This window comes from Sycon ciliatum, chromosome 3, assembly GCF_964019385.1.
Source record: "Sycon ciliatum chromosome 3, ocSycCili1.1, whole genome shotgun sequence".
Taxonomy (NCBI): Eukaryota; Metazoa; Porifera; class Calcarea; order Leucosolenida; family Sycettidae; genus Sycon; species Sycon ciliatum.
In genome coordinates, this window is record NC_088645.1 from 11144792 (window position 1) to 11269791 (window position 125000).

General features: G+C 46.9%; 6 protein-coding genes across 6 annotated transcripts; 4 read left to right on the plus strand and 2 right to left on the minus strand.

Moving 5' to 3' along the window:
• Window positions 1-16116: 16116 nt before the first annotated feature.
• Window positions 16117-44916, minus strand: LOC135812847 (uncharacterized). Its single transcript, XM_065326062.1, has 10 exons — window positions 43452-44916; window positions 41938-42064; window positions 38223-38396; window positions 29101-29495; window positions 28351-28654; window positions 26347-26628; window positions 25207-25596; window positions 19492-19644; window positions 18018-18682; window positions 16117-17639 (listed from the first exon to the last, which is right to left on the minus strand). Exons 1-10 carry the CDS (start codon window positions 44843-44845, stop codon window positions 17210-17212), a joined length of 4314 nt encoding a protein of 1437 aa, XP_065182134.1. The 5' UTR covers window positions 44846-44916; the 3' UTR covers window positions 16117-17209.
• A 3649-nt stretch (window positions 44917-48565) lies between these two features.
• LOC135811422 (uncharacterized) lies at window positions 48566-73039 on the minus strand. Its single transcript, XM_065324659.1, has 10 exons — window positions 71452-73039; window positions 67870-68002; window positions 65210-65380; window positions 64228-64649; window positions 63668-63986; window positions 61890-62150; window positions 57293-57667; window positions 56003-56158; window positions 49528-50190; window positions 48566-48664 (listed from the first exon to the last, which is right to left on the minus strand). The coding sequence occupies exons 1-9, from the start codon at window positions 72921-72923 to the stop codon at window positions 49699-49701; spliced, it is 3801 nt and encodes a 1266-aa protein (XP_065180731.1). The 5' UTR covers window positions 72924-73039; the 3' UTR covers window positions 48566-48664; window positions 49528-49698.
• Window positions 73040-77043: 4004 nt separating this feature from the next.
• LOC135811423 (uncharacterized) lies at window positions 77044-81115 on the plus strand. The gene is made up of 5 exons (XM_065324660.1): window positions 77044-77273; window positions 78102-78277; window positions 79024-79172; window positions 79809-79912; window positions 80388-81115. The coding sequence occupies exons 1-5, from the start codon at window positions 77187-77189 to the stop codon at window positions 80589-80591; spliced, it is 720 nt and encodes a 239-aa protein (XP_065180732.1). The 5' UTR covers window positions 77044-77186; the 3' UTR covers window positions 80592-81115.
• A 2780-nt stretch (window positions 81116-83895) lies between these two features.
• LOC135811424 (uncharacterized) lies at window positions 83896-90115 on the plus strand. The gene is made up of 3 exons (XM_065324661.1): window positions 83896-84099; window positions 85919-86446; window positions 87339-90115. Exons 1-3 carry the CDS (start codon window positions 84030-84032, stop codon window positions 88832-88834), a joined length of 2094 nt encoding a protein of 697 aa, XP_065180733.1. The 5' UTR covers window positions 83896-84029; the 3' UTR covers window positions 88835-90115.
• Window positions 90116-102305: 12190 nt separating this feature from the next.
• On the plus strand, window positions 102306-106844 carry LOC135812848 (serine-rich adhesin for platelets-like). The gene has a single exon (XM_065326063.1). It carries the CDS (start codon window positions 102306-102308, stop codon window positions 106842-106844), a length of 4539 nt encoding a protein of 1512 aa, XP_065182135.1.
• Window positions 106845-117047: 10203 nt separating this feature from the next.
• Window positions 117048-121031, plus strand: LOC135812849 (serine-rich adhesin for platelets-like). The gene has a single exon (XM_065326065.1). It carries the CDS (start codon window positions 117048-117050, stop codon window positions 121029-121031), a length of 3984 nt encoding a protein of 1327 aa, XP_065182137.1.
• The last annotated feature ends 3969 nt before the right edge of the window (window positions 121032-125000 follow it).

Below are 125000 nucleotides of genomic sequence, written 5' to 3' on the forward strand. Positions count from 1 at the left end.
CTTTCTTCGGTATGGGTACAATCTCAGCGTCGCGCCACTCAGAAACAACGGAGCCACCTGCCCAAATCTGGGAAATCAGAGAATGAATACGCCGGTGGAGAGCAAGACCGCCACCCAGCACCAATTCCGGCACAATACCTGACGAGCCACCAGCCGTGCCCCTACTCATCCTCCGCATCGCAGCCATCACCTCCTCAAATGTCGGGGCCATGTCAAGTTCATGACGCGGCTCAGCAGTAGGCATGTTATCAATGACATGCATACTAAACTGACTAGCAATGTTGAGCACTCTGTCGAAGTGTGCATGCCAACGCGTAACAAGACTTTCCGGGCTGTCAGTAAGGTGTCCGTCTCCATCATAAACCGCCGAGGGTGTGACCGTACGCCTGCCATCATCCACTCGCTGCAATTTTCGGATGCATTTCCACCTCACACAGCCATCCCTTTGAGCACGCTCAGCATCACCGACCACCTCACGGATCCATTGTTCCTTTGCACCACGCACCGCCCTCGCAACCGACCGCTGGGCTGATCTAAATCCGGAACGTGTCGTTTGATTGCCTGCCGACAACATTCGTTCATGGGCACGTCGCTTCGCCTCAATAAGTGGCTCCAATGCTGCCCTATTCTCCAGAAACCAGTCTGGTTGCCGCCGCCGACCATGGCCCAGTGTTCTCTCCGCTACGCTGGTGATGTCATCACGAAGGGAATTCCAGGTCTCTTCAACACTCTGGCCACCACCGACCGCGCCACCACAGGCTGCCTCCATCGACTCTCGGTACTGCAGTAACGTATCAGGCTCACGCAGGCGATGGGTGGCATACGACCTCCGCTTAGGGACAGTGGATCTACGTTGGACGAAGTCCAGGACAAGCTTGGCCCGAACCATGTAGTGGTCAGTCCAGCACAGTGCGCCGCGGACAACACCAACGTCCTTACAGTAGCAGCAATGAGCTGTACGCATGATGACATAATCAATGAGATGCACTTGGCGAGTGGCTGGATGAGTCCATGTTCCACGCTTACTTCGTCCCTTCTTGTACCATGTATTCATTACTGACAATTGATTAGCTGCACAGAATGACAACAGCTCCTCACCAGCCCGATTGCAATTTCCAAGGCCAAATTGGCCCAAGACACAACCCCACATCCGCTCATCCCCTGGCATGCCATCGATACGACTCACAGCGCTGTCTGCATAGTCAGTGCTGGACCCGACGCGCGCGTTCAAATCCCCAAGGAGCACAAGAACATCTCTGGATGGGATACTGTCCACAACTCGTTGCAAGTCATCGAAAAACTTGCGTCTTACGTTCGGTGGGGCTTTACTCGTTGGAGCATAAACATTGACGATAGAGACACAGAAATCTGCGTGTCGCTTACCTCCACCAGGGAGTTTATCACCTCGCTTGGCGACAAGAAGACGAGCAGTGACAATACGCGAACTGACGGCGCTCCACTGCTCCCCTCCGCTCTTCCACATCCCGGTCACGGCGGAATTCATCAAAATTCCAACTCCCTCGTTCCGGCGGCCGGGCTCACTCCCCAAAGGCAAAGGCCTCCCAGAGTGTAACAACGTACCGCTCCCAGCAGGCCAGACGTCGCTTCCAAACCATTTCGTCTCCTGAATACCAGCAACGTCCACGCCGAACCTGCCGAGTTCCTCCACAAGAAAATCCAGTTTCCTGTCAACGGCGGTATCCGAGACATTTTTATTTTTACGGCATATTTTGGCATCACCAGCGTCCTCCACCAAGGACCGAACGTTCCATGTCGCAGTGACCAGTGTCCCCTTCGCCTTCGTCTTCCCCGTCCTCCTCGTTGTGACCATAATTCATTCAAATTCAAAAAACTACAAATTCCCCAAACCACTTCGTCTGACTAGTGCAATGCGTACAACAAACCTCCCGACAGCTCGCAAGGCTGTCAGGACGGGCCACAGCAGCCAAGGCCTGGTCTCCACCATACGGCACTTGGCTGCCAAGTGTGGCTAATCCATCATTGAGACAGAGCTCAAAAAGAGCAAACTGCCTCCTCCAACAACAAGTTGCAACACACACACACACACACACACACAAACACATACACAAACACATATATACACACACATGTGCACATGCACACAGACGCATAGTCATACATAATATTTGTGTGCGGACTCACTCTCTCACAATTATGTCCACAAACCACCACGCCGATTCCCTACCCTACAGCCGGGCGGTCGCCCAGTCCCAGTGGCTCGCACGCAGCAGTCGGTGGACGCTGCACTTGAAGGACTCCAACGATTTCTGGTCGCGCGGATCCAGGAGGTGTTGGCGAGGCAACTGGTTCCAGGTGGCCATCACTCATTCAGGGGACGACCGGCGGACGTTGTTGCGTGAAATGGCTGGGATATCAGACTGCAGCTGGTAGCGGTGGCTGGCTGCCACCCGCGCCTGCCGCCTGGTGTTGGCAGGGTGTTGGTCATGGTCTAGTACTGCTTGGGAGAGGGCAGCATTCGGGTTAGCATCTGTGGGCCTGTCAGGTAATGGATTTTGTGGAGATAGCAGAGAGCAGCCACTTTGCGCCGGAGGTCGAGGCTTGGCAGATATGCGCCTTCGCCGATCAGATGCAGGGCTCTCCGCTGTACAGGATCGAGTTGGGCCAGCAGCGTCTGAGAAGCACCCATCCAGACAAGCATGCCATGTTCTAAGATTGGGCGAACAACGCCGTTGTAGACCGTGAGTCGTCAGCCAGGGTCAAGCACTGCTGAGGCCTTCTTCAGGAAGCCCTGTCGTTGTGTGGCGCGCAGGGCTGACTGTCGAATTCGCTGGCAGAATGTCGGTTGACTATCGAAGGCTATCCCGAGTAACTTCAGGCACTGGGTTTCAGGAACCATTTCACCTTGGAAAATGACTGGAGGGCAATACCAGGGCCGACGATGGTGGCTGACGTGAAGTAGGTATGACTTGGCAGGCTCGAATGTCACTCCCCAGGTCGCACCCCAGGCAGCAAGGGCATTGACGGTGGTCTGGAGATCATCACAGTCAGCTGCGAGGTTGCCGAGATACCGAATACACTTGTAGAGCGTTGTGTCGTCTGCGTACGTGGCAAGGCTGGTTGATTTGGGAAGGTGGTCCTCAACGTCATTAATGCATAGCAGGAAGAGAGTGCGTCCCAAGATGCTTCCTTGAGGGACACCTGCTCGGATGACGTGTGTGGCTGATGTTTGTCCACCGACAAGGGTCCGGATCTGGCGGCTCTCTAGTTAGTTTTTCAACTATGAGAGCAGGGGGCAGTTAGCCCAAAACATCTGGCCTTGTGAACTACACCACGGTGCGACACTTTGTCAAATGCGCTGGCCACGTCGACAGCAAAGACTCGGGTAACGCCCCCAGCATAGGACGTCCGACTCCACTCATGCTGAAGTGAGAGGAGGAACTCAGTCATGCCCAGGTCGCGTCGGAACCCGAATTGCCGCCTGGACATGGCCTGATTAATTTCCAGGAAGTTAGTGATGCTGCGATTGATGATGGCCTCCATCACCTTAGAGAGTATAGAGAGGAGGGAAATCGGACAGTAGTTCTTCGGGGAATACTTGGAGCCTTTCTTGAAATAGGGACAACGTTTTTTGTATTTTGTATTTTATTATATTTAGGATTTCCCAAAGTCTTGGGGCCTGTTGGGGGGATCTCCTGCAAGAAGAATGAAAAGACAACTTTATGTAGAGGGAGCAGTTAATCGAGGATAGGCTAAGGAAATAGTTTGAGGAAAACAAAATCTGGTAATTAAGGAGTTGGGATACCGTCAGTGTAATGAATATATCGGCGAAAATGCTGATAGAGAGAATGCTTAAATTCGGGAAGGCTGGTTATAGAGGTAAGAGAAGGCGGTAGGCATTTCCAAAGCATTGCAGCTTTGTTGTAAAAGAGGGAAGAAAAACGCACACCGTGATAATTGATGTTAAGTTTGTTTGGTCTTCTTGGACTTGAAGACAGTGAAAGGTGAAAATGTTGGAGGTGTTCTGGATATATACCGGTATGTATAAATTTAAATAGAGTAACAAGAGCTGATACTTGTCTGCGAAAGTGCAAGCACTCTAAGTTTGCAATCACCCAGGATGCGGGTTGCACCCCGTCCAGGAAGCACTGGGTGAATAGCTTTGCCAGAGGGCTCGCCAGTGACTGCGCTGATTTACCGAGCACTTGCGCCGGAATTCCGTCAGGGCCAGTTGCTTAAAGACGCGTCAAGGTTCTTGAGAGCTCGCCGGATTGTGGCAGGGCGGAAGTGTCGAAGAGACACAACACCACCGACTCCTCGATCTCATCTGGCGCGGCCTGAACGGCCAATGTAGTACAGCGCTTTCAAAGCAGCTGAAGCCCGCAACCACGGCCCCAACTCGACATCAAGCCAACGCCGGGCTCATTCTCCCGCTGGCCAGGACGAATACAGGCCATAAACGTTTTTAAAAGAAGAGAAACAGTGACATGCCCCCCCCCCCACACACGGACAGTATGTATAGGCATATAACGAACGGTCTTTTCCTGTTAGCTCTGTTTGTCCAATACATGAGATATAACGTCTTTCTTCTTGTTTTTCCTTCTCCATGTAGCTGCTTCCAGCATGGTAAACGACAGTACCATGGGCTTTTCAGATTTTCATTGTACCTATTTGTAGTACCTCCCGGGATCAGTATTTTCCACTTGAAATAACATCCACCCCAATGCCTCATTCTTAGCATTCTTTTATTCGCTTCCATGTAATTGGGCTTATTGCCCGTTCGGTATTGCGAATTCAAATAAAAAACAACAACAAGTGTACGGTCTTCAGCGTATTGCCTGTGCGTTGGCGAATAGGGGGTAGAGATGTGTCCGGCAGGTCATTGGCACCAAGGCTACATTTCTTTGCAAAGTAGCGACCGAGGCAGTTTGCTTTCTCGATGTTCGTGGCATGTTCCTTGCCAGCAGGGTCGACAAGAATCGGGATGGAGCTACTTCGGGAGGTTGCGATGGACTGCTTGATGGTTGATCACCGCTGTTTGTCTCGGAGGCTGCCGGTCTGGAGTCGTGCACGGACTACTGTAAAACACGAAATTTTAGGTGCATTAAAATTTCGGTGCCAGGGACCTGCCAGGTTTCAGGTGTAATATAGAATTACATGTAGGTGACCAGCTTTCCCTTTCACATACAGTACATACTCTCGTGCCATTTTAGGTGTAACTTAAATTTAGGTGCCTTGTTTCTCTACCGAAATCACACCAAAAGTCACACCGAAAGTTACATGTTTTACAGTATTCCTAGATGGTGATTCTGGGCATCACGTAGGCAATCAGAAGACCGGTGGACAGCGAGAGTATAGTTAGCTTGACATTGGGGCGAGTCTGGTCGTATCTTGAGGGACTTCCAGACACTCTGTTTCGCCGTCACGGCCCTGCTGCAAGCTGGCGTCCCCCAAGCGGGATCAGAGGGCCGAGTACAGAGGAGTTGGGAAGGGATAAACTGGTTTATTCCATCTATGATGGCAGAGGTAATATTGGTGCAGCTGCTGTTTGCCTCCTCAGACATGAGTGCATCCTAGTCCACACTCCTAAGGTGGTGGTTTAGTATGTCTCAGTCAGCGCGGCCATATTGCTAGACTGTTCTGGCCGTCATGGGCTCTCGAAATAGTTCTGTCTTTAATTCTACCAAGATGGTGGCGTGGTCAGATCTACCAATTGGGGGGCCGAGCCGGGCCGTCAGGTTGCCCAGGTCACTCATGATGAGGTCGAGGAGGGCATTTCCACGAGTTGGCTCCGCCACATGCTGCTGGAGGTGATGTAGTGCGCAGAGGTCCTCCAGTTTCTCCCCAGCTGAAGTCGTTCTACTGCTGCCCAGCCAGGCAGTGTGGTGCGCGTTGAAATCGCCAGCGATGATGAGGTGTCACCCGGGCAACGTCAATGGTCTGGTCCAAGTATTCTACCATACAGATGTCGTTGCCAGGAAGAGACCCTGGGCGGTAGGCAGCACACAAGACCACTTTGCGACCAGGTCTTATGCGGATAGAAGGCCATACGACTTCTTGGTCAAGTGTTGGAACAGCCTCCAGTTCTTGGAAAGCTAGGTGGGATTTCACCCACACAGCCACACCTCCACCCTGTGGTGTTCGATCTCGTCTTAGTGGAGGGGAATACCCAGGAAGAGTCACTTCGGATTGCGTCATCTTATCCAGGGTCAGCTTGTTTTCTGTGACTGCAGCGATGTCCGCATCAGATGCCAGAAGGGTATGCTGAAATTCGCCAAACTTTGAACGGATGCCAAAGGCATTCGTAACCAGCAATTTTAAAGTCTTACTGGTCATTGCTCAGGAGAGGGTCGGCAGGTGGGAGACTATCATCGTTCTGAGGAGGAGGGTCGGACTTGGTGATATCATCAGTTTTGGCAGGTTGGCTGAAATTATCATGACGTGCTCCACTGCTTTCCTTGAAACGCCATTGCCTGGCATAAAGTGGCCGGGGCCAGAGGTTTGCAGCGGTAATTGTAGGGCCTGTAGCAGCGCCAACTGTCAGTCTCGCTGAGATTTCGCCGGTTCCTGATTCGTGCATACTGCAATCGTGCATATCCGCAGATGTTCCAACCGCAGCTACTCTGTGTTACACAAACTCCCTGAGGCGTTCCTCGGTGCATTGGTCGCTTAGGTTGCCAACATTCAGCACAGCTTTCTTCGCCCTGGGAGGCTCCGATGAAACCATCTTCCAGCTGTCATCAACGATCACCTGGAGCACGCACTGCTTCTTGCTACGCTTTGAGTTCTGGACTGGTTGGAGACTGTCTTCATCTCCACAGGTTGCATCTTGGTCGCTGCCATCCCCTTCATACTCGTCACTGCTACGGGAGATGTTGCAGGGGGAACCTTGCCTCTAGTACTAGGGACCAGAGTCAAACCAGACAATGATGCCTCTCTAAAAAGTAAAGCCCTACTTGTAAACTATTCAATGAATCACACAACCCAGAGATTTTTTCATTGATGTATATCTGAGGTCAAAATTTATCACAAACAGTTCATCAACCCCCAACTTGCACCATGAAACTTTGTGTCTGTCACATAATTATAATGCTATTAATGGTAGAGTGTATGTAAGGCCTCATTGTCTGGAACAGACGACGAGGGAGAATAGATGGGCACCCCCTCACTGTATCTGTGAAACAGCCGGGTGACCCCAACGAATGAGGAGTGATCACAGAGTTAACACCGTGAGGCTTGCGGGCAAATTGCCTGCAACTCAGAATTTCACACTCTCAGAGACTATCAATTTCCTAAATTATAGATGGTTTTCTCTCACCATCGCATCATACTTCTGAAGTAGTTATGTAATCTCTACAATATTCAGCGCTCAAACGGGGCTAGTCATCTCCAGTCTTCTGACTTGGAGTATAATCAACGGTAAACGAAACTCGAAAGTTTATCCGTCGGATGACTCTGTCGGCAAGGTGCCATTATTTTGAGTATTGTACAATATAGCCATTTGGGAAATGTTTATGCCCAGGTCGTTTTTACAGTACAATACGGAGCACTTTCCAAATAAATCGCAAACACCGATTGAAACTGGTTCCACTATCCGGTACATTGTATATCGTCGCTTGTTTGTGGGAAATTATTACTTACAGTCATCATACGGTACATTTACTTCGTATCCAAGCAGATTCTTGAACAGACTTGCCAAATCACTCAATCATCAATCAATGCAGAACTACCGGACATGTTTACTGAATTATTTCTGCACAACGTCCACTCTGACAACGGACATGTATATATGTGCACCCTTCCGCATGCGGACACGAATTGCGTTACAGTACCCTGTATGATGGCTTCTTGGTTCCTAAACTTTGCTGAAGCGAGGCTGTCAGCCAATGTTGCAAGGCGCACAGGAAGGAAATATATCTGCTTTCAACGCGATACCGGCAAGTGAAAAGGCATGCTTCATCCACTGTACTGGCCGTTTTGCACATCCTCTGCATGACACAGCCAGGCTGGCCTAAACATTGCCGAACTAAAGTTCCCAGTGTAGGGTAAGGCGTTAGTTTTAGGAACGCTTGTTGCCTAGTAATCAACCCGCACAGGCTACATGCTACACGTACAATGCAAACGTATTGTACGTTTCCATGGCGAACAGCAAGACCAGGTCAGTGGAGTACCTCCAGAGTCACGTACAGTGACACCTTTCTAAGACGACCTCTCAAGGGACCTTCAAAACGTGGTCTCTGTTACCAGGTGGTCTTCCTATCCGGGGTCATGTGACTGGAAATGCGCACTGGAAATAGCATCCCATTGGTCCTGATTTTAGTGGTCTTGTAGGACAGATGGTCGCCTTATCCGAGTGGTCGCCTTGAGAGGTTTCACTAGTAGAACACTGCTTCTCCGGGGCGCCTAAGTTCCTATTGTACTCGATAGTGTCTTTTTCATACTCCCCCGTGCTCTCCAGTTTTCCCTTTCCAGATGGGTAGTGCTATGGAGGGAAGACAACCGACAAAACTGTTTCGTCCTTTTTAGACTCATCAGGGCAGCACAGAGGAAATGAGGCCGAACTTGATAGTAATGAAAAATATAAATTAAGAGGTGCAACATAGTCGGCTTCCAGCGGTCACAGGCCTCATTCCCAAGGTAACTTGATAGGAAAGTCTTGTCACATTTTAGCCCTCATGTCTGCCGTAATTGGCCTGATAAGAGTGGTCCCCGTGATAGGTTTGTCTGTACACGCACTTCCAATTATGGGAAAGGAGTAGTCACGCACATCACGCAAGTCACAGGGCACGACGCAACTCCACTGTAACTATAATAATTATAGTAATGTGTTTTTTTCTTATTTTTCTACAAACCCCACATATCTCCAGACACTGGGGTGAATAATTAAGTATGGTGATGGGGCCTATTAGTATTAAGCTGAGCCGTCCAGAGGTCTCGGCTTCATAGCTTCAAGTTGTAGAATAATATCCATACCCCATAGGCAATCATCAGACAACTGATGATTCCAGGACATGTTTAGAGCTTCAGTGACGACAATTCGAAAAATTAGAGTGCAAACGAACGAGTAGAGCAAACGCGAGACAACGGGCTAAGAAAAGCATTCACCACTAATCCAGGTGGCCAAAAGTTGCCTTATCAGTACCAGCGTTTACAAGAATCCCAGGACTCGAAGATGCTCACTTACAGTACGGGAGAGGAGGACGACTAGTGTCTGATCAAAATGTAAACATTTTTGTATCCGGATGGAGAGCCAAGGACTAATGTATAGAAAATAAAAAGGATCAAAGAACTAATGTTATCGCATGAGCTGATTGTTTAGTAACTGGTGATGTTATTGGAGATTATAGCGTAACTTTATTTATTTAATAACCGCAATCAATAAAACTAGCTGAACCGACATTTGTGTACTTTATTCATGCAATGTAAAAACTGTGGAGACGATGTGCAATAAAACGATGAAAATATGAAGAAATGGTGTAGGGAAAAAAATATATGGATTCAAACAAGTTTTCGTACAACACTCATCAGGAATCGTCGTTGTACTAAAGGACACTGAAACAAAAATTGAACTATTATAGAAAATCTAAGTTAGAGAAATAACACTAAGAGCAACAACAGTGAAATTTACAAGTGTGAATTTTAACAATCAAAGCGAGAAATGAACAAAGGAGAAAAGAAGGAAAGACAACGTGATAACACATAACAGCAGTACATTACACCTAGAACATTAACGGCCAAGCTTGGCCGCACTAAACACGACACGTTACTTGAACAATTTCAACCCAATTATACTATCTTTCTGTACACACAAATTAGGCTTATACAGACGCTGATAGATAGCTTCCAACACTTTTAACTGTAGTCCATAACCATGACGACCACGGCACAATACAGTGAACGAAGAGTCGGAATACGAATTGCAACAATCAGGACTAGCTAGCAGATGATTGTAAACTGAAGACTTGCTACCACGAAACCTACGCACAACACTAACACTCTCACCGGCATTCTCACCATCACTCCCATCACTGCTCTCCGACTCACTGCTCCCTCCGCCGTCCGCTCCATCCTCCGCTTCCTCTGTACTCTCTCTGTCTCGTCCATCCCGCCTGACCGGGTCCATTGAACTCAACTCGGCCGTCACCCTGCTATCACGTCCCTCCTTTCGCCCTTGTCCGCTGAGTGCGTAGCTTCTGTTGTAGTTGGCTGTTGATCGTCTTGGTCTTTCAATTGTGGGCTTGGATGGTGGATTAGTTGTGGTTGCTGTAGATTGCGTTGTTGGTGTTGGTGTGGGAGCTACTGATCTGCAAGGTGGGTCTTTTTGAGTCAGCATTTGTAGTGTTAATGCAGCTGTCAGTGTTGCTCGCGGTCTCCCACCGGCAAGATGGGAGTGATGGTGAGAATGCCGGTGAGAGTGTTAGTGTTGTGCGTAGGTTTCGTGGTAGCAAGTCTTCAGTTTACAATCATCTGCTAGCTAGTCCTGATTGTTGCAATTCGTATTCCGACTCTTCGTTCACTGTATTGTGCCGTGGTCGTCATGGTTATGGACTACAGTTAAAAGTGTTGGAAGCTATCTATCAGCGTCTGTATAAGCCTAATTTGTGTGTACAGAAAGATAGTATAATTGGGTTGAAATTGTTCAAGTAACGTGTCGTGTTTAGTGCGGCCAAGCTTGGCCGTTAATGTTCTAGGTGTAATGTACTGCTGTTATGTGTTATCACGTTGTCTTTCCTTCTTTTCTCCTTTGTTCATTTCTCGCTTTGATTGTTAAAATTCACACTTGTAAATTTCACTGTTGTTGCTCTTAGTGTTATTTCTCTAACTTAGATTTTCTATAATAGTTCAATTTTTGTTTCAGTGTCCTTTAGTACAACGACGATTCCTGATGAGTGTTGTACGAAAACTTGTTTGAATCCATATATTTTTTTCCCTACACCATTTCTTCATATTTTCATCGTTTTATTGCACATCGTCTCCACAGTTTTTACATTGCATGAATAAAGTACACAAATGTCGGTTCAGCTAGTTTTATTGATTGCGGTTATCAAATTATTGTCTCCTCGCCGTGTGTTTATTTATTGATTTATTTATTTCACTCAACTCGTGGTTCATGACCAATTGGCACGCAAAGTGCGAGAGAGGGGTGATAGCCAACCACGGCAAGAAAAGAAAAGAAAGGAATATAGAAAAAGAGAAGAAAGAAGGATAGACAAGAATCCAGCAATGAGATCCTATCGTACTACATTATGCGATCGGAGTGCATTTTTAAAGCTGGAAAGACATTTTGATGTCTTAACATGCTGGGGAAGTTGCAGCCAAAGGCTGTAGGACAAAAACAGAGGAGAGTTGGTAAATGCGGCTGAATTAGCACAGGGAAGTGAGAGACTATTACGAGTGGACCGGGACAGAGAAAACCAATTGAATACGGAGAGATGAATGGGAATTTTACCTAGGCGAATTCTGTGGATCAAAACGCAAAGCTGCTGTTTGCGATTATCTTGCAGTGGCTGAGTATTGCTGATACAATAGAGCTCAAGACTAGGAAATAAACGCTGCTTGTTAAACAATATTTTAACCCTTTGTGGGTCTTACTCAATGTATGTGAGGGGTCGTCACGCAAACACGCGTACAAACAACGAGCCATAACTCAAGTTCCGTGAGTTGTAGGTATGGGTAAACTATATATTTTCAAAATCTGTATGCCTGGACGCGTCCAGAAAACACAAATATGACTATGTCCAGGCAAGGATATGACCCGTGGTAGCCCTTCAAGTTGAGAGAAAATACAATTGCGAACAAAAAAGCACAAAATCACAGCACGAAGTGCATACCAAGTTCGTGATGGAGCTGAAGTCCTATGATAAACAATCAGGTAAGCGCTACGTCTTGGTGAAGAATATATGCTCCTAATTCCGTCCTTGAACTCCAATACCTCGCCATCGGCGATGCACCAGCAGCAACAGTTCCACAATATCACAATTTTGGTTCGTTCACCTCAGCGCCGCTTGCGTCAGATTTACTCTCGCTCAGATGAGTACTCGGGCGCGATGTCACGCGTGCCGTGATTCTCACGGCCAGGCGAATCAGCTGATCGCACCTGACAAGTCCTTGTAAGAGTTGCTGTTGCTGTGCTTCCTCGCTGGTTGGTAAATTTGATTTCTTCATTCGGGGACGATTTATTTGAGCTAGGAGGACTCAATGGAGCTCTCTTTCTCACGACATTACACTGGAAATCCTCCAGGGACATTCAGCCTAGACTGGTGCCGTCAGTGTCCTCAGAAAGCTTTTCTGACACGGCTTCAAGAGATGCACTCCCATTCTCGAAATGCGCGCATGGCGGATGGTCGTCTTTTCCAATTTCACCAGACTTCAGTCGATCGATACTGCAAAAATTTGTGTGGTAAGTATGGTTGTTTTTTACACCGTTGGAAAGCCTGGGACCTCAGCTACGAGTGGAGCACCATTTTAGTTGTCTCCTAGCAACAAAACTCACAGAAAATGCGATTTTACTGTAAGGGTCACATACGACCCTTACGCTTATGTGAGACCCATAAAGGGTTAAGAAGAGATTTATGTTGGATTTCAAGTTTGTTCACAATATGTTGACTTAGACTACACCAAGACTGACATGCATACTGGAAAATAGGTAATAGATACGAGCGATAAAACATAGAACGGCATGTATTTGGCAAATGAGAACGATGAGGATATAGTATGCCGAGGACACTACTAGTTTTCTTGCAAATATAGTCTACATGAGGAGCCCATGTTAGACAGTCGTCAATAATTATACCAAGGTGCTTATGTTCATGGACAATTTCTATGGTCGATGAGCTGCCAGGACATGATAAAGACACATTGCAGAACTGATCACTAGCACCGCTACAGAAGAACATCACTTTGGTCTTACTAGTGTTCGGTCTCAGCTTCCAAGTCGACATCCAAGAAATGGTGGAGTTTATCTTTTTCTGGAGGTCATTGACTAGCAATTGCTCGCAACTACTTGAAGCGGAAACTGTGGTGTCATCGGCGAACAGTGAAACATTAGGGACAGACATCCGTAGATCATTGACGTAGACTAAAAAGTATAGTGGCCCCAGGATTGACCCCTGTGGCACTGCCACACCAGAATTGATTGCCTGGGGAGACGAGAGGGTGTTGCCGACGCGTACAGCCTGTAACCTGTCAGTTAGGTAGCTTTCAAAGAAACAAAGCAGGTTGCCACCAATGCCATAGGCACCCAACTTGGCAATCAGGCCTCTATGCCAAACAGTGTCAAAGGCTTTCGCCAGGTCAAAGAAGCACATGCCAGTATGTTCTTTCAAATGTCGGGACTGCATGATGTTTTGGATTAGGTGGACTAGGTGCAGAGCTGTTGAGTCCCCTCGCCGGAAACCAGACTGCATGGTATGCAAGTACGGGGACAAGTGTCGATATAGCTGATCGTACACAATGCGCTCAAACAGCTTTGAAATACAGCACAGTAGGGAAATGGGTCTGTAGTTCGTTGCATCCGACCGGCAGCCTTTGCGCTTATAAATTGGGACCACTAATGCGTATTTCCATGCGGAGGGAAAGATTCCAGACGACAGAGAGATGTTAAAGAGCAGCGATAACGGATATGCTAGGCTGTCTTGGAGGTGTTTCAGGATTTCGTTTGGTATACCATCGTAACCAGGAGACTTCTTATTGGGGAGACTGCGTATGTATCTGGTAACAGTACGGGATGAAATCGTCAGCGATGTAAACGTTGACTCTACAGGTATTTGGTGGATAGGAGGAACTAACCATTCAGGTCTATCCTTAACGCAGAAGCTGGTAAACTGCTCATTCAGAGCATCCGCGATATCAAGAGGCGCAGTGGCGGAACTTTGGTCAGACCGTGTGATTGCTGTTGGACTAGAGCCCAATGACGATGCTGATTTACGAAGAGTTCTTATAAATGAGTGAAGTGATGGACGCTGGCTGTCGGTGAGAGAAGTAGTAATGGACTGGATGTATTCTTTATGGGCTACACGTGATAACGTTTTTGCTATATTCCGCTGACGTTTGTACTGCGTTGCATTGGACGGGGTAGGGTATTTTTTATAGATGCTGTAGAGGTCATGCTTTATCTTAATGCCTGCCCTGAGCACTGGTGTCATCCATGGTGGATCCTGGCGTGAAGGGCGGCTTCGGTTTCTGGTGGTTGACTGGTGATCGCGGTGAGAAGAGCAGACTGAGAGAGACGTTTCGAGGACAGACGAGAAGTTAGAAACGGCTGTATCAATATCAAGGCCGCATAAAAGGTCACTCCAGTGAGTTGCGGCAATTTCAGCATTGACGCCTTCCCATTGCGATTGAGTGAGCAAGTGATGGCTGAAGCGAGGCGGTGCAGTGTCAGATGTGGACTCTCGAGACTGTACTATGTCTTTAGCTATGGAGAGCCTGCCGAGGACGATTAAGTGATCGGAGGCACCCAGGGGGCTCAGGGATTCAATGGATGTGAACCTCTCGGGAATGTTTATGGCGACTAGGTCCAGGCAGTCACGGGGCCCATTGGATGTAAGATGGGTGGGGAACGTAACAAGTTGAGACAGTGCTATGGAGCGAAAAAGGTTACACAAGGCAGAGCCTGCAGCAGATGTTGAGTCGGAGGCACACCAGCTCTGGCAATGGGCATTAAAATCACCAGTTACAATGGTAGATGATGGAGCAGGTAGCTTAATGAGAGCAGTCCGCAGAGTATCTACAAAATATTGTAGGTCAGCAGCGGGCTGGTTAGGGGGTCTATACAAGCAGGCAAACGACAGTGGTTGGGATGAACCTATGGGAGTAGCTTCAATAGCAATTGCTTCAAAGTTCTGTTGCCGAAATGAGTGAATCTCTCTCACTTTGGTGAAGGCGGTAGTGAGCACCAGGATGGCAACACCCCCATAGCCTCTGAAGGGGTCAGGGTTAGAGGGAGTTTGCGGTCGGTCACGGCGGAATACTGCATAGTTCGTCAAGTGTAAGGTATGGTTGGTGGTGAGCCAAGTTTCGGTGATGCAGATAATGTCAGGCTTCTTGGCATTACAAAGGATGGAGAGTTCACCGAGTTTGTTGTTTATTGAGCGTGCATTTATCACCGCAACAGACACGTGGGAAGAAGATTGAGTAGAATGGTTAGAGGAGCTGGAGTTAGGTTGGAAGGGCTGTGCAAAAACATTTAGTGTAGAGTCCAGGCTCGAGGAAACGGTTGAAGTAGTTGGAGGGTGTGGGTTGAAGGGGAGAGCGTTGGGATTTAGGATGCAAGTACTGTTCATTTACCTACACTGTCAGAGGAGAAGCGCCATTCGCGAACACGTACGGAGGCAGGCCAGAAATCATCACGTTGGACCGTGGTGAAGTGCTCTTCAGGAATCACAACATGGGCATAAGCCAGTCCAAAATAGCGTGTTTCAGCCACGGAGCATTTGATGATGTGAACATCTTTGTTTGCGCACCACTTAGCTATTGCCTCAGCATGGAAGCCGCTGTCTATGTTGCTGACGTGGAGCGCTTTGCACCTTACACGGGAACCACCGCGTAGGAGACCCTGTGTTGACTTCTTTGTCTTGTGGAAGTATGATGTGACTGAACTGTGCGTGTACGGTGTGGGTGTTTGGTCAGCTGGACGTTGGAATGATGGCGGTGGAGTGCTACGGTGTGGCAGGCTCATCAGTTGGGCGCTGTAGAGCGGACGAGTGTTTGTGAGCGTCTGTTCAAACTGTACGGGTGCGTTGGGATTCAAATGCTGCTGCTGTGAACGTGGGGCTGGTGCTACGGTGGAATTCAAATGCTGTGGATCGGATGGGGAACTACTCGTACATGTAGGTTCATGGTGATCAAAAGGCATACCGGTAGGTTGGGTGGGCGGGATAGGTGCGTGGGTTTGTGATTTTAAACTAACGTCTGCTAGCTGGCAACGGAGAGACTCAACTTCCGCTTTCAGGTCTACAATGGCGAACTTGTAGTTCCTTGGTCCTTTCTCTTTTCTATATTTTTTTGTATCTTTATTATTTTTAAGGTTAAAACTTTCTTGGAGACAGGAAGCTAACAATGGCCAATCAGGTCAAGAAACCCACAGATCCCCTGCTATTCTTCAACATCATCATCAAAAGGACTCCGCAATTCATGAACCTTTTTTCGGGTATGCTCTTCAAATGAATTACAAGCAACCAGAACCAATGAAACATAGGGATAAGTAGCATCACAAGAGTGGTAACCATCACCACTAGGTGATACATGTAGCGAAGAATTTATGCACAAGGGGAGGTAAGAAAACAGGGGAAAAGCTGGAAAAAGAAGGTGAGAAGTGAGACAAGAGGAATGAAACACACGCACTGTGTAAAGACAACTTTACTTTTTGAAGGATTTCAACCTGAGGCCAGGACCATGGGCTGATCTTCTAATGCATGGTGAACCTAAGCAGGTAAAATGCAGTCTAGCGACATAGAAGTAAATACACTCGTCACATGTATGTGTACAATCGTGTATAATGCTTTGCAGGAAATTGTATGCAGTATAAAATGAGGGCGAAGCTGTGCAAGAATTTCTAAAAGGCCATCTTTTGAAGTGAGTGTGGATAGAAAGCAGGTGCACAATATGCAGATTTTCTGTAAGGAAAATGATGATGGCAATTTCCCATGCGAGTTGAAATCGAGCCTGTTCAATTTGTCTTTATGATGAGAATTACATGTACGAGGTTATGTCAAAAAAGGGATGCAATAATGAGGTTGGATGCATTGCATTTCCATGTATGACAACAGTCAGTAGTGAATTGACAGTTTGATACCTTGATAAAACCAATAAAACCCAAGAAAGTGCTCAAAATGGAGACGACGGTAACAATGATGGCAACAACGAAGACGACGGCAACAACAAAGACGATGACGTCGCCGCTGCCAATACTGACAGCACCAAAAACGACAACAAAAACAACAACAACGACAACGACAACAACAACAGCAGCAGCAGCAGCAACAGCAGCAGCAGCAGAAGCAGCAGCAGCAGCAACAACAACAACAACAACAACAACAACAACAACAACAACAACAACAACAACAACAACAACAACAACAACAACAACAACAACAACAACAACAACAACAACAACAACAACAACAACAACAACAACAACAACAACAACAACGTCAACATAAGGGACAACAGCTGAATACCAACATGTTCTAGTATCGCGTATTGTCATAAGTCCCGGATCAGTAGGTCGTCAGAGGATGATGCAAGATTTTGGTGAGGAATGGTCACTTCCTCTGCTATGCGCATCCCTGATTTGCTCGATCATTAGTGGCTCCCTCATGTTGCGAGCCATGACGTCAAGTGTAGACTCTGTCAGCTCCACTTCTGTCTCGCTGTCCCGGGAATTCTGCCTTCTGCGCCACCATACTGCTAACGACAGGTCCTTGAGCAGACCATAACCACCGTGCCTGGAACAGCATTGTTTGGCTAAGCATGCCACGAGCAGGAGAGCATTCATGGAACCCAGTAAGGTCAATGCCGCGGTGTGCATTGCACGGTGGCGGCCTTCGTCCTCGTCGAAAGCGTGTGACTCGAGGCTTGCAATAAGCGAAAGGCCGAAGAGAAACATGCTCTCCCAAGTGTTGGCCGATACTCCGGCGAGGTTGTGGCTCCGAAAGGGCCTGGATCACCAAACATAGAACACACAAAAGGATTTCCGTTGTTTGAAAGTTGAAACATCCAATAAGAAAAACTGAACTTGCACACCATACATTCCCTTGCTTCGATGTGGAGAGCCTCTTTTCCGGCCAAATAAGCATTATAGATATAAATTGAAACTAAAATTGGTACAAATATGCAATCCCAGTAAGACAATAAATGAAAAATACTGAACGCGAAAGCAATGGTAATCTGTGATTGCAACTAAGCTGAGAGTATCAGTATGTTACTGGTACCGTTTTTAACTGCAGTCGTAGCGGTGTGTGGATAGTGCCACCCCGTTCTAAAGAACGATCCCAAAAATACGGCACGAGAAGAGCTAGGGGTGACCTGACCCTTACCGGCATTGGGTGTGAAATGCGCAATAGCACCAGAAAAATGCGGTGAGAGCCATTATTCGACTTTTCTCGCTTCCAGTCATCATCACGCTGATGATTGCTACTGCCACTCTTCTCAGTAAGTTCACAGAGGCCCACCAGCGGCGATCGTCCTTGTAGAGACTACTGGCCTCGTCAATGAATCCCTTCAGGTGGATGCTGCGTTGGCACTGCGGAATGGCGAGGATTAGTGGCGGTGGAATTATGACCAAGAGGATAATCAGCCCTGCAAGGATGGTGTGCAGCATGTGTTTGCCATTGTAACACTTGATGGCGCCATCCACTGCCAGAACTTGTCCTCTGTGGCTCAGGCGTGTGCACCACAGGGTATTCATGCTGGTGAAGACCAACACGAAATAGCTGTACACCAGCACGAACCACATGACGCGTACGAGCAGCATGTGACTTTGCAGGCGTTGAATGTACTTTCCGGTGACGTTGTATGACCTCAGTACCCTCACCATCATGAAGAGGAAGAGTAACATCATTGGTTGCAACAAAAGGAGTTGGCCGCTGTCCAGTCTGTCCAGGGGCTCTACGAAGCAAAGATTGCCCAGGCCAAATGTCAGTATTGAGTGAATCGCGGCATGAATTGGTGATTTGTCTTTGGGGAACACGTACCAGCAGGCCTGGGTACATAGGAAAGACGAAAGGAGAACGGCATGAAAACTTAAAAGGGCACGATGTTTGATTATCTTCATCAGGATAATATTAAGGCAGGAATGAGGACGAAGTACAAGTATTGATCTTGACTGAAGAGCGGACGGTATCAGTTTCCAAACGTTCTTGGAACTTCCAACAGTGTTCGGATCCACGGTTTGTTGTTCGCCGCCCTCCCTGTCTCCGCATACCTATTCAGAAACATTCGCCTAACTGTTAGGAATGGTTCACGCACATCTCACGGTTTGGAATAGTGGTTACACAGTCTACGCCCACCCACAATGCATTAGCTCACCCCGAGCTTTAATATCTTTCTAACTGAAATCTCAAACCGTTTCCTAGACGCTTTGATCGAATCTGCAATCTCATGCCATTTTTGCACTGACATCGATGAGTTTACCAACCATGCAACTCTCCCCCATAGGTATAGTCATCCGTTAGTGGACAAAACTGGATGGATAAGTGGAACGTTTGCAAGATTTCCTGGCAAACGCCCTGCATAATTCAATTAGGTTGGACAATGTGGACCACCACACATTCGTTTCCATCCGGCTTTCATGGGTGTGGTGAGTTTGAGGATATTAAACAGCCTTTGCTTGGATGAATAATACACCAGAGCTACGCTAGTGTAAGCGAATGTCCCTGGTTTCAGTATCGATAGAACAGCCAATTATTTCCTACGACTTTTCCTTTTTTAATCCCTCAAAATCTATTAACAGTTGGCAAAAGCGCACAAAAAAAACACAAGAGCACTTGGGAATGAACTGGTGCAGCATACCTGAATAAGGAACATCCAGCTATCCAGTACTGGGGAAAGACCAAAGTTGAATCGTAACATTAGGAGGAAGCTAGCTACTGTCAAAACAATCGTTGTGACCACGTACCAGTGTAAGGGCATTCGACGAGAGGAGAGCGAGCAATGTTGGCATTTCTTGAAGGAGAGTAAAATGGAAAACCAAGATACATGAATGGAAGAAAAGAATACCATACCACATCATCTAACGCACACTTGTCTCGGGAGAATGAAGCTAAAGACAGCAATGCAGCTCTGCGTATGGTGAATTCAAGTGGTGGGAAATACACACATTGAGTCTTCTTTGTGACATTTAGTCACACTCGCTGCCTTTAAAGGATCTGGTTGCGTTGTTGGACAGCTGGGCATTGGGCTCGTTCTATGTTGACCTTCTTCTTTTTATACATACATTTAGCCCTGCAGTTTTCCATGTCTCTATATCTTACATGAAGATACGTTTTCCTTTTATCGCGTGAGCAGCACGTAACTTTCACCACTTCACAATGTCTCCTGCATCTGTTTCTTCGACCTCTCCAAGGCCTTCGACACCGTGTGGCACAAGGGCCTGATCCCAAAACTTCGTGCCCATGGTGTCTCCGGCTCCCTACTCGCCTGGATAACTAGCTACCTCTTGGACCGAAATCATTGCGTCACAGTGAATGGAACCTTATCTGACCCCGAGTCTGTGACATCCGGAGTGCCCCAGGGCTCCATTTTAGGTCCCCTGCTCTTCCTCACATACGTTGATGACCTCCTCTATGCCATTCCCAATATTTCTTTGTTTGCAGATGATACCACTGTCTTTGCTTCCTCCCCATCTTACGCCACCCTGTATCCCAAAGTTCAGACCTGTATCAACGACATTGTTCACTGGATGAGTACTTGGTACCTTAAGCCAAATGGGACCAAAACCGAGCTCCTCCTTTTCCCCCTCCCACAAATCCAGTGCCCATCTTCCACTTTCCCGACGATCCCAGTCACCCTATATCTGTAGCGCCCCACCATAAACACCTTGGCATTGCCAAAGATTCCGCCCTCTCCTGGTCTCACCATGCTGATCATGTGTCGTCCAAAGTATGCCGATCTGTCGGCATAATGTCAAGTTGTTGTTGTTGTTGTTGAAATTTTATTTTGTATCGCAGACCAAACGGGCAATGGTGCCCTATATTATGATGGCGATAAAGTAATGGCCGAGAGCCAAGGATACAACAAGCAAGCCTCCACGAAAGAGAGAAAAACACAGAAAACACAGACTGCAAATACTCAAAAAGAAAAAAGAGAAAGGGAAAAAAAGAAAAAGAAAGAAGAAGAAAGCACAGTTGAATCACAGTTGAGTCACGACTCCAAGTCCAAGCCTAGATGCTGGCTAACCATAAAAATAAACCTTTAAAAGTCTCTTGAATGATCTATGGCAGGCGAGGGACTTGAACTCTTGGGGCAGGGCGTTCCATAATTTAACAGCAGAAACGAGCGGCCGACAGTCACCAGAGACTCGCCTGGTGGCAGGGACAACATACGCATTTGGATCGTTGATCCGAGTGACGCCTTCAGTCTGGCGACGTAGGCGCTTGGACAGGAGATTACTAATTCTGGCGGTGTGGATACGAAGCATGAGGAGGCGGAGTTTACAGTGGGCGTTTTGGATGATGGGGATGAGGCCTAGACGGGTGTAGATGGGATCTGTGTGGGAGGGGAATGGCTGGTTGGCAACGCAGCGGATACATCGCTTGTCGAGGACCGAAAGCTGATGCCGTTGGTGCGGAGAGAGAACCGAGAAGAAGGCATTAGATCCATACAACATGTCCGGTAGTATTAACGATCTGTAAAATAGCAGGGCTTGTTGCTCAGTTAAGCAGGAGCGAATGGCTCGCAGCGCCGTCAGTTTCTGGGAGGTCTTCCGTGTAATAGTTGCAACTTGAGTCTCCCACCGAAGCTGGGTGTCGAGATGTAGACCTAGATATCGAGCATTTGTGGTCTGAGCTAGGGGATTTCCATTGCATTCTATGTTAAGTAACAAGGGCTGCCTGCGAGACGCATGAAGGGCTAGAACGTGGGTTTTGGAGGGATTTAGTATTAAGCCTCTTTCTTCCAGAAAGTTGGCCAGGTTGGAGACTGAACGGGAGAGGGTTAAATTCAAGAATTCGACGGATTGACTGATGGCGTCTAGCAGGATATCATCAGCAAACAGCTGTGAGTGGGCTGGAGCTGTGATCTGTTCTATTTCCATTGTGTAGATGGAGAACAAAAGAGGACCCAGCACACTTCCCTGAGGAACACCACACTCACAGGGAGAGAGGGCGGACGACTGGCCATTGCTCAGGACGACTCGCTGACGGCGGTCAGTTAGGTAGCTCATGAACCAACTGAGAGCCGTTGAGGTAATACCAAGCTGAAATAGATCTGTAACCAAAATTTGGTGTTTGACCTTATCGAAGGCCTTGCTCATATCGACAAGTACAAGACCTGTATGGCGCTGCTGATCCGCTGCCTCCAAGTATCTGTCTACAGCCAATGTCAGGGCATCTTCTGTGGAGTGAAGTGGGCGATATGCGAACTGGTTTGCGGGGAACAAGGAATTTCCGGAGAGGAACTTACAGAGTCTCGTGTGGACTACCCGTTCTAGGATTTTGGAAACTATTGGTAATAACGATATCGGTCTATAATTCTTAGCGACAGCTTTGTCGCCTGACTTGAAGAGGGGACGAACATCCGCAATCTTCAGAGATGCAGGAACAACACCAGAAGCCAGAGATGCATTGATTAGTATGGTGAGGGACGGTGCAAGGACAGGAGAACAGTGTTTGAGGATTGCAGCTGGAACCTGGTCGCTGCCTGCAGCTTTGCGCACGTCGATGTTGGAGAGCAGCTTAGCGATCTCTTGCACACTTGCTGGAGCAAATTCTTCGAGGCATTCCTTCTTCGTGGGACCCAATGGGGCTGAGAGACGTAGTGGTCTAGTTGGGTCTGACACAACACCGCTGAATTGGTCACTGAGCTGTGAGACACTGACGGCTGGTGGAACTGAGGACTTGTTACGACCGCTGAGGTAGTTGATGGTCTGCCAGGTTTTTCGTGCGTTGGCCTGACTAGCAGCAAGAAGGTCCCTAAAGTAGATGGCACGGAGATGTCGTGACATACGCTTGGCTTCGTCTCGGGCAGAAGTGAAGACATTGCGTAGTGCCGGGTCTGCAGGTGATGCTTTCCACCGTCGATGGGCCGCGTCACGTCGCTGGACTAGGTCATGTAGAGCTGGCGTCTTCCAGGGGAAGGATTTCCGGGTAGGAGCTCTTGGGCGGTGTAGACGGATAGGAGCATGAGTGTTCAAGGCCGCGACAAGTTTCTCCAGCCACATATCCCACATTTCATCTTCTGTCCGCGCAAAGCAGAAGTTCTCTAGATCGCTATTTAGAAGGTGGTGTGCAAATTGACCCATATCAATTCTTGCAATGTTACGGCCACGTCGCACGGTCGGTGTGCAGGACGTTGCGAGTCGCAAATCAAGTGCCAGAGCGAAGTGGTCACTGATTGTACAAGGTACTACGACACAAGAGTTCACATGATCGTCTCCGACCAGAGCGAGATCCAGGGTTGTTTGGCTGCCTTGGGGTCCAATTCTGGTAGGACTGTCCACTTGGTTCTTGATGTCGAAGGAATTACACAGGTGCAGCAAGCTGTTTAGCTGGGGGCTGTCGCGGGAGCTTACATCGACATTGAAGTCTCCAACAAGGACCAGAGGTGATGTGGGAAGTGTGGAGATGACAGTGTCTAGTGCATTCGTCAGGTCTTGCCAGAATTGCACAGGAGTGCCTGGAGGACGGTACACACCACCAAGGAGAACCTTGGAACGCTGCCCACTGACCTCTAACATGAGCATTTCCACCTGGGTGTCAGCCTTCACAATTCGGGCTCGGAGATGATCTCTTACATATGCTGCTAAGCCTCCGCCATGAGTTGGCCTGTCGCGTCTGACCAGGGTGTAATTCTGTATGCGTAGGATATCATCGGAAACGGAGGTTGTTAAGAAAGTCTCTGCCAGCATCATTATATCAACTTTATGGGAAAGAATATAATCTTCAATGTCATGCTTTGTGTTGAGAAGATGGCAAACATTTAGGAATCCTATTTTGAGGTTACTTTTAATTAATTCATGCTGTAGGGGATTTACAGTGGGGCAACTATTTCGTGGCTGAAAGATAGGTGCATGAGGGTTCAAGGGTTGAAAGGGGGCTGCGTGAGGATTTAAACAGAACATTTAGTGCTCCTCTGCAGCTCGACCAGTTGCTACACTGTCAGCCTTGAAGCGCCATTCTCGAACTCTGACGTTTGAAGGCCAGAATTCCGGTTCCAGAACAAGTCACTTGTCCCATTTGCCCCAAAATCGCCGGATTAATTTTATAAATCATACATTCTTCCCCTCTTCACGTACGGCTTCCCTGCCTGGTCCACCACTAACAAAACCCACATAGGTAAATTAGAAATTCTCAATAGCCGTATACTGCGCATCATATTTCGTGCTGATCGATATATCTCAAATCTAGACTTGTATGCTGCTGCATCCACTACCACTCTGCAACACTACCTTCATGCTTCCAAGTGCACCCTGGCACATTCAATTTTTCTTGACCAGCACCCTGCTCATTTACAGTCCCTTAATTGGTTTAAGTCAGGTGGCACCACCCGAAGCTGCGTTCGTCTCCCCCTATCTATGTCTACCCTATTCGTAAATTCCCCTTTCTTTTCCTCCTACTCTACGTGGCTCCAACTGCCTCCCAGTGTTAGACAAGCTCCAGATATGCCCAAATTCCGTACCCTCGTCAGACAGCACTTCAGTATCTCCCAGTATACAAAATCACAGTCACCACTTCCGCTGGGGTGCTCGCTGAGCATCCCATTGCTTTGTAAGTTGCTAATCCCTTCCCACTTTGCGTACGTGCTCTTCATTTTCTGTTTTCTCTTCTTCCGTGGGTGGCCTCACCCTCTCCTCAATTCCATTGGCTGTCTTGACATGCCACGAAGTGCAGAAATAAATAAATAAAATAAAATAACATTTTGAAAGCTCGCTATTTACTCTAAGGACGCGTTTGGTCGGTACGAACTAGAACAGGATTCACCAGAACAGCGCGTTTGGTTGGGACTGCACCTGTTCTGGTTCGGCCAGAACATGTTCTGCTTGATCCGGCCTCCAGGCCGGAGCAGACCGAGCAGTTTCACTTTTTCACAGTGAAACCTAGCGGGAACATCGCTTTTGGGCCCAAATGATCACGTGCATACGCTTTTGGGTTGGACTCGTCGTACCGTACACAGTGAGCATGGTGACCCATACACATTTTGAAGAAAGCCCCAAGTTTGGCATATTTTCACAAAAATGTGCTCTGTTTCTGGGGTACCGTTTGGTTGACATGAGGCTGCTCCATGTGCACCAGCTGTTCGATCCTGTTCTAGATCGTACCAACCAAACGCACCCTAACCAAGAAATCATCTCAAACTTTGAGTAAGTCGTACCAAATCATACCTTTTATCAAGAAATCATCTCAAACCTTGAGGAAATCGTACCTTTTAATCATACCTCTAATCACGAAATCATCTCAAACCTTGAGCAAAACGTGCCAAATCCTACCATTCGACTTGTGGCAAGCAAGGGGAGCAAGATGGGAGGGAGATATCATAATAATTATTATAATATTCTATATGATTCTATACCTGAGTGACGAGTGTCTGCCAGTATCCCTGCAAGCAACGACCACACAGCGAACCGGACGAATATCCTGGACAGGATTGACCTTCGCCATACTTCCAGTCGTGATTAAAACACAGCCCATTCTTGCACTGCGCTATCTCGAACGGGTAAACCACGTACTTCGCAAACGTGTTAGAGCCATTAAATGGAAGCGACTCGTTCATCTCCCAGGTCACCATGTCTGAAAGATTTTTCTCTCCTTGCAATTCTGGGGCGTCGAGTGGGTTGCCAGCCCAATAGCCAGATCGGATGTTCAAATGGCGGCCTTTTGTGCAGTTGCGGATACCGGGAAATTGTAATTTACTGCATTCGCATGTCCAGAACGTCTTTTTGCCTAACATTGTTCCGGATTCCTGAGCGAAAGAGAAATAATTCATGTGGAAAGTAAAGAGACATATGGATACGAGTTAAGAGTGACTGTCTACCACTGTAACTAAATACTGTACACTCAAAGAGTGCAACAATTTAGGCACAACACTGACAGAGTACTGAGACATTCGACGACCTGTTACCTAGCTTCAAAATATCTCCGTATGTCCCTTTCCTTTCTACATTTTATTATTATTGGCACAACATTCGAGTTTTGCGAAAGAAAATGATCAGAATAGCATAGGTGACAATGCTAAATTGAATACTTCCGACCTAAGGATTGCGTGACACCAGAAGAGGATAAATTTGTCACAAATAAACAAAATTTCAGAATGAAATCCTTTGATGATCTATTGTACTACTCGGTATTATGGAACGAAGTCGAGTACTTGATCACACTGTAAGTTACATCGTACAAGTACATGTATATGGGTCACCTTTCCAGAACTAAGCATTCGTCTGTCGAGGTCACCTATCATTTATTGTGAGACCACGTGCCCTGACCTAATACTAATAGACCAGTATATTATGTAAGGACATACAGAACATGTCAACATGTAGTTTTGGATCTATGTTGAAAGACGACCTTTCGTTTGAGACTGGTTCTTTCGGCACCGTAAAAATAACTTTTACAAACATACACATTCTGCATGCATAGGAGCAAGTGCTTTATGAAGATCACGAGGGACAATGTATACTTGCTGATTCCTTGACCAACCTACACAAACAACTACCTTCTTGACAGGGCCATGGAAACCCTTATGGCATGGACGAATCTTGAACGGTATCTCCAGTTGGAAACTTGTCTGCGAAAACTCAACTCTGGCGCTGTTTCTGCCTTTAATGCTGAGCAACAGCCAACCTACATCACCGGGTTGCCCGCCTAAAGCAATTCCAGTGAGGCCGTCTCCTGATAGAAACTCAACGCTGTCCACAGGCTCGTAACCAAGGGATGATGCATCGCCATCGTATCGCAAGAGAGTAATCGAAGCTTGCCGCCAATATCCTTCCGCCACCTGTGTCAGGGAAAAGAAGAATAGATGCAACGGTTGAATTATTATCTTATGTGCAAGAGTGAGAGAAAATGATTGTGTTCAATGGCGTGTGCATGCGTGGGTTTACCACTTCTAAGTCCCCAGCTCTACAATGTATTTATTCACACTGTAACTGCTGCTGCTATTCAGTTTTGGAGCCATCAGTTGCCTGATGATCGTAGCACTGTGACACTCAGAGTTGCGACACAGCTTCCATTCTCTCTGTTGTGTACAAGGCTCTGCCCGATATGGGTATTGAGCACACTTCGGGCAGAGCACACTTCGGACAGTGGAGCACGCTACGTGATCACGTAATTACGTGGTACATTGAATAACAACATGAAGGGAAGTTGGATACCAGGTCGTAAGATGTTCACCGATCGAATTTAAGAACCTGCAATCGGATAATTAACTTTTATGTTTCAAAGGATGAGGACCAGCTAGCATTCTCTCAGCATTATTTTGTGCTCAACGTCGCCAGCTGGTCCCTAAACAGTGTTTAAAAATCATCATGGGTGTGCATCCATTTTCGCTGACAATACCCTGGCTAACCACATAGGGTTAACAGGTTGATCCCCAATGAAGATATCCATTTTATCTTGTTAGGCCTCCTCTAGAAGCAGGGTGTATGGACTCAAACTAGATGTTGGATTCTCACTCTGATATACTGTGAACGCATTTTCCAACACCACATTGATTCAGCTAACGAGGTTTTGCCGCTGTGTTGGAAACTGTTAGTGAGAGTTACCACCTCACTCCCGTCTCAAGGCGATTCATCTCGCACCCTGATATCTCAGACATGGTGGTGGCCTGGCACAAGCGAAAACTCTAACCAGCATATTGTGTTTCTACACAAAATTGAATAGACAGTTGTAAGGCGAACGTGCGCACTGTACTATACACTACTGTGCGAAACTGTCACCAAGACATTCGTGTACTTACTCCTAGTACTTTGAAGTAATATGTGAACACGCAGCATGTTAGGTTGGCCGAACACTCGAACATAGTGTGTTACATACAGTAAACGCCCGATTAGTGCCCCTGGCGCACTATTTTTTCAAAGTCTATCATAGATGGGGCACTATTCAAGAGAGGATATTATTCAAGAGAGGGCGCTATTTTTCAATGCTGGTACATTTACATGAAAAAATTTGATATTTTTTTACTATTGAACACTCACTGCATGATGAACTAAAATGAGGAGGAGAACTCGACACAAAGGTACATATCCAACAGGACGGAGTGGGTGGGACCTGTGAAGCTCAGCCGACCAAGGGTCTAGGCATCACAGCTGCACATGTGCACCATACATGTACGTGATCCAGCATAAGAAGAAGGCAAAGAAAAACAGAGCCTAAAGTGTACTGTAAACTATCATGACTCAACCGAAAGGGCAACAAGAACTGGGATTTTGATCCTGAAATCACCAGTGCAATGACATGTACAAGAACATTACTAAAGGAACACCAAACCTGCACATGCGCTTGGTTACAAGCCCAGGATGGAGGGGGGGGGGGCAATATTCTAGAGAGGGCTTTATGTTTTCACTGGTTCTTATAGACGGGGCGCTATTCGAGATAGGGCACTATTGAAGAGAGGGCTCTGATCGCACGAGTAGGGTAACTGGCAAGGAGAATTGAAAACGAAGAACTGCGTTTGTGGACACATTAATCATGACGGCATGCACCAACAGGACACACTTACCCTCACGGACATGCTGCAAGACAGCGGATTCATGAAACTGTCATATGTGTCCAAGTGAATTGATATCATCTCTCCAGCAGCTGGGTACAAGACCAATGAACCTAGGTAGTCTGAGTAATTAGTGTGCCATCGCCGTTTAGGCCCCACTCGCCATTCACCACTTTTCCAATCCTGCCCGGCTGCATAAACCCAAGGAAGGCTCCAACTGTCCTGCCCAATGAACGTATTCGTCAATGAGTCTCGGTGGCGCATTAGTTGATCCCGAAGAGCTATCAGAGCCTCGTCTTTGGCTTCACGACCTTGTCTGCATTGTGGAAATGTTCATGACAAAGGGATTGAGAGAGAATATTGTCGCACTTTAACATGGTGTACGGTCAATATAGAAACGTAGAGCAAGCAATCTAGTATGCCCACTTTCGCATGACACTATGGTTTTGCCTCCCATTCGTTCCTTGGCCCGATAAATCGAGTAAGAGAGGGAGAAAGAGAGAGAGACATATTGAGAAAGAGGGAGAAAAAGAGAGATATTGAGGGAGACAGACCGAGAGACAGAGCGGCTTACAGAGAGACAGACACAGATAGGCAGGGAATGGGAAAGAGAAAGAGATAGAGATTGGGTGAGAGAGAAAAACGTTTGTGTGTGTGTGTGTGCGTGAGTGCGCATGTGTGGTGTGTGGGTGTGTGGGTGTGGAGGAGGGGGGGGGTGTTGATTGTGATTAACCAAGAGGACACGTTGTGGAGGAGACCTACCTGATATGTTTCGAAGCCTCAGAAATAGCGGTTCCATTGCACTGCTTCCTAGAATAGAGCCATGTTGCTCCCCGTTGCTTGATGCATTCGGTGCTGGAGTGACGGAACAAAATCCAGGTAGGCTTGCCTTTAGCCAGAGTTTCAAATTCCCCAAACCTCTTGATTATCAGTGCAGTGAAATTGGAGCCTGTGCAGATTACACTGTGATTGGCGCTGTGAACAGGAGTGCCTGAGCACGAAGCAGCTGAATACATGCCATAGGCATTACACTCAGTTGAAGTATTATACGCTGACGTTGCTTGACGTGGACTGTCACATATGAACCTCAGTGGCTTTTCAACTTGAATGGAGCACGGTAGGACTGGATTCTTGGGTCGGTAGCTAAACTCCTCGGACTGGGGAGAGAGGAATGACAGAGTGCACAGCCATTGCTAAGTTATGTGACATGAGTAGTCCTTACTTCTATTATTCTATTTCCATCTGGACGTATACTCCTATCTATTGTATTGTTGGCCATAATGAGCCTGACATAATGCGTGGCCCGTGGTGGATATTTTTGATAGAAATAAGGCAGAATTGGCATGCTTCTGGCTTTTCGGGTTTGTTCCATGCATGTCTTGTGCGTGAATGAAGATCAGGAGCGGAAGCCGCACGGATTTGCTGAACCCGTCTGCCAGTTTCAATGCTTTTCTGGCAGAATTTGCTTTCTTCCGCACATTTTCTAGGTCTAATAAACATGACATTGCATAGACCATGGCGGAAAATGTAGCTCATTTTATCAAGTTTCTAACGCTTAGTGTCAACTGCAAGATTTTTGGAAGATTATCCCCATATTTTATCTCTGTCCGAGTATGTTACATTCTTCTTCATTTGTTTCCGATGCGGTTCTTCTTGTATGGTGCATCTCATTACTGGTGAGTTATCGAAGTGAAATTTATACATTAAATTTAAAGTGAAAGGACCGAAATTGTACATGTTATAAGAAGTTTGTGTCCAGCACTACAGTTATAAGCAATATGTTGTGTAGTCAGAAGGTGTAACAGCTAGCATAGTACTGACTGATGTGATACTGACATTCAACCACCTGATCATAAGCTATATCACGTCTTGGATGCGCAAACCAACAGCCTTCCGACTTGGAAGGTTCTAAGGCCCCGGTCACTACGAAACAAGCCACTTTGCGCTTGTTATCGCTGGCGCTCAGCTGGCTTGCGTGATCCCTGTGACACGGGCTTGAGTGCAAAGCTTTAATGGCTTGTTTTTCTTACCCGCCAAATTTTGAATATCTCGAAACACACCAATGTTTGCAAGAAACCGGAAAGCAGAACGTTCGCGATCTAAAACTGTACTTCAAGTACTTGTTCTAGTCTTCAGCTTTGATGAAGAAGCAAAGGAAACCCGGATTCTGAATTGCGAAGTCGTGCTCTTTTTATTTGTTCGGTGTGCATGGACGCGATGGTTCGGGTGGTGTTTCCTGATGTCGAGCTTTCTGCCCCGCCGATTGCCGTTCTTCAACTCAGTTGCAATCCACTCTCTTCTTCGTACCCGGCTTTCTTCGTGAATTCGGTCGTGAGTGTGGTGCCTTGTCTTGGCCTGAAACCACAGGTCCAACAAAGTACGCAGCAGTCTAGAGGCACAGCGGCAGAAATCCATGGTCGTGGGACAAAATCCAAATCAAACTGAATACAGGGTAGTTGGATAGACAGACTCACGGTCAAAACCAAAGGCACAGGGATAGCACGATTCCACGGACACAAGAAAGAACATCAATATCAGTTCATCATGTCAACTAGCTACATGGTGTGCTCCAAGCGCACTCAAATTAATTTTTGAATTTCGGCTTTCAGCCGCTTGTACAAGCTGTGGCTGAAACAAGCCGAAAAAAACCGGCTGAGAGTCAGCCACGGCTGAAAGTCGCTTGTAGGACATTTTTCAGCCATTGCCATGGTAATAGTGACGTAAACAAGCGCTTTTTTCGGCTGAACGGCTGAATCGAGCTCAGTGTGACAGCGGCCTAAGTTATGAAAACAATAACATGAGAAATGGGCAGGTGAACGCACTGAAGACGTGCTACTGGTTGCACGTTCTGACTACACAACATCTTACTTATAACTGTTAGCGTTGGACAAACTACGGATAACATGTAACATGTTGGTCCTTTGTGCACACGCCAGACAGTTTCTTGGGATCGGGAGAGCTTGATTTGACTGAATTTGACTGACACTGCACAAGAGGTAAATAATTCTTGTTCTTGCTGTGAACTGAAAGAAGACGACGACTAAAGCGCAAGGCGCTTGCGCAGAGAAAAAAGGAGGAAAAAACATGGAGGGCGTCGCTAAGAGGTGAGTGAGTCAGTAGAAATAATAAACACGCGGCCCAGCTTCGGTGTGGGAACGCGGAAACAAAACCGGGGTAGAGAACACAAACTATGACGTGTACTGCAAATAATCTCATGACGTTGAACATCATGTCAACGTCGTGACACTCCCCCGCAAGAGATGCAGAGAAAAGGAGATAATTCGTAACAAAGTAACGTGGAAACAAAACACAATAAGTGCATATAACCTACGCAAGGGTGAAAGAGAGTAGACCGTCACAGAGAGAGAGAGAGAGAGAGAGAGAGAGAGAGAGAGAGAGAGAGAGAGAGAGAGAGAGAGAGAGAGAGAGAGAGAGAAGAGAGAGAAAGAGAGAGTTCAGATGTGAACTACCAACTGTCTAGCTGATTCAACTAAACGAGTTCGCTGCCAATTAATTGGCGAAGCGTCTGACGTTGCTTCTTAGCGGCAGCACGTTGTGGACGACTGGGTGGAGCAACAGCTGCTGGAACTGGCAGATCGGCTTGGCCAGTGGTGTGTGTGTCCGGAGCGGTGCTGTTGTTATTAGCCTCGGAGTTAGCAGCAGGACAGATAGGGTACAGGAGAGACAGGGGTCGTTTGACCTCTGTCTTCTCTGCAGTGATGACGGTTGCGGAACGTATCTCCATGTCCTTGCTTGTATGGAGAGCGACAATGCGACCAAGTCGCCATGAGCCACGGGGCATGTCATCCCTTATTAGTACAACATCGTCAACGGCTGGCTGTTCTGAAGCGGTAACGCGTGCCTGTCGGAGCTTCCGAGTGTGACTGTTGCGGAGATCAGCCAAGTAGTCGTCTCACCAGACACGCCAGAACTGGTCCAATGTTCGTTGACCCTTCTTCCAGACAGAGAGAAGATTCTGAGCTGCAGTCGGAACTTCGATGTGGTCCGGATCGCCGTCATCAGCAGTGGGTTGCACGCCACCAGTAGTTGCGGACAGGCACAGAAAATGACTTGGGGTGAGTATCTCCTGCAAGTCATTGTCCACGTACACCAGTGGACGCGAGTTGACGACTGCTGACACTTCCATGAGAATGGTAGTCAGTTGCGACACAGTGAGGAGCGCGCGGCCAACGACCTTCTTCAGGCTTCGTTTGACTGTTCTAACGAGACGCTCGTAGAAACCACCCATCCAAGGTGAGATCGGTGGGTTATAGTGCCACTTCACACCAGCCCTCGACAGGTACGACAGGACATCATCACTCGTTGCCATTTCTTCAAAGGCCACATCCAGAACAGACTTAGCTAGGATGAATTGTGGCGCGTTTTCAGACACTACCTCTTCAGGGCAACCACGCAACGACACGAACCTGCGGAACGCTAGCAGGAATTCCTCTGTGGTCACGTCTGCCACCAGTTCTAGATGGACAGCTCTAGTTGCCATACATGTCACTAGGAGGACCCATACCTTCTTGGTACTTGGCTGGTGCCTGACGAGCAGAGGACCGAAGTAATCTAGTCCCACATGGGTGAACGGGATAGATCTTGTTGCGCGGGCAGATGGAAGCGGGGCCATATCTGGGGTGCGGTATGGACCACCGTGGTGCTTCCGGCAAGTCAGGCACTTAGTGATGAATGACTTCACTGTTGCACGCCCTCGTGGTAACCAGTACTCGTAACGCAGTCTTGATAGCGTGTGTGCAACGCCGCCATGCATCGTCATCAGGTGACAATCGTTGATGATGAACTGGGTGATGGGATGCGTTTGGGGAATCAGTACTGGATACTTTGCTTGATAGCAAAGTTCGGCGTTCTCCAAGCGTCCTCTGCATCTGATGAGGCGGTTCTCATCGAGGAAGAGCCGCAGCTTGTCCTTCGGGCTGTGCTTCTTACAATTTTCGACAGCACTGACGTCTGACAGATTCTGTTGTGCATGGTGTAGCCACATGATTTTGGCTACCTTGACCTCTGAGTTACAACTAGAATCCACCCCGAAGGACTTGCCGCCTTGTGGTCTCAACCTGGAGAGAAACCGCAAACACAGAGCAGAAACACGCACTAAGGCACTGAAAGACGAAAACCTGGCACAATCAATACCAAATGGTGGTTCATCACATGTTTTTTTTTGCTCGTGATGCGCATCAGGCTTTTTTTTCATTTCGTGTGCAAGCTCAGTGTCTGGACCGGTGGACTCTGTTGGTTGTGATACAGGTGCAGGTATCTCCGAAGTGCTTGAAGGACCCTCCCCAGCGGCAACGTTGACATGGTGATCAAGTGCTGGCTCGGCGTGATGGTCAGCAGTGGCAAGGAAGTGTGGACCGTGCCACCATAGCGAGCTGGCTTGAAGGGAAGGAACAGAGACACCGCGTGAAGGCAAGTCGGCGGGATTGTCGGCAGAGCGGACATAGCGATAGGCAACATCGGGAACCGCACGAATGGCATCAATACGGTTGTTGACGAAGACAGGTAGTTTGTCAGAAGAGGCCAGCCAATGAAGAACTGTGGTGGAGTCTGACCATAGAAAGGTAGAGGAGAAAGTGAGCGGAAGTTCCCGACGGACGAATTGGATCAGACGAACACCGAGAAGCGCGGCCATTAATTCCAGACGTGAAATGGTAGGTGAAGCAACAGGTGCAACACGGGACTTGCTGATTAGAAGGTTCGACGTGTGTTGATCGTCAAACGTAGTAGTAAGGTAAGCAACGGCACCGTAAGCCAGCCCAGATGCGTCGCTGAAGACGTGGAGAGAAAACTGAGCGTCGCTGGCACGTGGTGCACTGATGAATCGTGGACATTTCGTTGATGCAGCAAGTTCAAGTTGAGCCGCAATATCACACCATCTACAGATGATGTCTTGTGGAAGGTCGTCGTCCCAGCCGACGTTCAGCTTCCAAAGATCCTGAAGCAGAATCTTCGCACCAACAAGAACAGGAGACTGGAGACCAAGGGGGTCAAAGAATTGGGCAGTATGTCGAAGGATACTCCGCTTCGTTGTGACCGACTTGGATACGGCACTGACAGGTGCAATATGTAGAGTATGATGTTCTGTATCCCACAGCATACCGAGGCACTTGTGGATAGTACCCTTGGCTCGGTCTGGTTCTGGAATGCTGCTAAGAAACTCTGCAGAATTACTAGACCACTCGCGAACATTCATAGACGCGACACTGAAGAGGCGCTTCGTGGCATCATAGATAGCAATCGCCTCCGTCCCAGAGTTTGCACCAAGGAACAGGTTGTCAACGTAAATATTGCGAGACACTAGGTCGGAATCGGTTGTATCAGCAGCGCTAAGATGATGCTGAATAGTGGCAGCCAAGAGATATGGACTGCTGACAACGCCAAACGGAACACGACAGAAACGAAGTTGCCGTATGTTGTCTGGAGTAGCTGAGCTGGATGCATCGTGCAGCCATAGGAAGCGGGTCACGTCACGATCATGTGAGTGCAGACCAATCTGCAGAAAGGCCTTTTCTACGTCTCCACTTATGGCTACCGGAGAAAGACGAAAACGAAGAAGAATACCGCAAAGGTCTGGAACAAGATTGGGACCAGCGTGCAAGCAGTCGTTGAGACTGGCGAGTTTTTCGGAACATTTTGCGGACGCATCATACACCACCCTCAGCTTCGTGGTAGTAGCAGTAGGTTTGAGTACTGAATGGTGTGGAAGGTAGTGAATCTGGTTGGTTGTAAAACCACGAGGAACATCTTCTATCATGCCCCTGTCAAGCTGGTCTTGAATCACGGTATCGTACCGGTCAAGAAGTTCCGGATGGGCTTCGAGGCGACGCACTTGTGCCTTCAGGCGACCGAAAGCCAGACCGTAGTTTGTCGGAAGAGGAGGATGTGAGTCCCTCCAGGGCCAACTCACCGCGTACCGACCCTCGGCATAGGAGATGGAGTTGGCGAAGCGCTCACCCACAAGATCTTGCGACGACGTATCGTCAAAAGTACCAAGCTCTCTGTCGACCAGAACTTACGGAGGTCGAATTCAGGGTCCGTGTCTGTTTGATGAGCAAGACATGACTGCGCCTCTGTGGTGGCAGGCACAGGCAGACTGCCGGTACAGATAAAACCAAGAACGGAGTCGAGCAGGACCAGACCACCGCTTAGTTCGGTGCGGTCCTTGCCGATAATATCATAGTAGTGATCGAGACCAATCAAGACGTCCACGACCATGGGCTCTGCGCTGCTCGTGAGCGGTTCTGCAAGTGGCAGAGACTGTAGAAGAGGAAAAGAAGAAGCAAGTGGACATCGCGCAATTGGAGCGGTTATGTTCGGAAGTACACTGGCCTGAATCGCACGAGTGGACCCATCCTTACACTGCATGGTCAAACTCACCTTGGCGTACACGGTACTTTTTCTTTTGTTGTTCCCAAATGTAGCCAAGGAGAGTGTTTCATTTCCGATTGTGGGCAAATCGAGCTGATCTCGATAAGCTTGCGTGATGTATGTCTTGGTGGAGCCGGTATCAAAGAGAATACGGCCATTGATCGGCTTCAACTTGGAGGAGAGAAACGGTGCCACAGCAGTTTGCATCATGATCTGGTGATCGGCGTTTGCGACCGTGCTCGTGGCAGGCTTGGGTTTGAAGGACTGAGCATTCGGGCTCATAGTGGAAGCTTGCCTCTGAGTGGATGCAGCAGTGAATTTATCTGGACACAAGCTGCTGTGGTGTGCAGGATTGTGGCAATAGAAACACCGCCGTTTGCTAGAGCAATCGTGCACGGAGTGGCCTGATCGCAAACACTTGAAACACCATTGTTTAGCTACGCTCTTCCTCGCTTCTACTGTAGTGTACTTATTGCATTCGTCAGAGAAATGTGCCTCCGAACTGCAAAAAACACACACTCTCTTGGGCTTCGCTTTTGAAGTAGCTGAAGCTGAGGCAACAAGAGATTGACCGGACGCACTGGCAGATGGTGATTCGTGCGATTTTTTCGGTGGCTGGCTGAGGCGATCTGCTGCTTCATTCGCTATTATGAAGTTGGCTACTGCAGCGCGCAAATCCGAAACGGTCCAGGATTGTGGCCCCTTTTTTAATTCCAAAGCCGCTAGCGTGGTGCGTGGCAATTTGTTCGTAATCATTGCCACAAACACCGCCTGATTAACATTCTCACCAAGCGCTGTGAGGCTTCGCAAGGGCACCTCCAACGCATCGTGCAACCACTCAGCCCACTTCAGAAAATCACCAGAAAATGTTGGTGTTTCAAATTTGGGCAATTTGACTGAACTTGTGGGAGCTGGTTGTGGTTGAGGTGATGATGCTTGCATTTGTTGTACGACTAGTTGGTGTTGTTTGATTAGATCCTCTTGCGACTGTAATACTTGCTGGTGTTGACTATGTGTAATAGACTGCGTACGAACAAGATCTCCTATTGACTTTTGGATGCTGGACAAATCAACCATACTAGTTTCTTGTTTGATACCCGCACTGCCCGTACTCTTGGTGCTACTTGGCGAGCTAGTACTAGTAGTAGCAGCTTCTGGACGGTTCGTCTGGGCTCTGTACTGCGGAGATCGCTTGCATTCAACAATTGACCCTCTGATGCGTACCGAATACGCAACCACATCGCAGATCTCCGTTTGCAGAGCCTCATCTGAACCCTCCAGAGTCTCCGAGTCCAAAACACTGGCCAATGCATCACACGCCTCATCATATGCGTACAATTCTTCAACAATACAATCCACAAGTGTACTTAGCTTTTTTGGATCCGAGTCCACGTGTTCTGGCGACAACTCGTCGGCCCCTTGACCTCCTTCCTTCGATAAAAGGAGTTCGGCCTCTTTGACGAGTTCGTCGATGGATCCTTGCAGCTGCGCGATCTTGGCCCGGCGCATGATCTGCGTGCCGGTCGTCACTGCTTTCTTCGGCATGTTAGCTCGACGACCCAAATCGGGCAAGCTGCTTACAAATTATTTGAGTCGAGTCTATCTTTCTCAAGATTGGAATGGTACGCACGGCTCGTTTCGAGCTCCGGTGCGGTTCATGTCCCGGGTTTCGGCACCACTTTGTGCACACGCCAGACAGTTTCTTGGGATCGGGAGAGCTTGATTTGACTGAATTTGACTGACACTGCACAAGAGGTAAATAATTCTTGTTCTTGCTGTGAACTGAAAGAAGACGACGACTAAAGCGCAAGGCGCTTGCGCAGAGAAAAAAGGAGGAAAAAACATGGAGGACGGCGCTAAGAGGTGAGTGAGTCAGTAGAAATAATAAACACGCGGCCCAGCTTCGGTGTGGGAACGCGGAAACAAAACCGGGGTAGAGAACACAAACTATGACGTGTACTGCAAATAATCTCATGACGTTGAACATCATGTCAACGTCGTGACATCCTTTGTTTCAAATTTAGTCTTTAGCCCTCCATCCGAGTCATACTAAACCATTCTTAAATCATAACGTTAACATAATGATGGTCGTGTTCATGAATTCCAGCAGACGCTATGTTTTCATTGTGGAAGCTTCAGCGAAAAGACTAACAAAAGCAGAGATCTCGTGTGGAGAGCCAAAGACTAAATTTAAAAAAGAGACGACCCTTAGTTAACACGTTATCCGTTTTGTCCAACACTAACGACTATAAGCAGGATACTGTTGAGTCGAAATGTGCAACAATTAGCACAAAACTGGCTGATGAGATCCTGACATTCAACGACCTGATGCTTAGCTGCATCACGTCTGGAATGCGCAAACCAACAGCCTTCCAACTTGGAAGGTTCTAAGTTATGAAGTAACGTAAGAAAGGGGATAACTTGTAAACTTATGCTCCTCTCTTTTTTAAGAGTAGGGAACATCATTGTAAAAATGATAACGGTTGTTTACTTACTTCAGTGGATAGTGCCTTTGAGGAACACAATCCATAATCTTGGTAAACATCCGCAACAGTGGCACCGACATTCACGTCAATTACCACATGCTCTGCCCAATCAATGGACCATTGTTCAGTGGCATTTTCCCAGATGAAGCTTTTTGCCACGACCATGTGCCGTAAGTTGGTGATCTACAGTGTTCACAGATTCAAATACGTACAAGGAAAGACGCCAATAGACAGGAAGGCGGAAACGCGAAATGCAAAGCCTATCCATGTACATGTATGTGCATTTGGTTCGCATACACATGACATGTTTATTATTATGACTGTGTGTTAGTGTGTGTATGCATAATTATGTGTTTGGGTATTTGTCTATGAGTATGTGTGTGCATGTGTATGTGTGAGAATAGTACTGGACACGTGTGTCATGTATTTGTGAATGTGGAGTAGAACCAGCTGACCAGTGCTGGACAAAGTGATGCTTGTACATTGAGCTTCGTGCCACGCATAGTAGAGTGCTGAGTTATTAATTTTTGTATTATTCGAATTTGTGGAAATGAATACAAAGCCGTTACTCACTACAAAAATATTCGACGGGTTCACGTACCGAGCAGGTCAAGAACAAGGAGTCGTACAATTCCTGGACAAGAACCACCTTTTCGCTTCCATGGGACTCCACCACCCCATGATCAGGTGTCAGATGCGTCTTCTAAACGGTGGAGGAGGATAGATCAGATCCACCAACCAGAGGCCAAGGGCCTAAATCCCATTTGCCACATCCATGTATTACTCATGCCAGGCCACGATTTCTCAATTAACTGTGGGTCGCAGCACGGTTGGAAAAATCCTTCCGCTTCCGAGCAGGACTTGAACCTGGTACCTCTCGTTTCTCAATCATGGTCTTAGACCAACCCACTGTGCCTGCCTGCTAATCACTGCAAAAAATTGACGGGTTCGCGTACCGGGCAGATCAAGAACAAGGAGTCGTACAACTCCCTGGTCAAGAACCACCTTTCCACTTCCGTGGGACGCCACCACCCCATGATCAGGCGTCAGATGCGGCTCCTTAACGGCGGGGGAGGATAGATCAGATCCACCAACCAGAGGCCAAAGCCCTAAATCAAATTTGCCACATCCATGTTTTACTCATGCCATGCCACGAGTTCCCAATTAACTGTGGGTCGCAGCACCGGTTGGAAAAAAATATTTCCACTTCCAAGCAGGGACTTGAACCTGGTACCTCTCGTTTCTCAATCATGGTCTTAGACCAATCCACTGTGCCTGCCTGCCCGATTCACTACAAGCGTACCTCAATTTGTGCAAATCAAGGATTTGCCACCAGAGCCAAGCACTGCAATCAAACCTGACTGGCTGACAGTCTGGATTTGTGGGTGGCGTTTTGTTTAATGGTTGATGGGCATCTACCGTGCAAGTTTACAGAATTTCCTTAGCTTTTCCATGCTTGCAACAGCCATGCTCTACCGAGGCTTATGCGCCTACAGTCTTTTGCAAACTGCAGGTATGTATACTTCAAAGAGAAACTACTTCCTCCGTATACAAAAACTTCGTGACTTTTTTCAACAGTGTTTTTGAGCAAGAACCGGCTCAACGAACCGCGCCAAAGGCTGTCATCGACAACCCACATTCATTGTTGAGATAGGTTTGGTTGATCCCGAACAGATTCTCCACGGAAGCCATGTGTGGGAGGACGTTGCCGACAGGAACTCACGAGTCAAATGAAGAAAAAAAACACTTACTTGCTCGAAACTGACACCGTGACGAAGTGGAGCTCGCGGCGGGAACACGGAGTCACGCAACACTCGCTGCCATGAAACTGGCCAGGCTCGCACTTGCGGTGCGCGGCCCCATATGCAACGTGAGAACATAAATCGGTTCCGCTCGAATGGCAAGATGAAACATTTCAGTCGTCGTGCAACCAGCGCTGACTCCGGATCGGAATGTCGACGACCTGGCTTTCTTCGCCTCTCTCCAGTCAGACGTCTCCGTCGTCTAGGGGAATCGCAGGGACCTCCTTCAAGCCGTTGTAGAATGCTGGGAGGATTATCCTGCCCAGAAAATGCGAAGCGTGTGGGTGTGCTTGAGCGACTCGTTTCACGGCATAATGGAGGTCGCGGATTGGAACGACTAAATATAGTTGACACCGATTCGTTCACAACTCTGGAGATGAAGAGGGCGTAGCCAAAGTCCCGCGTCGGATCATCACTGCAGCTGAGAAATCTGAACGAAATGCGAGCGGAAGCAGCGACTGTCGGCGATGCGGCGCCAGCGTCGTCAGGTGACAATGACAGGAGCGACAAAGACTCTGAATAAGCTCATTCTTATTCGTCTGAGTTGCTTTTTTCTTTGTATATAGCTTGTAAACAGGTTAGACAATGACACGGATGTTATTCCAAGTCAAACGGAACAATTCCAAAGCTGTGCACAGCCTTCAATAAAAGGCACGAAGTTTTTGTATACGAAGGAATTTTATGAACCCTGGAACCAACAAAGTTTGGCAGGTACAACATTTCACCTTCAAGTAGCCGAGCCCGTTGGCAACAGACCCAACACAATCAGGCATAAGTGTACCCACCAACTGAACTAGCTGGCACCATACATACATACTGTCCCTTATTAGGAGTAGGCACCGGCGGATTATGCCGGCATAATTATTGCCATAATTTGGTGGTTGAAAACTTGGAGCATAATTTGGCATCCTCTCGGAGGTAGGAGCATAACTACACGATTATACCACAGTTGTAGTATGTAGGCTATACAATTGTGTACAATGAACCTGATCTGTGCTGGTGGTCTGCATGGTAAAGGGTTCGGAGGTCATGCAGATAGTGTTTTCAATGAAAAGCAGGGTGGAAATCATGGCAATACAGTCACGGTATTGTATGCTCGAACTCGTCTTCTTCAAAGTTCTTTCTCACAATGACACAGTACATGTAGCAGAAGATGCGAGTGAATCAGGCTTCAGCAGGTATCCCGTAGCGGACGAGATAGTGACGGGTAGTCCGCAAAACTCCGTGTCCATGTACATGTACATTACATTTGTACATTGTGCATGTTACGAAGTCATGACCAGTCTGGATTTTAGCAGCCATGATATGACTGCAGGCTATGGATATTGCTCGAAATTGATGTATAGTTGATGTTCGGCCATGATTGAAGGAGAAGTGTAGCTACGGGAGAGATGAGCTGATTATTTGCAGGGTGAGGGTGACATCGGTTGGACGAGTATGATGATTATGAAGACCGTGAGTTGAACATGATAATCTTCAAAGGTAACTCAAACTAATTTGGCAATGAAATAATATTTTTACTGAAGTACAAAAAAAAATAAAGTGATGAATAGAAGAAGCAATTTTCTCTTTTCCATGTTGATCTCTAACATGCATGGACACCTTGCAGCTTGGTAAGGGGATACTCATGTATTTTGTTGCACTTATGGCCACTTGCAACCTGCAAGTACGAAAAAGGCACAATTTTCCGAACTTTGAGGCTCCATAAGTACAAAAAAGTGAATATAATTATATATCCCCGGGTGCCAAAGCATAATATGAGGATTTTACGAGCATAATGCGAGAATCCATGAAAGCATAATTCCATGATTTCGCGAGCATAATCCGCCGGAGCCTAATTGGGAGATTCTCTCTGTAAATAAAGCTGTCAGGCTGCACATCAAATTAATTAACGGCGGAAGACCTGTGTACGAACACCTTACCTGCGATATGTGAACTTCAGCTTGCTGGAGTATCCAGGGGTAGATTCCCGGGCATACAGCCCTGTGCAAACCTTCTATGAAGATTTTGCTTTGAACAGCTTGGAAGTCTCCACCCACGCACTTTATCCTGGGGAAATTTGGAACAGAGGTACAACAATGCGATAATACTCAGAAAAGGACACAATTCAGGCTCCTTTATAACATCTTGAAAGCTTTTGGTTTCACTTGTATACCTTCAAGCCTTATCCCCAGGTGAAATACAGGCAAAATTAAATGAAAAACGACAATGGATTTAGTACAGCCGAGAGGTGATAGAAATAGTGTAAGGAAGAAGAGATAAATACCAGCGTCAAATGTGTGACCCATACACATACACATACACATACACATACACATACACATACACATACACATACACATAGAAGGGAATGGGGAAAAGGTGCAAGTGTGAGGAAAACTACCGAGCGTGAAGGGTAGTGCGACAAAAAATAATAGAAAACAAATGGTTATAACTAGCGAGTTGCACCTTGTCCCCATTTCGTTTTATATGTGTGTGTGTGTGTGTGTCTGTGTGTGTGTGTGTGTGTGTGTGTGTGTGTGTGTGTGTGTGTGTGTGTGTGTGTGTGTGTGTGTGTGACACTCATTCTGCGTTGTTTTGCCTAGAGTTTCTTTGGATTAGACCTTTTTCAAATTTTCATTTTGATTCCATCGTCGAGTTTCATCCCTTGTATCTTAGGTTTTCTTCCTTTTTTCCATGTTCCATTGTTTGAATAAACCGGTTTTGAACCATAAAGCAGGACACATAGATACAGGAACGTTGAAACATAATTACACAATATCATGTACACGTGCAAAGCACCACTCTATAGTAGTAGTCCATTTTTTTTCTCACTCCCTTCATGATGATCCCCAGTGATTTTCCTTCCAGTTCAACCCTCTATGAATTTGTAGATTGTACTGTTGAAGCAACGAACTGAAATGCATAAAAAACAACACAACACCAAAAAAGTTTGTGAATGAAAAATACTCCTGCGGAATATTTTAGAACTAAACAATTACAATACGAACTGTGACTTCGATAGCACTTGAGGAAGAAGATGGCTGTTCCAATGAGTGGTTCTCCCTTGCAGGTTTTCAGAGTGGACTGTCGGGCATTCTCCCTGTGTTCTCCAGATGGCAGTCGAGTCAGTCAAGCATGATTGTATCTGTGGACGGGACGCATGAGTTCTAACGTTCTGAGCAGCCAGCATTTTCAAAACTCTAATATGTTACGTAAAACGTCGGCGTAAAGACAAGAAACCTGATATCGATGAAAGTAAAATGAGTGCACTCAAACTACGAAAACAATGGAACACTATTTTATGATTTTATCGTCTTTTTCATATGATAATCATCAGAAATCGTCATCACACTGAGAGTTGGACAACGGAGGGAAAAATATTTATGGTACCATAAAATGAACATTTTTAGATCTAAAACTAAAACACATTGGGCACGGATGGGTTGATACTCACCGAAAAAACGTGTTGTTGGACATGCGAGATTCCGTTTGCTCCAAGTTCATGAAGATCTCCTCGGACTCAGGACCATGAACGAATTCGACGGATCTGATGGAGCTCTGGATGGGCGTAGAAGGTACACGACCTCGGATATCCAAATCAACCGCAGATTTGCATCCATGATGCAGTCCTTCATTGAGAGTAAATTGCGATCGTACAACTGCGGCGTGGACCTTGAGCTCCTCATTCCAATCTGTGATTCTCAATGCTGGCGCATTGCACCGTGCAGCTTTGTTCTCCGTGAAGATAGCTCCATCGATGCAGACTTTGCTGCAGTCAGAGATGAGGAGTGCAGCATTCGAGTAGTGGTTGTCCTTGAACAGTGTGTCGTGTACCACAACGGTGGTGTTTGGATCCAAGCACTCTATGGAAATCACCGCTTCTGAGACATTAAAACCTATGAACGATGTGTTATGTATAATAACAATGACCTCTACGTGCTGGTAGTTCAGATTAATGCCCGAAACACCCCGCAGCAGTTCGTTCTGACCTTGGAAGATTGAGTTGAGAATATGGATCTGGATCGAGTGGGTCTCCAAGCCTGGAGCCCCGTCAAAAGTTACGAGATCGGGAATAGTTCCCTGCACATGAAAATGGCATTGAGCCACAGTAAGAGTGATTTCTGAACCGTCTCCTCCCACCAGAACTGAACCAACTACGTGCAACAATGACGTGCCTTCGCCAGTGAATTCACAGTTCTGAAACATGACATCGACGGATGGATTTCTCAAGAGGACTTCGATTAGCAACCTTTTTCCTAGACACCTTTTGGACTGGAATATGATATCTACACAGCGTAATGAAAACAGACCAGAATCAGGCATCTCGAAGGAGAGCAGAGTACGCCTTCCATGTAGATCTATCACAGATTTCTGGCATCCAAACGAAGTGTCCGTTATAAGTGTTAGATTCGGCACAGAGCTGATTTGGAAGATTGGAGTTGCGGCGTCCTCATATGGATCAATCCTACACCCAGATGACGGGTGAGCTATCAGCTTCAAGGCAACGGTTTCCGATCTCGTATTTCGTGCTTCCTTTATGGCCTGTTCGATTGTGGAACATGCGCGCTCAATGCTTCGCCCACATCCAGGATACTTACTGCCAAATTCCCCGGCCTCACCGTCGAACGTGTAGCGGCTCCCATTGCTTCGGTAGGTGGCAAGGAATATCATCGTATCGTGGACGACAGTGCGCGGCGATTGCTCAGTGAACTGCTCGGCTAGCTTACCAGACTCACAGTCCCGGTGAAACGCGTACTGGTCACTGGTACTCACCGGAGCGCGGATACACTTGCCCGTGCTGGCAAGCATGAAAGCCAGAAAGGCAAGCCACACTCTCGGCCTGTCCATCTCACCTTGAAATGGGCGGCAGGCTAAACTCTCATCCACGAGGGAATTAATACATTTGCGCGAACATTATAGTTTCTCACATTACAAGTAATAGTTAGTTTATTGGAGAAGATATGAATGAATCATGGTGTTACTCGCTGCTACTTCAGAGCACACATACAGACCGGCGACAGTTTACCACCTACCCACTCCACTATGCGATCACACATGGGAGCAAGAAATATTACATAAATACATGTACGATGTAGATGCAATCTTGTACCTTCGGAATGATACCAGCTAGGGACCTGGGTTGTTAATTAAGCATACTCCCGTGGAACAAAGAACATGTATGCTATAGTGTCGAAGCAAGTCGGGTGGGAAAAACAAACAGGTGGCTGCCAGAAAGATGTGATAATGATTTCACCCACGAGTACACATTACATGCGCAGCTTGCTTACACGCGCATCAAATGAGTCTACGTGTATATTCTCTTCGCACCACTTCCAAGTGATATCCTTTCAAACATTGCTCTTGCTGTGCAGATGCTACCTGTCAGCCCCATAGAGTAGGTGCACCTCGCACCAGCCCCATCACAAGTTTACGCGGGGACGTCCGCCTAACACTTTAAAAATGTATCTGTATTTTAGGCCCAGCTGCCTTCGAGACCTCTTCAGATAAGCCCTCGACAGAAACCAATGGAGTAAAATGTGCGCAGCCATTTTGTCTAGTAGAGCAACATGACTGTATTCATCAATCAGTCAATGTCTGTAACGACCAAAAAACATCGGACATGGCCAATATTTCGATTTCGCTCAAAGCTGCCTCGTTTTATCCCTGGGTGGACCATATTCATCCACCAGGACAGTTTTTTATTTTTATTTTTTTTATTTTTTTATTTTATTTTATTTTTTATGAAAGTGCACATGCCTACATATAGAATGGAAGAGAAAAACAACAACAACATCAAGAGAACATAGGGGACTACAATGGGCGTGTAGGTGCTATTGAGCTGTGCCGGTGAGGTGAAGTGCGCTCCCCCGACCAATGGTCTCGGGATCAAGGCGCACATCACGCACCATGGGGGAAAGGGAGAGAAGAAAGACTGTGTGTGAAGAGTGAGAACCTGAGAGCCAGACAATGATGGAGAGAGAGAGAGAGAGAGAGAGAGAGAGAGATTTGGTTCCTTCGATATTGGGCAAAGTCAAAAATCGATTAAAAAACTCACTGAATCAAGGTACAAGAGCAAGGGGTCAATGCTGCTCACAACTACGCCGCGCAGCCAAACCAACTACGTTGCATGTTCGCACACCGCTCCAAGTTACCAAGTAATGTTAGGCAATCCAACTCGCGACGGGCGACTTGCTGAGTCCCTCGAACGAATGGATCAATTCAGTGCGTCCAATGGCGGCCATAATATAGGCCATCCGCAAGGGCCTGTAGTGGCGAGGTTACGTCTTGACGTTTGGAGTAGACCACCACCAATACAGGGTTTTATCCCCTCTCGACTTGTTTCTCGTTGTTTTGCGATGATTCTTGTTCTACAACCACATTCGTCTTGGCATGGAAATCTCGTCATCGAAAATGAGACTGAAGTGTCTCTTCAATTTGAAGAAATTGCATTCCTTTATTGTGTACTTGTGCGTGTGTGCCCTGGGTCCAGAATTCCATGTACTTATTCCTTTGAGAGCCCCATACTTGAATGCGCTGTGAACGACGCAAATGCAAAAGTTTACCTAGTATACATGTATGTAATGCCGCTTGGCCAACTTTAAAGGAGAAACTGCAACGTGTGAGCAGGTACATGCTCTGTGCAGAAACTCACGGAACAACTGTTAGTATAGCAAACTATTGCGTGGGTGCATAAGACTATTCGTATTACTCAATCTACCGATAGAACTGTTTCGTTCTTTCTGGACTAATCAGCGCAGCACAGAGAAAATGAGGCCGAAACTTGTAGCAATCAAAAATACAAGTAAATGTTCCAAAAGCCAGATTTAAACCAGGCCCGAACGTACCTTGCCAGAGTGCTCAAACAGGAAAATCAGTGAGCTCTGCATAACGCAAACAGCAACGCCACTACCCCCACACGAGAGTGCTCAACTGCTACTATTCTGATCAGATTTTTTGATATCAGCCACGTAGTGTCAACAAGCAAGAGATCAACGTTGCTGGGCAGATCCCTATCTCAGCCAATCAAACTGGCAATGAAAAGGAGAAACAATTTTGAAACGAGTGAATGCATGCTCCAAGATAAACGACACACTTGACATACATATGCCACGTAATATCAAAGAAGAAGAGATACGGGGAGAAGAGGATGCACTCTGAGGTATTGGGTGCTCTCCATGCTATTCAAGTACGAGTAGAAGGCAAAATGCTTTGTTTTGATTTGGTGTATTGCTTCTAGGAACATTATGGGTGCGCATCAAAACCATCAAATGTCAAAGGAAGACTTCATACGCCTTTTAAAGGTGTACAGAAGCTCGGCTCTTTGAGTACAGAGTGGAGAGAGCAATGATTCTATTCTGCTGGGATCATATCAATGGACTAGCAATAAGTAAGAATATGCGCGATGAACAGAGGTGGGTGTAAAAAATCCTAATACGCAGTGAAAGAATACATGGGTGCTCGGCGTTAATGTGAGTGTCTACAAATGTAAGAATGAGATAATAATTTTAAATTATGCAGTTCGAAACTCCGCACAAATCTCAGAGACAAAATTTGTATTTGTATTTTGCATTTATGGATTCTCCACAGGCCTAAGCCTAAATCGAGGGAGTCTCCGTCAACAGCTTATGAAAAAGAAGAAGCTGAGGGGAGAAATAAAAAAAAGATAGAATGATGCGGGGTGGTAATGATTTAGCACATTGCTCTATGAAAATTAATGAGATATTCGACTACTTCACACCTAGCTCTAACACATCTCTACTGCGGACTCACATCCATTTTTCTTCTGCTTTTTGTACCATAATGATTTGCCAGTATCCGAAAGGTATTTTAATACTTGTAGTAGTAGTAGTACGGTAGTAGTATTTATCATTTTCCTTAGGTATATCCAACAGGCCTATGGCCTTCTTGCAGAGTGTCAAAGGAGAAATTGTAAACAGCTAGCGCGAAAAACAGTCAAGGTACACTGGGATCGTATGATAGCGGGTTGTGCATTAAAGCGGTCAGCACCAATACAGACTGTAGAGGCCTGGCCAGGACATGAATGGGGGGGGGGGTGGGGGGGGGGCAGTGGGGTGGAGAAAGAGACTACTGAATGTTTGGCGTCTGGTTTTGGAGGTAATATGGGCAACATCATGTCAGGTCGTGAAGATTTGGGAGATGAGGGCACTGCCAAGGGACATGTATAGCTGTATTCGAAATTTGTGTACACATTACACGTCATTTACCAGAACTTAACAGATAATACAAGTATGCTTCGGGTGTAGTGACTCCTGCTCTTCGCGAATCTGATCTACCAGCAGCGGGTCCCTGATGCCGCTTGCCATGTTGTTCAGCACCACCTCAGTCAAGGGCACGTCGCTCTGAGCAGTGCTGTCTAGTCTTGTGGCTCTGGTTTGCTGTCGTTGGGTGTACCACATACGAATGGAGAAGTTTCTAATTCTGCCGTAGCCACCCTCCGCTGAACAGCACTGTTTCAAAACACAGGCGCTGATAGCGACGACATTAATAGCAAGGTACAAGACAAGCGACGCCGTGTTGAGTGTTTCACGAAGCTCGGCCTGGCCCTGAGCCATCATCTGCAACGTGGAGATCATTGCAAGGCTGAAGAGAAACATGCATTCCCAGTTGTTGGCAGATATTCCCATCAGATGGCTTTTCTTCAATGGCCTGTAGAGAGCGAGAGAACATGCAGAAATATCTTTTTATTATTTTCCCGATACGATGGTCTTCACTGTACTTATTGTTCATACCGAATAGGTATTTTTTAATCTTTCTCTTTCTCTCTCTATATATATATCTATCCATCTTTCTCTTTCTCTCTCTATATATATATATCTATCCATCTCTTTTCTCTCTCTCTCACTCTCTCTCTCTCCCTCACTCTCTCTCCTCACCCTCTCTCTCTCTCTCTCTCTCTCTCTCTCTCTCTCTCTCTCTCTCACACCCTCTCTCTCTCTCTCTCTCTCTCTCTCTCTCTCTCTCTCTCTCTCTCTCTCTCTCTCTCTCTCTCTCTCTCACCCTCTCTCTCTCTCTCACCCTCTCTCTGTCTCTTTCTGTCTCTCTCTCTCTCTCTCTCTTCATTCTCTGCATTGTGCCCTGGATGGCATAAGTGACAGTGGCCGTCCTACCAAACTTGCAGAGATAATAGGCACAAGCATCGATGTGATGACAACATCAATCCCAAGTATACGCTCCAGGAGTCAGCTGAATAACGGAGAAAATCAAAGAAAATGTGCGTTCTGATTCCTAGTTTTACGGTCATTTGTGTGATCGGATCATCACGAAATTCCTTCCCATGTCAACACTCAGGTACGGTAAGGAAGTATTATGCTTTGTGGCATAGCGCACTGCTGAAGCAGTGGAGCAGCTTTAAGCAAATGACTCCACTTGAACTTTGCATGCTGGTTGGGGCCCCTTCTGCAAAAATGTGCAGCTGTCATCACAGCACGTATTGTATTCATTGGCATGCAAGGTTTCAGACAAAGTTTAAGGTGTTAACTGTTGAGCAAGAGTTTTGTTGCCGTGCCTACCTGACAAGAGCATAGCAGACCACATATGTCCAACAGAACATATTCAGCACCAGCATTCGATTCATTTCGCTACCGCTGTTGACAGTACTGATAAGAGCCACTGCCACACGACGTAGGAGATTAATAGATGCCCACCAGCGACGGTTGGGCTTGAAATGGCGACTGGCTTCGTCAATGAAGCCTTTTAGGTGGATACTCCGTTGGCATTGTGGCACAGCGAGTATGATTGGTGCGGGAAGTATGACAAGCAGCATGATTGCCACTGACAAAAACTGCGTGAACCCAGTGTTTGCCTTGATAGCATGGGATGGAACCGTCAGCGGCCAGGACAAACTGATCATTCAGCCTGGTGCACCAGAGAGCATTGATGCAGACGAAGGCAAGCGCGAAGTAGCTGTAGACCAAAATGAACCACATGACGCGCACTAAGAGCATATGCTGCTGCCAGCGCTGAATGATCTGACCCGTGGTGTTGTAAGACCTCAATACCCGCACCACAATGAACCAAACTAGGAATGTCCCAGGCTGCAGCAGGAGAAGACTATTCATATCCAGCGTGTCCAGCGGCTGTTCTGGGCAAAGGATTCCGAGACCCCAGGTCAGCACGACGCGCACAGTAACATAAATAAGCTGTTGTTGGTGCACGAATACTCGCCCAGAGGCCTGCACCAACGCAGAATCAAACGAAAGAATATATTTGTATCATAATAATTGTACCGGTAGACAAGAGAGATTGGAAGCTGTGTCACAGCTGTGTCACAGCTCTGAGTTTCACGTATTACTACTGCTAGGTACCTCCTCCCGTACCTTTTCTAGCCTGGCCTGCATGCACTTACGTACTAACCTTTTGTCTCCTTTTGTTCCGTTGGCCTGGGTAGCTACTTGCGCGCCCATATTTGCAATAGCTACCCAGGCCCTTTATCTTGCCGTTCAGACTTGCTCTCTTTTCTCCCTCTTCAATAATCACCATGTAGTCGTTTCGTTCGTCTTGGTCTCTTGTCTCGTCGTCTATAATAAATGTCGTTCCCCGAACCTACCTGTTCCCGTCGTAATGTCTGGATAATGTGTCGTCAGTCGTCCTTTTTCGTATTCAACATTGTCGCCCGATTATTGATCGACCCACGACCCTGAGATCATCCCATGCCCAGTCGTCCTCAACCGCCATTCGTCTCGTCTATGTCAACCTCGTCTCGTCTAGGGCCATCTCGTCTCGGCTCCAACCTCGTCTCGTCTATCAACCTCGTCTTTCCTACGCCAACCTCGTCTCGTCTATGTCAACCTCGTCTCGTTCAAGCCATGCAGGTCAGCTACCTTTCTCTCTTTCTTTTTTTGTATGCGTTCCTTCTTCGTCAAATTGTTTTTCGTGAATATTATCGTAGTGTGTGTGCGCGCGGGTGTCCTTCATTAATATTAGGGGTCCGATCATGGTGAGCCACGCTCCCTTATTTATGTCGTATATTAAAGTGTAACTAGGCTCTATTAGCCGTGCAAAATACTACCGTACTGGCAGTGAGGCCATGAAGCGTTACATTGGCACATGTTAACCGCACGCAGGGCGTTACATGCAAAGTCGCGCAGGAGCCGTTACACAGGTTTCTATATTGCCGCAGTCCTTTTTTTGCTATTGCAGGACTTCCTGCTGCGTCCAGTTTTGAACTTTTCACCACGCGGTACACGTGCTTTCACAGTGTTCAGCCTTTTTTTGCACTGAAAAGATCGCCGCACCCCGCCGGACGCGCGTTACGAACGCAACGAAAATGTGTCGCACTAGCCTGGTCGCTCGTTACGCCGCACCCCCCCCCCCTGCGTTACGCGTTACCCGGCAACATATATTGCCAGTACGGTAGTCATCAGAATACAATTCAAGTCCCTAGTCGAACTCCAATAGTTATTTTTTGTGCCATGTTTTGAAGGGGTGTTTGGGCCCGTTGTTATTGCCAATGTACATGTACACACTATAGTATAAATAGTACAGGAACGTTGACGCTTGTAATGATCTGTAGTGCATTTTTAGTGCACACTTTTGTGAGGCCCGTGCGATGTGTGTGTGTTTTTTCTCCTTCAGTCATTTTTTAAATCTTTTTCTCTCTTTTTTTTCTCTCCGCGAGGACGCGGGATTTTTTTCATGGAGGGGTGGTATGTTAGGTACCTCCTCCCGTACCTTTTCTAGCTGGCCTGCATGCACTTACGTACTCACCTTTTGTCTCCTTTTGTTCCGTGGCCTGGGTAGCTACTTGCGCGCCCATATTTGCCATAGCTACCCAGGCCCTTTATCTTGCCGTTCAGACTTGCTCTCTTTTCTCATTCTTCAATAATCATCATGTAGTCGTTTTTTTCGTCTTGGTCTCTTGTCTATAATAAATGTCGTTCCCCCAACCTACCTGTTCCCGTCGTAATGTCTGGATAATGTGTCGTCAGTCGTCCTTTTTCGTATTCAACACTACGATCATCAGTCAACTGATGGCTCCAATATGGGCAGCCTGAACATAAGTCCAAATTTTCGGGCCAGACTTTTCTTCTTCTGAAAATGGGCCTGGATAAATTATTTTTGGAAGGATTTGGGGCTGAAAGACCGTTCTTGGGGTAGTGGTGTACAACTGCGTGAAATCGTACATGTACCGTAAAATCCCACCAGAGTGCCCCGTCCCTGCCATCCGCCCCTCCCTGACTTCTTGTCAGGGACGTGATTGATTAGAGAGGTTTTGCTTCACGTTTTTCTGCACTACACCGTGAAATTTCACGTCGGTGTGGCAAATTTTGGCGTCGAAACTCCCGTTCATGACGTGAGCTGAGGTCAACTCACGTTCGACGTGAACGCGAGTTTTTGGAAATTTAGCCTTGCTATCTATCAGGTTGGGATTATTGACTCGATTTGTCGATTTTGCCTAAACTAGTGTAAATAACTTAAATGATATTTGTGCCACTTTGGCCTCACCAAAAATCACTTTTTTCACTTTTTGAAGTTTTCGCTCCCAGTTTTCGCTTCTGTCGTCAGCGACACGACGTGCTTCACAAGCAACGTGAAACGAAAGCTCTTTTTGAGCTCGCGTTGACGCAAAAAATTGACGTTCACGTAAGAGCACAAATCACGCGGGTCGGAACCTCTCTATTGTATCCTCGTATGACTCTGTCGCAGTCTGTGATGCCGTACTGCACTGCAGACGCGTGCTCGACCCCGTTGGAAATGTACGCAACAGTGTCCACCCTCCTGACCAGGGATCGCACAAATCCTGCGTTGTTGTTGTTGTTGTTGTTGATTTTTATTTTACTTCGCAAGGCCAAACGGGCAATCGGGTGCCCAATTCTATGGAAGCGAATTTCAAAAGGGAGAGAGCTACGGGGAGAGAGAGAGAGAGAGAGAGAGAGAGAGAGAGAGAGTGAGAGGGGGGGGGGGAGGGAGGGAAATGATAGGCAATTTTGCAGCGTCAACACAGCGATTTTGCAGTGTCAATAGAGCGATTTTGAAGCGTCAACAGAGGGAACGTAAAGAGTTCATAAGCGCTGCGTTTTGTCGGGTCTGTCCGACTCCTGGCTCTTGACCTTTGGTCGATGTACGAGATGCACGAACAGTTTTCGTAGGGTGAGTACCTTTTCATGTAGCACTGAATGCGGCAAGTAGGACTTGCCCATCCGCCCCTCCCCACCTGAAGCGTCGAGGAGGTAGGGGCGCTCTGGCGGGATTTTACGGTATATCTAAAACATTTTAAAGCGGGATTCACAGAAGGTTTTTTGCGATGCGACACGCGATGCGACAGTCGCGAAACCGGGAAAACCCCAAATCGCAGCCATGTCGTACCCCACGCAACTGCCGCAACTGGGCTATCGCAGGCCATCGCAGAAGTTGAGCTTGGCTCAACTTTTGCGATGCGATGCGATGCGACAAGCAATTTGGCGTACGATTTTGACCTTTTCTACACCAAAGTTGTACAAAGGTTCAAGAGTTGCCTATAAATTTGTACAGGTTGTACCAAACCGCGCGAATATCATGGTGACGTACCCAAATCAGCAAGACTTTGCAAAAATTTGTCGCATCACTGACTTCTTCTGTGAATTGTATTTCGCGAGTTCGCATCGCACGCGTCCGTCGCAGAGCGCGTCGTAGAGCGTGTCGCATCGCAAAAGGCTTCTGCGAATCCCGCTTAAGTGTCAAGTACGTAACGTAGCTTCCAATACTAATAATTCTTATCAGTTCCACCGCACCACCCACGCTATTTAATCGCCAGGTAAGGAAGCTGTATGAAGTTTACCGCTTCTCAGTTTCAGGCAAACCTAGTTTCACGTGTTGAACAATATAGTCTAAATCCGCTACTGCAGTTATTTTGTTTTAGTGCCTTTCCAGTGTTCTATTAGCACCCCTGGTTCTCAATCTATTGTTCTTCCTCTCATTTGACTTAGAAAGTCTCAGATTTTGAGTTTTTTGCGCTCCATACATAATTTTACTTGTGTTTTCATTATTTTATTGGTTTGGTGAGACTCCCATGATAGGTAACCATTTACCTCTGGAGAATCCGTAAATAAACAAAACAAACAAACCACAAAGTGTGGCTATTTACTGTATCGACGTGGTCTTTTGCAAATCTTAGTGTTCACTAGAGAAAGGAGACAGGAGCTGCTTGTTGCCGATGCTACATATAATAGGGAGGTTCGGAGTACGATTTTTCGTGCCAAAATTCATAGAGGCGCTACGGATTTTTCATACGTCGTTTTCGAGCAGTGAAATGTTCCGGAGTACGGAACTTATGTGTTTGCCGTCATTGCCTAGGTTACGATCGCAAACACGTCACATTCCCGCGCTATGCCTTTTTATTATGAAAATTTGTACCGAAATCAAAACTTTCCGCGGAAAATCGATGTTTCTCGTACCAAATTTCATACCTGCTAAGTATCCAGATTTGTTCGGGATTATCCCGCAATTTTGTATGAACTCCCGCGATCCCGAAATTCCTGTCGATTATCCCGAAATTCACTGTACAAGAAACAAGCTTGATATTGTACTTGGATCACTTCAAATGACTTCTCACAGGCCAGTAATTGTCCTTATTGATCCCGGACCGCCATAGCCTGCAGTACCACTGGATCTCCTAGTGCTCCTTCCATGAGCAGTCTCTGAAAAACCTCCGTTATTGAGTCTTGAACATGTTTAAGTGTGATCCGATGATCACCATCAATCATCTACTTCCTCCGTATACAAAAACTTCGTGACTTTTTTTTGAAAGCTGCGCACAGCTCTGGAATGGTTCCGTTTGACTCGGAATAACACTCGTGGCATTGTCTAACCTGTTTACAAGCTATATACAAAGAAAAAGGAAACTCAGACGAATGAGATTGAGTATTTTCAGAGTCTTCGTCGCTCATTTCATTGTCACCTGACGACGCTCACTCCGCATCACCAACAGTCGCTGCTTCCGCCCGCATTTCGTTCAGATTCTTGTCACCTGCAGTGATGGTCCGGCGCTGGACTTTGGCTACGTTCTTCATCTCTAGAGCTGTGTACGAATCGGTGTCGACTATATTCAGTCGTTCCAATCCGCGACCTCCATTATACCGTGAAACGAGTCGTGCAAGCACATCCACACGCTTCGCATTTTCTCGCCAGGATAATCCTCCCAAGCATTCTACAATGGCCTCGAGGAGGTCCCTGCGATTCCCCTTGGCGACAAAGGAGACGTCTGACTGGAGAGAGGCGAAGAAAGCCAGGCCATCGACATTCTGATCCTGAGTCTGCGCTGGTTGCACGACGACTGAAATGTTTCATCTTGCCGTGCGAGCAGATCTATGCCTATGGGGCCGCGCACCGCAAGTACGAGCCTGGCCAGTTTCAGGGCAGCGAGTGCCGCATGACTCCGTGTTCCAGCCACGAGCTACACTTCGTCACTGTGTCAGTTTCGAGCAAGTAAGTGTTAGTTTTTTTCATTTGACTCTTGAGTTTCTGTCGGCAACGTCCTCACACGCATGGCGTCCGTGGAGAATCTGTTCGGGATCAACCAAACTAACCTCGACATGGACTTGGGTTGTCGATGACAGCCTTTGGCGCCGTTCGTTGAGCAGGTTCTTTCTCAAAAACACCGTTCAAAAAGAGTCACGAAGTTTTTGTATACGGAGGAAGTATTATCGAAATGTTGGTGCCATCAAAAGTATTAGTTGAAAAAGGACGTTTTTGGTAAAAAATATGACATATCCCGAAACACCAAGGCAAATCCCGGGATTTTGCCATGGCGATCCAGAAAAAGCACTCTCAGTACTTGGCAGGTATGAAATTTTTATGCGAAAAATCTTTCTGCACCCGATGACGCAAAATCTCCGTACGAAACATGGTTCGTACGAAAGCCAAACCACAAGGACTCTCCGCGCCGAAAAATCGTATAGAGCACGCCTGGAAAAAATCCGTACCGCCCATACGGATTTTGGCACGGAAAATAGTACCCCGGAACCTCTCTAATAACGAAACATTCTGATGAGGAGAATGTACACGTACCTGAATAAGGAACAGCCAGCAGTCGAGAACTGGGGACATGCCAAAGTTGAATTGCATCACCAACAGGGGAAAGCTGAGAAACGTCATGAAGACCACAGCCATGATGTACACGTGCAAAGGTATCTGGGTGGTTGATGCAGAACAGTGATAACAGTGCTGCATATGGAAACATGTAAGCCACACAGCAGACTGGGTAAAACAGGCCTACGCGATATTGCGTTCTAGTTATCCATCGATTAAAAAAGTAAAAGCATCTGATCGTGTCCGTTCTCGAAGGGAACTCACACCGCCCGCTAACACCCGGTAAACTCTAGATGCAGCGCCTAACGGTGGGGGGGGGGGGATAAGTCTCACAGCCACTGGCACAAGTGCTGAGAAACCCCATTAGTTCCATCTGTGTACCCCTTGTGCCTGGCAACAAGTTCCAAGTTGACTGTGGGTAGCAGCACAGTTGGAAAACCGCTTCCAAGCAGTACTTGAACCAGGTACCTTTCGTATCTCAATCATGGTCTCTGACCAACCCACTGTGCCTGCCTGCCTTGTCTATTCAATACAAAGAATCATTTCGGCTTGTAAGGCACCTCTTGTTGTGGGAGGTGTGTGTGGTCGGCCGCAAAGCGCAGCTGTGGTGGGTAGTCAGTTTCATCATCATGGAACAGCCTCTTCTACGGACGAGCAAACACGCACTACATCATCACCGTCATCATCATCAAAATAATTAACCCATTGGGGTTGCTGTGGCAACAATGTCACCCCATTCCGTCCGAGTCTCTGTCCAGTGCTTGACCTGCACTGGCTTGTGTGCTCCACTTTCCTTCTTCGCACGGGCCGCCCATTTGACTGCTGGTCGTCCCCTCCTCCTTATCCCCGGCACCATGCCCTCCACCAGGCAACATCCTCTCGTGATATGTCCGTAATAGTCAAGTAACACCGAGAATATACATATGGTGATTCTTCCATCATCCACCACACCACACTGCGCTCTTCAGTCTCTCCAGGTTCCAGCCCCCTGCTGCTTACCCATCGTGATTATGGAGGTTATAACTACAGTCAACTTCGCTAATAACGACTGCGGATATAACGACAATTCGCGAATAACGACAGAATTTCCATACCCAGAGCAAAGTCCCATCCCACTGTAATACATATAATGAGACTTCGGGTATAACGACACTTCGCCCATAAGGACACCTTTTTGACGCCCCATCGAGTGTCGTTATAAGCGAAGTTGACTGTACAGGTAGAACATAACTACTGAACAACTACATTATAACTATAGTGATTGCTTACAGGTAAAGACGGTGTTTGCCAGTATCCTGGCTCGCAACGACCACATAGTGGCCCGGCGGAGTGGCCAGGGCATGGACGAGTTTCTCCATAATCCCAATCTCTGTTAAGGCACTGTGGGTTCTGGCATTGAGCTATCACGAACGGGTAGTCAACGTACTTGGCATAGGCACTAGTGGTCTCGAAGCTGCCCGTACCATTAGCCTTGCAGATAATCGATTGCGGGAAGCTCCCCACTCCATCCCAAGAAGCGTTCCTCGCATTTCCTGCCCAGTAGCCAGCTCTCACTTGGAGGAAGCGTCCCTTATCGCAAGACTTCACTCCTGGAACTACATCCTTTTGAGACTGGCACACCCATAGGTTGCCTGTTCTGGTTAGCTGTGAACATGATTAATAGAAAGAGAAACATAGGAAAAAAGAAGAACAAAAAAGTTACGAGTTATGACTAACTATCCACCAACATAACCAGAATGATCTTATACAGTCAGCGAGTGCGACAAAATGGCACAAAACTGACAAGGAGTACTTAGACAATCGGCGACCTGACACCTAGCTCCAACACTTCTCCAAGGCGCAAACCAACAACCTTCCAACCTGGAAGGCTCAGGTTCGGAACGGTCCAAAAGGGGAAGGAAAGCCATAATTAGCGCTTGCACCCGAATGCATCAGAGCAGTGTTTAGGAAATGGGAGAGCCAAGTGACCACATGCAATGGAAAGTCACAGAGCAAAGCTGCATGCATACCCACGTATTCTCACAACACCGCACAAGGATGATTGGGGTACACCAGTGTGCTGGTTTCGATCAACTGGTGAAGCGATTGGCGTTGCAAACAGCCAAAGTGATCGCTCACGACTGAGCCGCAGCAGTACCCGCGACCGGGTGCAAAGTTCCCCCTGATCGACGTTGCAAACAGCCAACCAGGGTGAAGCAATTGGCGTTGCAAACGGCCAAAGCAATCGCTCATGCTTGAGCGGCAATAGTACCCGCGACCGGGTGCAATGACTACTGATTGGCGTCGCAAATAGCCGACCAATAGTATGCAATTTTAAGCAGAGATAGTAGCAGCAAAGCAACCAGTTGGAGGAAGCTGTTCCCAGAAAACCAGCACACGGCACCCCAGCAAGCCTTCACCACCAATGCACGAGAGCTAAGAACAAGTGATCAAGGCACGAGATGGATAAAGGTAGGCATGCAGATGGATGAAATCCAATGCAGGTTCTCAATACGGCAATTTAGCAATGACAATCGGTACCTGTATGTCAAGGCTATTACATCGACTGGAATGGCAGCACTGCTTCTTCTGGTTGTGCTTGGGCAGCTGGGGCGAGACGCCGGAATTCCTCCATGCGGAAACGAGACAGCGAATCGGCAATGCAGTTAGACTGGCCAGCAATGTGAGCAGCAGTGACGGTGAAATTGAAGCGGGCGCACACAAAGAACAGCTCCCTGATCAGGGTCATCACTGGCGGTGACTTGGATGTGCCGGAGCGGATGCAATCTACCACAGCTTTGTTGTCACAGTGCATTGTGATACGAAGCTGGCGCCATTCCTTGCCCCATGTGCAGCACGCTGTGACCAACGCGTAGAGCTCCTTCCACTCAATGCTGTGAGCGAGTTGCTCAGGAGACCAGGTCCCTTGAAGCCAGCGGCCGCTGTTGAATGCGCCCCAGCCCAGGATGCCACTGGCATCAGTGAACAGCTCCAAGTCTGGAGATGGTGTCCAATCTGGGAACAGGAAGAATGACTTTCCGTTCCATTGTTCCAGGAGCCGTAGCCACCATTGGATGTCTTCCTGGCACTCCGTAGTCAGACTGATGCGGTAGAGAGGCTGCTGGTAGCGACTGCAAATAGACCACAGGCGCCGCATAAACGTCCGGCCGGGTACGATGACTCTTGCAGCGAAGGAGAGTTTCCCCAGAACAGATTCGAGTTCGCGCTGAGACAGGGTGGGGTTGATGCCCGCTGCAGTCAACAGGCGCTTGATGTCAGCCAATTTGTCGTCCGGGAGCCGGGCTTCCATCTTCTCACAATCCAGGATAATGCCCAGAAATGTCAGGGTTCGAGACGGGCCTTCCACCTTCGCAGGCGCGAGCGGGACTCCGAGGTATGAGAATGCACGGAGAAGAATGGCCAGCTGCCGATTCTCCACTGCCTGGCCCACGCTCACGCACAAGTAGTCGTCCAGGAAATGCAGCAAATTAAGGATGGAGAATTCGTGGTGCATTATCCATTCGATGGTGGCTGCCACGGCATCAAAAACCGCCGGGCTAGAGCGGAGCCCAAATGGCAAGACACGGTCGTAGTAGTACTTCCCCCTGCCACAGGATGCCGAGGAGATGCCAATCCTGTGGGGGGACAGGTATTTGACGGAAAGCGCTCTTCACATCGAGTTTAGAGAGACAGACAGGAGACGGGGAGGGCATAATGATGTTAATGGCTTCATCAATGCTGATGTACTGCAAAGAGAAAGGCTCGGCAGGGATCCCGTCGTTAACGCTGGAGCCGGCAGGGCTGGACAGGTGGTGTATCAAGCGTAGCTTGCCATTCTTTTTCGGAACGGCGCCAATGCCAGAGCAGTATATAAATGGGAATGGGGGCGTGTCAAATGGGCCAGCCGTGTAGCCGGCGTTGCAGGAAGCGGTGAGCTGTGCAGACACAAATGCAGAGTGCTGGAATGCTGATGAGAGGTTGGACGAGTGCTGGTTAGTTATGCGGTTGCCGGGAAAGCCAATGTTAAAGCCGCAGCGGAGGCCGTTAATAACATACGAAGCCAATGAACTGTCGGGTGGTTACGCAGCAGTGATTCGAAGCGAGAAACAGAGAGGGGTGTGTGGACAGCAGGACATGCGCTTGTGAAATCAGTAGAACTGCAGCCAAAGCAGCAGAGTTACTGGCGCCTACCGCACTTAGATCCGTTGTGGTCCTTGGACCCGCAGCTGTTGCAGACATGGGCGTACTTGCACATGCTGAGACTGCAACGCCCAGCGTTGAAGTTCCGACAGATCGGTTGGCCATTAGACACCGTACGGACTCCATTGAAGGCTTGCTGGTTGTTACGTTGCGGACGAAAGGGACACTGGCCGCCTCCGGGATGGATGAGGCGGCAGGACTCACATGTGGGCCTTGATCGGCTAGTCACGGACATTTGCCACAGCTTGATGTCGATGACGTCAAAGCGCTTGCCTGGCTGAGCAGAAATGGCAAAGCGAAACTGGGTGTCGTACGACAGCCAAGCCTCCGGATAGTATTGCCTGTTGGCTGCAACTATGGTGGCTTGGTAGGAGAGCATCTCCTGCAGGCGGGACGGGTTGGCAGAACACACGACGTTCATGAAGAGAGTCCATGCCTCCAGCCATGTCGGCAAGTCGTGGACACGTCGACGAACGGGCTGGGCAGCTCCACCTTCCACCACCTCCAGAGACTGGCCGCCACTGCTGAACTGCAGCTGAAGCTGGCGTGGGGCAGATTTCGAGGTGGCGATAGTATCGGGCAGCAGCTGGGTGAAATCTACAAAGTCACCCTTCAATATTTTCTCTCGTATAGTCTGGGGAACGAAGAGATTACCAGCGTTGGAAGACTCCGCCGAAGGCTGAGTTCCAGCGGATCCAGGGGCAGTGATGGTGCCGGTGGCCAGCATTGGAGCGATCGCCTCCGACAAGGCAACGGTGCTGGCGGAATGTACTTCCTGCCGCACAAACTGGCGCAAATCGTCATTCCTGCTCCGGTCCGGGATCTGGGGAGTCGGAGAAGCCTGCAACACTCTCCAGATCCTGCTCTTGCTCCTGCTCCTGCTCCTGCCGCAGGGATGGCGTGGCCGACGGGAATCGAGGTTCCCGTGCCGCCGAGCTCGACGTGTCCTGGATACTGAGCAGCAAACGGGCAAGAAGCTGGGGCTTTGTTCCGCTCGAATTCAGCCCACGGCCTTCCAGCTCGGCCCGCAAGTCCGACACGTTCATACTACGTGCTTCAGAGGTAGACAACATGTTTGTCGTGCAGTAAACGGCTGCGAGGAGGCTACAAGGAGTCTGAATAATTAATTCTATTCTCCTCAAACAAATTCCGGTTGCTGCTCAGTGACACTGCAAAGGAAAGCGCAAGGCAAAGTCAGCGCAGCAAGAGCTACCCAAGGCGATTTGGGCACGCATGCGCAGCAGTTGAGTGCACGTGTAAAGCTAGGTCAGTCGCAGCTAGCATGCGATAGAGAGCAGCGCATCGGTCTTATCGCTAACTAGGGTTAGCCCAAAAGCTAACCCAACATTTAAATTGGCTCACCATCCGAGAACACAGGACACACCCAGGTATACACCACTGCCCCACAACGGTAAATCGGTAACCCATTCTTCCAAATATAACAGAATAAGTTCTATCCAAATGTTCGGGCCTAGCTGATCTTCACACCCTGAGGAAGGTGAACGGAGGACACACCATGAGGTAGTACTGGATGGTGATACCGTGTGCTCATGTATGAACCAGTCTTTCCCCAGGAAGAATGCTGACTATTTAGCGTATTCATTTCAGTGCTTTAAAATACACCGTACCATGATTGTAGATAGCTGTACATATGTATCTTCTATTTAAAGAAGGAGAGGTTTTGTACCTGTGGAAATGGATCGCTGAATCCCTTGTGGCATGGTCGAAGTCTAAATGGTATCTCCAGCACGAATGGCTCTGCAGAATATCGAGCTCTGGCGCTATTCGCTCCCTTCAGGGTCACCAGGAGAGATCCACTGCTGCCCGGTTGGCCGGCAAGAGCAAAGCCAGTAAGTTCATGTTTGGACAAGAACTCCATACTTGTTATCGCCGCTGATTGCCACCCATCAGACTGTATCATTCGCACTGACGCGTTATCGCTTTTGACCTACAGAGGAAGCACGGTAACATACAGGTCAAAGAATCATCACGAGCTATAATATATAGATGCACACAGAAGGATCTATGACTTGGCTTGATCGCTGTCCTCGTCACACTGATTTTAATGAGGACATTTTGTTTTCCGACTGAACTAATAGCATACTGATAACATTGAACGTTTTCTCTAATAATCGGAGGCTCCACTGCAACAATTTGATCAACTTGATCATCATGATCATGCTTCATTACCAACACCACTACGGTCGTGTGCTGCAATTCAAGACTTATATCTCTCGCAATGTGGCAAAATAACAAGGAACATAATAGCCAGTCATATTCATGATAGTATGCCAGAATAGGTCTCAAGCAATTTGATCTGTCACTGGGTTTGCAGATAATGCTAACTGCAAGTTGAAGAAAATGAAGGAATTCGATGACACTCCCAGTTTCACGCACGAGGCGACCATTCATCAGGCAATACTAGCTGCATAGAAATGCACAGTGCCAGTTTAACCCTTTATGGGTCTCACATAAGCGAAAGGGTCGTATGTGACCCTTACAGTAAAATCGCATTTTCTGTGAGTTTTGTTGCTAGGAGACAACTAAAATGGTGCTCCACGCATAGCTGAGGCCCAAGGCTTTCCAACGGTGTAAAAAACAACCATACTTACCATACAAAATTTTGCAGTATCGATCGACTGAAGTCTGGTGAAATTGGAAAAGACGACCATCCGCCATGCGCGCATTTCGCGAATGGGAGTGCATCTCTTGAGGCCGTGTCAGAAAAGCTTTCTGAGGACACTGACGGCACCAGTCTAGGCTGGGTGTCCCTGGAAGATTTCCAGTGTAATGTCGTGAGAAAGAGAGCTCCGTTGAGTCCTCCTAGCTCAAATAAATCGTCCCCGAATGAAGAAATCAAATTTACCAACCAGCGAGGAAGCACAGCAACAGCAACTCTTACAAGGACTTGTCAGGTGCGATCAGCTGATCCGCCTGGCCGTGAGAATCACGGCATGCGTGACATCGCGCCTGAGTACTCATTTGAGCGAGAGTGAATCTGACGCGAGCGGCGCTGAGGTGAACGAACCAAAATTGTGATATTGTGGAACTGTTGCTGCTGGTGCATCGCCGATGGCGAGGTATTGGAGTTCAAGGACGGAATTAGGAGCATATATTCTTCACCAAGACGTAGCGCTTACCTGATTGTTTATCATAGGACTTCAGCTCCATCACGAACTTGGTATGCACTTCGCGCTGTGATTTTTGTGTTTTTTGTTCGCAATTGTATTTTCTCTCAACTTGAAGGGCTACCACGGGTCATACCCTTGCCTGGACATAGTCATATTTGTGTTTTCTGGACTCGTCCAGGCACACAGATTTTGAAAATATATAGTTTACCCATACCTACAACTCACAGAACTTGAGTTATGGCTGGTTGTTTGAACGCGTGTTTGCTTGACCACCCCTCACATACATTGAGTAAGACCCACAAAGGGTTAATAAATTATAAAAGAGGAACCTTACAGTTAGTGAGAGGCTGTTGGAAAGAGTGTTCAACAAACTGTCTCGGGTATCGATGTTGAGAGTGATAACTTCCCCTGGTGATGGGTAGAGGGTGAGCTGAGATATGCTGGTTTGCGACGGGCCTTGTCTAGCGGTATATCTGAGACGTTGTATATCGCGACCACCCTCGTTCCAACCAACACCAATAGCATGTACCCATGGCAGGTACCAGTGCTCATGGCCTAGGAGAACATTGCTGATGGAGTCATTATATGCTCTGATCACATCAGCCAGTCTGTTCAGGGCATAATCACGGGGGAGTAGCCGTAAAGTTTGTTTTCTGGGGATTAAATGATACACACAAGGGTTTTTTTAGACAAAATGGGAACATTTTTGAAAACGCGGTTTAATAAATCTCGTACGCAAACCTTTTTTAGGTTTGCGTTTATAAACAGCAAAAAATCGAGGCGTTAGTTGTTAGACGTGGAAGCAAAGGAACACATTTACCAGGTTGGAGGCTGGAAAGACCCACATGACGCTTCCATGGATCAAATACGTGGAATATGAGGTTCAGGTCTCACCTGAATTCCAGGACTTTGCTGGTGATAGCCATGCGATTGCACTTAGTCCTGGCGTACAGCCATGTATCGCCATCCAGTCTCTTCAAGCATTCCGTGCTCGACTCTTGAAATAGGATCCATGTCGGCAGTCCCTTTGACAACACTGCCAGCTGATTGCGTTCCTTGACAATCAGGGCCTTACTGTGATCATCCGCGCATAGCAGGTTTCTTGTGATATTGAACGGCTCTGCGGAACATGCTACCAGCGTTTTCAAACCGTACATGTCACAGTCTGTTGGCGTAGAGAAGATTTTCTCACCCTCAAGCGTCGGACCAACGCATGTGAATTGCAAAGCCATATCAACTTGAATTGAGCATACGCGTGGTGAGGCGAAAGTGTCCTTCTGCGGCCTGTGGCTGTATTCAGTGATATCTCCATGGTGCTGGACATGAAAATAGAAACGCGAAAAGAATGCCCTGGAATTCAGCAAATATATTGCAAAACAAAGAACAAATTCTTTGATCCCTCGGTGTGTGGTCAAGCTCCATGTGCCTAAATGCCTGAAATTTGTTACCTTAGAATGGGAGAACTATACAATTACACGTAGTTCCTCTGTGAAGAAAGAGAACATGGTCTCTCTCCATCTCTGTCTGTCAGCCTCTCTATCTGTCTCCCTGTATGTCTGTCTGTCCGCCCGTCCGCCCGTCCGTCCGCCCATCCGTCCGTCCGTCCGTCCATCCGTCTGTCTGTCTGTCTCTCTCTCACTGTCTATCTCAAAGCCATTCGCATCAAACAATGAGTTCAATGAACGTTCCACTCTAAAACCTTTGTAAACTTGTTAAAGTCCAATTTGTCATGAGTGGCGAACTTTGGAAATGACAGAAATGCACACATTGAAGTCAGATGAAAGGAAAATTGAGCAAATAGTATATTGTATGAAATAGGGCCTACATTGAAGTATTAAATGACCTGTTCCTGAAGCAAATAATCTCTGTTGCTTACCCTCCCATCGTCTTCCAATGTGCAGGCTCCATAGCGCTGGAAGATATCTGCAACTATGACTCCGAAGGGGAGGCCTATGACGACCTGATCCCTGGTACCTCCATGTACACTAACTCCAGAGTCGAAGATGGAGTATTGCACTGGAATCACATTCATGAGCAGATGATGAAGCTGGAACACCATAGTAAAAGAAAACCGACATTATTGCATCTGATACTAAAGAGAAATATACATTTCAGTCTCAGAGGCTTGAAAGTTTTCACTGGTATACTTTCAAGCATACATGTTTAATACAAGCAGCAGTAAATGGACAGGGACAACGGTTTTCTATGTACCATAGAGTGGTGATGAAACAGCGCGAGGTAGAAGAGCTAAAGCAACAAATAAATTGCATCTGAGTACCGTCTCGCCTGTCGTGCTCAGCATTATGTACCTATGCATAGTTCAGGGCTGCTATTGAGGAGGGGTTTTCCGAATGGAGGCCCTTTTCGCAGCTAACTGGAGTTCTTTCTGCACTGTCATTATACAATGCATTTCACGTATTGTTATCAGCCTAGTACTTCAAAGTAAAAGAAACAAAAAGGCTACGTGGAGACAATAATACTTATTCATTGCATTAAAAAAGAAACAAGTTCAACATTTATATATCAATGTGAGAAGTGCGAAGTAAGCCAATAATTATTTTCTTCTCATTTGGCAAAAGTCATTTGTGTTCACATTAAACGAAAGGGAACACACCCAAAAATCAAACTTCACGGTCCGTAGAGTTTTGGGCACTGAGTCGAATAGTGAAGGTCCCAGTAGCTTCGATCCGATCAACCTCTGCTGAGATATCTTCTTATAAAATTGTATTTTCGGGGACGCGTCATGGCTTCTTGCGGCCGCGACACCGCCTCCCCCCCCCCCTAGAAACAAAAAAACGCCCTTCTTCTTCTCGCTTCACATATACTGGCACACACAGAGACATAGACAGCAATAGCGACAACACACAAAGTGAAGGGTAGTTGGCCGCAGCCAGATGAGATGTGAACCGGATAAGGAGTGAACTATGGAAGCAAGGACTGAGAACAGAGTGTCTCAGATAGAATAGGCTTGCCAGTGGATAGCAGAAATAGGCCATGATGCAGAACCACTTGGGACCGTCAGATTAATTTTCCTGGACCAAGCCAGCCGGGTAAAAAACCCTTGCGCCGACGGACGCAGTTGTGAGGGAACAAAACGGGTGTATATCCCCAATGGCGAGTAGGCATCCTGTATGCAGGCAAGCACATCACGGCAAAAAGTGGTAAAAAAGCAATGATATTATTATGCACAGAAATGAAGGGTGGGAGGGCAGGGACACTGGTGTGACTCAAAACTGACTGAACAAGTCAGGAAAAGAAGCGACAATAAAGAACACACCAGATGCCATATTTGCAACTGAAAATGTTTCGCGAGAAATCATTTCTCGCCTATCTCGCTGCGCTCGGCCGGCGAGAAATACAATATCTCTGCGACTAGCCTGCTTGGGCCGAGCTGATAGGTACAGTTTTATTTGGTGTTTGAAAGGAAAAAGTTCTGCCAAAGAAGTCCTAACCAAGCTGTTTCGACGTATCAGACGACCTTGAAAGCTCAGAGCCTGAACTGAAAATGTTTGGCTTCGGGCCAGAGCCGAAATTTTCAGGAAAGGATATGACAGCGCAATCAGAGGCTTCCATTCCAGCTGTACAATTTAATGCAGATGAAGCAGAAATGGCTACAATTGGAGAAGTCGATCTCCATCAGCAACATCTGGGGACCGTTTGGCGGGGTTATTTCGAAATGAAGCAGCAGCCATTCTCCCCCTCAAAGAAGCTCAGACAAGCCTGAAAATATGTAAGTGTTTCACAGTACAGCCCTACGTAATGCTCACAAATCAAATCGATGATTCGTGCTCTTCACACCCTAAATCGTGTGAATTTTTCTATTCGTAGAATACTCTCCTCAATAGTCTCCTCACTCGTACTGCAGTACATGGAGTTTCTGCGTAGCGTAGCTAGCATTATCTCCATGCAAGTCGTGCAATGTGTATCGGTTCACTTGTGCTTTATCGCACATAAGTGGACTGCACCTCAGTTCGTATTGTGGCGAAAAAATACATTCTCACCTTTTGCATTATCACTTTACAGAATGCTGAGACGTTCTTTTGTATTTCACGCAGCTGTGTACCCACAATTGTGCTGTGTACTCGAGCAGCAGCATCAGCAGCACGGTAGCATTTTGAATGCGTTTTGCCCTACTGTACTACCTCGTGACTGCATTACAGGAACAGCTCTGTCAAGTTCTTGATTATGTATAAAATGTGTGCACATATCTGCCTGCACCCCCCACACACACACGCACGCACATGTGCTGATCTTGGTGCGCGTGTAGTAAATAATCTATACACATGCTCATGCCCGCACACACGCACTTTCACAAGCGCGTGCGCACACTAGTGCGTAAGCATACAAGGGCTTATGCATGCTCATGCACGCATAATATGTGCGCAGCGACGCCACGCACTCATTCACTTACGTGCACGCGGACGCATATGACTTGTTTTTGAGCGCGTCAACAAAGAGTAGTAACATTTTGAAGGTGTTAGATACGCTATCGACAGACAACGGAATTCAACAACACAACTGTGTGATAGGGCTCACCTGTGTTATGACGACCTGGGACTTGTCTAAATTAAACCGATCGTTACAGTTCCAGGCACATGGGGACCGGTGTGCGCCATCAATGGTAATGGTACTGCTAGCCAATGCAATGTCCACCACGCCACAATTGTGTCTAAGTGACAAAGGAGAAAATGAGCAACTTCAGTGCCTGGATCCAGCTGAGCAGCAAGGAAACATATAATTGGCCACTCGCTAGGCTTTCCCCAAATCTTTTTTGGCTAATCGGCTTTTCGCTCGGCTCAAAAAATATATCAGATTCGGCTGAAAAATCAGCTGATTGTTCGAAAATCGGTAGAAAAATTGGAATATAATAATTGGAAAATCGGCTAAAAGAATTGTTGGCTTATTGGCTTCAAAATTGGTGAGAAGCTTAGCAATTTTCGATGGTTACAGGATTTGGGTCAAATTTTTCACCTCAAAATGTGTGTAGCACGAGCATAAGGAAAGGTATGCGACCAATTCTTCCTTGCTAGGGCTTAGTAGGTATCGAGAGTTGAGTAAGATATTTTTCCAAATACTAACATCTCAGGCTCATCTCCTTGTGCAATATTACTAAGGCCTATGCCCTATTTTCGAATCCTATAATATATAGGATTTGAGATTTTTTTAAGGATAAAACAAGGTTCAATAAAATCTCAAATCCTATATATTATAGGATTCGAAAATAGGGCATACCATTAAACCATTATGCCGGTATTATGGGTCATGATCCCCAATAACAACGACAGAAAGGTTACACATTTTCAAATCCTATTACACTGTATAGCATTTTTGCCAGCAAATTAAGAGATAAATTATGAATAGTTTATACCCACTGGTTTGAGAGAAAGACACAAAATTGACTGCCACCACCGTGAATGGAACCAGGAACCCTCGCTTGTAGCCAGTAGGGAGCGCCTGAATATGCTTCAGCATATTTTCGGATATTTTGGTCCTTTTGACTCAAGGTCGCATAAAGTAGCAAATCTAGCATATTGTTCCAAATGTAGCATATTTTGCTACAAGGAGCAAAGAATTCGCATAATTATAGGGCAGATTGCGGAAATGGACAAGGAAACTTACCACGGCACGCTCGGTCAGGGAACACTTCCAAACTTAGCCCGGAAGGATAAATGCTCATCCAAACACGGGGCAAAAATTTGACCCGAGAAGAGAGTGTCCGCAACTCAAGGTCGCATAAAGTAGCAAATCTAGCATATTGTACCACATGTAGCATATTTTGCTACAAGGAGCAAATAATTCGCATAATTATCACTGATATCAGTTCTGGTGATCAAGCATATTTCGAGCATATTTTTCTGCTTTTGTGTGATTTCGAAAAATATTTTGAAGCAAGTGGCCAATATGCGAAAAGCATAATATGCGAAATTTGTTAGCATATTTGGGCCCTCCCTAGTAGCCAGCGATGCTCTGACCATTGAACTATGGTGTTGTCGTCATCCCAGCAGACGCAGTCCAACATTTTCTTCAGACTTCGTAACTCACACTTCCTGTGAATCCGCAGAGGCAGGTGGGACGCTGCCCTCGCTGTAATCCACACACTTCACGTACAAACTAGCACGCGGGGAGCCCCAAGTCATAAATTATTCAGTGCATGGTTTGAGGGAAAGACACACAGGGGAAAAGTCTGAAGAAAAAATTGATTGTCACCACCAGGACTCGAACCAGGGACCCTGGCTTGTAGCCAGCGATGCTGTAACCACTGAGGTATGGTGTAGTCGTCATCCCAGCAGAGACCGTTCAACATTTTTGATCTATACCTAGCTCATTTTTCGTGCCAAAATCCGTAGAGTCGCTACGGATTTTTCATACGTCTTTATCAAGCAGTGAATTGTCATGTTTATGTATCTATGTCATCCGGATCTTCCCAAGTTGTACGTTGTACTGTTGAGATACCGAATTCAAATAAATCAATACCATACCATACCAAATGTTCCGGAGTACGGAGCCTACATGTACATGTATGTGTTTGCCTTCATTACCTAGGTTACGATCGAAAACACGTCATAATCCCGCGCTATACCTTTTTATTTGAAAATTTGTATCGAAATCAGAACTCTCCGCGAAAAGTCGATATTTCTCGTACCAAATTTGTACTCGAAAAATCTTTCTGCACTTGATGACGCAACATCTCCACACGAAACAAGGTTCGTATGAAAGCCAGTCCACACGGATTCTCAGTGGCGAAAAATTGAATCAAGTACGCTTCGAAAACATCCGTAGAGCCCATTTTGGCACGGAAAATCGTACCCCGGAACCTCTCTATTAACCCCCACTAATTCCTGTCAAGTGTCATGTTGTTTTCTCTCCAATTGAAAAAGAAAAAGGTTGAAGAGAAGAAGGAAGTTTGAGCAGGAATCGAACCTGCAACCATAAGATTCCAAAGCACCTATCTTCACCACCCAGCCACCAGGGTGTCAATGCAGAATTTGGTTAAAAATGGGTCTTAGGTCTGGAACACGCAATGCTGCTTGCACCATGTGTAGGCACTGCTATTTTAAAAGAGTTATATACTCTTTTTTTACATGCTCTTGATAATAGTATACTATAGTATATCCGGAATACTAAAATAGCTATTTCGGGCCAGTATTTCAGGACAAAACAAAGCTAGGTGTAGTATCCCTGCCCGACCAATACGGAAGTAGTACGGAACTAATACGGAGCTTTGCCTGATGTATATTTAGTGTATCTCCGTATGTAAGCGTACGGCGTCTGCTGCATAAAAGCGGCTGCGCATTTCTGTTTTGATTAGATTAGATAGCAACGAAAGCTAACTCGAAGAAGAAGTAGTCAACCTCTAGGTGAGCACCGGCGAGAAAGTTATTTATTTTGCCGCTTCTTCTTTCACTAATAATTATATCTCAGGTGTGTACCTGAAAGAAGTAGAATAAAACTAATTCTTGTTAATTGCACCGCGCCTACCACTCGGCTACCCATTACATAGGTATAAATAGAATATACACATCTGTCTTGTGTTTGTGTAGAGCCGAAAAATTTATTGCAATTACATACCAGTATAAACGCTGAGGTCCCCCGAGGTAACTTGCATACTTGTGGCTGGGTGAGCCCGTGTTGCTTCATCTCCAGAACCATCTCAGATCTCCGGCCTGCCTGCTCATCTTCTCACTCCTCAGAGTCGGTTACATCAATGGTGCCTTTTTGAATTTCATGTGTTGGTGCGCCAGATTTCGGCACAAGCCAACCCGTTTGTCTGTGGGTCCCCGGCCTTGGGCAACGTAGTCAAAGAGCTCTCATCTCAGGCAGTGACTCAGGGTGCCGCCATTCGCAACAAACAAATACTGTTGAAGACCACTTCTCAAAACAAGCGCGAGTGCACACGAATTTTTCTTGGTGCGAAAAACATGCAAAACACGAATTTCACGCGAACGTTCGCAATAGTTTTCGCAACCCGGAACGCGAAAATCATTGCGGACGTTCGCTGTGCAAAACCTCTCCAATACCATGGTAATCCCTCACGATGAAAGGATCGTGTGTAAGATTAACCATTTTCCAAGTATTGTTTAGTCTGAAAAGCGGACACTTCACACACGACGTACTTACTGCAAGAAGGAGTTGTTGCGCAAGTACGCCTTACTCCAGAACAGCTGTAGAAATGGCTGCGCCGCATGCCTTGAATGGACGAATAGAACCGAATCGATGATGAGGCAACTTCTGTTAGCCGGCCTAGGCCCAAATGGCCGTACGACGACATCTGCTCCAGTGGCCGTGGCGAAACGGGCATCAGATCCTTCGTTGTACTCAAATCTGGAGTCGTATATTCCGATTTGACGATCCACAAATGGCATGCGGTGTTCAATTTTCATGCGGTGTTCAATTATCAACCCGGCCGTGTATTTTTTCAATCCATTGTTGAAACGAAGACTACTTCCATCTACACATGTCTGTAGAAATGCAGTGTTCAGGAAGCTCTCCTCATACGAACTGTTCTCAAATGTGCAGTGAGACAGAACAAGTCGACTGGCAGCCCTGTAAGATCCACGCAATTCCAAGACTGAACGTGGAGCGCTGAAACCTCGAAATGTGCTGTTATGTATTGTGGCGTGTAGCTGGAAGAAGGATGTGTTAGCAGAAAGCACAAATGCGCCTGTGTGGGAGTCTGCCTGCGAGCGGAATGTAGAATGTTCTATGCGAACAGTAACCGATGTGTATGGCGTTCCTAATACTTTAACCTTGTTTGTTGTAGAATTGAAATCTATCAGAGCCATGGCGTAAAATGAATTGCCGTTCAAAACGAAATGACAAGAACTCAGAAGTACGGTGACTTGCGTTTTGCTGCTGATTCCAGAGACAAACAGGAAGTTCTGTAGTTTGAAGTTGCACTTCACGAATGTAAGCTGCAATTTTCGGTTGCTATTGGGCTGTTGTGAATATAAGCTAAGAAAATCGGTCATCGCTCTCCCGTTGTCGTGTATGTAGACATTTTCAATGAATAGACTCATCTTCTTCCACTTTGACAAAGAGTCTGTACTGAACTGAAGGAAATATGCTGTTTCGTTGTCTATATGAATAGTGGCATGAGTGCAGCCATTGGAAGGGTCGAACAATATTGAAATACTAACAGCAAATCCGGGGATGGAAAGAAAATGAAGGCGGCTTTCATGTCCCGATCGAACTTCACATCCAGTATTGTTGTACACGATTAACTTGATCACTGTATGTTTATTAGGCTGCATACCGGATTCCCTGAGTGCTTGATGAATAGTAGAGCACGCTGTTCTTACACTGTGTCCGCATCCTGTCGACTGACTTCTATCACCCGCAGTACGATTGCCACGGCTAACGTCAGAGTACCGATGTAGTCGACCATCTTCATCGTAGGAACGGGCGTACAGGATCACGTCTGACTCATACACGTTTGGACGAACCAGGGGAGAAGATTTTGATAAATTTCCTGACCTGCATTGGCGTAAGAACGGAGTATTCTCTGGTGGATTAAGACTTGCAGAGGCGATGACCACCACGGTAGCTACCACTGTCAGGACACTGCGCCACCGTTCCGCCCAACCAGCCATGCTGGCGTTAGACTACGACAGACAGACAAGCAACAAATCCGCTGATGCTTTGAGAGTTCCAAAACACGAAATGAAGGTAATAACGTATTCCACTGAGTGCAGTTACTCATCATAATACACTTTCGACATCATCACAGAGTGAGTACAGAGAGTTGTTCTCCAAGGAATGAGCGGGGACAGGTGGGTAACAGTTGCATCAGCGCACCCTTTTCGTTCATCAACGTTCATCCTGGAATCTTGCTGACGCTAGCACGTACATTCACATACAATGTACATGTAAGACATAGAGGTGTGCTAACCGACTTGATACACAAAGTTCACAATCGCACACGCCCACACTCGCGCGCTCAAGCGCAAGAAAATTGCGACCAGGAAGTGAGTACGACTCGTACACTCATGTCACAAAATCAAGAATTTCGACTACCGCCAGACGTATGGCTGCTCTTGGAAGAGGATAAATGCTGGCGAAATAGACAATCCATGCCCCTTGCTTTGAGACCGTGCGTGTTTTGCACGTGCCACTTTATCAAAAATTCAAATTTAAAGTACCGGATCAGTTCATGATCGGCACCTTTGCACTTCCTGCAGATAGTATGGTGTGACCACCTACCCTGCTCAGCTGTTCCATAATTATGGATCGAGTATTATGGCTCACCTCACCAAGCCTCTTTTTGTCATGTGCTCCACCTCTTCGCTATTGTACCTATTCTCATACAAGAATGACCTAGGATGGAGAGCCAAGGATTATTAAAAAAAAGTAAAAAGGACCAAGGAACTGCAAGTTATAATGTCCACTAACACCACCAGTTACGAAACAATCAGCTCATGCGATAAAATTGCACGACACTGACCGACGGTGCTGACTTTCTACGACTAACTGGCTAACAGCTCTGGCCCATCTTGGATGCGCTCTACAACAGCCTTCCAACTTGGAAGGTTCTAAGTTAAAGAAATAACACAAGGTCTATTCTCATACAGTAATACAAAGATTACACAGCAATTAAGCAAACAAATCTCTTTCCGCTGTTACTCGGAGTTTCATGTGAAAACACTCATCAGACAGCATAGTGTTCTCACACGAAACTACGAGTAACAGCGGAAAGAGATTTGTTTGCTTCATTTCTGTGCAATCATTGTATCACTGGTTCTGTCCACTGGACATAGAGCACTGTACGCAGTCTGAGGAACTAACTAAGACAACTGTCTATTCTCATACAGGTGTACGGGTCATGACTAGTGTTCAACACCAGCCCGCCCTCGTAGGCAGTCTGACGACCAGGCGTGCTGGAAGCCTGCATCTTGGACCTAAGGCGTTTTCTGAAACACGTTTAGCTCGTAGTGCGTTCATTAGGCATGTCCAGCTGACGCCGGGTGATGTTTTCAAAAGTACGTGCAATATGTATACAGTGCATTCGCAAATGCACACTAAGCATGGCACCAGGTTGGCCATTACGCCCGTGTCAAGGACTTAGGGAACTAGGAATAGGATATCGAATGCTGGTATGGCGGGGAGTAAGCGCAACAGCTAATGGGCACTATGCATACAGTGTGAGTCGCTGGTGGATCGTTGTGCCGTACCCTTGCAAAAGCATCCCAACTGGTGATATGCATGTACATGTAATCACATCACTTCTGTACGAAACAAACTAGTAAGTTAACTCCATGCGTTAGCATACCAAGGCCCGATCGCGCAACTGAAATCCAGACCTGGGGCATGCAGGATCCCTGTTGGCTGGGGCAGGGCAGACGTTATTAAAAATATGTGCACCTCAATGGCAAACATGTATGCCAAAGAGCAGCGAAAACTAAATCCAATTACAGCCGAAGGAAGTGCTGCAACCTACCAGGATAACCTTTGTCGTTTCCTGTGCCTCCTAGTCTAACTTGGTATTTTACTTCCTTCAAACCAACGCACACGCCCTCGCTTACACCCGCTTCCATCGGCGCAAATAAGTACTGTGGATGTCATTTGTTTCGTGCACTGAAACCACATGTGAAATGGTATTCACAATGAGAGATAATAATTTGATAACTGCAATCAAGAAGACAAGCTGAACAGTGCCTTTTCTGTTTGCGTTATGCAGAGCTCACTGACTTGTCACTCAAGTTGAGCACTCTGGCAAGGTACGTTCGGGCCTGGTTTAAATCTGGCTTTGGAAATGTGTATTTTTTCATTGCTATCAGGTTCGGCCTCTTTTTCTCTGTGCTGCGCTGATGAGTCCACAAAGGGCGAAACAGTTCTGTCCGCAGATTGAGTAATGTTTGGCTCATATAACAGTCTGAAGACCAGGTATTATAGTATGAGGCGCCGATAAAAAAATTCCCGGTTCGCGTTAGTAGTAGTATTTATTTAACATCGAACAACTCAACAGTGTTCAAATTCAAAGAGCGCCGATGAGGCAAAAAAGAAAAAATAAATGGTAAAAGATGAGGCTATATAATGTGAAGACCCAGTAAAGGTAAAGAAAGATAATGAAGAACACACGTGGAGTTAGCTGGAAGCCGAGGTTTTCTGAATCCTCAGGGACACCACCACCCTCTGTGGATCAATGCCGAGAAAGTATGTGCATAATCAGAGTATCTCCACCTGCCCACTTCTGCTAGTATCGTGTGACACAGATGCCACACTGTTGGCTGGTGTCTGTGTTCGCACAATATTGGCACAATGCATCGGCCAACTCTGTGCCCAAAGGTGACGATTACGATACAAACCTCTTCTACAGGAAACATGAATAAACGTGGACCATGGCTTAGCAGTACACAAAAAAATGTACGTAACATCATCCTAACCCTAATCAACGTTATGCATAAAAAAGTAAATTATCGTATCCGTTCCCGAAGGGAACTCACGACGGCCGCTAACACCCGGTAAACCCTAGCGGCAGATGCATAGCCTAACGGTGGGGGTGAGTGGGTAAGTCTCACAACCACTGGCACAAGTGCCGAAAGCGACCCCATTAGCTGCATCCATGTACCCCTTGTGCCTGGCCACAAGTTCCCAGTTGACTGTGGGTAGCAGCACGGCTGGAAAAACCGCTCCCAGGCAGGACTTGAACCAGGTACCTCTCGTATCTCAATCATGGTCTTTGACCAACCCACTGTGCCTGCCTGGTTATGCATAGGTGTACGAAATTCACGGCTCGCGTGAGACTCGGCTGGGAGCCGAGTTTTCCGCAACCGCAGGACCGCCACCACCCTCTATGTTCAAGGCGCAGATGCAGCTCCAAAGCTGCGAGGAATACATGTCCATTGCGAAGTATATGTACAGTATTTGCAAAGTAGACGACATGAGCGTCATGGGAGAAATTCAGTGACGCTAGAACCACAATTTACCATCGAAAAGCACCCCAAAACTAGAAAAAAATCCCCGAAAGACTGCATACTACTAGTAACTACGGAGTGTTGCTTTCTTGCAGGTTTTCTGAGTAGAATGTTCGATGGATTTCTTGTGTGCTTTGGATGGCAATCGTGAGGCAGTCTTGTGTCTAATCAAGTTCGCGAGAAAATCGGAAGCTCCAGTGTGGGTTGCAATCAACTTTTCAATGACTTAATTAAAATATTTCCGCCGAAGTCGCTACTAATATTTCGTACTGTTGGGTCGGCGATGGCTTTCTGGTAGCTGGTTTGGAGTTGACAGCGTTGCGAATGACTGAGGCTCCCCGACGCCCCGATGTTCTTCCTGTATGTTTGCATGTCTTCTTCTCTTTTTTTGGTGCGTTTTATGTCCCAACACGTCGGGAAGGCAGGTCGGCTGAGGGAAAAAAGTCTCACCATCACCATGATCCCATATGCAATTTTATTGTCTTTGCCTCTGAGCTGTGATCATTGTAACAATAAGGATTAAAAAATATTTCCACAGATCAGAATTCTGTCGTACTGGAATATGTTCGTCTACAGTATGAGCAATCTAATCACAAGATTATAATCTATTGCCGGGCAGCAATATCTCTTCTGTACGAAATGACAGTTGACAGCTCTGATCGCGTGATTTGCAAGTCACCTGACAGAGCAATGATCGAACCTCCTTCTTTTTTCCTCGCATTCATTCTCACCGTTGCGCTAGACCTACACAAGCCAGCCAGGAGTTCTGTGTGCTAAATAATCGGGATAGGGAGAGCCTTGATCATCTAGTTCCGTTGGGGAGGAATCATTCTGGTATATCGTAGGCTACGAGCAGTCTGTGCATTGTTTTCCGCCGCTTTTCGGTTTGCTATAAGTACTTTCGTACACCCGATCAAAACCCGCTGGACTATCTAAGTCTCAATGGATTCTCACCTGAAATTCGTGATGGTGTTTGCTCTGGCTGCAGTGCTCAGCAACGCCAACGCTCGTCCTACCCGCCCATTTCAGGTACAATGTACCATACATTGTATTGTTTCATTCACAAAAATTTAAAAGAGATGTTTAATATTTTAATTATACCATACAACAGATGAGAGTCCTCCAGTTCGGTAGAGTACTCAATATTCATTCGAATAGAGCTATATTACACACGACAAGTTGTCTGATGATTATGGACATGAAACTATAAGCACACACTTACTGGCCTTAGTACCTAGAGTACCAGACGTCCTGTTTGATGATCAGCTGGCTTAGTTTTTCTCCACCTCTATCCTAATTACATCAGTCCCCAATTTCATTTATTACTGCTTTCTATCTGCATTCGCCACCTTTTCATTGGGCAGATCTGCCCGTTTGGTTTGCGAATTAAAATAAACACAACACACAACACACAGTTACAACGAATGATGCGTGGTGCTCTGTGTCGCGTGTAAATAGGCCATAGTAATGGCACGACAGCACATCAGAACATATTGCAGAGTATGCACACGAGTACATCGAAATAGACCAATCCTGTCGGCTGTGGGTATGCACCTGTAACTACACCGAAATTAGCTACAATACCAGTGTTCCGAACAGGACCATGATTTTTATGTTACTTTCTACCGGTGGATGTACCCAGCGTGGCTCTATGTTTCAGGGCTATAGGTGTTATTTTAGGCAGGAGGCTGTGTGCAGAGTGTGTGGTTGTTTAAGGCAAGGGGCTAGCAGTGCAATGTTAGCGCAGAATGTGTGGCTATGTTGTTTTCTGCTATGAACACAGCCCTACTGGATAACAGGTTTTCTTCAGTTCCAGACCGTTTGAGTACTTTTTCTTTCTTCTTGCCTTTCCTCTAGGGTGCGGATCCGTGCGGCGAGCCTCCATCACCAAATCGCACTTCGTTACGCCAGTATCTGGTCATCGGTGATTCGATCAGCATTGGATACACACCCCATCTAGTCCCTCACATCAACACAACGTTTGAAGTACAGCACATCCATATCAACGGTGGAAACTCGGACCGCGGCAAAACGTAAATATATTTTCTGTGCAATCCGTGCAGAGGTAAATGCCATGCCATTCTTACATTCAAGGATGTCGTTGATTTATTCTCGTGAAGAGCAAAGTCAATATGAGGGATGACGATGACGTTGCAGAAACTCTCGAACGCCATTCTGAGCTTTTGTGAGCGAGAAATCCGAATGACAATGCGAGTCATCCTCTCAATACGCTTCTCTTTTAACGTAGCGCACACTTTCTTATACAGTGACATGCATAAATCAAACCACTGCATGCCTTTGAAAGAAAGAAACCCAGATAGAAAATAATTTGATTACCACACTTGGAGCTACCCTGGTGAGACCGAACACGTTCTAACCATCAAGCCGTTCGGAGATTGCATGTTACGCGCTCCCTCTCCTCGACACGGTTGAGCAATCTTTCTGAGTAGCATAGAAGTCCCTTGCTCTCATGATAAGTTCTCTGCGTTTCTCACTCTGAATCATCACCCTGACCTTGATGCTTTGACGCTCACTGGTCTTCGTCGCGATCGGTTCGTCCAGGTACTCTGAGCTCCGCTGATGAGAACAAAGAAGGTGTAAACAGCTAACGTTAGCTCTTCGAATATCCACTGTGACGAGACTTCATCATATCGGTACACAGTTATACGGTGTGTTATAGACGACGTGAACTGCAAGAATTTCTGGATTTATAGCCACATCACGCTCTCATGCTATCAAAATAGTGAATTGATTGCTCTGTGCCTTTCTCATAATGTAGGTGTCTGACTCACTGGCTGGGCGAGAATCACTGGGACTTCATCAGCTACAACTTCGGCTTGCACGACATCGCCCATGACGCTGAGCAGCTCACTCTCCAGCAGTACACTGAGAACATGGTGAACATCACAGAGAGACTGAACAATACAGGTACAGGTGAACGCCAGCTTCCATTAGATGGGAAAATCAGTGGTATTTCGATCCAGTCCGCTGGACGCCAATATTCATTGTCCTTCAAATATAGGGGCAGTAATATGAACACACGCAGAAGCACACACACACAAACACACACACACACAGTCACGAACATACAAAAAACATTCAATACCAGGAACAATGCCATGCTGGTGTTTCCCCGCGTTCTAACTACATTAGGAAACCATTCAATACTTCAGCAGCCTTTAGATGTACATGTATCCCAAATTCAACCACTAGGATACACCTGCATGCAAACATTCTCTTTGTCAGCACTATCACCCGTACACACACTACACTGACAGCATGCTAGCTAGCTTCCTGACTACTAGTATGGGGCCTCGACCTGTTGGCGATGCAGAGACTAGAATAGGCACTACTCTTCCGGTTTGGTATCAATTCCCTTTCATTTGTTCTATCCTTGCCTTACTGTGTATGATCAGGCTTGGCACACTAGATATCGTGGACAGGCCTAGAGCATCCAGGCTGTAGAATACAATCAACAAATAATTAATATAAAAAGGGATAATGTAGGCTGAATACAGCATCCTGCCAAACCAAGCGTGTCTGCTCTTCTTTCATGACTGCCAGGTGCAAAGCTGCTATGGGTCGACACCACTCCCGTTCCGAATGTAGCTGTCTCGCCTGAACGACATGACAGTGACGTGAAGGCCTTCAATGCTGCTGTTGCCTCTGTAAGTGACCTTGGTGTGTGTGTGTGTGCGTGTGTGTGCGCGCGTGTGTGTGTGTGAGTCTACCAGTATGTGTGTATATGTGTGTGTGTGTGTGCTTGTGAAAAGACCAAAAATAGGGATTCACTGGCCAGAAAATGTCACTCCAAATAGCTGTATGGTGTAGACCAGGCTGAACAGTGACGGTCAGTTCTTCAGCCTTGCAAGCTGTTGAATGGTGCAATCCCAGCACAAGTTGCTATGGCTTCTGCCGTAGCATTGCTATCAACGCCTCCGGCGATGGGCGTCAAAGGTCAAAGGTGTGCTTGTGTGTGTATGCGTGCAATGAATGCATTTTGTGCTTGTATTCGTATGCGTGCGCGCGTGTGTGCATGATTCATTCAAGTTGCGCTTACGTATATTCCAGCTGAATGCTCTCGCTGATCACCTTTGAGAGCCAGTGTATGTTTAATGAAATGCTTTCGTCTTCCTGTTGCAGATCCTCAGTAAGTACCAAATTCCCACGGACGATCTGTATGGATGGGTGGAGAAGAAATGCGGCGATGGTTACAGTTCCTGCCCGGGCATTCAGCTTCCGAAAAATGTTCACTACACGCCAGCAGGCTACGACTATCTCGTAGAAAGTCTTCTCGTCTCAATCCACACGATCTTTCCACCACCACCACCCCCGCCGAGGCATTGAGCCATCGAGATATTTTCCACCGGTTTGTGTCTTTATGTTCGTATAACGTGTGCACAAGCCTGATCGAACTAGATAACATGTTTTCCAGCATTTTTGTTCCCTGAACGTTGTTTTTAGTACTCTTTACGGGCATTCCCAATATCCTATTATGATGTTTTCATGTGACATTCACAGAATGACATTATTCTCTCACTGTCTTCTCACCAACATCATTTATCGTATTCGGCTTGGAGAAACGTGCCAGCATCTTACACGACACATTCTTAGTTTGACATGGGGATTCTCACTCTCCGTATAGCGTGAATTGAACCCGGTAGGCCTGCAGTAGTTTACTAAAGTCTTACATTCCCCAACACCCCTCACAAGTGCTGGTACTAGTACTCTCCACACATACACACATTTATTCCACATATTGTTTTCCTTCGCACTCTTCTCGTCACCTTCCTACAGCACCTCACGGCATATCTACTCAATGTGGGCTTTTTTCTTTCACTTTGTTTTAAAAGTGTTACGCTTCACCCTAACGATGGGCAAGATGGGACAATTTAGTGAATCTTACCAGTTGTATACAGGAAAGAGATAATGTTTGACAGGGAAAGATTACATAGCTGCTATGGTGTCGGCGTGTATTTATTTAAAACACTCTTCCAATAGGAAATAGTGGCAGCGACCTCGGTGAAATTTGTATAAAGAAGTAAAGTTGTCTGCGCCCACTCTGGAGGTCGCGCTTTTCCCGCCGACTTAACTTCGATGCCAACCGCTGAACAATAATATTTATGAAATTGCGAGCTTGCCACTAGTTCGGGTGGATGTGACAGCGTTGAGAAACACGAAACACTGTGTATTGAGCAGGGAATGGAATGATGCTTTCTTGAAAGTTTGCCCAGTGGAAGGTTCGGTAGGCTTCTGGTGTGCTGTGGATGGCAGTCGTAAGTCAGTCAAGTGTTGGTCAAGTCAGGTCGGCGGGAAAAGAATGATCTCCAGTGTGTGGGCAAGCAACTGCCCTGGTCTTACATTAGTTGGAAATATTATATCGAACGCCTACACCTACCCGATGATCAGCAAGGCATACCGAAGTCTTTTATAGCTTACAGGCCGTGTACCAACATGTACCGTTAGGGCCCGGTCACACATGCACTCGAAAGTAGCGTATACGCTGAAGCGAGGTCGCAGGAGCGAAAAATGGCATGGCAACGGCGAAAAGCGGAACTTCCGCTTCAGCGGAAACTCCAATCCGCTTCCTCCAAAATTTTCGAAGCGAGACTGTCGCTTCTGCGGATTCGCTTCAGCGGAAAACACCACGGTCTGCTGTATATGGACTTGCTACGAGAAATTTGTATGCGTATGATGTCCATGAAACAAAAATGCATGCAAGATAGTCATTGACCTCGTCAATTCTCCGTACCGTATGCACCACAGTCCACTTTACTCTCATTTTCCGCCAAAGTAGGAGTTGTGCCCTGTTTGTATGTGTGACCATACACACGTGGTTTCGCTGGAGCGACACCAGGCTCGCTGCCGCCGAACCTCGTCGCCGAAGCGAATCCCAGTGCATGTGTGACCGCGCCCTAAAGTACCGCCAGAGCGCCCCGTCTCGCGAGAGCGCCCCACCTTGATTTTACAGCCAGAGAAAGGAAAATCGTATGGCAGAGTGCAACGAAGTGTGTACGATGTGAGAATCTTAGTGTACTAAGGTCACACTTGGCAGGTTTTTGTGTGGAGCTTGTATCCGCTTGAAGGTACGGATTGACTGCAAAACGTGCAATCTGTGTACAAGGTTCATGTCGTATGACCTACAGACAGCAGACCACCTCCACAATACGACCACGAAAGGATGAGATGGTGGGGCGCTCTGGCGGTACTTTACGGTACTAGTGTACGCTAACCTGAATATGAGCAAGCACACGAATACGTATTCAAATACACGCACCGATCCACAGAAATCCATGCGCATGAACGCAGACACGCATTTATGTTGTTGTTCGGCGCACTGGTGAGAAAAGGATTTTTGTCTGTGTATGTACATGTATGCGTGCGAACTCAACACCTAAAACACATCAATAGCAGGAAGGACGGTACATCATCGTTAGCATAGTGACGCAAACCAAATTTGCTGGTTTAGTAGGTACATATGTTCACATTGCAGTGAGTGCAGGACTGTTCCGAGGTTGAACAGGGGATCGTTTACCCTAGTTACTTGTACGTGCTCTTCCACCTTGCTTTTATCTTTTACAAACAAAAAAAAATGTTTATATGCCGCTCTGTTACGCTGGAAAACAACACTTTGCAATCTCAACAACATACCATCTCAAGTTGCAGCCCCGATATGCCAACCATTCAAACAGCCCTCTAACGCACTATCACTCAGTGATTGTTCGTAAGCCGTGAGTCCATTCCCTCCCTTCGTTCCCTTTTCATCACCCCTTAGGCCCCCTTGTATCTTACAACTTGAAGAAAAGCGAGAAAAAATCTTGCTTTTCGAACGCTTGATCAAGAAACAACCTAATAAGACTGGTTAACTAGTTGGAAATACGATTATAAACAAACAAACCTTTCTTGTATCCATTTTGAAGCAAGAATGGACTCGGATGGAGAGCCAAGGATAAATTTATAGTAAAGAAAAAAGGACCAGGAAGCTACAAGTTACACTATAATGTCCACTAACACCACCAGTTACTGAACAATCAGCTCATGCGATAACATTGCAAGACACTGACCGACGGTACTGATGTTGTAAAACTAACTGACTGACAGCTCTAGCATTATAGTGTAATTTGTAGTTTATTGGTCCTTTTTTCTTTCCTATCGTTAGGCATTTGTGGTAAATTGGATCACATTATTACTTAATGTACAGATCAATAAGAGCTCATAAAAGGACCCCAACAGTCCAATATCTACGTCATCAGGTCCTACACGGAATGATGCCAAATCCCTATATTTCGGATACTCCTCGATGCCAGCCAGGTATCTGGCAAATATCCGATTTTCGTCCGGCTGCCCGGATAATGATAGAGTTAACATGAATGCAATGAAACTCTCTTTCCGGTGTCGTTTGTGGTACGTGTGGTCTCCGTTTGTGAAACGAATGGAGCCGCTATCAAATGGAAGCAGAACGTGCTTCACTAGTGATCTAGAACTGTACTGAAGGTCTCCTAAAACTAGCCTATAATTATTATGCGGGCTAATCGCAAGGTTGCATGTTGCTCTCCAGTGGTGTACACCGCCCGTTTGGGTCTGCCAATTCAAATAAGAACATACCTACCTACCTACAGAACCACTGAGTTCATTCCCAATCGCTCAGTGAGGTGCGCACACCAACATATACGCTTCGTACGATGTGCACAAAGAAGAGAGACCAGAACCGTTCTCTTTGACAGTGGATGCGTGGAAACATTGTTCTGTCGGATTCATCTGTCCCATATTCAAACAGGGAGGAGGATGAAGGAGTCAACCTGCCTCACGATACTTTTCGTTGTGTTGGTTGTTCCATATCTGCTCTACCCAGCAGGTAAGATAATTGTAAAGACAGATACGTTGCGCAGATGTGTCGTTACTTCTTGAGCTACAAGCACTTGCCTAAGAGATCAATAGCGGTAGATACTTCGAGTCGTATCATACGCTGCCGCCAATCCACAAGCGGCGGTTGACTGTTGGTGCTTCAATAATATATCGTTTGTAGATAGCTTATGCTAGATGTTGATCGGCAACCAATCTTTCCTCTTGGTTATCCAAAGCAAGTCCTGCCTGTATGTTTAGCAAGTTGCGCGAATTTCAAGTGAACGCTGCATCTGATGCGCGTATCAGCATCCTTCTAGTCACGTCTACACAAAAGGGCTTCGGTCCTCGATTCTAGCAATTTCGTATCCTCTTTTTCTCCTACTGAAGTACCCTCCATTCTATCGAGCCTGGTGCACCCAGCTGGCAATGACAGCGTGACATATGGTCGGACGAGCTTGTCGGATTGCACCACGACTGCTGTCGTGCTGCCGACTTCATATCCATATCTGGAGGTTTTGTATTTTGGTTCTGCCTCATTTTCTCTGCGCTGAGCTCATGAGGCCACAAAGTACAAGACATTTTTGTCCGCAGATCGAGTATTTCGCTCCTGCTCTTGTAGCAGCTGAGCACTGTCATGGACGAGACAGTTCTGTGCGCAATATAATACGAATGAAGGGGCAACCTGTGTTTAGCGACCACTGTGATCAGGGACCACCATCTGTCTTGAGACCATGATGCAACCTACGGTCTTATGGAACCGCTGATCCACTATTACATTCACGTATGCCCACGGACTCGCGCACTTGCCACTGATATTATACACTATACGAGCTCTCGTAGGTCCACTCAGCATAGTTTGAGAACGGTATTACGTGTGTTGATGCGTCCGACTTACTCACCTCACACAGAAGAGTTACCTCTGCCTCCACCCCCCCCCCCCTCCCTAACCCCAGGCTTTATTCTTGGCTTCAGAGTGGTGGCCCTCCTGCGGATGCAGGGCGTTCGGTCTGACTGGGCCTCATGCGAACTGTGAAATCAATTTTCTTTTTCACTTGCCAGCATTCTGACTATACTGGGGGCATCGTTCATGTCTTACTTTATGCGGATGGTTTAACGAAGTGGGAAATGGGCCGTTTCAAGGCAATGCGATCCAGCCCTCTGAGCTGAAAAGTCCTACAGAACCGCGGTGCTCAGATCAATCAAACATTTCTTTCCTAACTTAGAAGTATTGTCTTGGGCTATAGTGCATGACGAAGGTGGTTGTTCCTACTTCGAGCTCGCGCTTCCTGCTGTACTAGCTGCCTCTCGACTAATTTCATTGACTGTATCTTCCATTTCCTAACTACTACTTCATTACAAATGATTGATTTTGCATTTATCTAAAACTAGAATAGCACATGGCTCATTTGCAGTGCGATGAGAAAAGAAGCGCATGGAAATTAGAACAATAGATAACAAATTCACCACCTGACCGGAAGTTGCAACTCCATCCGCATTCTGATGTCGGGTACTCATATGGATTGCACATTGAACATGTGTTGGATAGTCCGACACCAACATAGTGACAAGAAGGTTCGCAGCATTGCACTAAAGCAGCAAAACTAGGCGCAGTGAAGCTGCGGCTGCTCTCGAAGTGCGAAGGCAGTCAAAGGTCTAAACTCCTGCTAGATATTACCTACAGAATACCTGTGCTATGCCTCATCCATCGCACTGACCACACCGGCCATGCTAGGTTTAATATCATTATTCTCGCATCCGTCCCAAATGGAGATCTAATGATGGAGCTATTAGACGTTATTCTATATCCTTTGTGCCCGTAATTTCTGCAGGGGCCATCGACGACTGTACGTCTATTTTATCGCCGACTGCCCAGTCATTTGCAAGTGCCTCCAATGTGTCGAATCAGCTTATAACGTTAAAGAAATCACACCTGTACGCTCTTGACAGCCCTGAATTGGACTTTCGCCATGGTTGCAGTGTTCAGTTCACGTCTTTGACCCTGTACATCAAGGGCAACTGCTCTCTTAATCTGCAAGGATTCGTCAAAACGTACCCAGGATTCACACTGACCATGGCTTCGATGAGTTTGGAACACACGTCAGAGTATCTCGTCAAGCGGACGTTCGATCTGCGAAACCTTCAGCTGGATATGTGCACGTGCGCGGCGGTCACTTCGGGCACAATTGTTTCGTTGTACCTTTTAAACAGTTCCCCACAACTGTGCAACATTAGCGCAAGCAGCAGTACCCTCTCAACACTCCCTTTGAAGATCATATCGGATCCCGTTATGTGCAGGCCAGCCACAGCATACTTGACGGGTTACGTTCGCCTGCCATGGTACACCCTAGTCGTGGAAGGTAAGAGTTCTTCAATAGTAAATATTCAGTTGGGTTTTAATATATTGCTTGAGAATAGTTCCCGGTCGTGTGTAACTGTCAAGGGGTTACACTCCCGGTCGTGTGTAACTGTCAAGGGGTTACACTCCCGGTCTTGTGTAACTGTCAAGGGGTTACACTCCCGGTCGTGTGGAACTGTCAAGGGGTTACACTCCCGGTCGTGTGTAACTGTCAGGGGGTTACACTCCCGGTCGTGTGTAACTGTCAAGGGGTTACACTCCCGGTCATGTGTAACTGTCAAGGGGTTACACTCCCGGTCGTGTGTAACTGTCAAGGGGTTACACTCCCGGTCGTGTGTAACTGTCAAGGGGTTACACTCCCGGTCGTGTGTAACTGTCAAGGGGTTACACTCCCGGTCGTGTGTAACTGTCAAGGGGTTACACTCCCGGTCTTGTGTAACTGTCAAGGGGTTACACTCCCGGTCGTGTGGAACTGTCAAGGGGTTACACTCCCGGTCGTGTGTAACTGTCAAGGGGTTACACTCCCGGTCGTGTGTAACTGTCAAGGGGTTACACTCCCGGTCGTGTGTAACTGTCAAGGGGTTACACTCCCGGTCGTGTGTAACTGTCAAGGGGTTACACTTTTCGTTGGTTAACATTATGTTCTGCAGGTTCCGTATTTTGGTTCATTGGTCGGCTGGTTGGTTTTAGGAATTGTGTGTGGCTCTCTACTTGCGCTATTCCTGCCGACATCATTATAGTTTATTTTAATTTGCACTACATACGGGAACTAGGCCCAATGATATACAGGCGAAAGGACAGGACGCATTGAGAAAGAAAGGAAAGGAATTTTGTTGAGTGCTGTATGAGAATCGAGTATTCTGTTGCTGTTTTTCTGCACCTTCTTACCACAGTCGGAGATCCATGCAGAAGAGAGAACAGACAGATCTGCTCCCCCGGCTGCCAAACTCAGTACAGCCAGTGCCCCATGCAGGCCAAGAGCGGCGCCACATTTTCGTGTGCTAAACGAACGTGTAACAGAACACTGCCTGAGCCTTCCAACCCACCGCATACACAAAACAACTCATGCCTAGCAATGTCTTCAGTGACCTCATCGATTGCAGAAGTGAATACTCCAATGCCGTCATGGCGAACCAGCGCAATCACTGATGTCCAGGAGGGCAGTCGACAGGGCAGCACAACCCCGACTGTGGCCGGTAGGAGTCGTATCAACGGATCCACAAGAGCCTCGGCTCCTACAGTGCCATCGCATATGCATTGGGGAACACCGGAGAGCGGATCACTTGCTCCAGACACTTCCACAACCAATCAAGGCACTAGCAGTACAAATGATGCCACGCCGCCGACACGGGCACCAGGCAGTGACATGATCTATCCCAGCGCAACTCCTCACACAGCATCACCGACAACTACGGAAGGCTTACAGGGCAGCAACCAGGCCACCGGCAAGTTACAAGACAAGGATCAAATCGAATTTTACTGCCTAATAGGGACCATTGCGATCCTTGGCTCTCTGCTATTGGTGTTTATATGTCTCTATGTAAAGCAGCGACGCCTGAACAGGAATGTAGTGTGCCATTCCCATCAGCTATCGGGAGAAACGGGCACAGTACATGCTAATACTGGCGACAATATCGAGACGAGTATGACTCGATTGCATCCTTCCTCTCCGACCAGCTGCCACAGCAATGCATCGCCAACCAATACTGCCAGGACCTGCGCTTCCAACGCTTACGAGGACGTGTGTCTTCCAGCTAAAAAGCCTTCTCTCCTCCAGTTACCTAATCTCAGTGGTATATGTAACCCGCGATACATCAGCTGGAGTGAACTAGGCGAAAGAGAACCCGATGCAGAGAGTGGCATAAGCAGCCATCCACAACCGGGCCAGACTGTGAAATCCGAATGTACCACGATTATACCACTGCCAACTGGTAACCCAACCTCAGCGATCTACGCACAGCCAGAACTGGATGCAAGTAAGCATGCGGAAAGCTGCTCAGACCAGTACATGTCTATGTCTCTGGCAAAGTGCGCGGCCGCTCAGGTAGGCAGTGGGCCGACGTTCCAGGGCACCATTAGCAACACCGACCCAGCAACGGCTGAGTCTGAAGAAACGTACACATGCATGGCTCGACTGAAGCCATCTCGCTGTCCAAGTGCTACTCCAGATAGCAAGCCGCTAGAAGATGTCTCACAACGTCCTGGTGAAAACCAGAGTGACACGCGTGAACAGATTGAAGCGCTTTACAGCCAACCTGATAAAAGCAGAAAGTCCGCATCAAGCGCATCACCGTCACATAACCAGAAAGCTCTGGCAGAAAATACTGCTCGAAACCCTCAAGACACATTTTACGTAACTTTGGTGGAAGGCAGTACTAACAACGGCTGAACGGAGGGCAGATTACGAAAATTGCTTCACATCTCTGTCTTTCTCTCACTCTTTATCTGTCTCTATCTCTTCCTTTGTTTCTCTCTCTGTATCTCTCTCTCTCTCCGTATCTCTCTGTCTCTCTCTCTCTCTGTCTTGCTCTGTCTCTCCCTGTGCCTCTTTGTGTCTATCGCTGTCTGTATGCCTCTGTCTCTGTCTCTGTCTCTGTTTCTCTCTCTCTCTCTCTCTCTCTCTCTCTCTCTGTCTTTGTATCTGTGTCTCTCTTTATATGTTTACCTCTGTTTGTCTCTGTCTCCGTCTTTTTCTATCTCTCTTTGTCTCTGTGCCTATGTGTCTCTCGTGCTTTGTCTCTGCCTCGCCCTGTCTCTGTCTGTCTCTCTATCTCTGTCTCTCTGTCTCTCTGTCTATCTCTCTCTGTGTGTCTCTCTGTGTCTCTGTGTCTCTCTCAATCTGTCTTTCCCTCCCTCCCTCCCTCCCTCCCTCTCTCTGTCTCTGTGTATCTCTCTTTCTCTTCTGTCTCTTTCTCTCTCTGTCTATCTGTCTCGCTCGGTCTATCTGTCTCTATCTGTCTCTCTCTGTCTCTCTCTTTCTCTCACTCTCTGTCTCTCTGTCTCTGTCTCTGTCTCTCTCTCCCTCTGTCTCTCGGTCTCTCTGTCTCTCTCATTCTCTCTCTCTCTCTCTCACTCTTGATCACACAAGCACATACACGCACACTAACACAACACACACACACACACACTCAACAGGTATTAGCTAGCTTGTCCTTTCAAAATATACACTGTTTCTGGAAGTGTTCATGCATGTTGTATTGTACCCAAGGCACATTACAATGTGTACCCTCTTGAGAGGATCCTGTGAGTTTGATTGCGGAACCAACCCTTCATAATTATAATTCATATTTTCATGTCATTTTATTAAAAACTTCTCGCTCACATACTTGATACTTGTTTTCGAAATAATAGTATCCGCCCTGTTCGATAACACTAACCAACTCCTTATGCTTTCCCTTGATCATACACGTTCGTCGACGTTTCATATGATCCTTTACTGTAGACCAAGGCTCACTCTTACGATACTGACCTCCAATTATGTCAACACCATTCCGGATTTCTTCTCAATAACCTGTGGCGGAGCACGTTTCACAAATAAATTATGTTAGGTGTGATTGGAACTGTTTTTGTCGCCTATGTTCTCATCTCTCCTCGCTTCGTTTTCGCTGCCTGTAACCTCAATTCTCTTTGTTTGCTTGTATCGATGAGGGAACATTATCTATTTTGCTGATATTCGTGGATTGCTTTGTTGCATGGGGTATGGGTACTCATTCGGCGGATGGGTGTGAATAATAATGTTCGAAGTAGGAGTATGTTGTAAATGAAAAGAAATCCCACGCATAATGTGTCACATGTCCCCTACCTTGAAGGAACAAGTGCATACGAACGCCATAGTTGCTCAGTCACTTGCTTTCACGTTCCGTCCCTATCATACTAAGATACTGTAAACCCTACTCACTAGAATTTCGCCCTCAGGGATGAAAAAATTCGCCCTCAGGAATATAAAATTCGCCCTCAGGGACGTAAAATTAGGACTAGAAGGCATTGATATGTAGGCAGTAAAGCTGCCACGAACGGGATATTGCGCAAAACCTCATACCGGTGCTGTATCTACAAGTATCGCCCAGAAGAAAAAATAGTTGCGTTCCTGTTAGGCTGTACTTGATTGCATACGTTATGAGGTACTGAAAAAAAGCTTATCAGAAAATTCGAAGTACATGTAGCTCTGATTTTAGTTCCCAACCAGTGAGATTGTTATCCTGGAGCTGTACAAATGTGCACGACCTTAGACACTGTGTGGGATCATGTTTGTATTGCATATACAGGCTAGTAAGGAGGCTATGGTTACCAGGGTTCCGTGGCATGTCGGTATCATGTAAGTCATGTCCACGGTATCAAGAGCATGTACAATCAACTGTCGTGGACATGGAAATCCGGTCGCACGTCTAGCAGCCCCAGGGTGCTGGCCGTGCAGCCGTGTGAAGCGGTACACACATGCATTATGCGCTCCAGCGCGCTGGTCCCATCGGATCAACATGATTGTGCACTGCATTCAAAGTAAGTTCTGTACGCGCTGAGGGTGCCGGCCCCTGTCATTCGACTGGATATCCATGTCCACGACAGTACATCTTCATGATTCCGTGCACATGTGCATGAAGCTGATATCTAGAACACTCAGACCTCTATTTTTAACCAGTACTGACCACAACAACTGTACATGTACACTGTATTGGCGTATTCTTGAGGGTGACATATACATGTACGGTTTGATGTTTTGAATCGATTTAGAGAATTCCTCTGTTGCTTCCCGGACTTTGCTATCAGTTCGCCATGTGACTCTGAGCGCCGCAGATGAGACCAAGCAAGCTGCAGCGCTTCACAGGGGAGAAGTTTCGCAACGCAGTCACACATGTCATGCACCCTTAGTCTTCACGGCTCCATCTAACTTGCACGATTTGTTTCACCTCAGCAGAAACACGACTCTATAAGGCAAGAGGCGTTGACTCCTTCAGTGACATACTGTTTCGATCACACAGATTTGCATCCATGTACGTTATGGAATATTCCCTGATTTGCATACACCTCTAGCCACGCGTCTTGTGACCAGACACCCACTGCAGACCCAACCGGTAACTGTGCAAAAATTCTAAGGTTAGAGTTGGCCTAGACGTCTCCTTCCGGGTGTTGGAATGGGTGGCATTGTTTAAAATCCATCTCTCCGTGCACGGCTGCTCATCATGTACGTTGGAATCGAGGCACGATCTAACAGGCACAAGGATTATGCATGTGCACTTCACAAGACTACTACTACGAGTGGTAAAGCTCAGATACATGTACAACATAACAAAACGTGAGTAGTACAGTATGGGTCTAAGGCCGCTATCACGAGAACAGTGGAAATTAAGGAACTGTTCAAAAGATCACTCTGCTCTGCACCACTTCTATTCTCTAGAAGATCAAGGAAAGCATGGGCAAATGAAGAGTTAGACACACCAGTAACATCCTGCTGTTAAGTACGCCCATTGCGCTATTCTTGCTTTGTGGACACGATTTCACAGGACTGATGTGGACAGAGGTAGCTTCCTTCAGGCACGTACGGTTCGAAAACATGTTTTGCAGGTGAATCGCTAGTTATGTCAGCCCTTCATTACTCAAACAATGCACACGGTCAACTCACTCTAAATTTTGTAACCATAGCGAGGCTGATATGGTGAGACCCGCACACACAACAAGTCACGGAGGTATTTTGAAGTAGTATTTAGGTGGATGTATGGTGCTATTCCGGGCAAACCAGAGGCAACGATGCACGTTCTGCATTGCAGCGTGACATGACCTAGGAAACTGAGATGCTAAAGTTGATAACTTTTGCGATCGTTATATCGGAAATCCACATTATTAGAACATGAGTGGGAAGGCCTCTTTTACTTCGAAGTACAGGCAAAGCGAAGCACAATCATCACCATGTATCAGTACAGTGAATAGTTAAACCCAACACGAATGAAAAATGAGAAATAGAATAAAAAATATTGTAAAAAAATTCAATATCGAACACGAATAAAATATAAACTCGGATAATGAGCCAGTAATAAAATGTAAAAAAGAGAAGAAACACATGAGAACGAGGTATGCAGCAACTATCCACGACTGTAACGAGATGATAACCGGTCAGAAAGTGCAATAATAGGGCACAAAGCTGACAGGCTACTGAGACATTCAGAATTCAGAATAAAATAGAATAAAAATATGTAAAAAAATTCAATATCGAACATAGAACTATCTACCCAACCAAATCATCACTAGCGTAGATACAAGACCTGAAGTAACAGTACACTCATGCATCAGCCGTTCATTCTCGGTTTGCTGTGTACTGTATCATGCGTGGCAAAATAATCATGGTCACGTGAGCTTCAGGGCCTCACCACAGTAATCTCTTCGTCATTGCGTGGCTTTGTTAAAAGCTGAAGTTACTATCCGTATCACAGTGACAGTCACTTGATCACTTTTCAGCTCAATTTCTAGCACTGCTACAATTGCCTTTTTTTTTTAAAGGATTGGGAGAACGTCAAATTCAAAGTATCACTATCAGTTGGGGAAGTGAACTGCGGTTCACTTCCCCGACTGATTCTGCTACAATTGTATTTTTGTTTTTACAAAGACCACTGAAATGCCGCACATGAGAATGCAGCTAGGGGAAACGCGCACAACATGAATCGTGGCAGTGGTGGTGATGTTTAAGAAGCTCCGCCAACCTGGGGTCTCGACTTCATGGCCACCTAGACGCAGATGCCACCTTCAGGTCAATGGTGGTCTTGTATGGTTAAAAAATGGAAAAAAACACGTGACCGCTTGCATTACATTTCCGTGTGTTGATATTTTGGCTCAAGAAAATCGTAAATGTCGATCAAAGTGTATAGCTAGGAGAACGTGCAGCACGTCCTTCGATGGGGCTATACTTGTTTCATAAATAAAACTCCACAAGAAAGTCCAGGTTGTTTGGGCTGTGATAGCTTCCTTTTTTTTGAGAGACACAATACCTAAGAAAATGAGTGACTGACCAAAAATATTTCGTGTAATCCTTCCAACACTCCAAAGTACGACCAAAGTTATTTGCAAATAACAACCTCCGCCAAGAGGATTCCGCTCAGGTTGTTAGAATGGTACCCTCCAAGCATCTAATTCGGGAAGTAATGAATGAAAGACTGTGGACGTGGACGTTGCCATATACGGCAAAACGGTGCAATTGCGTATTTTCCGCCTTCAGAAACTGAGGTTCCAAAGGTGAAACTTGGAACAAATCACGGTTGTTTGTTTGTTTGTTTGTTTACATACGTTATTTGAATTCGCAAATCCAAACGAGCACAAATGCTCAATGGCAAGGCAGCGAATATGTTATTATGTTACAGGGAAGGAGGGTTGGGGAGAAAATAAGGAGAAAAAAAGAGAGAATGGTAGATATCTCAATGAAGAGCGAAGCGTTATCAAACTACAAGTAAGCCAGCGAACGATAGTTCTGTAACCTGCCTAATAAACTAAGTACTTTTTCCAGGCGTGCAATGGACTGTCATTAAAACAGAAACAGAACAAATTTATAATAATAATGCACGGTTCGCTTTAGACTAGGCTGGAGGCCGAGTTTCTGCATCCACAAAACTTCGAAAGACTGTTCTGGAATATGGCTTGCAATGGAGCAGAGGATTATCGGGTATAGATGCTAGTATCCCTGCCAGGATCTTGTGGCTACAGGAATAACACCAGTGCGTAGTTATAATGATAACAGATACCAACATATTATTTGTTTTTCCCGGTGTATTCCGCACGCACCTAGCCAGCTTTTTGTTTTAAAGTCTGCCTTGCTTCCGTGTCTGCTTCATCCTGAAGATGGTCAGAGTGACCGAAACGTCGAGAAGAAAGACGTATTGTTCAGCAGTGTGAAGAAAGCAGTGCATCTGAGTGTTGGCCAGTGTTGCCACAATACACGTAGATATCAATATAGTTCTACTATCGCTGGCTATAAGCGAGGGTCCCTGGTTCGAGGCCTGGTGGTGACAGTAATTTTTTCTTCAGACTTTTCCCGTTTGTCTCTTTCCCTCAAACCAGCTAATAGTTCTACTAGTACTCTCACAACAAACAAACAAACAAACAAACAAACCAACAAACGTCGCTTCCCCATGCGTATGGTAGTACGGTTGCGTTCTCGTTCATGGTGTTCACATTGGCCGCCTTCAGACCGTTCCGTCACGTCCCGTCGAAAGTGAACTAGGTTTTACGGAAAGAATGTTGGTCTCTGTTGTTGTCCCTTTTCTGTACTGCGGTCTGCCTTAGTTTGGGCATGAAAAATCTACATATATTGCAGCAATGACCCTAGACACTTGTCTAACAGTACACTTATTCATCAAAGGCTCAATTTGTCTTTTCCTTGGTATGCATGGCAAAATGTGGTCGTCTTAACTGTGGGGCTTAGCCAAATTGATCTGGCCTGCCTTTGGATGGCTTTGCGTTTCTTTACAACTGCAAGTCACTAATCGTTGCTCTCACAGCCACAGCCATTGGATTGATTTTCATTGCAAAGTTCTCGCGCTGAAAACAATGTAGCAGTAACACCAGCTTTCCCTATCGCCAGCCTTTGTGTAACTGATTGCTGGTGGATTTTGTGTCTATGAGGAACAAAAAGACACACTAACACTTGCCCCCCCCCCATAAATTTGTGCTGAAACTCTTGCTATAGAAATTGTAGACTTATGTATTTATGGGTAGGTAGGGAAACGTGCGCTCCTGATCTCGCTCGTTTCAGTTCAGCTGTAGACGCGTGAAACCTCTGCACACCAGATGTGCTTCAAATGAAAAAACCTGAGCAGCAACGCGCACATCCTAAGAAGCGATTCACCTGCGATTCACCTGTGTTCTCGCTAAAGACACAGGCATACCGACACATGTAGGACTTGGGAAGGCGATATTTACTGTAATGACACCAAGACTAAGTCCTAGAAGACCGAAGTCTCAAACGTTGATCGACCAGAGAAAGAAGACTTTTTCAAGTGAGAGTACTTAGCTATACTGCTGTAAAGATGGCAAGACTAGCTGCGCTGATCACCACACTGTTACTGTTGATGATACATCCATATGCCGGTAAGGTTTCTAGTTTCTATTAAAAAAGTATATTATCGTGTCCGTTCCCGAAGGGAACTCACGACGTCCGCTAACACCCGGTAAACCCTTGCGGCAGATGCAAGTTATGAATCTCTGTTATAATTATGCTATGAAAAAGCACATGTATCACTTGCGGAAAGTTGAGGTGCCAACACTGTAGACCCTGCACGGCTTGTAGTCATGTTCCAGCAAAGAGTGGCTTACCCAAAGTCAATTCATTAATTAGAATTCTGCTTTGGAATTGATGAGACTTGCCGCCCAGTGAAAAAACCATCAAATTATCGCATTACAGAAGCAAACAATTACCTATGAAGTTGGTTGTTCCAACGAGGAACACATGCCTCTGGCAGAACGTGACACTTGACTGACGACTGCCATCCGCAGCACACAAGGCCTGGCTCTCAACGTCTGTTTAGCACAACTACTTAGTGAGCGACTCTGACTCACGCTGCTACCTCGGGCTTCAAAAGGTGTTTGTCGCGCTGGACACGACGTGTCTCTGTACGGTTGTATCCCTGCCAATGGTTTGGCCTGGAGATAATTATTATATGTGGTGCTTTTCAGGCACAATCTTCCTCAGCCTACTGAAGCTCAAGTGATGAGGGGTGAAATCCGCGAAACACTACTACGTATTGAGCAGGGAGTGATGCTTTCTTGCAGTTTTGCCGAGTTTTTTTTTTTTTTTTTTACTACAAAGCACTGGCCAGCAACATAAAAGGGGAGGTAGACAAAAGTGGACAAGCGAACTTTGACAACACAGAGGAGCGTGGCATGCGTGCCGATGAGGTAGGTCAACCTCCCCCGACCTAGTGGTCTTGGGTTCAACAGTTGGTCTACGCATCAGGAAGGGGAAATGGACAGAGAAAGGGAGAGTGAGCATGAGGAGCTTCCCAGGAGAGGAAGAGTGAGAGTGAGAGAGAGAGAGAGAGAGAGAGAGAGAGAGAGAGAGAGAGAGAGAGAGAAAGAGAGAGAGAGAGACAGAAAATGATAATAATAGAGACAACCGGTTATTCTCAGTGCTGGTGGACTTCAGTGGCCCATAGCCAATTGGTCTGGCGGAGGTGATGGTAGGCCTTGGTCTTGAATGTCGGCAATTTCTTGAGAGTTGGGCGTTCGGCGAGGATTGGAGCAGGCAGTGTGTTCCAGCTCTCCAGGACAAAGTATGGGAAGGAGCGGCGGATGAACGCTGGGCTGGAGGCTGGCAGAGGAGTTGCGAGTTGGAAAGAGTGGCCACCAAGGGACTGGCGTTGCCGGCGCGTCCGGGGTGCAGCGTTAACTCTTGCTGGGGGAGGTACCATGTTGGTAAGCAGAGCTGGACCTGGTATGCATTGCAGCTTATACAGGTAGCACAGCCCGTAAACATGCCTTCGGATTGCCAGGCTGGGGAGCAATGAGGGGCCAATAACCGTCATGGCTCGACGCTGGACGGCGCCCTGCACTGTCCAGGATCCGAGATGCCTTTCGGAGCAGGCCGAGTCGCTGGTTGGCTCTAACGGCAAGGGAACGGATGTGGGCCCGGAAGGAGAGAGTACTGTCAAATAACACTCCTAGCAGCTTGAGCTGAGGGCTCTCAGGCACCTGCATGCCATCAAATGTGAGCTGTGGGACATCCAGGGATGGTTTGTTGCGGTCAAGGAGTATTGCCTGAGATTTTGATGGCTCGAACTTTATCTTCCATTGGGCACCCCAAGTCTGCAGGCGGTCAATAGATGCTTGGAGGCTATTGCAAGCAGCAGCGATGGTATCTGGGTTTCTGATTAGGGCATAGAGTGGAAGGTGCGACGTGCTCCTTGTGTGCTCGGGATGGCAGTCGTGAGTCAGTCAAATGGTCAAGTTCGCCAAGAAGCGTGTGTTCCTCGTTGGAACAACCATTTTCATGACTTATTCCGCGAAAGTCGCAACTAACTTCTAAGTTCGTATCAGTTACTTACCCGTATATTCATTATTGCACTATCTAGTGTTTTGTTGCCAAAGCAGGACCGAGCATCCAAACCGACATGGCTGCTTTAGGGCACAGCACACCATCAAACTGTGCGTGTGTGTATAATCATACTCGCGAGGTTATTAAGCCTGAGATACTTCAATTTTTTTCAATGTCCATCACAGATGGGGCGCTATTCAAGAGAGGGTACAGTTATTTTCAATGCTGGCACACAACATAAAAACAACGACAGCAAAAAAATGAGCCTACAGCTTACTGTAAACTATCACGAATCAACAGAAACGGCAATAAGACCTGGGACTCTGATCCCGAAACCACCAGTGCAATGACATGGACAAGAACATTAGCAAAAGAGCACCAAACTTGCACAAGCGCTTGGTTGCCAGCCTGGGGGTGGGGCACTATTCAAGACAGGACTGTACTTTTTCAGTGGCTCTTAGAGACTGGGGCACTATTAGAGATAGGGCACTATTAGAGATAGGGCACTATTAGAGATAGGGCACTATTAGAGATAGGGCACTATTAGAGATAGGGCACTATTGAAGAGTGGGCTCTAATCTCGCGAGTGTGGGTATACCGTAATTCAAAATGAGACAACGACATGGGTAACCGTATTGATCCTTGTGCTACATAGCGCATACTCCAAGTTTGTAATCTAACTTAAATTAAACAGAAATTAGAATGCACAACGACCTATATAATTTTACATGTACACTATAGTCATGCTTATGTGAAATGTCCTCCTTTCCATGCAATTTCTTTTAGTGCTGGGATCCGTAACCTGCCAAGACAATGACCACATTCCTCATAAATTCTCAATACCTTCCTCGATTTCCCAGCCTCAAACAACATCGCTGATGGAGCTGAAGAACCAACATCTTTACACTAACAACAAATGGAAATTCAAACTGGAATGCTCTCTTGTCGTACGTAAAGTAGTTTTCCGCATGAATGGCACATGCGCATTCCGCCTGGTTGGATACAGGATCCATTATGTAAACAATTCTTTCACACCTTCAGTACACCTACTCATGAAGTCAGACATCGTTAATCGGACAACAAATGGCTTACAACAAGAGGAATTTCATTTTCATGATTTGCTCATGAAGGAGTGCAACTGCAGCCAAAGTCAAGGCACAGCCATTGAAATCGGCATTCTCAGTGAATCCAAGGAGCAATGTGACGTTGAAGCTGCACCTGAGTCAGGGTATCAGCATGAATTCACCAGTGGAGCGAATCTCTGCTACCATTCACCTCCTCAACAGCTCTTCCACAATACGATTCCATATGGAATTCTGCACATCACGAGTAAGCTTTGATTGGCTGTTGAAACATATCATAATTATATATTCACTATGAATTCACATGGATGCAGTGAATGGGATTTTCGGTCTTTGACCACTTGCTGGTGAGCTGATCTACTCACCTCCCACCGCTTTAGGAGCTGCATCTGCACCTTGATCCTTGAAGGGTGGTGGCGTTCCTACGAATGCGGAAAACCTGGCTTCCAGCCTAGTCTCACGCGAACCGTGAAATTTTTTATGAATTCACTGATGGAGCAAATTTCTGCTACCATTCACCTCCTAAATTGATCTTCCATCAACTAATGCCTTATGTACATCTGCATATCATAGGTAAGCTTCGTTTGCCTGTTGAAAACTACTTTCACTGCTGTTGTTGATACTGATGTATATTATAATTTATTTGTTCTGGATTCCCCAGACACTGGAAGGACTGTCGAGGGGGTCTCCATATCAGCATAAAAAACTGGATTGACGTACTGGTATTGGTCATTGTGGTAGTGGTAGCTAGGTGGCAGTCGAAGCGGCGGCGTTAGTTGTGGGTTGAGCCTCGTGACAAATTGACAATACGTCTAAATAAAAATTTAAAGGGCAAAGCAACACACCACCCAACTTGGACCGCACGGTAAAAGTTTTACCCCAGGTCTCCTCATTGTCCTGTAACAGTCGACATGTTTTGTATCGGTCGGACAAAGCTTGTGCACATTTTCGCTGTGCTCACTTTCCCTTCAAAGGTCCACAATAACCTTGAACCTACCAAGCAGAAAGGCTGTTGGTTTGCGGACAGGAGATGTGTAAGGGTTTAAATGTCCGGTCAATGGGAGGTTTTGCTCTACGTGAATACGAACATGTGACCAGTGCTCTGCGAAAACCGACCTTTAATAGGTGCTATTTTGGCGAAATTGAGTTTGTGCTGGATTGTTGACCCATGACCCTTTCTTCAACTTCTGGTGAAGTTTTAGGTGGATTGCATTCATATTCAGTTAGATACAATGACAATTTCTTTGCACCTTTCCTGCACTTTTTGGAGGAAAAATAGCAAAAATCCAGGATTTTATGCTACATTTTGGAACCAATGCTGTGAGAATTCCAGCAGCATGATTGCAACCAAACTTTGCAGAATAAATCTGTATGTCATAATCTTCAAAAGGAAAGGTTTATGATGGCATTGGATCTGCCTGTTGTGGAGATAGACACATTCTATCTCTGTTCTGTGGATGGTGTTGCTCACGAATCTGGTGGAAGAGGTATTTGGCTCTGTTTGAGGATATGCCAGCCGGAGTGATGCGTAGAGGCAGGTGCAAAGTAGTGACGAAGCTAGGATCAATGCCGGGTCAAAGGATATTGATAGTTTTATCTGGTACTGGTAGTTAGAACATCTAGTTATGTCTACATCTGCCGCACACATTGTTTCGTAATCGGTGATATCATGGCAGTCTCTTTTCCAAATCTTGCCAAACGTACTGTATGCAGCTTTGCCACCAGGCTTTGTGAACGCCTGGTGAACAAGCTTCTTCGTAGTGATACTGGGCAAATACATGTAGGCTGGTACTGGCTTGTTGTGCCCATGTGGATCTGCAGATTAAGGGAGGCCATGAACTATAGCATAATACTAGCATAGCATAATGCTCTATAAAATTCTTCAGCTCCACAACATCTTCCACAGGCGGTGCTTTCCAGAGTTCTGTGTTGGGCTGATTTCACTTGCACTGACAGCAGCCTGTAGATTTCAGCACCCAGGGCTTGATCCTGGAGGCACACACAAAGACTTCCTGACATGCATGTACATGACTTCCACACCAGCCACTGACTGTACTTCAGTAGTTCAGAGTAGTATTGTTGAGCCCCATCTATCACATCTCCCAGCATGCTGGACGCGCTGGGTAGCCTCACCACGTCTCTGAGCACGTCTAGCTTTCCGGCTACACACAAGCAGCGATCTGTCTTGATCAGGACTTGCGCTGTGTGTGCTGTAAGTGTCAGCAAGGTTTCAAGTGTCACGCTCTTGAAACAGCACCAGTGCGGAACACCTACAGCGCTTGTCAAACTTGTCACGCGCCTCCTGGATTGTAGACAGTACTTGAACCGATTTTTCTTGGTCTAGACTCTGTATATAGCCGACATTGAGGGGCTGGGCTGGTGGCAGAACCGACGCCTGATCGAAATTCTCCTCCGCATCACCGTCCAGCTCGATCAGCGTTACGTCTTGCGATTCCACATCCGACTCTCCTCGGCACTGCTGTCATCAGAACTGCGATTGGACCAGGCCAAAAAAATGACTATTCATCGTGAAGGAGTTCGGCTAAAACCCCTGGGGAGAAGCCCACAGCAATTTGAGCTAGCGACCGTCTTCTGCTTTGTTCCGCCATGACTCTCACCTTGTAATCTTCAAAAATCGACAGATCGTGACGTTTTGTTCTTTTTCTCGAAAAAATTACGAAGCACCTAAGGTCGGTTTTCGCAGAGCGCGGGTCATGTATGAAAATCCGTATATCGTAGGAGCGAGGTTAACTTTCATAGGTAAATCTCTCTACGGATTTTTGTAGGAAAGCTCTTTCCTACGTTGGGTCCTCTGTGGGTCTTTTTGAAATATTTTCCGCATATCATTGATATATCCATGGCAACGTTCAAGCCGCGCGCGGGACACAAGGTGCACATACCGTGCACCACATGCAAAATAAAATGGAAAATGCGGTTTCGGTTCGTGGTGGATGCGGTGGGCACATGCAGCCAACGTGGCTTCAAAGTAACAAGGCATGTTTAGCGATCATGGGGAGATCACGTAGAGCGAAATCCTATAGCGTTGATTTTTCCGTATGAAAACGTTATTTCCATACGTAATTTTGTAGAGCAAAAACTCCCTATCGAATGTCACAGTAATCCGTCAGTTTTGCGTTTAGTTATCCCAACTTCTTACTGCTTTGAAATATTTTTTTACAGTAGTGGACAGTAGGGACCTTTCGTACCACGCGTACGGATACGAAACGAATGCTGATTCGTCACCTGGGCTCGAGGATTCGTCAGAGTCCCTGCGGAGAGGTCGTTTTCACGAATGGAAGCCTCTTCATTCGTGGCGCGCTCCGAATCCTTGAGGTACACATTTATTGGTCCAGGTGTACATGTTTTGCCAGGTGCACATTTTTTCCCTTGATTCCATGATCCATGCACGTGTGCATGTCAACACCCGTACGGCCGTATTCGTAGTTGCCATGCATATTTGCATGACGACTTGCGAAACCTGAATCTATTGTTCAACGAAACGATTACGAGCCGAATCAAACTTTCGTTTCGCATTCGATTCGTAGCAAATGCGAAAGGTCCCTAGTGACTCATAACTCTTACCAATGCGTCCTGCCTTACTTTTACATGTCAAAACTTTTCAATACTTTGCGATGATGATGACTGCAAACTCGTTTGTTTGCTTTCCTTTTGTAGCTCAAGATCCATGCACGACTGGTCCGCAGTGCACTACGTCCTGCACGTCTCAGAAGAAATTGTGCGACGCTGGCTTTACTACGCACCCATGCGTCATGGTAACCCAATGTGATGACCTGTCCCACCTGCCGACTAACCCGAGCAACACCTGTTATGCTAGACACGGGCCTGCAACAATCACATCCACCTCGAGCACCACAACTATGACACAAACATCGGCAACTACCACCAGGAGCATGGGTGGTGATTCATCTGATATACTGACCAGTCATCAGATCATAACCATTATCAATGGAACCGGACATGTTGTCACCCCATCTGCAGTCCCATCAGCGCCATGGTCTGCGGCATCTAACCCTCCATCTACCTCAAGCAACATGGCTACATCGCAGAATGAAATGTTAACCACTGATTCAGGCAATGTACAAGGGACAGGTATGCAGCACAAGCACGTAATAACTGGTGGTGGTGCACTGCCAGTTGGCGATCACAACTCACCTACAGTTCATACCAACTTTTCGACTGTACAAACATCGTCCGATATCTCTCAGTTCCAATCTTCTTCTATCATGGCCTTGGGACCTAACCAACGTAAGGTCCAATCTCAGTCGCAAAGTGGTGAAAACACAGTGTCCGCAACTGCAACTACACATTCTGCAAATACTATGATGACAACATCCAGAGTAAACTCATCAGTAGTTGACACCAGCACAACGGCAACGTCTATGGCATCCAATATGGTTTCTGATACCCCACGTAGCCACATTACAGGCAACCAGAGCGGTCCTGGCTCTGGGCCTGTTTTCCCGGACGCTGACAAATCGAGCAGCACAGTGCAACCAGCAACAGTGAAATCCTCCGAGGCCCCCACGACAGCATCGTCAAGTGTAGTGCCAGGCATGGCTGCTGGAGTGGGAGCTCTGATCTTGCTACTTCTGTTAGTATTGCTTGTTGTGCTGCTGAAGCGCAGAGCCAAGATGGGATCATTCACTCTGCTGCGTCGAACACGTGTATCGGTGTCTCTTACCATGATGAACAGTGCCTTCCAACACATATCTACTCAAGAGGAAGATCATGAACTATGGCAGGGTGGCTCGGTGATGAATGTCTATGAAACGTCGACCACTCTGGGAAATCCCCGCGCCTCACTGGCTTTACGTACATGTGGTTCCAAGTTCAATGCCGATATTGATCAAGATGAGGCAGACGCTTATCTCAGGACCGCCGATGAGCTGAACATGTCCCGGAGACTTTCCACAGATACGACCGTCACGCTAATGTCTGTTCACACACAGAGCAGTGAAACAAACCTATCGGAATATAATGTCGCTGCCGAGTCCCCGAGCAATTCAGCGTCGAGTGATGCACATCTTCCGACAAAAGGAGCAGGTGACGGAGCGAATTTCCAACCCTCAGCAAAGCCTGCCAAGCGTACTCTACTGGGTCGAAAAGCATCAGTAGCACCTAGCGTTCCCATGGATCTGACAGAAGAGATATACACGTCACCAACACGCACACCTCTGGCCGCGTCCCGGGACGAATCATCACTGGATATTTCACTCAACACGCGATCAAAGTCAGGTCTTGCCAGCGACACATATGCCCTGCCAGTGGACGTCATTGCTAGTCACACAACCTCAAGGATGTGCTCCAGCACCTCAAAAATCACAGACACATCTGCTGATCTGCACACGGTACACATACACCCTGATGATGACTATTGCGCGCCCAAAGATGCTATTCACAAAGTCAAGAAGTTTTTGGAAACCGAATCTATTGACGTCACAGGCAGGCATGATTCGGCTGAACAAGCTGCAGGTGGAACCGCTGGTACACGGACGTCCGCGAATGATGACAAGACGAACACGAGCATGACTGCTCTTGCACAATCACAACCCACTGTCCCTTTGCAGCAGGGATCTTTAGGGAACGACTACCTGGAAGGCACCAAACACAGAAGTTTCGACCGGGAACTGGAGTTCCTAACAAATCTATTGCAAAGTGAAGCGGCCTCTGGAGACTCGGTAACTGGCAATCAAGGACTGCTGAAGTCGGATCACGTGCCCAGTCTTGTGACCGTCCACGAGGATCCAATCAAGGTCAGGCCGGTATCTGCATCTGATACTACTCTATGTCAAACGCCAACCGCTGGGACACATTCTACAGACGTTGTTTCCACGACCAAGGCAAATCCTGCCCTTGCTGGACAAACAGCCACTTCGGACGGGTGCAATGCAAGCCCTGCCGATGCTGTTAGGCTCTTGGCCACTGACGTGTATGCTGAGGAAACCTACCAGCTGCCAAACGATGCTGTGAGGAGCGTCATTGGAAACACGTGCAGAGATGACGCCGCCGCTACACCACGTGAGCCGACACAGGTTAGACGCTCAGAGAACAGGCCAACATCTATTGCTCTCTCAGACACTTCAGCTCAACAAGGTGTCTTGCTGGTAGAGGAATATACCTACATCATGCCGGCCGATTCCATCAAGCCGGGCACGGTGAAACACACAGCACAAAGCGGCATAACACCAACAACTGACAGTGATATGGTGACACACCAAGCAACAACAAGTACAGTATCAACTACTGACCCTGGAGCAGACATTGCGGACGCCTATCAACTTCCAACAGATATCAAGCTAGAGCAAGCAGCAGCCAGCAGGACTGACGAGGCTGGCTTGGATCCAGGTGACACCTATGCAATGCCAGCAGATGCAATAGGCGTGCGGAGTACACCTAAAGCAGAGGCACAGATCGTGGCTCCATCGATGATAGCAGCTCATAACCCAACTGATCCCACTCCCAGGCGAGAAGTCTACGCCCAAGTCCAACCCAAGAGTCAACGGATGCGAGAAACAGGGGATTCCAATGTGTCCTCGCATAGCAGTGGTGCAGGGGAACCCACCATTGCCACGCCATCAGTAGCTGGTGCCGCGCCACCCACCATTCCACGGAGGTACAGGAAGACATCATGGCATGGAGAACAAGCCGATATCGATATTGGCAACCAACAATACAAGAGCAGCAAATGGTCGAACATGTTTTCGCACGTCAAGCGCAAGATCTCAGCTGGGAGTGAACGGAGAACTGACATGAAACAGCCAGGTAGCCCCAGAACCAGCAGGCCACTACCGTCGCTACTGCCTGAAGAAGTCGCTCCAGGAAACCTGATAAAGAAGATTGACGATTCCAATGCACTGGCAGAAGAACCACAATACATGCTGTGTGGACCACAACTGATCTCGCAACTATCCATGCCCTCCGACACTACGTCGCTATCTAAAATGGCGGCAGCGTTGCCTGCCCTCCCACGGCGTAACACTGCTCCACCAGCACCCGAGGATGTGCTGGGCCCAATCTATTCCCTAGCAACGACCAGCACTCTGTCAGGCCAAGCCGCAACAGCTGAGAAAGCCCATGACAACGCCAGTACCAGCAGTTCGATCACACACGTGCACACATTCGAAAGCCACCTCGATCAGGAAATGTACGCAGAGCTGCAGGTACCAGATACACCACAGCGGCTCTTGCCGGCAACGGACAATACTTCACAGATCGACACCGCCATGCTACAGAATACCTCCAACGTGATCCCAGACTGCAGCTCAGAAGAAGTCTATGCAGAGATCGGAGTAGACAAAATCGACAAAAAATCTACGTCAAATGCCGATTCTTGTTACGCAGCGCCCGTCGATGCTATAGTGTCCGCATGTGCGAGCGATGGCACTCGTGGACAAGATGAAACATACGCAGCTGTAGTTGATGCCAAAACATCTGCTTGTGAGAGCGATAGCACTCGTGGACAAGACGAAACATACGCAGCTCCCATCGATGCCGTAACATCTGCTTGTGAGAGAGATAGCACTCGTGGACAAGACGAAACATACGAAGCTCCCCTCGATGCCAAAACATCTGCGTATGAGAGCGATAGCACTCGTGGACAAGACGAAACATACGCAGCTCCCGTCGATGCCATAACATCTGCGTATGAGAGCAATAGCACGCGTAGACAAGACGAAACGTACGCAGCTCCCGTCGATGCCCTAACATCTGCGTATGGGAGCGATAGCACTCGTGGACAAGACGAAACATACGCAGCTCCCGTCGATGCCATAACGTCTGCTTCTAAGAGCGATAGCACTCGTGGACAAGAGGAAACATACGCAACACCGCTCGACTCACTGAATATTGTGAAGAAGGGCACACCGTCCGAGAGCGAGGATACAGCGCACGCACATGCTGCCAACAGCCTGAAATTGGCCCGAATGTCACCCAGTTCCACTGCTGATACTGCAGGCAAAGCAGACACTGGGGCCAGTTCATTGGGTGTCCATGGCGTTCCAGTCGATGCTATCACCAGCGCACAGCCTGACGGCAAGACCACGTCGCTGCAGTATCCCGTACAGCAGGAGACAGCTAGCACTGCAGACACGTACCAGGTTCCTGTGGATGTGAAACAACAGACTACAGCAGCATCTGAAAACGCCCATCACAACGATCAACACCCCGAGTCCCCAGTGGTGCAAACGTGTTGCGACCATGGTGATCATACAGACACTCCGGCCGCTGACAGCAATGTATACGCCGAGATGATGCCTAGGGGAAAGCAAAGCAGAAGTGTCGTGGAGTAAACCGTGACACAGATGGTATCTACGTCAACCAATCACCTGGCCACGCACCCTCACACACTGCGGGCATTGAGAGAGCTGTATGCGATGAAGAACGGAGGCAGCGTAACAAGGAACATGAATAGTGATGAAGTACCCACAGTCTTGGACACAAGTAGTCTCGGGTGTCGGGCTTTGGCCTGAATATTTCACTTTGGTCACAAGCTACTAGCGTTTAATAGAGCACACCATTTTTTCACAGATATTGCAGACTTCCATATTACAACAATGCCCAGTTGAATTATTCCTGTGTATCACGATGCTCAATATCGCCAGGGTGCAGAGCTGCCTTACACAATTATTTTGCCCTTTGATCGCACGAGCATGAAACTTGAGTTGCAATGAAACATCCTCCAAAAATTTTCATAACATAATACATAAAAATATGCAAAGAATCATTAAAAGATCGCAATTTTTACATCACATTGCCTTTTCATGATTTACTTGGACATTTCCTACAGAATCTAAGGTCTTTAAAAATGTGAATTTATATGTCCTTGATACAGTTCCTATGCATTCATTGTGTTCATGCAGTCATTTTCTTTTTTGTCTCGTTATGCTCTATTGGGCAGAAGCATGTACAATAGATTTGTCCTTTAGACTCGGTTGGAGAGAGCCAAAGTCAGAAAAGACCAAACATCATTTTAACATGGCCACATTACCAATTCCGTCCAATAGGGGCACAGCTGGTCCCCATTTCAGGGTGGTGCACGGCTGTAGTTCACTGGCTGTACAAGTAGTTGTACTATCATAGTATGTATAATATGTGTAGGATGCCTGGTGCAAGTCATCATCGACATGGTTATTATGTGCATACTGAACCTAGGTCCAAACATTAAGGGGGTACACGCCCCCCCCCCCCCCTTGCCCCATGCGAGCTACGCGCCTGGACCAAAGTTGGCACCTTCTTTTCCCTGGGTGCCCCCCCCCCCGTGACAGGTGGTTCGAAATACCCTCTGTTCCTGGGACGTTGGGCAAATTCACAATTTGGACAAATAATATTTATCTGAAGAACGGTACTGAACGATGAGTCACAGTTTCCCGCAACTAAACAACGCATCGGATACAAACCAACTAAGTGTGCACAACGAGGCAAGTTACCTTGTAAAGTTTACTGCCATCAAACTCGGTGACCGGCGACTTGCTGAGTCCCTCGAACGAATCGATCAGTTGTCCATGCGGCCACTCCGCCGACAATATTCAAGGACTACTAGCAGCAAGCGCATCTCCTGAAATGTCCGTAGATCAGCACCAGAGTCTGCTACAATATGCCCCCAAGCGCCAACAAAGTGGTATCGAATAATAATTATAGCCATCCACTACAAAATAAGTAAAAATCACTTGGCGAAAAATTCCACTTGGTCTTTTGAACCATACAAAATAAATTCACTGACCATGTCATGCACTCCCGTAATCCAACCTGGCGGCAGGAAGCTCACAAGGAGCGCCGCCACGTGCCTTTAGCTACCGACATTGGTACAGAATTGACTATTCCTGTGCTCGCGGGAAACTACTTGAAGAAAGCCATCAGTACCACAAAGCGCCACTTGCTGGACTCTTAATGTAATAATTATTATCATTTTTTTGCATCGCAAGAGATTGGTAATAGTTTATTGTATTTTTCTGTTCTTTTCTCTCTTCTAAATCAATTCATATTCCCTTCCGACCACGGTACAGAGCCAGGTTCACAAACTAGCAATGTCTCCGTGACCTTCATTGTATGGTCGGGCGAGCATGTCAAATCTCACTACCGCTGACGTTGTGCTACGTCAACCATACACACACAATACTCAAAAATAATGAAGTTTGTTTGTACAATGAGAAGTCAAAGGTGCAGCAGTGATGTGACCAGTACTAAGATCTTGCACTTTTCAAGAGTGGCAGGAAGGAAAGGGGAATGAATGGCTGAATAAGCGCGTGTGCATAGCACGTCCTCAGATGGCGCTATTCTTACTTGTATTATTTTCACAAGAAAACACTTCACGAGAAAGTCCATTTTGACTGGGCTGTGATAGCTTCCTCTTTTGCGAGACACAATACCTAAGAAAATGGGAGACTGGCCAACAATAATTCATGTCGATCCTTCCAACAGTCCAAAGCACGACTATTTGCAAATCACAACCTCCGCCAGAACGATTCCGCTCAGGTTGTTAGAACGATGCCCTCCAGACAGCTGTTTCGAGAGGTACTGTACTCGTAAGACAGAGAATAATAGAATTGAACAAGAGTTTCGGAGACAGTAGTTTTAATATAGCTACAAAGACAACTAATTGCACAGTAAGCATTTCATATATTATGTCGACATGTAGATGTAAAATGTTGTACGATTGTCGCAAGGCACACAAAGAAAGGGAAAGCGAGGATTCGTTCGTAGCTATATTAATGATAGAATTTTTTTTTTTACTCTTTATTTTAGTTCTCACTTTTTGTAATACTTACCACAAGTTACCCGTCATGTGTCACACTTCTTTGGAAAGAATGTTTTGTTTTAATTTAAATTTCGGCCAGTCGGCTGCCATCATTTCGTCTTGGGGGTTAGACAAAGGGTTAGACAAGGGGAAGTAGCCATGTAGGGGCGTGAGCCAGCCTTTCGGCACTGGGAGTTGCAGCTCGCTCGACTTGACTCTACTGAGTGCAGAGGACCGACACCTTGATCTCATTCTGGTGAGCTGCGTCGTGGGGATTTCGTAGTAAGATGTACGACTGCCGGGCTCGAACCTGCGACCTCTGACATAATGTGGATGTGAATTGTGGCATGTTTGGTTGGTTTGGTTTTTATTATTTCAGTTCTCTACAGTACAAAGTAGATGTATAAATATCAAGAGGAAAGAACGAAAGGAGAAAGCAGAAAGGAAGATGCAACTGGACGAACGGAAGGAGAAAGTAAAACAGAGCAGAAAGGAAGATGCAACTGAAAGGGAAGAACGGAGAGAAACAGAGAAAGAATGTGGACTGGGCGGATTCATGAACCATTATATTATCTTCATGTCGAAATCCATTTTAACAATCCCCATATCTCTCCCCCTAGGGCCCTCTCTGTGTCTCTGTCTCTGACACACAAACTTTCTCTCTCTCTCTCTCTGTTGTTGTTGTTGTTGTTGTTGTTGTTGTTGTTGTTGTTGTTGTTGTTGTTGTTGTTGTTGTTGTTGTTGTTGTTGTTGTTGTTGTTGTTGTTGTTGTTGTTGTTGTTGTTGTTGTTGTTGTTGTTGTTGTTGTTGTTATTGTTGTTGTGGTTGTTGTTATTGTAGTTGTTGTTGTTGTTGTTGTTGTGGTTCTTGTTGCTGTTGTTGTTGCCGTTGCTGTTGTTGTTGGTTATGCATTTTGTGAAAGCTAGGACAATTCACTTGTGCAGGCAATAAAGCAGTCTCTCTCTATCTCTTCTCTCTCTCACTCTCTCTCTCTCTCTCTATCTATTTATCCGTCTATCTATCTCTCCTCTCGCATCATGCATGCGTCACACTCTCATGGAATTTTCTCTTATAAGATTGCATGCTTCACACTCTCATGTACTATTAGTTCCTTCCTTCGTCTTTTGTGAGAGCTTGGACAATCCACTTGTCCAGGCAAGAAGACAGCAATGCCTGTTCATTCTGGCGAAGTAAAATAAAATATACCAGCCAACCAACCAACATTACTAGAGCGGGGAAGACATGAACAGAAGGGGCAAGTCCGTCAATATTCATGTTTAAAAATCGTTGAAAGCCTTGTTTTATCGGTCAAATACATTTTCAAAAAGGAGGGGATATAGGGATATAGCCAATTTGTCTTCATTTAGAGTGTTCAAAGGTTCTGTCGAAAATGATTCAATGTCTTCAATTCGCTTCAAGTGAGCAGGTAGCATGTTCAGCAAATGGTACAATTGCGTATTGTATTCTGTCTGAAACTGAGGTTCTGAAAGTTAAACTTCGAAGTGACAGTTCTAAATTTTTGGTACATACCTTGCAACGCTCGAAATGGAGAGGACTATCTAGCATGGATACTAATGTGCATGCCAAGGTATTGTAGCAACAGGAATAATACAATCACACAGTGTTATTGATAACAACAGACATAAAAATCAGTTTTACAAGTACACTGGAAAAAGGCAGAACAAACCAAGTTACAAAAACGAACTCCTGGAACTTCGAGTTTCGTGCTCAAAAATACTTATCGGACAGTTTTTTGAATAATACGAAACTTGCACTTCCGGAAAGAATGTTAGTTTCCGTAGTTGCACCTTTTCTTTACTACCTTCTACCTCAGGCTGACCATTGAAACCTACATGTATTGCTGCGAGGCACCTAGACACTTAAACTTACGGTAAACGTGCCTTTGAATAAGTACACACATTAATCAAAGGCTGGATACTTCTGTTCCCATGTATGTATAGCAAATAAACTGTGGCCCGAACAGTAGGGCTTATCCAAATTGATCTTGCCTGCCTTCAGAGTCCTTCGTGTTCGTTAACAACTGCAAGTCACAAGTAGTAGCTCTCACAGTTGTAGCCATTTGATTCCTTTTCAGCCCAAATTCTAGCGCTGAAAACAATGTAATAGCAACACCAGCTTTCCGTATCGCCAGCCTCTGTAACTGATTGCTGGGAGTATTCATGCCTAAAAAAAGACAAGCCACCACTTGCCCTCCGTATTATTAATTGTGTGGAAACTCTGGCTACAGAAATTCGTAGATGCCCGTCTTGATGGTTTGCTAGGGAAAACGTGCTCAACTGATCTGGCTCGCTTCAGGTCTGCTGTAGCTGTGTGAACAGCTGTGCTTCAAATGAAACCACCTGAGCAGCAACGCACACATCCCAATAAGCGATTCACCTGCGATTCACCTGCGATTCACCTGTGTTCTCGCTGGTGACACATGCATTACCGACACATGTAGGACTTGGGAAGACGATATTTACTGTAATGACACCAAGACTAAGTCCTAGAAGACCGAAGTCTCGAACGTTGATAGACCTGAGAAAGAAGACATTTTCAAGTGAGAGTACTTAGCTATACTGATGACAAGATGGCGAGACTAGCTGCGCTGATTACCACACTGTTACTGTTGATGATCCATCGATATGACGGTAAGGTTGCTAGTTTTTTTTTTAAAGAGTAAATTATCGTGTCCGTTCCCGAAGGGAACTCACGACCGCCGCTAACACCCAGTAAACCCTAGCGGCAGATGCTAGTTATGAATCTCTGTAATAATTATTCTATGAAAAAGCAAGTGGGGTAGTGCCTTTGCTGTTTGCGTTATGCAGAGCTCACTGACTTGTCAGTTTGAGCACTCTGGCAAGGTACGTTCGGGCCTGATTGGAAATTTTTATTTCCATTGCTATCAGGTTCGGCCTCATTTCCTCTGTGCTGCGCTGATGAGTTCAAAAAGAACGAAACAGCATGCTGTCCGCAGATTGAGTATTTCGCTCCTGCTCTTGTAGCTGTTGAGCACTCTTGCGTGGGGTAGCGCCTTTGCTGTTTGCGTTATGCAGAGCTCACTGACTTGTCAGTTTGAGCACTCTGGCAAGGTACGTTCGGGCCTGATTGGAAATTTTTATTTCCATTGCTATCAGGTTCGGCCTCATTTCCTCTGTGCTGCGCTGATGAGTTCAAAAAGAACGAAACAGCATGCTGTCCGCAGATTGAGTATGAAAAAGCACATGTATCACTTGCGGAAAGTCCCCGTGCCAACACTGTAGACCCTGCAAGACTTGTAGTCATGCTCCAGCAAAGAGTGGCTTACCCAAAGTCAATTCATTAATTAGAATTCTGCTGTGGAATTGATGAGACTTGCCACCCAGTGAAAAAACCATCAAATTATTGCTTTACAAAAGCTAACAGTCATCTATCAAGTTGGTTGTTCCAACGAGGAACACATGCCTCTGGCAGAACGTGACACTTGACTGACGACTGCCATCCGGAGCACACAAGGCCTGGCTCTCAACTTCTGTTTAGCACAATTAAATGAGCGACTGTGACTCACGCTCCTACCTGGGGCTTCACGAGGTGTTTGTCGCGCTAGACACAACGCGCCTCTGTACGGTTGTATCCCTGGTGATCGTTTGGCCTGGAGATCAGTATAATAAGTGTTATATGTGGTGCTTTTCAAGCACAATCTACCTCGGCCAACTGAAGCTCAACTGATGAGGGGTGTATTCCGCGAAACCCTACTACGTATTGAGCAGGGAGTGATGCTTTCTTGCAGTTTTGCCGAGTGGAAGGTGCGACGTGCTCCTTGTGTGCTCAGGATTGCAGTTGTGAGTCAGTCAAGTGGTCAAGTTCGCCAAGAAGCGTGTGTTCCTCGTTGGAACAACCATTTTCATGACTAATTTCTCGAAAGTCGCAACTAACTTCTAAGTTCGTATCAGTTACTTACCCGTATATTCATTATTGCAGTATCTAGTGTTTTGTTGCCAAAGCAGGACCGAGCATCCAACCCGACATGGCTGCTTTAGGGCACAGAACACCATTACAGTGTGTGTGTGTGTGTGTGTGTGTGTGTGTGTGTGTGTGTGTGTGTGTGTGTGTGTGTGTGTGTGTGTGTGTGCGTGTGTGTGTGTGTGTGTGTGTGTGTGTGTGTGTGTGTGTGTCTGTGTGTGTGTATACCATATTCGCGAGGTTATTGCCCCTGAGGTACTATTTTTTCAACGTCATCACATATGGGGCACTGTTCAAGAGAGGGTACAGTTTATTTTCAATGCTTGTACACAACATAAAAGCAACGAAAGCAAAAAAAAGAGCCTAAAGTGTACTGTAAACTATCCCGAACCAACAGAAACGGCCACAAGACCTGCTTCTTTGATCCTGAAGCCACCAGTGCAATGCCATGGACAAGAACACCAGCAAAAGAACACCAAACTTGCACAAGCGCTTGTTTGCAAGCCTGGGGGTGGGGCACTATTCAAGACAGGACTGTACTTTTTCAGTGGCTCTTAGAGACTGGGGCACTATTAGAGATAGGGCACTATTAGAGATAGGGCACTATTAGAGACTGGGGCACTATTAGAGATAGGGCACTATTAGAGATAGGGCACTATTAGAGATAGGGCACTATTAGAGATAGGGCACTATTAGAGATAGGGCACTATTAGAGATAGGGCACTATTAGAGATAGGGCACTATTAGAGATAGGGCACTATTAGAGATAGGGCACTATTAGAGATAGGGCACTATTAGAGATAGGGCACTATTAGAGATAGGGCACTATTAGAGATAGGGCACTATTAGAGATAGGGCACTATTAGAGATAGGGCACTATTGAAGAGAGGGCTCTAATCTCGGGAGTACGGTTATACCGTAATTCAAAATGAGACGACCGACATGGGTAACCGTATTGATCCTTGTGCTACATAGCGCATACTCCAAGGTTGTAATATATCTTAAATTTATCAGAAATTAGAATGCACAACGGTCTTTATAACTATATAGTCATGTACAGTATAATCAAGCTTATGTGAAATGTCCCCCTTTCAATGCAATTTCTTTTAGTGCAGGGATCTGTAACCTGCCCAGACAAGGGCGTAATTGATCATGAACTCTCAGTACCTTCGTCGATTTCCCAGCCTCAAACACCATCGCTGATGGAGCTGAAGAACCAATATCTTTACACTAACAACAAATGGAAATTCAAACTGGAGTGCTCTCTTGCCATACAAAAGGTAGTTCTCCGCATGAATGGCACGTGCGCATTCCGTCTCGTTGGATACAGGGGCCAAAATGTACACAATTCTTTGACAATACACCTACTCATGAAGTCAGAGATCGTTAATCGGACGACACATGGCTTACAACAAGAGGATTTTTATTTTCATGATTTGCTCATGAAGGAGTGCAACTGCAACCGAAGTCAGGGCCCAACTATTGACATTGGCATTTTCAGTGAATCCAAGGAAAAATGTGACGTTGAAGCTGTATCTGAGCCAGGATATCACTACGAATTCACCAGTGGAGCAGATCTCTGCTACCATTCACCTCCGACAGTGCACCACATCACCATGATACCTAATGGAAACCTTCACATCACAAGTAAGCTCTATTTGCATGCTGAAAACAATTTTCACGGTCGATGTTGCAAATTAATTTCTACAATATCAAGTATCAAGTTGATACTTCATACCGTTGAAATTGATTGATTTATTCTGGATTCCCCAGAGGCTGGAAGGCATAAACATGAAGGCAAAGCATAACACAACATGATTGATGCATATATTTATTGTTGAATGCGGTGGTGGTGGCTGTGGCGTCTGTGGAGGCCGCGCGGAGAGTTGTGAGTTAAGTCTGGTGACAACTTGACAATACAGTCTACCTACAATTACAGCTTGACAATACAGTCTAAGTACAATCGGAAGGAGCAAAGCAACGTACTTCCCAGCTTGGGACGCATTGTCAAGTTATTACGAGTACTTCGAAGTATTTACTGATCTTGTCATCATTCTCTAACAGTGGATATTCTTAGTTGCGTGGGACATACTTCAGTAGTTTGTGCAGCTGGAAGGCTGTTGGTTTGCATCAATGTCTCGTCATACAAGTAGAAATTCACGACGAAGCAGTTGTGCACTCCAGGATTTCAGGTACATGTATGCATGCATTTCATGCAGTTGGATAATTCAGAATTGATTTGGGGCACAGCCGTGGCTTTCCAGTACTTGAAAAAATAATGGACGACGAAACCGAGCCTGCACCGGAAGTAGGTGGACCAAAGCAACAGAGAAATAATTATTGAATTTTTGCTATGAGAGCGTGGCATGCATGATGTGAAACTTACAACCACTAGTTGCCCACTGCATGAGAACTTTCTGTGCTATCTTGCACTACCGTTGTAGTCCTTGCGGATTGTTGTTGTTGAGCAGTTCTTCTTTCTCGGCATGGTGGGCTGTTGTTCAGCAAGTTACGCTTCGTGGCGGCTTCATTCGAGTTTCTGCGAGGGCAGGCAGTATTGCCATGATGTATCAGTACTGGCAGAGTAGTGAAAAGATATAATGGAAACGATCTGTGTGTGCTTTCGTGCTACGAGGTTGGATTCAGCTACTGCGTGGCCGTTGTTCGAAATTTGATTTCCCCAGGTGATTTTTAGTGGATAACGCTATTCAAGACCACTTGTTGGCGCTTGGAGACATGTTATAGCAGTCTATGGTGGTGGCCTACCCCCAATTGCAGGGCATAACCTCGCCACAACTTTCGTGATAGCCGCCGTTGGACAGGTAGAATTTATCAATTCGTTGGAGAGACTCAGCAACTCGCCTGTCGAAAGTTGGATGGCTTAACATTAATAGGTAACTTGGATCGGTGTACAACTGTTGAAAATCGGATTTCAGACTTTACTTCCCCTTTAAGAGTAAGGCCTATCCATAACGAGTTTTAACTAAAAGTATGCAAAGGTAACCGGGACTGGCTCAACCTTTGTCGATACTTCTCGATGATGATGTATCCTGTTTTGTTTGCTTTCCTTCTGAAGCTCAAGATCCATGCACGACTGGTCGGCAGTGCACTACAGACTGCATGTCTCAAAAGAAATTGTGCAACACTGGTAATACTTCGCACCCATGCGTCGTGGTAACACAATGTGATGACCTGTCCCACCTGCCGCCAAATCTGAACAACACCTGTAATGCTAGACACGGGCCTGCAACAATCACATCCACCTCGACCACCACAACTATGACACAAACATCAGCAACTACCACCAGGAGCATGGGTGGTGATTCATCTGATATACCGACCAGTCATCAGATCATAACCATTATCAATGGAACCGGACATAATGTCATCCCATCTGCAGTCCCGTCAGCGCCACGATCTGCGGCGTCTAACCCTCCATCTACCTCAAGCAACATGGTTACAGCGCAGAATGAAATGTTAACCACTGATTCCGGCAATGTACAAGGGACAGGTATGCAGCACAAGCACGCAACAACTGTTGGTGGTACACTGCCAGGTGGCGATGACAACTCACCTACAGTTCATACCAATTTTTCAGCTGTACAAACATCGTCCGATATCTCTCAGTTCCAATCTTCTTCTATCATGGCCTGGGTACCTAAACAACGTACTATTCAATCTCAGTTGCAAAGGAGTGAAAACACAGTGTCCGCAACTGCAACTACACATTCTGCAAATGCTGTGATGACAACATCCAGAGTAAACTCGGCAGTAGCTGATACCACCACAACCGCAACAAATAGGGCATCAAATAATTATGGTTTCTGATACGCCACATATTCACGCCACAAGCAACCAGGGCAGTCCTGGCTCTGAGCCTGTTTTACCGGATACTGACAAGACAAGCAGCACAGTACAACCAGCAACAGTGAAATCCTCGGAGGCCCCCACGACAGCATCGTCAAGTGTAGTGCTGGGCATGGCTGCTGGAATGGGAGCTCTGATCTTGCTACTTCTGTTAGTATTGCTTGTTGTGCTGCTGAAGCGCAGAGCTAAGATTGGGTCATTCACTCTACTGCGTCGTACACGTATATCGGTGTCTCTCACAATGATGAACAGTGCCTTCCAACACATATCTACTCAAGAGGAAGATCATGAACTATGGCAGGGTGGCTCGATGATGAATGTCTACGAGACATCGACCACACTGGGAAATCCCCGCTCCTCACTGGCATCACGTACATCTGGTTCCGAGTTCAATGCTGATATTGATCAAGATGAGGCAGACGCTTATCTCAGGACCGCCGATGAGCTGAACATGTCCCGGAGACTTTCCACAGATACGACCGTCACGCTAATGTCTGTTCACACACAGAGCAGTGAAACAAACCTATCAGAGTATAATGCCGCTGCCGAGTCCCCGAGCACTTCAGCGTCGAGTGATGCACATCTTCCGACAAAAGGAGGAGTTGACGGACGGAATTTCCAACCCTCAGCAAAGCCTGCCAAGCGTACTCTACTGGGTCGAAAAGCATCAGTAGCACCTAGCGTTCCCATGGATCTGACAGAAGAGATATACACATCACCAACACGCACACCTCTGGCCGCGTCCCGGGACGAATCATCACTGGATATTTCACTCAACACGCGATCAAAGTCAGGTCTTGCCAGCGACACATACGCCCTGCCTGTGGACGTCATTGCTAGTCACACAGCCTCAAGGCTGTGTTCCAGTACCACAAAAATCACGGACACATCTGCTGATCTGCACACGGTACACATACACACCGATGATGACTATTGCACGCCCAAAGATGCTATTCACAAAGTCAAGAAGTTTTTGGAAACCGAATCTATTGACGTCACAGGCAGGCATGATTCGGCTGAACAAGCTGCAGGTGGAACCGCTGGTACACGGACGTCCGCGAATGATGACAAGACGAACACGAGCTTGACTGCTCTTGCACAATCACAACCCACTGTGCCTTTGCAGCAGGGATCTTTAGGGAACGATTACCTGGAAGGCACCAAACACAGAAGTTTTGACCGGGAACTGGAGTTCCTAACAGATCGATTGCAAAGTGAAGCGGCCTCTTGGGACTCGGTAACTGGCAATCAAGGACTGCTGAAATCGGATCACGTGCCAAGTCTTGTGACCGTCCAAGAGGATCCAATCAAGTTCAGGCCGGTATCTGCATCTGACACTACTCTATGTCAAACACCAACCGCTGGGACACATTCTACAGCTACAGACGTTGTTTCCACGACCAAGGCAAATCCCGCCCTTGCTGGACAAACAGCCACTTCGGACGAGTGTTATGCAAGCCCTGCCGATGCTGTTAGGCACTTGGCCACTGACGTGTATGCTGAGGAAACCTACCAGCTGCCAAATGATGCTGTGAGGAGCGTCATTGGAAACACGTGCAAAGATGACGCCGCCGCTACACCACGTGAGCTGACACAGCTTAGACGCTCAGAGAGCAGGCCAACATCTATTGCTCTCTCAGGCGCTTCAGGAGCTCAACAAGGTGTCTTGCTGGTAGAGGAAGATACCTACATCATGCCGGCCGATTCCATCAAGCCGGGCACGGTGAGACACACAGCACAAAGCGGCATAACACCAACAACTGACAGTGACATGGTGACACACCAAGCAACAACAAGTACAGTATCGACTACTGACCCTGGAGCAGACATTGCAGACGCCTATCAACTGCCAGCAGATATCAAGCTAGAGCAAGCAGCAGCCGGCAGGACTGACAAGGCTGGCATGGATCCAGCTGACACCTATGCAATGCCAGCAGATGCAATAGGCGTGCGGAGTACACCTAAAGCAGAGGCACAGATCGTGGCTCCATCGACGATAGCAGCTCATAACCCAACTGATCCCACTCCCAGGCGAGAAGTCTACGCCCAAGTCCAACCCAAGAGTCAACGGATGCGAGAAACAGGGGATTCCAATGTGTCCTCGCATAGCAGTGGTGCAGGGGAACCCACCACTGCCACGTCATCAGTAGCAGGTGACGCGCCGCCCACCATTCCACCTAGGTACAGGAAGACATCATGGCACGGAGAACAAGCCGATATCGACATTGGCAACCAACAATACAAGAGCAGCAAATGGTCGAACATGTTTTCGCACGTCAAGCGCAAGATCTCAGCTGGGCGTGAACGGAGAACTGAAATGAAACAGCCAGGTAGCCCCAGAACCAGCAGGCCACTACCATCGCCACTGCCTGAAGAAGTCGCTCCAGGAAACCTGATACAGAAGACTGACGATTCCAATGCACTGGCAGAAGAACCACAATACATGCTGTGTGGACCACAACTGATCTCGCAACTATCCATGCCCTCCGACACTACGTCGCTATCTAAAATGGCGGCAGCGTTGCCTTCCCTCCCACGGCGTAACACTGCTCCACCAGCACCCGAGGATGTACTGGGTCCAATCTATTCCCTAGCAACGACCAGCACTCTGTCAGGCCAAGCCGCAACAGCTGAGAAAGCCTATGACAACGCCAGTACCAGCAGTTCAATCACACACGTGCACACATTCGAAAGCGACCTCGACCAGGAAATGTACGCAGAGCTGCAAGTTCAAGATACACCACAGCGGCTCTTGCCGGCAACGGACAATACTTCACAGATCGACACCGCCATGCTACAGAATACCTCCAACATGAACCCAGACTGCAGGTCAGAGGTCTATGCAGAGATCGGAGTAGCCAAAATCGACAAAAAATCAACGCCAAACACCGATTCTTGTTACGCAGCGCCCGTCGATGCTATGGTGGCTGCATGTGCGAGCCATGGCACTCGTGGACAAGACAAAACATACGCAGCTCCCATCGATGCCGTAACATCTGCTTGTGAGAGCGATAGCACTCGTGGACAAGACGAAACATACGCAGCTCCCATCGATGCCATAACATCTGCTTGTGAGAGCGATAGCACTCGTGGACAAGACGAAACATACGCAACTCCCATCGATGCCGTAACATCTGCTTGGGAGAGCGATGGCACTCGTGGACAAGACGAAACATACACAGCTCCCATCGATACAGTACCATCTGCTTGTAAGAGCGATGGCACTCGTGGACAAGACGAAACATACGCAGCTCCCGTCGATGCCAAAATGTCTGCGTATGAGAGCGATAGCACTCGTGGACAAGACGAAACATTCGCAACTCCCGTTGATGCCATAAAATCTGCTAGTGAGAGCAATAGCACTCGTAGACAAGACGAAACGTACGCAGCTCCCGTTGATGCTCTAACATCTGCGTATGAGAGCGATAGCACTCGTGGACAAGATGAAACATACGCAGCTCCCGTCGATGCCGTAACGTCTGCTTGTAAGAGCGATAGCACTCGTGGACAAGAGGAAACATACGCAACTCCCATTGATGCCATAACATCTGCTAGTGAGAGCAATAGCACTCGTAGACAAGACGAAACGTACGCAGCTCCCATTGATGCTCTAACATCTGCGTATGAGAGCGATGGCACTCGTGGACAAGATGAAACATACGCAGCTCCCGTCGATGCCGTAACGTCTGCTTGTAAGAGCGATTGCACTCGTGGACAAGAGGAAACATACGCAACGCCGCTCGACTCACTGAATGTTGTGAAGAAAGGCACACCGCTCGAGAGCAAGGATACAGCGCACGCACATGCTGCCAACAACCTGAAATTGGCCCAAATATCACCCAGTTCCACTGCTGATACTGCAGGCAAAGCAGAAACTGGCTCCAGTTCATTGGGTGTGTATGACGTTCCAGTCGATGCGATCACCAGCACATAGCCTGATGACAAGACCACGTCGCTGCAGTATCCCGTACAGCAGGAGACAGCTAGCACTGCAGACACGTACCAGGTTCCTGTGGATGTGAAACAACAGACTGCAGCAGCATCTGTAAACGCCCATCACAACGATCAACGTCCCGAGTCCCCAGTGGTGCAGACGTGTTGCGACCATGGCGATCATGCAGACACTCCGGCCGCTGACAGCAATGTATGCGCCGAGGTGATGCCTAGGGGAAAGCAAAGCAGAAGTGTCACGGAGTGAACAATGACCCAGATGGTATCTACGTCAACCAATCACTTGGCTCCACACCCCCACACACTGCGGGCTTTGAGAGAGCTGTATGCGATGAAGAACAGCGGCAGCGTAACAAGGAATATGAATAGTGATGAAGTACCCACAGTCTTGGACACAAGTAGTCTCGGGCGTCGGGCTTTGGCCTGAATATTTCACTTTGGTGACAAGCTACTGGCGTTTAATAGAGTACACCATTTTGTCACAGATATTGCAGACTTGGATATCACAACAATGCCCAGTTGAATTATTCCTGTGTACCATGATGCTCAATATCGCCAGGGTGCAGAGCTGCCTTACACAATTATTTTGCCCTTTGATCGCACGAGCATGAAACTTGAGTTGCAAAGAAACATTGTCCCACCATTTTGATAACATAATACATAATTTTTTTTACAAAGAATCATTCATAGATCGCAATTTTTACATCACATTGCCTTTTCATGATTCACTTGGACATTTCCTACAGAATCTAAGGGCTTTAAAAATGTGAATTTATATGTCCTTGATACAATTCCTATGCATTCATTGTGTTCATGCATTCATTCTCTTTTTCGTCTCGTTATGCTGTATTGGGCAGAAGCATGTACAATAGATTTGTGCTTTAGACTCGATTGGAGAGAGCCAATGTCTGAAATGACCAAACATCATTGGACATGGCCACATTACCAATTCCGTCCAATAGGGGCACAGCTGGTCCCCATTTCAGGGTGGTGCACGGCTGTAGTTCACTGGCTGTAGTTGTACTATCATAGTACGTGTACCGTAAAGTCCGGAGCAAACGCCCACTTCGCAGCAAACGCCCACCCCAGCGGGTCCATACTATTTTCGTCTTTTTCAGGTCAATATAGTTGTAAACAACTGACATGAAGGTCGAATGCGTACGAGAACGACTGTAATGCCTACAAACTGCCTATGTCCTACCAGGAGGCTGTGCAAAAGCGATTGTCATTATCTTCCTGCAAAGAAATAACTTCTGTCGAGATTTCCTTTCATTCAATAAATGTGGTAGTTCGTTCTCCATGTGGTACGAGTAATGCCGCATAAATTTGTGCAGTGCCACGATATCGCGCTGTCAGGAACAATAATTGTTCTGATGAAGCGTCAGTCAACGGCTTGACTGGTCCCAATATTGCAGTTGCAAGTCGAACAGGGTATGTAACAGAAGCTACACCTACAGCGTCGCTGCTAACTTGTTGAAAACTCCGAAGTGCCCAAGAAAAACATTTGCCTTTGGGCGCTGTGTTATCTCGAAATGACGGCTTGAAACACCGTCAGAAGTGTATTTGGTTCCTTCAATACTCTGTTCTTCGGTACCTTGTTATTCGGAAGAAAACCCGTTCGGATTTGCGAAATAAAACAACCATCATTATAAAATCACTACGAGCTAGCTAGCTCGTGGCTATAGCGCTAGTGCACAAAGAGATTTTGAAACCAGGAAAGTGGACATAGTTTACCGTAGCAAAATGCTCTTCCTGCTACGGTGTGAGATGCACTTTCGTACAGTAGGGGTGACAGTGCATGGGGTCAGTGTGTACAGGCCAGCAGATCTTGCAAAAATGGGGTGGGCGTTTGCTCCGGACTTTACGGTAGTATGTGTAGGATGCCTGGTGCACGTCATCATGGACATGGTCATTATGTGCATACTGAACCTAGGTCGAAACTATAATATTATGGGGGGTACACATGCCCCCCCCCCCCTGCCCCATTCGAGCTACGCGCCTGGACCAAAGTTGGCACCTTCTTTTCCCTGGGTGCCCCCCCCCCCCCCCCGTGACAGGTGCTTCGAGATACCCTCTGTTCCTGGGACGTTGGGCAAATTCACAATTTCGACAAAAAATTATACTGAAGAACGGTACTGAACGATGAGTCACAGTTTCCCGCAACTAAACAACGCATCGGACCCAAACCAACTAAGTGTGCACAACGAGGCAAGTTACCTTGTAAAGTTTACTGCCATCAAACTCGGTGACCGGCGACTTGCTGAGTCCCTCCAATGAATCGATCAGTTGTCCATGCGGCCACTCCGCCGACAATATTCAAGGACCACTAGCAGCAAGCGCATCTCCTGAAATGTCGGTAGATCAGCACCATAGTCTGCTACAATATGCCCCCAAGCGCCAACAAAGTGGTATTGAATACTATTTATAGCCATCCACTACAAAATTAGTAAACATCACTTGGGGAAAAATTCCACTTGGTCTTTTGAACCCTGCAAAATAAATTCACTGACCATGTCATGCACCCTCATAATCCAACCGGGTGGCAGGAAGCTCACAAGGAGCGCCGCCACGTGCCTTTAGCTACCAACATTGGTACAGAATTGACTACTCCTGTGCTCGCAGGAAACTACTTGAAGAAAGCCATCAGTACCAAAAAGCGCCACTTGCTGGACAGCAGCGCAACATGTCCAGGAAGATATCCAGGTGCACAGACAGTGCACTACGAATGAAGGAGTGCACACTGCACTGTAGTCTGTACATGTATCCCCTAGAAATTTCTCACGTAGAATCTAGTACTCTAGTACACTGTACTGTCGTAGTACTGGGCATGGCAGGTAAAACCAGTCATGTAGATGATTCACGTGACTTTCACACGCTGATCATAGTCTCGACCGTGGTCATATCGAGACAGATCAGTTATGATCTACAATGTAGACCTATACCCCTGACCCTAACCCTAGGCCTACATGTAGGCTGAGGCTTGGGCCTACTGAGTAGTCCTGTACTGGCCCTTGAGGATTTCAAGTACATGTATTCGAAAACTACAAAGTGCTGTGGTTCTATCGCTATAGTTGTGCGAAGTAGCTCATAATCATATGGCTATCGTTAATTTTTTAAATCACTTTGGCGTCGACTGATATGACCGTGAAAAATACATCTGGCGAAATACACCCATGCATTGCCATAAATAATTACGATACACACAGGCCTGCCCAGTGCCCCCCCCCCCCCCCCACACACACACAGGCCTGCCCAGAGCCCCCCCCCCCCCCCCCACACACACGTACACGCTCTATTATAAGCTGCGAAGTAGTTACACCATGGCCCAGAGGCTCTCCTTCTCACCACCATCATTTCGCCAGGTATGTTTTTACCACCGTATGAGTTGACCATAATTACAACTGTAGTGGATTCTTCATCCCCCCCCCGCGGCGTCGCAAGTGCATGTACATGTACAAGTACATGACTATTGTCGTTGGTGCTACTTTATCCCTGGCTATCAATCCTAGTCCGATTAGACGGAAGTTTCGAATTCCCTTACCAAACTAATTTTGACGAGTGTAGCATCTCATGATCTGGACGAAACGACATGCATTGCCAGCTAGCTGTTCATGCCCAGTGCCCACTCGTACATGTACAAGTACTCCTTTCTTATTTTCGCACTATTTCGCACTATTTTCGGACTTTTTTGGCGACCTTTCTCAGGCTTTCTGCTGCCATCCAGATCGTTTCGTGTGAATTGTTCATACAAAGCTGTTTACTTTAGCCATCTTCTTCTTTGCGCTGTTTTACCACCTTCTTACTGTATTTAATCCACTGTTCCTGTTCCTTTTCCCTTGCCTGTATTTCATCTGACGAGAAGGCTTGAAAGTATACTTGTGAAGACAAAAACTTTCAAGATGTTTGTAATGAGCCTGAAGTGTGTCCTTTTATGAGTATTATCGCATTTTTG

What these genes read in the sequence shown, in the direction of transcription:
- LOC135812847 (XM_065326062.1), bottom strand. Translation starts at nt 44,845, where the DNA reads ATGGACAGGCCGAGAGTGTGGCTTGCCTTTCTGGCTTTCATGCTTGCC. An exon ending in CTTGCAGCATGTCCGTGAGG is followed by an intron (nt 26,629 to 28,350) that starts GTAAGTGTGTCC and finishes TCCCTGACACAG; the next exon opens with GTGGCGGAAGGATATTGGCG. An exon ending in GCTGGATGTTCCTTATTCAG is followed by an intron (nt 18,683 to 19,491) that starts GTATGCTGCACC and finishes CTATGTACCCAG; the next exon opens with GCCTGCTGGTACGTGTTCCC.
- LOC135811422 (XM_065324659.1), bottom strand. Translation starts at nt 72,923, where the DNA reads ATGGCTGGTTGGGCGGAACGGTGGCGCAGTGTCCTGACAGTGGTAGCT. An exon ending in CGCAACAACTCCTTCTTGCA is followed by an intron (nt 68,003 to 71,451) that starts GTAAGTACGTCG and finishes TTTGTCACTTAG; the next exon opens with ACACAATTGTGGCGTGGTGG. An exon ending in AGCAAAGTCCTGGAATTCAG is followed by an intron (nt 63,987 to 64,227) that starts GTGAGACCTGAA and finishes TTTAATCCCCAG; the next exon opens with AAAACAAACTTTACGGCTAC.
- LOC135811423 (XM_065324660.1), top strand. Translation starts at nt 77,187, where the DNA reads ATGGATTCTCACCTGAAATTCGTGATGGTGTTTGCTCTGGCTGCAGTG. An exon ending in AACTCGGACCGCGGCAAAAC is followed by an intron (nt 78,278 to 79,023) that starts GTAAATATATTT and finishes CTCATAATGTAG; the next exon opens with GTGTCTGACTCACTGGCTGG. An exon ending in TCAATGCTGCTGTTGCCTCT is followed by an intron (nt 79,913 to 80,387) that starts GTAAGTGACCTT and finishes TTCCTGTTGCAG; the next exon opens with ATCCTCAGTAAGTACCAAAT.
- LOC135811424 (XM_065324661.1), top strand. Translation starts at nt 84,030, where the DNA reads ATGAAGGAGTCAACCTGCCTCACGATACTTTTCGTTGTGTTGGTTGTT. An exon ending in ATATCTGCTCTACCCAGCAG is followed by an intron (nt 84,100 to 85,918) that starts GTAAGATAATTG and finishes TAATTTCTGCAG; the next exon opens with GGGCCATCGACGACTGTACG. An exon ending in GTACACCCTAGTCGTGGAAG is followed by an intron (nt 86,447 to 87,338) that starts GTAAGAGTTCTT and finishes TTCTTACCACAG; the next exon opens with TCGGAGATCCATGCAGAAGA.
- LOC135812848 (XM_065326063.1), top strand. Translation starts at nt 102,306, where the DNA reads ATGGTAACCCAATGTGATGACCTGTCCCACCTGCCGACTAACCCGAGC.
- LOC135812849 (XM_065326065.1), top strand. Translation starts at nt 117,048, where the DNA reads ATGGTTTCTGATACGCCACATATTCACGCCACAAGCAACCAGGGCAGT.